This window comes from Phalacrocorax carbo, chromosome 6, assembly GCF_963921805.1.
Source record: "Phalacrocorax carbo chromosome 6, bPhaCar2.1, whole genome shotgun sequence".
In the NCBI taxonomy this organism is placed as follows: domain Eukaryota; kingdom Metazoa; phylum Chordata; class Aves; order Suliformes; family Phalacrocoracidae; genus Phalacrocorax; species Phalacrocorax carbo.
In genome coordinates, this window is record NC_087518.1 from 58,597,160 (window position 1) to 58,727,794 (window position 130,635).

At 39.4% G+C, this 130,635-nt stretch overlaps 5 protein-coding genes across 13 annotated transcripts; 4 read left to right on the forward strand and 1 right to left on the reverse strand.

Annotated features, from left to right (window-relative positions):
* Positions 1–23,216: 23,216 nt before the first annotated feature.
* MTF2 (metal response element binding transcription factor 2) lies at positions 23,217–51,532 on the forward strand. Of its 5 annotated transcripts, none has more exons than XM_064455509.1 (15): positions 23,217–23,475; positions 36,993–37,191; positions 37,341–37,434; positions 38,692–38,787; positions 39,134–39,234; positions 39,579–39,727; positions 40,985–41,080; positions 42,220–42,288; positions 43,159–43,282; positions 46,600–46,667; positions 47,060–47,230; positions 47,850–47,958; positions 48,143–48,201; positions 48,343–48,447; positions 50,629–51,532. In XM_064455509.1, exons 1-15 carry the CDS (start codon positions 23,471–23,473, stop codon positions 50,981–50,983), a joined length of 1,800 nt encoding a protein of 599 aa, XP_064311579.1. In that variant the 5' UTR covers positions 23,217–23,470; the 3' UTR covers positions 50,984–51,532. The 5 variants fall into 5 exon arrangements, with proteins under 5 accessions (XP_064311579.1, XP_064311580.1, XP_064311581.1 ...); XM_064455510.1 differs by having other exon boundaries at positions 37,341–37,422; XM_064455511.1 differs by lacking the exon at positions 23,217–23,475 and adding an exon at positions 37,755–37,801 and having other exon boundaries at positions 37,167–37,191; positions 37,341–37,422.
* Positions 51,533–59,769: 8,237 nt separating this feature from the next.
* On the reverse strand, positions 59,770–68,689 carry TMED5 (transmembrane p24 trafficking protein 5). The gene is made up of 4 exons (XM_064455520.1): positions 68,444–68,689; positions 66,342–66,439; positions 65,473–65,656; positions 59,770–62,797 (listed from the first exon to the last, which is right to left on the reverse strand). Exons 1-4 carry the CDS (start codon positions 68,633–68,635, stop codon positions 62,579–62,581), a joined length of 693 nt encoding a protein of 230 aa, XP_064311590.1. The 5' UTR covers positions 68,636–68,689; the 3' UTR covers positions 59,770–62,578.
* A 169-nt stretch (positions 68,690–68,858) lies between these two features.
* CCDC18 (coiled-coil domain containing 18) lies at positions 68,859–95,198 on the forward strand. 5 transcript variants are annotated; one of them, XM_064455518.1, is made up of 24 exons: positions 68,859–68,930; positions 69,609–69,756; positions 69,934–70,090; positions 70,356–70,523; positions 71,819–71,928; positions 72,814–72,942; positions 74,882–74,978; positions 75,767–75,888; positions 77,953–78,262; positions 79,621–79,724; positions 79,831–79,994; positions 80,636–80,856; positions 81,629–81,739; positions 82,898–83,029; positions 83,814–83,948; positions 84,550–84,627; positions 86,121–86,237; positions 87,285–87,452; positions 87,907–88,049; positions 88,514–88,677; positions 89,521–89,734; positions 90,313–90,412; positions 91,503–91,619; positions 92,063–92,812. In XM_064455518.1, exons 2-24 carry the CDS (start codon positions 69,626–69,628, stop codon positions 92,246–92,248), a joined length of 3,378 nt encoding a protein of 1,125 aa, XP_064311588.1. In that variant the 5' UTR covers positions 68,859–68,930; positions 69,609–69,625; the 3' UTR covers positions 92,249–92,812. The 5 variants fall into 5 exon arrangements, with proteins under 5 accessions (XP_064311588.1, XP_064311587.1, XP_064311585.1 ...); XM_064455517.1 differs by lacking the exon at positions 68,859–68,930 and adding an exon at positions 94,953–95,198 and having other exon boundaries at positions 69,211–69,756; positions 92,063–92,206; XM_064455515.1 differs by lacking the exon at positions 68,859–68,930 and having other exon boundaries at positions 69,211–69,756.
* Positions 95,199–96,629: 1,431 nt separating this feature from the next.
* LOC104041292 (retinol dehydrogenase 8) lies at positions 96,630–105,497 on the forward strand. Its single transcript, XM_064455521.1, has 6 exons — positions 96,630–97,949; positions 99,116–99,281; positions 100,531–100,706; positions 101,818–101,911; positions 103,564–103,747; positions 104,648–105,497. The coding sequence occupies exons 1-6, from the start codon at positions 97,853–97,855 to the stop codon at positions 104,879–104,881; spliced, it is 951 nt and encodes a 316-aa protein (XP_064311591.1). The 5' UTR covers positions 96,630–97,852; the 3' UTR covers positions 104,882–105,497.
* Positions 105,498–108,337: 2,840 nt separating this feature from the next.
* DR1 (down-regulator of transcription 1) lies at positions 108,338–121,170 on the forward strand. Its single transcript, XM_009505177.2, has 3 exons — positions 108,338–108,993; positions 114,608–114,771; positions 118,179–121,170. The coding sequence occupies exons 1-3, from the start codon at positions 108,774–108,776 to the stop codon at positions 118,323–118,325; spliced, it is 531 nt and encodes a 176-aa protein (XP_009503472.2). The 5' UTR covers positions 108,338–108,773; the 3' UTR covers positions 118,326–121,170.
* The last annotated feature ends 9,465 nt before the right edge of the window (positions 121,171–130,635 follow it).

A 130,635-nucleotide genomic window follows, 5' to 3' on the forward strand; every position in this document is an offset into this window, starting at 1 on the left:
AAACAAACATGGGTTGCAGATGATTAAGAACAAGCAACCACAAGAAGGACACAACTGTCATTTACAGATACTAAATGAAAATATATGAAGGATTATTATTCCACAGCTGCAGTCAGTCTGGAAAGTCACTCTGCAGAGAATAGGATGCTTGGGGCAGAGTTTGAATAGGAAAGACTTAAGAAGTATTTGCTTTTTTTCAAATTGATTTTTGTTTTTTGAAGTGAACTTTTCAGAACTATTTAATAACCCAGTCCTGAATAAAACATTGCAGAACACCTACAGAGAGAACTAAAAATGATTTTATCACATCCTCATTTCTACAATTATGACAGTGGTCTTCCTGAAGCCTGTCACAAGACTCTTCTGTACAAGATGTCTTCTATTAATAGAATTACTAAAAATTCTAATAACTAACTTCCTTATTTTCCCCACACATACATAAGAAGAAGCTTCTATGAATCAATCATTAGCACTTGCTATAATTCCTATCTTTCATCTATTTGAAAGATACAAAGTTTTTCCTTCAGAGACATGGGGGGGGTGGTGGGGGGGTGGTTTTTGTGAGGTTTTTTGTTTTGTTTTTTTATAACTATTTCTAATAACCCTAATATTGTGGAACAGAAATACTATCGCACACAAAACTCAGGGTAAAATCTGAGAAAGGCCAATAGAAATAAACCTATCAATTTTAGGCAAAGCTGCTTCATGCGTAAAATATGCTTGGGAACCAAAGCTTCTGGGACAACAAACTCTCTTCACTCCTCAAAGTTTCTTGCTGACTCCATCCATGCACCTTTATAATACTAAACTTGAAACCAACGTGCTATTTAATGCAGTTTTGTATTACATGCATACCATTTAGTGCAATCTCAGAGACCAGCAGTGGTCTGCAGGCCTCAGGACCGCTGCAGAATATTGACCATATTCACAGTACAAGAGAGAATATCGTATATATGGATTTATCTAAATCTGTCCTCCTTCTCAGGCAGAAAGATAATGTTTTTGGGACATAAAATCCTCCCCAAATGCCATCTGACTACATCATACACTTGGCAGGATGTTCCAGAGCAGCTAGATTTATTTTGGGCTCAGCACTGTGCCAATGCAGTCGCCTAGCTTTTGAGTTGCAAGGGACTTACATCCTGCCAGGTCAGAGCATGGACAGGAACACACATCTGCTGACAGAAGACCACAACATTCCACTCTCTTTGATTCAAAGTGAATTACTCTTCTAATAAGGACTTCCTTATCACGTTCAGCAAAAGGCCTGATCATTATTTGGTTTCTTCCTGTACATTCCCCCTATCAGATTTCCATTTCCTCCCCAGAATTGGCCTGTGAGTGTAGACGCACTTAGTCCACTTCCTCTCAGAGGTGTCAGAACTGATGTGCTGTACTGATGCAGCAGGGACCTGGATTTACTGAGCCTGGTTAGGTCACGTGCACTAATGCACCCTGAATAGCAGACTTACTGCACATATGCTATGCAGATCATTTGAATGCATTTCTGAGCAAGAAGTCCCAGACAGAGATTAGGGAGCGTTACATATAGACAGACTTAATTTGGAATCCTGACAAACTGCTACGAAACATTTTTAGTAACAATATATTCAGGGCGACAGAAGGACTGAGAGTTCTGGAATTATCAAAAAAGGAAGAAAGTGTTCAAAAACCAGGAAACACCATTTCTCTTCTCTGCTCCACTGTTCCATCAAGACTTTTAAATATGAGCCAGGGAATGCAAGAATGAAGGAAAGCACTTGTAATGCTTAAAAGGATATTACAGAGTCGACTTCTTCCATCGCTTGTATATTCTACTAAGTCATGTGCATTGAATAATAATTAGACATTCATCCCCTAGAACAGAACTGGAAAACCACGTCTGGCAAAACTCAAGCCTGGATGCTCTCCAAAGCATATGGAGAGGAGCGGATCAAAATGCAACGTAACTCGCCAGTTTTTTGGTAAGCATGCTTTTTATTTAAAACATTTTTATGGTTAAAGAGTATGAAAGTGTTTGTTTAATAGTACAGAAAGCTTAATTCTGCAAAGTATTCCACATAACCATAGTGCACTCATCTCCAAATCTGAGTTGCTCCCTCCATTTGTTTTACATATTAGCAATAGCAAAGAACAGATTAAAAAAAACACAAACCTGTGGGCTGATCATGTTAGAAATCCTGTTTTGTCCCGTTCCAGTTGGTTTATGGATCATTCGATGTATTTCAGGTAGGCTGACACGATGTCTGACAATATTAGCCTGCGATGCCTTGGATGCCATGTACTGGACACATTCACATTTTTAAGAGCAGACAGTATACACTTAAGATTATGCTAGGGTCTTGAGTTATTTGTACTCTGAGTAACCAAACTGAGTAAACAGAGTTGGAGCTATCTTTTGAAATAAAGTAAGAAAATGACCAAGATAAAAAACAGGATGTTTCCCCTTCAAAGGTTAAGCAAAAAACCAAAAATTTTTAAATCTTAGAGGAAAGAGAAGATATAGGAAATCTCTGTTATGTAGGGCTTTAAAACTTGTTTATTCTTTTGCCCTTCAAAGACAGCCTCTTGCACATTACTGAAGTCCATGGAACATCTCTAAAGAGTCTGTAAACTTGGCCCAGAATCTCTAGAGGCCAGACAGCTTCCAAGCATGCGGGTGTTCTCTATGTAATTATCATCATGTGCAATCCTGCTGGCTTGCCCTCCGACTCAAAATACAATTGCTAACTACAGCTATCAGAAAGAACTTCTGGACAAGGTCTCCCAAATCTGGGACACTAACCTCCCCTTATAAAACACAAATCAAATCCCAACAGTGTTAATCACCCAACTGTAAAATCCTACAAATACTTTTTTTTTTTTTGGTGGTATTTAGTAGTATTTAAAAGTGCGACAGGTTTAAGGGGGGTTTTGTTGTTCTATTTGTTTTACTGTTCTTACATGATTTGCAGTCTAAGCAATGGGAAAAATTTCTCTCTCAGAGTTACTGCTTTGTGACAAAACTTGAACATTGTCTCTGTGGGTCCCTGACCACCAGGTTTTGGGCTGAGGCAAGATATCTAGGAGTTCGCCCTGCTCCTTTTACACAAGCTGACACTTGGCAGCACATCCTTCTTAGCTAGAAAGATCATCAACTGATTACCTACGGATCTAACATTCTGCATAAAAGCTAAAGAACATGGAAAATAGTAATAGAACATAAAGTACCAGTTGCAAACCAGCTCACAGCATCCTGCTTCTATTACAGCAGGAAAGCTAGAGCAGGTATTAAGTTCTGCCTCACAGCACCTGATGTTCTATCAACTTCAGAACACAGTTTTCAGAAAGTCTGGAACACCAGCCAACACAATTTTTAAGTAACCCAACAATTCCTTCAATTGTACAACCACCTTCCTATGTGTGCTGCTTGAAATACTGCATAGCAACACTCCGTGAATCTTTTCATCTTGCTCACAGCTACATCTCAGTGAGTTAAGTCTAGCATTTACTTGGAGACCATTGGCTTCTCTGGAGACAAATCTCAATAAAGCTCTCAGCAATCAGTAGAGTTAAACCATGACTACATTTGTCATGTATCAACAGTAACATGCAGTGACAAGAAAAGCCAATATATTGATAGCTTGCTGCCGATCTACAGATGCGTCAAATATCAACATATATTCACTGTCTGACACAGAAAAAATACATTAATGTTCACAAAGCCACTATTAGATCTCCTAAAACATATTCAAATGCAGTTTCCCGTATAAGAAAACATAGTCAGAAATATTTTTTTCATCATTCCTGTAGAAACAAATATTTAACTTCTTTGGCTTTTCCAATAAATTACCTTGTTGTCTTCCTGTTTCTCAGCAGATTTTAAAATAACCTATTTTGCTTGAAAGGCCTTAAAGTGAATGTTGAGAAGCAGAATGGAGAAAAATGTTATCAGACATCACTATATAATGAACGGAGAGAGTTATCAGGCAAAGAAGGCAAACAATTTGGAGAATCCTAATTTGAAAGGTAGCATATAGATTATGAATTCGTTTTTATTCATAACGGAGCCGTTCTCTTTATGGGAATCCAAATATGTCTATGTCATAGTAACAGTATCGCTTGATTTTTAGACTAGAAAAGATTGCTGTCGATCTGACCTAGCTATGCAGATATGTGCAATAAAACAAACACTAAAGAGGGTAAGATTATACCCATCTCTGTATACTTCTCCTTAAATGTTACATCCCATTTCAGGTACTTCCAAAAAGAGAGTAAGATCAGAAAAGTTCCAGACAAGGGAGAACGAAAGCATTTGAGACTTAAAAACTTCAAGATGGAAGTTTATATTTTTTAATCCAATGATCACAAAGCATTTAGTAAAATATCAACAGATTATGAATATGTAAGTGGCATAGATAAGGAAGTATTTATCCCCTCCAGCTCAACAAATGCTCATTTTAGTTAGTTTAATTAAAATATAATGCAACAGGTAAAAAGGAACCCCAGAGAACAGCCCTCAGTGCACCGCAAGGTCGTAACATTTCACAGTAGACCTTTGCTACATGACAGCCACAGCACTCTCAACCAAAACACCTCTACACAGAGCTTAAGCAATCCAAACGTGTATATGTAAATACAAAGGCGTGCCTATGAACGCATACGCAAATGCACGGAGCAGCTAACTACTGGACAGCAAGGGAAAAGTGCCCGACACTAATTCTTTGAGGAGACGTGGAAAAAGGAGTCCGCTCATGCGAGCTCCAGTCCACCCCCTGATGGGATGGGTGTCCACAGCACCGGCGAGAGGTGTGGAGGGACTTGCGGTGGGAAACAGCACGACGGCTCCCCCGAGCCCTGGGTGCAGCTGAAGTCTGTCCCTGGAGTACTGGCGGCGAGAGAGGCCCGATCCGACCGGCGGGACGGGCTGCAACAGGCACCGCGGTCCCCGAGGCCGCCCAGCACCTGCTCCCGTGCCCCAGGACCCGCCGCCACGGGCGGCGCCTCAGCCCCGGCACCGCGACCTCCCGCCCGCCCGGCGGCGGCGCCTCAGCCCCGGCACCGCGACCTCCCGCCCGCCCGGCGGCGGCGCCTCAGCCCCGGCACCGCGACCTCCCGCCCGCCCGGCGGCGGCGCCTCAGCCCCGGCACCGCGACCTCCCGCCCGCCCGGCGGCGGCGCCTCAGCCCCGGCACCGCGACCTCCCGCCCGCCCGGCGGCGGCGCCTCAGCCCCGGCACCGCGACCTCCCGCCCGCCCGGCGGCGGCGCCTCAGCCCCGGCACCGCGACCTCCCGCCCGCCCGGCGGCGGCGCCCCAGCCCCGGCACCGCGACCTCCCGCCCGCCCGGCGGCGGCGCCCCAGCCCCGGCACCGCGACCTCCCGCTCGCGGTAGCGTGGCGCAGCCCAGCCCCGTCCGCCGCCGAGGCGCCGGCGGGAGGGAACGGCGGCCGCACCCGCGGCGGGCCGGGAGAACCGGCGAGCCCTGCGGGGGGCGCCCGCTCCTGAGGTAACTTTGCCATGGGGAAGGGGAAGGGTGCTGTTGCTGGCACCGGCCCGACCCGCCCGCCGCGGGGGACGGCCCCCCGCCGGCCTACCTGCGCGTAGTGGGGTCTCCTGAGCCAGGCCCCCGGGAAGAGCCGCCTCGCCATGGCAATCACACATCCCCGCAGCGGGCGGCGGTGGGAGGCGGAGCGGCGAGGAGCGCTTCCCCCGCCCGCCGCTGCGGCCGGCACACACGCGCAGCGCTGAGAGAAGCGGGGGCAGCGCGACGGCGGCGGCGGCCGCCCTCCCTCAGGCACCGGCCGAGCGACAGCGGCTGTCAGCGGGCGAAAAGGGCGGGCAGCTACCGCCTCCACCGACAGAAAAACCCGCCCGCCCCGCCACCCTCTGCCGAAAGGGGAGGATGGCAGCGGCTGTGAGGGAGCGGGGCGGGGCAGAGGGGGAGAGGCGGTGGGGTTGTCCCTGGCCCTGTTCCCGCCTCCGGGCCGTGAGGGGCAGGAATGGGGGGGGACGACGGACACGACTCGTCTAGGCGGGAGGCACCCCCGGGTTCCCCTCGGTGCTCAGGTCTTGCAGAAAGTGTGCGGCCCTTGTCTGGGGACAATTATGAATAAGTCAGTTAATAAATAATGTGTCTCACTGATTGCGAACAGGCTCCCGTCATTTACTGGGCACAGTATTAAAAACAGCTGCGGGCCTGTTACACGCTAAAAAAAAAAAAGTATTCCCTCCAAAATAAGAAGGGAGCGTTTGCCCGCGCCCTTATTAACACAAATGAGGGACATCAGTCTTACAAAGCAGAGAAAAAAAAAAATTCTCAATGGCTCCTTCACCAGAGGATCTCTCAATGCTTCTGGTGAGAAGTGCCAGCCCAATTGAAATGAGTGGGAGCACTGTTATCTTCAGGTAAAATTGTCCTTTCTTACGTAAAGTGTTACTTTTGTTCTGCCTTCTCGTGTTTATGACTTGACTATGACTTCTTTTAACGCAATGTGTTCAGCAGAGTCAAAGTCAGAGGGTGGGAGTCTCCCATTCGGGTGCTTTTCTGGCTGTCAGACTTTGGGCAAGAAGATTTTGCCACGGTGTGGGGATAAAAATAATGAGGAGATAAACATAGCCTGTTATGGCTTTCAGTGTTCAGTACACTTACCAAAGAAGGCTTCTTTGATGAAAAGATGGGTTGCAAAAATACTACTGTAAGAATAAGTTACGGTTTTTTGGCAGGGCTTACTGTTAAGGAAAGATGTGTATCTGGAAACCAAATGTTAGGAGCTCATGAAGTATTATAACTGCAGAATTTAAAGAGGCTTGTGATTTAAGATTCAAGAACAGTCTGTGACGGCTTTTTGAATAATATAATCACTGCCAGAGTCACTCTAAAGTATAAATCTGAAAATTAATTAGTAAGATTTGGCACCACTGTAAATGCAATCCTGGCTTTAATAACAGCCAGCAACTCTCACAGTAAGGGTGTTTTCTTCTCTTCCTATTCAGGCAGGCCCAGATGGCTGCGCTTTCTGCATCACCTCCCTCTACAGTTCAGTGGTTTGCACAAGTTTAGCTAGATTACGGGCACGCAATGGAAAGGCAACACAGGAGGAGACCACAGAGCGAACATTTAAATGTTTTGCTGAATAATCTCAAGCCATTACTTCATCCAGTGCTCTGTGCCAACCCTTGGGATGACAGGCTGGGAGTAACCATGAAATATGGGTCTCCCATATGGCAGGCAAGGATCTAAATGTTTCATTCCTGTTACGTCTGGATCCAAACAGTTCCTGGCGTATGTTCATTAGGGGATATATTTTTCACTTAGTACATGAGATCTTAGTCATCTGTGAGAGCAGGTGTTTTACTCCAGCACTGAAATGTTTAGTTCTTCTTCAACTACTCTTTGTGCCCAGGCTTTGCTAAATGTGAAAAGGTATGGCCATTTCAGCCTTTTCCAGCTACTTGTCAAACACAGAATTCCTAGTTAAGCCTCAGCAGAGCCAACTCCCATGAAAAGCAGGGCCACCTAAGCCAGAATGGTAACAGAAAAGGTGTAACATGCACTGACTTTGCTTTCAATGGGTGTGCAAAACCAAAGGAATATTCTAAAGACTGGGGGGCAGATGCAGAAAAGCAACTGAGATAGAACATAAAACACGCTGATGTGTTCTTTATGGTACAGCCCTTCCCTTCTCACGTGCCTTTCCATTCTGCAGTTCGCACATTATCCATTTTGAATGCCAGTGCCAACACTTTGGTATATCTTAAAGCCCAAGCAGTAAAAGACATGCTGAGTTATTGCTACCTGTTAATATTTAAGTTTCCTATCCAGCTATATCAACACTGTGTGTTGTTATTCTAGTGATGCAGGGTTTGTGTGTAAGACAGAAATCAGCTGATGATTATACGAATGCAGTGTTTGTCACTCACGGTGTCAAAAGTAAATGAAGGTTAGAAGGTGTTATAAAACCACATCTTCAGTTCTACAACAGCTTGGAGCTTATTACGTACTAAGAATAACTCAGAAAAACCTAAAAGTGGTTACATGTGCTGAAGCGTCCAGGAATTCTGGACATATAATGAATGAAAATATGAGACCAATGAGGAGAATGGAAAACTACAGAGAAGAATCTGAATTCTTCAAGATACGCAGTGTAACATGCACCTTTATAAACATAAGAAAGAATTTTATCCAATTGCTTTTGAGGGAAAGTCTGTGTTAGTTGAGCAAGTAATACAGGTTTTAACATTAAACAAAAGCTAAACATTAACTTATTGCAGTGGTGCTGGGCCTGCTTCTTACAGTTATTTAAAGTAGCTGCACCCATGTAGTGATTTAACTCGAGTGCTGTCATCAGAGGCTCCATGGGAAATCCTCAGGGTTTGCACAATCTCCCCGCCATCGTATTACATGCAGGGAGCCTCTGGCTAATGTTAATAATCACAAGACTTCTAATGTTAATAATCACAAGACTTCTCTTTTTCACAGCAGCTTTACCAATTTTCAGTCTGCCTAGCATGGCTTCATGGATTAGTACTCTTACTCTTTGGATATGCCTAAGAAACATTCTGTGATCCCGGGCAGCACCACAGTTTTAAAGTATTAGAGCAGCAGTAGGAATGGAATGCCTTAGTATTTGCCAGTTACCTTGGTTTGTAATTACTTTTAATACATGTATTTACATGATTTACAACATGACAATGATTTAAAACAAAACTACCTGCATTCCTTATAATAAAGTCTGCACAAATATAGAGGTTTCTCTCTCTTTGTATTACCCAGCTATCAGGGTGCTTGCTCAGAGGTCTGTCTTGGGAGTCTGTTTTTATACATACCCTACTTCCTTGGGCTTGTCTTTGTGGAAGAGAATGAAGATCTGGGGACACATCCAATCTTTACACCTAATCTTCCCCTCATGTTCCCTTCAGAGTGAGATTCTGTTTCCTTCACCTCCTGCAAATTTCTGTGAACTCTGATTTAATTGGTGTGTTAACTTTAACTAGAAGCTAATGCTTCTAGTGCATGAGTAGGTGGAGCCATCTCTTATCCAGAAAGCAGGAAAAGCCTGTTAAGGATTCCCTTGTGGCTTAACTTGTTATAAACAAATCATTAATCTATTTGAGGAAACAGACTCTTCTACCCAGCAGGTTTCTTTTCTAAGGCTGTATTTATACGGTCACTTTAATCTCACATAAATCCACCCTGCTGCAGAAGCAGATGGTGTCACCTTCTCCTCTTGCTCCTGTGGTTGGTGCCTACCTTCTCCCCTGGGTTGGCACAACCATTTTTGTTGTTAAATAACAAACTAGATCAACAATCTGAACTAAAAACTAATCTTAATTATTTTTTCCTCTGAGTTAAGTGAAAGGTAGTCCAGTTGCTTTCATCAGTATCTTGGATTTATGCCCGAGTAAAGTAGCTGTTTATAACCACTGAAACTTTTATCTTATTTAAACATATCTATATCAAAAATCACATTTTAATAAGTCAGATAAATGACATGAGTGTATGTGACTCATTTCTAGCTCTTGACTGAGATTAGATCCAACTATTATTAAACATTCAGAGATGCTGATTAATTTGGGGTACAAGTCTCTGTTTTGAGAGACAATGTCTACTGGATTTTCTGGTATATTGTTTAAAACTCAAAATGTACTAGAAAATATTACAGTTAATAAGTCTTATAACATGTTTAGAGTAAATAGGTCTTCATAATTTCAGAATAAAAAGCTTTATCTATTACAGTCCTTCATACGTTAGAGGACTGAGGAGACTCCGAAAATACTCTGTTCAGGAGACGACTTTTGAAGGTAGTCATTACCTCATTGCTGGTCAATTTTAAGCAAATGCAAAACAACAGTTTGCATTTGTGTTCTTGTTGATTCAAAGTCTATGAAGACAACACAGTTCAGATTCAATCAACCAATCAAATTAACATACTTGTCCTTCCAAGTCTATTTCCTCTATTAATTGCTGAAGTTATGAGGTTCAAGAATTTTACTCAAGATTAATTGAGGTTATATATTAAAATGCATGGTCAGAGTACACTTGCAAGCATTAATCTATTTCTCATTTGGAAATCATTTTATCATTTTCAGATAACTTTCTTTTGCCTAATGATTTTTAAAATGTACCCAGCTTTCAACGTGGTTATTTAGCATAATTATCCAGGCTCTTTCCTTCTTTGAATTAGTGGCAAAATAAAGTTATAATCTGCTATGATCTTGTGCTCACACTACTTGAAGTAAGTCATCTGCTAAAAAACCCAAACATTTTTATAATTGGAATGTTAGAGTCTTAATTCCTATGTATGGACTTTCCCATAAAGATAAATAGACTAGCTGGCATTTTCTTAATGCCCCACTGCCATTTCCCAAAACATCCTACCCTGAATTAGCACTTCCACCTTCCTCTTTACTTTATAAGGTAGCTCAGAGAGCTAGGAAACATCCAAGTTCTAGCACACACTCTTTCAAAAATCCTACTTAGGTTCCAAATACTGGATTCCAGTACTGAAGCTAGTAGGCACTGACGTAAGAAAGTCGATGATGAGAAGGAGATCTCAGCAGAATTCAGTTCAGAAAGATTATGTTAATTTTTAACTCCGAAGGAAGTTTAGTATTTGAACAAATTACCTAGCGGTGTAGTACATTTTTCAACACGTGGTGTACTTAATTAAGAGCTCTGACTTGAGCACAATGAGGAAAACAGCTGCACTGGTTTAATGCATTGCTACCCCCAGCTGTCCTGCCGTCCCTTCTGCCGGAGGACATATCCACAACAGAACTGTTTCAGTTCACAGTCTAGCGTATTTGCTTTTACTGCCTGTGAACGTCAGTTCACACTAAAATGCTAGACTGTGAACCTCAGCTAGTGAGGTACAGATATGCCCTGCCTTCTGCCAGCTACGGTACGGAGGAGAAAAATGGGCAAAAGAGCAACAACAGATAACAGAGCTGCTGTGTGAAGCCCTTTCCTTTCTTCTCCTCTACTACTTATACCTATTCCCTTGCTGTTCTCTCTCTTCTGCCATGCAACTGTTTGTGTAGCTGAATGGTGAACTGTTTGCTGAACCCAAATTAAAAATAACCCAGAAAAAAAAAAAAAGCCCTATCAGTTCTCCGGTTTGGTTCTGCATGCCACTCAAAAATCTGTCATATTCAGAAATGCAGGAATAGCTTGGCATTCGGAAGAAGCAGCAGAAACAGGAACTGCTTAAAATGGGGTAAGAAGAAAAGCTCTTCAAATCTGCCCTAAAACTAATGTCTCCTTAAAATACACACTCCAGCCAGGTGATTTGTGGGGCAGAGTGAATGAACCATTGTGTTATGTAGGAATTTGAACTAAACTAATCGTTCCTTCAGGCCTTAAATCATACATAAGTAAACCTGCTTCAGTTCATAGGCTTTAATGAAGCTGAGAATCTGGCCCTGCATCCAAGAATTAATACAATGTACTGGCATGCCTTATTGAACAGTCTTTGTGATATTGGCAAAAATTACTCAAAAAATAACACTTTGTCTTATTTGTGTTGCTACATTAAAAACCTCTATACCTCGTATACAGCAATCTTGTACTAAATTGTTAGAGCATTCTGACAGCGCCCTGGAAAAGCAGTAACAATGAACAGAAATCTTTAGGAAATAAATATTTCCTTTTAGGAAACCTCTAACTGTAAGGATTGTAAATTTGTGAGGTCTAAATTCTCGCCGCCCCCCCCCCCTTTTTGGTATTATCTTATTAAATTTGGTAATTCTGAGGTTATTTGCAATACATGAACTTTCTTAAAAAGCTTATCACCCCTTATGAAGGAAGCAGGAATGTACTGGTTGAGTTCCAAGCTGTAACTCACTATATGTACAGTTGTCTACTTAAATATTCACCATTGTTTTTTTTCTGGATAAAATCATTTTCACTTGCCTTTAAATAAACAACAAAACAAACAGCCAGACAGTCAAATATATTCCTGGCACGGAGCAGATGCCTTTTTCGATCCCTAGAGTAGGCAGTCTATTGATTGTATATTAATTAATTCCTCTAGCCTACTTTGTAGAAAGTACTGTGGGATCATTGATAGAAAATATCCCAGTAGGGATAAGGTATTATTTGAATTATTTTAAATTTGTCAGCATCTCTATTTCTACAGTACTTAACAGCAATTCCCTCTACAAACAAAATTACTTGAATAAAGTAAAACTATTTTTATACTTAGAATTATTACTTTTTAGAAGCAAAAATGCTGTTTTCAGCAAAATGTGGAATTGCATTTACACAGAGATTTTCTTAAATCATTAAAAATACTCAAGCAGAATAAATTCAGTAGTCTAAAATACATTCTTTGAGTTCTTCTCTATGTAGTAGTACACACTTCTGAAAAACAGATGGTTTTGATCCATGTGCACAAAATAATAAATTAATGGCAACACAATAACTACTAGGTTACAGCATTTCTAAGGTGTTTTTTTCCCCTAATTTGTATTTGAAAATTGTAAATTTTTCCCTAATGACAAAAGGCAGTTTGGAGCAGTAATGGTTTAAAACCCAAGTAAATGATCACGCTTATGCTAATATAGTATACAGTATTATATTTATCTATATACTTCATTTAACTTCAGGGAGATAAATATCACTGCAGCCATAGATTGACTACATCATATCAATATATTATAAAAGTATCTTGTCAATGAGGTTTATGCCCGGTTCCTGCCAGGCTCTGCAAGCCTGGCTCTGTGTGCCTGGCTCTGCGCAGCGCTGCAGCTTGCACTGACCAGTTCTGCCACATCTTTTTCAGCAACACCGAAGTCCACAACAGAAGTTCTTTTTTGCCTGCCCCCTCCCAGTTCATTTTATTTCTGTGTCACAGTCAACCCTGCTCCCATCCACCCCCCTCAGCCCCCCGCCCTCGGATAAAACTGTTTTGAGACAGATTTATAACCTAGACCATCAATATTATTCAATTATTTTTAATTTGAGGTTATTTTTAACCCAGATTGTTTCTGTGATGAAATTCACAGCACAGCTGAACAAACAGTTTTTGGCTGCATTAAGGGTGTGTGGAGGGCACCTGAGAAGAAGGTTGTGGTGGGAACTTCTTAAACCAGCCTGGCTGCTAAAGAAAATGTATCATAGAACTGCAACTGAAGTGATTTTGTTATTTGATGATATGGTATTCGTAAGAACATAGGCCTCAAACGTGTATTTTAAGATTGCTCTGTAGGAATTTACATCAGAAACCATGTTTTTTGATTCCTTGTCTTTAATTTAAAATAAACCAAGGCTGCATTTTATATACAATGAAGTCTATTAAAAATAGCTATAAATTGCCTAAATGTATAAACTAGTGCAGTTAATTAAAGCATTTATTAACTCAGAAGGAACACATTGAAAATATAGCTTTTGTGATAACCTGAATATATTCAGTGCTATTATGGTGAACAGCACAACTGTTGTGCCTGCCCGAGTTCTCATTGCACGTAGGCTCAGAGCCCTCTTTCCAAACAGAGCATTCACATGACAGCACCATCGCACCGGGAAAGAAGTTGTAGCAGATAAAGCATTTTCTTTTGACCAAGCAGGCAATCAGACTCTTTCTGGATCTTTTGTATTACAAAGTAGCTGCACAAAAGGAGATTTATTCCACAAACCTGCATTTCCACAAAACCAATTTGGGTTTGGGATTTGGGAGTACCCCTGCAAAAATATTAGTAGTGGGTGATGTAAACTGAATAGTTATTTGGAGACATAGAGAGTCTTTGTTAGACTTTTACACCTCTAATAAGGGTTAACAGGTAGCTGGTCAGTGCAGGCATTGTGTTTGACACAGGTAGCGCCACTTTGAAAATATTTCAGATGACTACAGATATCTATTTTCTGTTTTGTCTAGATATGTACTACTTAACTTGTTATAGTTTAGGTCAACTTTGATGTGAGATTTGCAGAGTTTTCAGTCAACTTGTTTTGTGACTGCCTCTATATACACAAACAGACTCACTGTCGCAGACATGCAAGCTGACCTCCTTTTACCTACGTTTTATCCCAGCTTTCTGCTCACACCCTGCAACTGTCCACAGAAAAACCCTCCTGCTGAATCCAGACTCATTTACACCACTGAGGATACAGGTTTATGTCCAGTTTTACATGAAGTCAGACTCTAACCACAACTATTGTTTCCCATGTGTCAGAAATGGATGATTACAATTTGTTTTCATTTAAAATCAGAACAAAGTGGAAATCACAACTTTTCCATCTCTTTTTTTCCCACCCCTTTTCCCAGCCATCATGTATGATTCAAAGCAGATTCTAAACAAAAGAAAATTACATGTTCAGCCAGTGATTAATTCATACAAAATCCGCTGTTTAAAAATGGTTTTAAATAAGACCTGGATTTACAGGTCTAGCAAGGAAGGATGCCCTTTTCACCACAGGCTATCCACTGGTAATTAAATCACACCAGTAATCCGATACAGCATTATATCTTTACTAGTACGATAGCACTGTCACAGACGTTTTACATCCTAGAACCTGCAGTAAATTAAAAAGTCCTTGGAGGCCATCACTACTTGACCTCTTGGTCTGTTTGCTGAATTCCAGGCAGGGCGAAAGACAGTTCTACTTTTAGCAACCACCTGCATGCTAGCACAGTGTCTTGTTAATGCTTGCCTGCATTTCCTCCAGTCCTTGGCAAGTACAGCTCTAGAATTGTTCCTACCTGAGAAATCTGAGGCAGTTGGTAAAGGTCCTGGGAGAGGCAAACTGACATTAGACAGTTGTAATTTGAAGAAGAATTAAATGATAGCAAACTGACTTCTGAATTAGATAATGCTCATACATAGTATGCTTTCTCTGTTGTGCATTGTCTTAATAAGTTTAATTCATCTGAGGGTGCTTTCATGTAGGCAAGCCTTTTGAATGTAGTCTTTCTCATCCTGAAATTGTCTTCACATCTGCTTATGGCTGGTCTGGATATTCCCTTTTGCATCCCTCATGGGCAGGAGGATGGCCTTCAATTTGCTGTAATGGAACACAGCAGAGCCACCAAGACCCTTGTATAGCCACCACTGCTGCGCAGGTTGGGAAGGCATGTGGTCCTCAATTCCAGTTGGGCTGAGGCCATCACACGATGCTTTTCAGTATCAGTGAATTCACAGGGCCAGCATGTCTACCTGGCAGTCCTCTGGCACACTGCTGCTTTCCTGACTCAAGAAGCAGCTCAGTTGTCCCATAAACAGAAATATTTCAGTTGTCACTTCATGAGCTGCCCACGACCATGGAGCATACATTTGCCCATCTGAAAGACAGATGGCAGTCCATGGGGTCAAACCGAAGGTCAGTTTATGTTTCCCTGATGGCTTGTTGTAGAAGTTTCATCCTATAACTGGAACAGAGGAAGAAATAAGCCTTTTCCCTTTGTATTTCCATTTTCTAAAATTAATATTTTTACCACCTCTTCTGCTACCTTGGTTCTGTACTCCCTCATCAATGCTTACATGCTATCAGTTCCTAGACTCACAAAGTTGCTGCTAGCTGATCTGGCTGAAAACGAGCCCATTTTTATACATATGTATATGAGTTATATATACACAGATGCTTAAATGTAATGTTTTCAGCTGGAGCAGTTCACTGACCTGCAACATCTGTGGGGCATAGGGGACAGCCACCACGGCAGAAGATGCCAGCAGCCCCCTGAGCAGGAGCGAGAGCAGCCTCAGATGGCAGCAGCTGCCAGGCAAGTAAGGCTGGGTGAGGAAACTGTACCCTCAGCTACAACTGCAGATAAGAGCCGGACTCGCAGCCCTCACTGGAGCTCACCTCCCCAATCCCTCCTTCGGCCCAGGCCTCCCCTGCCTCCGTGTGGTGTTGGCTCAGGGGACTGAACCAGCAACTATTTACTGTTGTGCTGCGTTAGTTTACACTACTTAGAGCTCTGAAGCAGGTAACTGCAATGTCAGAGAAGCATCCCAGTGGGCTCAAGGGGAGCCCTGGCAGCATGCTGGGAGGGAAACAGTGGGACTGCCAGCCCTTAGCTCACATTAGCTGCTTTGCAAAATTCACGGTTCCACCTGGCTGCAAAAGCTAGGGCAGGGGACCGCTCGACTGGCTGTGTGCATGTGCCACGTTACCCCACTCCTCCCAAACCTATCTTGAAGTTTAGCTATCTGGTAACTACCTCCATGCTACGACAACCTCAGATTGTACTATTTTAACTACATTAATCTAGTAGAAATATAGCTCTTCTGTGTTGATAAGACCATTTATTTTCTACTATTTTATTGATACATTATAAGAATTTCACTAGCTTACTGAGGCACAATCTGGCTTACAGTATGCTTTTGCAGCCTGATGATGTTGCAAGTGAATGTACCATTGCTTTGGTTTCACACTGATATTTAACTAATGTTTTTACCTCACCACAAAAGCACATGGCGCAAAAAAAAAAAAAAAATATTGTCTGTCCTGGCAGCCTCAGATTTTAGGGATGGAGTCAGGACCGTATATATAGATGGGGATGTCAGTGCCAGTGTGAAGGATGTCAAAATAGAGAATGAATGACCAAAGTAATAAGAATTTATTTTGATCGTGTTTCCATAACAATTTTTTTAGCTGATTGCAGATAAACAATGCTGTGTTAGAACAGAATCCAGGCTTTCAGGCTGAGATCACATGGCATCACGGTGGAAAGATCAAAACATATGTTGGACAACAGCTATTACATTTGGATCAGCCAAAACAATGATACTTAGACTGCACCTTTTACTTAAGTATATTGAAGTTAACAAATGTAACAGTATCACTATGGTATAAGCAGTGGAAAAATGAAGTATGGAATTGATGACTTGGGAAGCGTGTTGGCCGGGGACCACTTATGGTTCTTCCTGTGCAGCCCTCTTGGACTGGCAGCAGCTACAGAAAGGGCTACTGCCTTATCTTCAGCCCCTGCAGCTGAATTTACCAGACTGCAAGTAGCTCTAAGTGTTAGCAGGATCCTGTAATGCTTCACTGTTCAAAAGTGCTTTGTCTCCATCTTCATCAGATAAAGAGATGCTATTAAAAAAAAAAAGAGGGAGAGAAGTGAGGGACTTTCCATCTGAGTGGGACTTGGCAGGTCTGCTGAAAGCTTGTGAGAAGGCCCATACTGCATTCCAGGTGGTGGGAGAGCAGAAGGAATGCTGTACTAATTCTCCCTCCGGCCAGACTGATGTCCAGAACAGATTTTTTACCACAGATGAAACGGCAATATTCTGCCATGTAACTGTGTCCTGAGGGGCCGTTAAACATTTTTTTACTTCAGTGTAGAGTTAAGAGGTAAGTCTGGTCTGTACTATTACAAAATTTAACCACAAAAGAGCTGGAAATTCTGCTCTAGCAGGCATTTTTACAGTACACAAAGGAGCATAGTCGTTGATGGACAAAACCTTGCCATAAAACTGTATGATGCCACAGTCTTCAGGAAGTTATGATACAACCTATCACAATGTAAAATATTTGGGACTGCAATTAGTTTTGCAAATCCACAGAACAGAGCTAAAGTGAATGAATAAAGTGCTTGCTTAGGCTTTAACTCTGAAATGCTGACTATGCATTTCAGCTTTAGTCACCAGAGCTTCAGTAACAGCTTTCAGATCTATGCCTAGAGAGTAGGGGAAGGAATGTGTCACACCAGTGCATGGCTGAATTCTCAGGGTGTTTGCGAACCAGAACCTCTTTCTGATGCAGGCAATGAACCAAAATTTCAAGTCTTGGCAGCTGTTTGTTTTCTGACAGAAGGTAATTATATGACCATGGCAGTAGAATGACAGTGCAGAGAGAGTAGTAAACCTCTCTTAAATTCCAACTCTGAGTAATGAGCTTATATTTTTATGCACTGGTCTCACAAGAAAAGGACAGGAAGAAAGATTACTCAGGACTACACTTGCATTCCTTCATAAAATTCCCACTAGCTTGAATAGTAATAAGCTGCGGTCCTCTCACAGCTATTTTCTGGAGCTAAAATAATGCTACATATGCTTGTAAGTCTTCAATACAGGAAAGACAGTAGTAACAGCAAGAACACAGAAATTCATACATAAGCACCCTCATCAAGGCCAAACCTAGCTAAGCACTTATTTTTTCTCCTTTGGACCTCACTCACTGTCTTCAGGTACAAAAAAAGCATTTAATATAACTAAGATAGATGCCAGACACATACTGTCTCACAATAAAAGCCTCTCCCACTCTTTAGCAACCATACTCAAAGATCCTGTAAATAATGTAGAAACACTATGTCTCAAGCTCTTAGTCCTTGAATATCTCAGTCTATTACAAGATTTATTTTTTTCTGCTTATTGTTCAGCCACTTCCAGCAAACAGAGAGATTTCAGCCATGGTGAGGTTTGAACTGCAAATTAGGAATAACTTAAGGTCTAACATTAAAATTATGTGAACATCTAATAGCTTGTAAGTGCTTTGAATTGTGAACTATAGAGCGCCTGAAGAACTAGCTGTCTACTGACCAAAGACCACTCAGACATACAAAATCCTGAATCCTGTTCTAAAAGTAATTTCAGAAAGGTTACACATCTGGAATAAAATCTGAAGTCAATCAAGTATTAAGGACTTTTTAAATTGCAGCTTGTTTGACATTTTTTCAAGCATCTGAAGTGTCTGTTATTAGATGCAGAGCTAACACCCATAGTAGGTTTTTTTTTTTAAGAGTCTTTGGTGCTTTGAGTAATAGTGCCAGGGAAGGATTTAAAGACAGATTCAGATTGCTAAATGTTCCTTTTTGGAAGGTAAACAACCTTCTAATGGTTTTCAGGTTTAAATGTGGCTTAGTTCAAAGGCTAGTAAAGGTTGTGATACCAACAGATCATATACTAACCCACGCAGTAATTGCTGTTCAATGTACATGTTGCAGAAGCGCTTTAGAGACTTACAGTCAAAAACAGGACGGCAATACTCTCATTCTATCTTCAAAAGTTACAAGTAGATTGTTAAATATTAAGGAGATAAGAATGAAGAAATAGTTGCTTAGGATTAGCGGGGCAAACATGTTGTTTTTCTATACACTGAATTTAATAGAAAAAAATAGTATTTGACTGGCTAAATTGGCTCAACAGTGACCATGATAGTGAACACATTTAAAAGGATATTTACAGTTTAAGTTTTATCAGGGAAGATCCCGACACTCATGGAGTACAGGACACATTTTTTCAGGATTTCCTGATCTCTGAGAAGATAAACCTCTATAAAAAAAGATGGGAATGGTAAAGTGGTTGTATTTGAAAAAAAGTGTTTCTGTGTGAAGACCAATATCAGGTACCTTACAGCCAGTAATATTAATTTATTTTCTTCTGTATTGTTGATAAATCAGATGAAAAATTATTCATATTCTTGGCTGTCTAGAAAAATATTTAAAGATGTCTATTTTTAAATATTTTCAGTACTCTGTATATCTTCAGTGTACAGGTAGAATAATTACTGTAATTTTATGATAATAAGTGTTAGCTAGTTGGAAGACAACACAAAATTCTTTATATAACATCACTTGCCTATTTTTAAAATTTTGAAACTGAAGATTCTGAGTTCAGCCATAATAAATGCAGCATACGTGTGTTGTCTCGCTAATTATTATGTTTATGTAAAAATAGATGTACCATATTTATCTTGATTTAAGATAGGAAGATCCCAGGTGAGCTTCCTTGCTGTTCCCATGCTTAAACAATGCAGAGAAAATGGCCTGGGATCTAATTTTCCCTCCTTACTGAATTGTGGTCATGACAACCATCTGCACAAGGATAAGCTTTACAGTATTGTCTTGTTCAAGGGTATCATTTTGATGTTATGTTGTGTGATACAATAAAGTAATGGAAAATAATACTGCGTGGCAGTTGGTGCTCTCATCTACATATACTGCTGACTGACACATTGGGGTTTTGTGTGCTTTGGTTTGCTTGTTTAATATTTATGTGGCTGTTTTGGCAAGGAAAGTATATAACATAACACCGGCCTCTAAAAAATACGTTAACATTCAAGAGAAGGGCCATTGGCTAAGGGAAATGCCACTCTTTCTGACTCTTCAAATTTACTCATCTCTACTGGGTACTAGGGAATTTACATTTTGAATATGGAATTTGATATTTCTCTGCTGTGCCAGCAAGGCAAGATACAAAGTAAAAAAGCCAAGACTGCTTTTGCATGTCTTCACGGAAAGAGCTTGCCTAACAGTATATGGACAAAACAGTGCCAGGTTGTTATTAACTCCTTTCTGAAATAGAGCTATTTTGAAGATGAGATGGAATAAAGCTGAACATACCTATTATTAAGTAACATCTAATAGATAACCAAAGACTATTTTTTTCCCCGAGACTTCTACACAAGAAAGCCCTTACTGACATTGCAGGGAATGTAATTTGGCTTTGGTCACTCTGTGCCTCAAAGGACATACATAATATGTCTGGAATTGAAAACACAACAGGAGAGATTGCTTAAACTGTATATTCAAATACTTTTGAGGCATTAGTGGAAGACAAAAAAAGAAAGTAAGGCAGGGAAGTTCATTCTAAAGTCATGACATACAGTCTTGCCATATGTTAACAGAATAAATAACTGGTTGCTTTACAACTCTCACTGAATAGAAATCAGACAAAGATTCTAGCTTGCTCCAAATCACATTAATCATATGTGTCTGATAGTACAGTAATGGGAATTGTGGAAAGCATGTTTAACCTAGGTTTTTTACTATTGCTGTTGATTTCCTTGCCCCACATATGCCAGTGACAACATGAATCCTCCTTCTGCTTCAAATACAGGTTTGCTGATTGGAGCATTTTAACTTTTAAAACCATTTTTAAAGGCTCATTTGCATATTCTCAGTAATAATCTGGTCAGGTTTGGTGAAGGAACAATGTGACTGACTCTTCCAGTGCAAAATTCCCCTGCTAGAGCACAAGTTGTTGAAGTCACCTGTGTCTACGTATATGTCAGCCATTCAATTTGCTGGGTCTAGCAGATGGATCAGATGGGTAGGAGTCACACGGTCACTGCTCTAGAAAGGGGTTTTCTGTCAGATGGAGATCCAGTGACCTGCTAAATTGATTAAAAAAGGTTATTATAGTATGAGTTACTAAATTAAGGTGGTAATGGGGGCAAGGTGTGTATGTGGGAAATGTACAGCTTAGAATTTTTCAAGCTATCAATAGTATCTGGCCTTAAAGGAGATAGAGTTTAAAATGGTTTTATTTGGTGTTTGGCTACAAGCTTATATTACACTTCTCAGATATTACAGGAGAAAGAGACTGTGTGGAATCCAGGTTGTGGGAAAATATTGATACGGTCTGCTGTTTGTAGTAATAAAGCTAATGGTAACAAACTTTAGGAGGTACGTTCTGGCCTAACTACTGCAATCCCTAAAAGGTTTATCAAACCCTTATTATCCTTAATAATGTAGGGATTCCCAGTTCCTTCCCGTGCTGCCCTCAGATAATGCTATTCCCGCAGCAACTCCCAGCTTTGTGACAAGTGGTGCTTCATGGATAGGATGGGGCCACGCAGCTCTGCAACCCAGCGGCGGGGTAATGCAAACTGCTTTTGGGAGCAATATTCTAAGGACAAGGAGGGTAGAGCTAGCAGGCGTCTTGTTGGTCAGGAGCTTTTGTGTTGGGTTTGTGGGGGTTTTTTGGTGGTGGTGCTGGAATGATTTATATTACAGGGAAGTGATTCTACTTTGAGAAGTTTTGATTAAAGTAATTTCAAAGATACAACATGACAAGGCTGGTTAAGACCTTCCATGTAAGATGCTAAAAAAAGTAAGTTGTGAGGGAGACATTTATTGATGTTTAATCATGTTTTTTCTGTGGCTGGCTGGAAAGCTTGCTTTTGAACTTAGCTAAACACTGGTTCTCACACCACCGTTGTGATTTAAAAATAAAAACTTGAAAGCAGGTATATCTCAGACCAACAGCAATTTTTTTTCTCCCACTGGTGACCCTTTGCCTTTCACACTAGCGGTACCGGGTTGCTGTTCGCCGTACGTGAAAATCTGTCAAGAGCAGCCAGGGGCCTTTGTGTTGCGCAAGTCTGTTTTTAGCAGCAGACCATCACGATTACTGAACAGTGTCTAGTCAGTACATCCACGGGAGAACCATCCCCTAAAACTTGTGTTTAAAACAACTGTGAACAAGAGATTTCGATCATAAATACTGCTTTGTTCTGATGTAACTAGGAGTTGGCCAGGCTAAGCTGTGCTCCGGTGCCCTGCCCAGGTTCCCTGTGCTCCTTCCTGGGACGGCAGACTGATCTGGTGTCTTATCCTCAGTGGCGTATCCTGGCAGGGAAGGCGGCTTCGAGAACTCGTGAGCAGGACCGAATGGGGAACCGTAAATTTACCCTCCAGCCCACCGAATCCAGCCGTTCCCCGAGAGTCCGTTACAGCAGTTGGTCAGATCTGCTCCCGTCCATATTTGCCTTTCAGTATTGCACAGAGGCCTGAGCAGCGCCGAGTAACTGCCCTTACGGGGCCAGAGCAAGCTTTGCAACGTACGGCACCGCCGTCTTGGGCAACTGCTGTGCTTAATCACGGGGACTTATGGACACTGGTCCAGCGCTAGTCTTAAGAAACTACCCACAAAAGCAAGCTGTTCTCAATGACAGAACGGGACAAGCTGTTTTGCTTCGCTAATACAGCCAGTGCTAAAAACAGGAACGAAGGTTTAGCTTGTCTCCTAAAATGGCAGCATCCCGCCGGCTGTCGCTGCGGAGGGGCGCTCCGCTCGGCCAGCTACCCTCGGTACCACGAACCGGCCGCCGCAGCCTCCGGTACCCGAGCCCGGCCTCACCGGCCGCGGGGCCGAGCTCCTCTCTGCCCTCCCTGGATCATTCTAGATGCCGGCGCCGTACCCCCCACGGCCGCGGGGACCCCCGCCGGGGTCCCCAGCCCTAAACGGGAGACACCCCCCCCCAGGGCCGCCGGGCGGTGGGTACGGCGGGGCCGGCCCCGGGCCGCCTCCCCTCAGGTGCGGCGGGGAAACAATAGACCGCGGCGGCCGGCAGGGCAGAGCAGCGCAGCCCGAGGCACTGCCGCAACGAGGCCCGGCCGGCGGGCACGGATCTCTCCTTCGGCAAGCACGCCTAAAGTAGTCCCTCTTTGTTCACCAGCGGCAAAGGTTCGGCTTCACCTGTGTCCTTCCGCCGCGGCGCTCCTCCTCCCCGCCCCCTGGCCCAGGAGCTGCCTGTCGGCGCAGGCGGGGCCCGCCGGGGCGGGACCGAGGCCCTTTGTGCTCCCAGAATGCACCAGCTTCTCCTCCGCGGGAAACAAAAATGGCGAGGGGCTACGGTGGAGCCGGGCTGTCTGTGAAGCGGGTCTGACCCCTCCCCCGCCGCCTTTCCTCCCCTGCGCCGCGGGGTCCGCGCCCGGGGGGGTCCCGCTGCGCACCGAGGGCCCGGCCGCACCGGGGCGCCGGGGGGAAGGCTTCTCAGCTCGCCGATTTCCCTGTATGAGGCGGTTGGTACCACTGGAGAGACCGAATGAGGTGAGGGAGGGAGGGAGGGAGGGAGGGAGGGGGGGGGGGCGGGGAGTGTGTGTGTGTGGGGGGGGGCGGGGTGTGGGTGCGGGCGCGTCCCGCAGCTCGGGCCGCCGGTGTCGTATCGTTCCGGTGTCCGTGTCCCCCGCCCCCGCCTCGCGGCGGCCCCGCCAGTTTCGGGGAGGGGGTGTGAGGGGCCCCGTTGCGGGGCGGGGAGCGGGGGCTTTGGGGAAGGGGAGGAGGCTCCCGGCGCGGCGGCCGCTGGCGGGGGTCAGCGGGGCTCCTCGGTGACCAAAACAAAGGGAAGGGAGGCAGAGCATCCCCGGGGCCGCGGGGCTTTATCCCCTCCTTTAAGGGTATCGTCCGAGTCGGTCGCGTTCGCTCGGCTGCGGAGAGAGCGGCACAAAAGAGGTGGTGGTGGCCGCTGGTTAACTTTCTTTTTGGCTTCTTTTTTGTGTGTGTGCTTGCAATGCTTCACCTCTTAGTCTCTGTCAAGCTCGGCAACCTGAGCGTGCTCAGAAGCTTGCGTTTTTAGTCCACTAAAATGTGGTAACTGTTGCTGGCTGAGAGGATGTGCGGTAACGCGTTTTCTTTTCTTCGGTATTCGAATTCTGTAGAGAATGGGCTGGTACTTTTGTTAGTCACCGAGAACAATATGGTACTGTGTCGGATGCTGCGGACACCCTTGTTAGTGTTGAAATACTCGGGGCTATCGTCCACCCGTGAAGTATCTGGGTGCCATTTAAAGGAGAGGGCCCGCATAATTAAATGAAAGGGCCTGCCAGGAAATCAGTGTAGCATTATGCTTGTTTCTTGAATTTCTGATAGTTAGGCCCTGCTCCTGACTTTAAAAGGCCAGATGTAATAATGGATGATAGCCTGATTTTCCCCTGGCTCAGTGTAAGGGAAAGTGATGAATGCTTTAGGTATAACGAAAACACTTTAGGTTATAACCTGAAGTGTCAAAAGGATGAGATAATAAGAAAACAGTTTCCCTGGTTTTTTTTTGGGTTGCTGGGGTGGTTTTTTTTTGTCTGTAATCGGCTTGGTAAAAGTTAACAAGTTAATGTTTCTCCCTTTTTTGAGAGCTCAAATTACAATTCATTTGAAAGCATTTGAGGTTAAAAGAAGAAGGAAAAAAATCTTAGTTCCTGTAGTACTATAATACAGGCTAATAGGTTCATAGCTTTTTAGTGGATGGAGGATTAGGAAAAACAAAGATGGAAGATAAGGTAGAAGGCGCATAATAAAGTAGTGAAAGCGCAAAGGATCTTTGCAAGGAGCTACAAGCTGGTGAAATGTGGCTCTGTACTGTGAGTATAATGTAGTAATGTTTTCTACAGTTAACTCGTACTTTGTCAAATATAGATGTGTGGCTTTTCAACTTGTCTCCTCTGTGAGGGAATTTTAAATCAGATATAGGTTTGCTTCTCAGAAGTTGGCTTAATGTGGCTAGTTACTAGTTGTTGAGGTATACATATTTTTTTGTTTGTTTTAAATAGGTGAGAGACACATGCACTGGTAGTTAGTATTAAGGCTGGCCTTGGATGCAGTTATGTTTGTCCTTCCCTGCATTAGGAGATGAGGGAAAGCGTATGTGAAGAGCAGCTGTAACAAATAAGTTTCAGCCTGTTTCCTAGTAGAGAGGGGGCTTCTGTATTCCCTGGAGACAGACGTGAATTAATTTAATACTAGAGGTGCCTAAAATTTGCTTTAAAGTGTATTTTGTGACCCTCATGATAGTTGTGGAGGGAAGAAACACGTGTGACTAGAAGCCAATACGAATCTTCTTGTAGTTCGTGAATTGACAGCACTTCTTTTGTGATTGACCTCTGTGCTTGCTGCAGAGTTGGTTTCACCTTCTTTACAGGCCTTCCTTGCAGGAAATGGAGGGGAAGTATGTCTTTGAGTAAGACACGCCAGGAGAAGAATTATAAAACCACAGGTATTGCTGGAGGGTCTTTGGGCAGGGTGATACCTGTTACTGAAAGCACTGAAACTAGTTTAATTTATACTTTGAACAATCTAGATTTGAAGCTGATGGTCTCTTCCTAGAAGGTAGAATCTCTATGGAGGAGCGAAATCAAGAGGCTTAATTTTCTTTAAGAGGAAGAGAGCTAATAATGAGCATTCCTGATGAGTCTGGGCATATTTCATTCACTTGGAGGATAATAATACTTTGTTCATGTTTTATATTGATTTATTTTTAATTTCTTTCTGTGGAGTGCTTATGAAGGTTGCTGTTCTTGTAGACTAGCCTTAAAGAAGGAAACTTATCTTCATGGGGTTTTGATTACCTCTGAAATCCTTTTTCTTCCCCCCATTCCTCCCAGTGCAAGTCAGCATGTTGTCTGTTGCCTCTTTCACTGCTTGGGTGTGTGCTCATACTATACTCCCTTAGGTATGTTGCTGGGCATCCTGTATTTGGATGCTGTAGAAACCCAAAAGGCTGTTGCTGTATTCAGGGAGGTGCTAAGTATACAGTTAAGGGAAGATCTGGTCTGAAAAGGTGTTTTGCAACCTGATACCGTTGTTTTCTCCCTGATACTACCTTCTGTCTCTTCTCTTTGTGTACAAAGGCATGGTCAATCCCAAACAAATGGCTCTTACAGTACAGGACTGCCCTACCCCATTTCCCTGCATAGTAAGTATGTAGGGAAATAATATTATTCTGTAATGAACTTCTAAAGATTGATACTTTTACTCTGCATATCAAAAAGAATTAAAACCTTATTTCTTGAGGGAGAGTGTGAGCAAGTAAAACAAAAATTACAACTGACTGTAGTATTATGGACATGAGGATGCTCGTATACTGGTAGCTACCTTTTTTTAATAGTATGAATCAATCTTACTAAGGACAGTCATACGTCGCAGGCTCAGAAGATGACTCAGGTTAGAAGGGATCTCAGGAGTTCTCCAGTCCTGCTCGGTGTAGCATCAGCCATGAGGCCAGACCAGGTGACTTTATCCAGGCAGCCCTTGAAAGCCTCCAGCGACAGAAGCCACACAACCACTCTGGGGCCCTGTTCCACTGCTGAACAGTCCTCATGGCAGGGGGAGGCACTTTTACACAGCCCCCATACCCATCAGAATCTCTCTTATTTCAACATGTGTGTTACCTCTTGTCATCCTGCTGCACGCTACTGTGAAGAGACCAATTTTACCTTGTTAACCTTCTCCTAGGAGCTGGAAGGCTGCTGTTAGGCCTCCGAGGCCTGTTATCCTCCAGGCCAAATGAGCCTGGTTCCCTCAGAGTCCTCTCACAGGAGAAGTGCTCCAGCCCCCAACTGTCTTTGTGGCCCTCCACCAAACTCATTAGCTGTGTAGGAGGAAATAATCACTTCCCTGCAATCTTCTGGTTCTGTTCCTGTTGATATAGTCCAGGATACTGTCTGCCTTGGCTCACAGGACACACTGCTGGCTCGTTCTGCTTTCTGTATGTTAGCCCCCAGCCAACCTTGGCCTGGGGTTCTTCGTTCAGGTGGAGGACTCTGATTTTCTCTCTGAATTTCTGTCGGCCGCTTCCTTCAGCCTTGCTGAAGCTGAGGTAAGTGACATCCATTCCTCTCCCCTCATCCACAAATCCTATCATTTTTATCAGGGAAGGTGAGCAGGTTAGTCAGGCCATGATTTATTCTTGGTAAATATATGCTGACTGTTCCTTTCCATGTGTCCAGAAGTATCTTCAAGGAAGACTTACTCTATGACTTTCCTAGAGACCAAAGTGAGGCTAACCAGCCTGGGTTGAACTTTAAGCCCATTCTGAAGATTCAGAACATGTTAACGTTCGCCATTCTCTAATCATCACCTGTTCTCCACAACCTCCGATGGTAAAGGAAAACCCCACAAGAACAGTTCATACAGTTATCTTGGTGCCCTTGAAAGCAGCCTCTCTGGTCCCATGGGCCTGCATGAGTCAAGTTCCCATGTTCGTTTAAACATGTGCAGCAAACCAATTCACAGGCCACTCAAGCAAGCAATGCTTAACAAAAACCCCTCATGGACAGAAGTTAAAATATCATTTAAGGAAGAAAGACTTTGTCCTATCAAGGATTTCAGGGCAACCACTCTACATAAGCTGCTTCTTATCAGCAAGATGAGAAATTGTAACTTGTTTACTTCTCAGCTCTACCCAGTCAACCATAATACCACCCATTATGACTGTATGTGACTTTGATGCAATACATTACTCTCCCAGTACGGTTGGCGTTTCAGTTTTTTTAGTCCTTTGAAAGAGCCTTATATTTCAGCTATGATTTTTTGCTCTGAATTCTTCTGTCAGGTTAGACACTTCAAAGAACTCTAGTAATCATAGAACATCTTTTCGTGCATTTTTTAAAAGTAGCTCCATGAGTTCAAAAGTATCCTTCACAATACATGACAAAAGTAATAAGTTTTGCTTGTTAAAAAAAAAAGTTGTAATAAGAACTGAGTCCCTGCAGTCTATTCAGGTGATTAGCAGTTAGATCTAGGAATCTGTAACATATTAGAAAGAAGTTTAGTCAGAAGAATGAGGGGAATTGATTATTCTACACAGAATCACAGAAGGTAATGTTTGGAAGGGCCCTGTTGCATTAATGGTAAGAATCTGAGGAGTGGCTAGGGGGAGACCCTATCATCGAGTCACGAGGTTCAGACAGGACCCCCTTGCTTTCTAAACTCCTTCTCCAAGAGGAGTCTAGGTGGGGCTAAGTCCAGTCTTAGTCTCAGACTTGGTCAACTGTTCATTTTCTGAGGGTTGTAGAAGTAACCACTCATCAGAGTATTTGTTGTTAGTAACTAATTTGCCAGATGCCCCGGCCAGTAGCGTTCAATGAGAACAATCACAGCTAGATTAATGATTAGTACAGTTTATTAAAGCAACAGATACACAGGTTCTTTGGATTACCGGTGATAAGATTGCTGGTTACAAGACACACAAATACTAAGATGATGAGTAACACTCCTAGGTTACAAATGCATTAAGCAAATATGAAGCACTGGAGATTTAAAGGGAAGCTATAGAGAGGTTCCTAAGTTTTCCCAGGGAAAACAGATGGTATACCCAGATGTTTTGATCTTACCCAAATGTGTCCCAGTGGGGGGGAAGGAGGCTCAGCCCATCAACTGGTCCCAGAAGTCAGAGTGGTACGCGATGGTATCTTCCCCAACACCCTCGTTCTCTTCACACATTTTATACTATTTTTTTACCTTTCAGGTGGAGGTTGAGTGACTCTAGTCATACATACCTTTATTAAGATTGGTGTAGAACTTCCTCGCTGTACTTTTTTAAAAGCATAGACTAGAAGAAATTCAAAGCGCATGCTCAGTGAGGGGTGGTCACACCTTAGAGGCGGGTAACTTTTGGGATGGAGGTGTGTTTTAGTATTATAATGATATTATAATGAGCAAAGTTCACCAAAAGGGCAGCATTTTGTCAAAAGTACGACGGACTGTTGGCCCAGGGTAGCAAATGTGCAGCGTACCAGCTCCATGGTACCTCGAGTTCCCATTTATGACCAGAGCCTGGTCACGATGCCTCTACACCGCTCCACCCTCCAGACAACTCCTCTTAGAGTCAGTATGCCAAGTTTTCCTGGCACTGCTGACATCTATGGTTACTAGGGAACTTCCATGGAATGGATTCCTTGCATAGCAGCTGCATGTCACCCTGACAGCTTCTTCAGTGCTGTACCTTTTCTAAAAACATAAGTTTAATTTCTAAGTCACCTCCAGCAATTATTCCACAGGCCCTCAGGGGATCACCCCGTCCAACCCCTGCTTGAGCAGGCACAGCTAGAGCGGGGGCACAGGGCCGTATCCAGGCGGGGTGTGAATGTCTCCAGGGAAGGGACCCCACAGCCTCTCTGGGCAGCCTGTGCCCCTGCTCTGGCACCTGCACAGGGAAGGGGTTTTTCCTCATGTTCAGGTGGAACTTCCTGTGTTCCAACTTGTGCCCATCCCCCCTTGGCCTGTCGATGGGCACCACTGAAAAGAGTCCGGCCCCATCATCCTGATACCCACCCTTCAGATATTTATAAGCACTAATGAGATCCCCCTTCAGTCTTGTCTTCTCTAGGCTGAACCAGCCTAGGTATCCCAGCCTTTCCTCATAAGAGATGATCCAGTCCCCTGATCATCTTTGTGGCTCTCTGCTGGACTTGCTCAAGCAGTTCCCTGTCCTTCTTAAACTGGGGAGCCCATAATTGGATGCGGTACTGCAGATGTGGCCTCACTAGGGCAGAGTAGAAGGGGAGGATAACCTCCCTTGACCTGCTGGCCACACTCTTTTGGTTTTTTATGCACCCCATCAACTCCTTAGATGAAGTCCAGAATACTGTGGTTTTGGTTCTGGCAGTGCAAGACAGGCATCAAACTAGATGAGTTTGGAGGGCCACAAAGACAGTTGGGGGCCGGAGCACTTCTCCTGTGAGAGGACTCTGAGGGAACCAGGCTCATTTGGCCTGGAGGATAACAGGCCTCGGAGGCCTAACAGCAGCCTTCCAGCTCCTAGGAGAAGGTTAACAAGGTAAAATTGGTCTCTTCACAGTAGTGTGCAGCAGGATAACGAGGTAACACACACGTTGAAATAAGAGAGATTCTGATGGGTATGGGGGCTGTGTAAAAGTGCCTCCCCCTGCCATGAGGACTGTTCAGCAGTGGAACAGGGCCCCAGAGTGGTTGTGTGGCTTCTGTCGCTGGAGGCTTTCAAGGGCTGCCTGGATAAAGTCACCTGGTCTGGCCTCATGGCTGATGCTACACCGAGCAGGACTGGAGAACTCCTGAGATCCCTTCTAACCTCAATTATTCTATTACCCTAACCAACTGTAAAAATTCAAAATCTTTGTGTTGTGTTTCTTTTCCCCCAATCATTGGTTTCTGCTTTTTTAGGCTGAGGGATGCCTAGGCTAGAGTCCCTTTATCCTCCTTCTGTACAGCTGGTGATGTGGCTTAGGCTTTTGATTGTACCAGAATACAAAATAGTCTAAAGATAAGGAGCTCAAGGTATACCTTGTAGATATTCTGTGATGTGACATGTTGGAAACTCAGTGTTCATTTGGCTATGTGAAGTATAGTCTAAAATCTAGATTTATACTGGATCCTCTGCTTGGAAGACATCATTGGTAATCTACTAATTCTGTTAATGTATAATTGGAACAGTAAAGTTGCTGTTATGAAAAGGAAAGTGAAATTTTTTGTTTTTTGAATCGGACTGATCCCGGGTTGGGGTGGAGGAAGTATCCTGGTAAGTCTGTCTCCTTGGCCCAGCAGAATCTTTTTATGTGGGGGCAGGGAGGTATGGTTGACACAGTGAACAGATCATGTTTGGCATGATGTCTCATAAATGGCAGAGAACATGCCAGATGGGAAGAAACATGTGGCTGGGATCCAGCATCTCTCTCCAGCTGCTAACAGAGGTACTTGATCCCAGTCGCAGCATAGCAACTACATTGGAAGCATGGCTTGGGCCTGGTTATGCGGTGTTGGGTAAACTAGCTAAGACTGTGGCTCTTGGAAAAGATTGATTTCCCTTTTCTGCTGCCTTCTGGCTGTGAGCGGTTCACTGCTTGCCTGGCTTGTCTAGTCACCAGACCTTTCTGTGAGGTGCTTTAATTTGTTTAAAATATTAGAAAATTGATCCATAATAAAGGAAAGAAAATTGAATAGAAAGTTTGTGGAGCAGTCAGCTTGTCATTGCAGAGCTGGAAGGGGAGCAGGCTCCCATACTGGATAAGCCATGTGTGAAACTGTCCTCAGTTTTGTGTGTTCTGAGTCCTTGCTAGACCTCTCCCCTCCTTCCCTGTGAGATGTTAACTCTCCTGTTTCAGGGAGAGCAGAACAGACCGCTGGTATCTTACAACCCTTCTTCATAGTTCAGTTTTCTTTCAAGTTTAATAAAAGTGTAATTTGTCTGTCACTTCAGACACAACAATTGCAATTAATCAGCAGTAATGTCAGGCTTTCAGAACAAGAACCAACTATCTCTAGTTGTCATAAGTTCTTTCAGTAGATTTTCCTCTCCTATGTGATACCATGTTTTCTAGCTTTGAGATGGATCCTAAGCTTATGTGAGTTGTCTTAGCAGGATGCTCTGTGTGTGTGTGACTTCTAGTCTGAGCTCCTTCTGCTAAATCTGCTGGGTGCTATGAACTCATCTTACCTTCAGTGTGATCTGTATTTAGTGGAAATAAATGAATTATCTGTAGGTCCTGCTTTTATGAGTCATCTCAGTGGAGGAAAAATTTTCTCTTCATATGCACTGGGTACTTAGTTGTTTAAAATGTAGTATCTTTAAATTGGCTTCCCAAAACCATCTGTACTCACAGGGTAGCTATCATCTGTTAGTGTTGCAGTGTTCGTGAATCAGGCAGCCCTTCTGGAAGAAATTTCCTGAAATTGCATGGATTGTCAATGAATCTGTCTGTAGTGCAGTCATACAGTCTGGCAGTGCCAGTTGAGGGGGTTTGTATCCCAAGTTGCTTGTTTGCATTTGTTCTGTTGTGCTGACAAACCCTTCTGCGAACAAATTGGTGAACCAAGATGGCTGAAAAAAGTCTGTCAAGGGGACTTTTTTCTCAAGAGTTGCTTCACGGCAGTTGCTACAACTGAAGGAGTACGGGAGTCTGAACAACCTTAACCTGGCGGTGCTGCTGAGGAGAAAGACACTTGGAAATAAAAGGGAGAGTGCTCAGTCTCTTTAATCATCCAGCCTCTTCATATCTTTCTCCCTAACTTTTCAGTTTCTTTCTTCTGTAGAATTGCTGTGGAGATGCAGGAGTCAGAGGCACCAAATGAACATTGACATTTTCTAGCCTCTAATAAAGAGATACAAAAAAGTCAAAACTAACAGAAATCTAATGTTGGTTCTGAAAAAACCAATCCTATATGTAGTAAATTGTCATGGTTCACAAATCAGGCTGCTTTAGGCAGTGTACCTCCAGAGGGAGTTTGCCATTCTTGTTGACAAAGAATGACAGCTATCTCCTGCTGCTGCAGCATATTATAAACTAATTTATTAAGTAGATGAATGGAAGGTCTTCTGCCTGTCTTGCTTGAGAATATCTATGGTAATGATTTAGACCCTGAGGTGAAAATCAGTGAGCATTTTCAGTACTTCACAAGATCAACTTTTCAAGAAATTATGAAAGTGCACTTCTATTTTGAAGTGCATTTTACTAACTTCCCCCTCCAACTTCTGAAAGATCGTATGGGCATGTAAGTACGTACTTTTGTTGCATTTTAAGTGCTTGAGTAAGAATACAGCCCCAATATGTTCAGTATTGAGTAAAGGATGTAAAGCTGAGGTAGGTTGGACGTGCTATATGACATGCAGGGTAGCTTAGTTGTGCAGAAAAAATGAGATCAAGTAGATTTTTATATCTGATAAGTTTTTCAGAAAAAACCAAGACATCTGTTGGATATTTTGCAGTCATAACTCCTTGGAGAGAAGTTTTTAAGATGGTGGGGAAGTTGTTACTTAAAGGTTACTAGTTTTGTTGTTAACTATAAATGGTATGGTAGGAAGGTGCAGTGGAACTAACTTTAGGGAAGACTTGGAAACAATTGTATGGAAAGTGTGGAACCTTTAAATTAATTTCAAAATTTGCAAGAAAGAAGTTAACCTCAGTTTTCATTTTCACTTAACTTCTAACAGAAATGTTATTTTAATGGTTGGTGTGACTTTTTGGTATTCCACCACAATGGAGAGATCTGTTGCAAGACAGACGAGCTTTGTTAACATTTTAGGAATGTAGTTTTTATGTTGGTCTGCACTGAATTTCGTATCATTTCTTGTGCAGTGTTTCTGGAAGGTGCTTCAGAGACACCTACTTTAAGTAACTTAGGCTTGCTAATTAAAGACAACTTGTTATAACAGTAGCTCATCCCACTTAATCTCCATCAAAAACGTTGAGGGAATGTTTCCCTGAAGAGGACCTTCTTATCCATGTGGAAAGCAACTGTTAAGCCAGCTCTAAGTGTCAGTCTATTGTGATAACTAACCCTATTTTCAGTCTATGTAGTGGATAAACCATAAACTGCCACAGCAGGAGCTACTTCATGAGCTGTTTAGTCATCACTTCAGCAGTGCCATCTCCCACAAAGAGAGCAATGTGGACAATGGAGAAGTGTCTGCTTTATTGGCTCAGACCTTTACTGTGTGTCAAGATCTTTCAGTGTCTGAAGTAGCTATTGTGAATTTAGGCTGTTGTGTAAGTCAATGTATAGACTCATTTAAGTGCTTTGTGCCAGAAAATGTGATGCACAACACATTTTTGGTATAATTCAGATGGAGCTATGGGACCAACTTCTGTACTCAACAGAATGTCATATGCTTTTGAAGACTTTTTTTGAAACATAAAACTCATAAAAATAGTTGTTGATTTTGAAATGGAAATCTGTACAAGATTATGTATAATCAATGAATTGATTGTGTCTCTTTGCTTATTCTGTACAAGATCTTCCATACCTTCTTTCAAGTACTGGAAAAGAAGAGCCAACATTCCTGCCTTTTAGCTGTTTTCTCTAGTCTCTTAAGTCAAACCAGATAAAAAGCTGGAAAGAAATTCTTGGAACCTCTAGAAGAGAGTAGTGCTGTTGAAACACTTGTGAAACTCCTTCAAGGTGCACTAGTGAATTTGCTTTAGGTGCTTTGAACTAAGCACAGCAACTTACTGACCTGTTTAATATGCTAAATGAATTTCATAGATGTAATTTGAAGTATCTAAATACTTTAATACTTTGTAATGATGAGTCCTTTCCAAGAAAGTAATTATTGGCTGAGACCAGGTTATAGTTTCACAACTATTTCTAGGCTGTTTTGATCAAGCCTTGCCTAGCCTTTGAACATTGCTTGCTTTGTGCTGAGTTGGACTTGTATGTAGTCAGAAAGGTCTGGGGTATTGATGAAGGTAAAAAGTTTTTTTTTGTCTTTTCTTGACCTGCTGATTTCGGATACACTTGTTTCTGAGCCTGTTTCATACTTGGGTGTGTAAATGGTTGTACAGGTACGAAGGAGAGTAGGCTGTGGTTGCAACAAGTGTTAAGGGCTGGGGCCCTGCTTCAGAGGCCCTTGCAAAAAATCTAAGCTACTGCACAAAGTAAAGGTCAAAAGTCTTGCAGAGATATACAAAAGATGGTATGTTTAAATGATGAAATATTCTAAGGGTATGATGTTATTCAGAATAATGTGGAAGGACTTCAGGCTACTGAGTGACTGGTTAATGAAGTGGCAAATGAAATCTGGTGCAAACAGAAGTAATATGCAGAGAAACAGTAGTCTGGGGGCAGTTAGAATGAGAACATGCAGTTTCTAATAATGATTTGGAATTTTTAACTCGATCCCTGATGGCAGTGGGGCAGAGGGAAGGCTACAAGTGCTATCAGTTGGAAAGGAGCAAAGAGTAAAAAATATCCTGGGCTGTCACTGTAAACTTAGTTTGAATGCTACATGCGTTCTGTCCCATTTATCAGAGGATAGAGTAGAACTGGGGAAAAGCAGCAGGAACTTTAAAGAGCTTTCATGTAAGAAGCAGCAGAATTGGTAGGGTTCTTTATCTGGGAAGTATGGCTTAGTGTGTATAACTGTTGCTACTGGGGCATGAAGAGAGAAGATGGAAAATGACAGTTGAGTTTTCTGATGCAGTGATGAAGAGTGTCAAATGAAGTGACAAGATGCCAGCTGTGGAACAAGACAAAAGAAGTGCTGCTTTACAGGTTCAACAAAACATGTAGGAAAAGTTTTGCAGAAGAAAATTCCAAGAAGGATGAAAAAAAAATGAAGACATTACTGCTTGAGATCTTTGGATCCATAGCCTCTAAGAGACCTACGGAAGAGGAGTGCTGTTCTAAGTTTTGTCTGTTATTCTGGTCTTCCATAGTCACCTGCCTGAATATTTTTGCATTTGGGATCAGGCAGGACTTAAACTGGTGACCCAGTTGTACGTGCCAATGCCAGAGTTGTTGGGCTAGGTGGAACACTCGTCTGGCCTGTTGCGGCTGCTCTTACTCTCATGTCATTGGTTAGATTTAGACTGATTATAAATGTGCTTAAAACAGCTGTCGAATTTTCTTGTGTCTAACCTTCTTAGTTTAGACTGTTTAGTACAAAAAATTTGCTGATTTATATCTGCATTTTTGTATATTTTGGTGTTTTAAGCCATTATAATTCCAGTTTTATTTTCATATGGATCTTAAATAGTAATTTTTTTAGGGAGAAGGGATTCTCTTCTCTTTGAACCATCAGAGTAACTTCTCTTAACATCTGAGTAGTAATTCTCATCAAGCTCTATAGGACGCTGATTCATTTACAGGTTTTGTTGGTGCTTTGTGATTAATTCAAATGTTTCCAGTGCTGATAATGTACCTAAGTGATCTTGAGTGAGGTGAAACTTTGCTCTTTCAGTCGAGTCTATCCTGTTTAACTCCCTGATCTGTCTTTGTGTTTGCATCGGTTACACGTAATTTAGTATGTAAAGAGAAAAAACATCTGGATTTTGGAATGTTAAGTTTGCTTTATAGTCTTGGATTCTGCTTATTAGTTATAAGGATTCTTCCTGTGCATAATTTGGTCCTATTTAATAATTTTCTATATTTTACTCCTTTACTTGGAGTGTAGTTTTTGATAACTAGTCTGACACAAAAGTGTATTCACACCTACATATATTTATATATAAATAGGCGATACATTGTGGAGTTGTATGAGGGGAAAATGATTTTTGATTCATATAAAATTGAGTCTCATGTGTGAGGAAAGGTTGCAAGATCATCTGGTTTTCCTGACTTATTCTTTTCCTCTCTGATTTGAACAGAGTAAAACTTATTTTACATTAGAAATTTAACACGTAGAAATTCCTGTGGTGAAAACCTCTACAGTTGTGCTTAGTGGCAAAGCATCTGGTGCTGGAGGTACCTGGGTTAGTACAGACCTTGAGTTAGCAGAGTTCTGGTAGTGCTCAACCTGTTTTCTTTCTCCTTGTCCTCCCCCTCCCTCATGATTTTGGGGTGCGTGTAGTTGTTTGGTTGGTTGGGTTTTTTTCTGTTTTATTCTGAGTAATTAACTGCTGAGTACCATGCTAATTGTCAAGTACTACTCTCCCTATTAAGGTGATGTAGTGAGAAATGGCTTAGGACCTTTTTAGCTTCCTTCGAATTTTAGAAAACTGCCAGAGACTCAAGTGACTAATGTTTTGCATAAGTAATCCTGTATTGAATATTTTTGATGCATTCTTTGCTTCTGGTGACTTTATGAAGAGTCTCTGAGCTGGAAAGTCTGTGTCTTCCCACCCTCATTTACATTAGTTGATTCCATAGAAGTTTTTTTTGTTATATCAAGTTGTCTCTCTAAAGTTCTGTAGACTCTTATACTAGCAGAGGCACTGCATCTAAAGGTGAGTGGAGTCTGAAAAACATGATCAGGTTTTTAGGTACCTGAAGTTCTGGGGTTAGCTAAGGATATTTTAGCCATGAGTCATATTAATATTTAAGATATATGGATTCTGACTTGAACCTAATTCTGATTACCTTTTCTCTTGCTTCCCTTTCTTTAGAGACTCTACAGCGGTGGGTAATTCACTGGTCCATAAGCGGTCTCCTTTACGTCGAAGCCATAAGACCTCAGCATCTCTGACCAAACTGTCATTACGTGATGGACAGAAAGCCAAAAAGCCACTGTGTAAATTTGAAGAGGGTCAGGATGTCCTAGCTAGATGGTCAGATGGCTTGTTTTATCTTGGAACTATCAAAAAGGTAAACAATTTTTTAACTTCACTGGTGCCTTATGGTATCGTATGTTGGTTAAATGTTACAGTATTATTCTCTCACTTACTTTAATATTAAATAGATCCGTCTGTTTTAGTCCTTTGACTAGTGGCTTGTACTGTATTTTTGTTTTTCAGATAAACAAACTGAAACAGAACTGCTTCATTATATTTGAAGACAGTTCCAAATCCTGGGTTCTCTGGAAGGACATACAAACAGGCAAGAACTTCGGTGAAGTAGTCATTGTTTGGTATTTTATTGGTTTAGATTGCTATATCTGTTAAATTATTCCATTATATTTTTGTATCCTAAAGAGTGCTATAGTTTAATGTGACCCTGGATCATAAGTTAGGCAAATGAAAAACTCATTGCAGTTACTTTTTTGTTGGTTTATTTTTTTCCCCACATAACTATGTGCAGGGAGGGGAGAACACTTCTAAAAATTGTCCCATTTGAGTTTATTTGGATGGGGATAGAGTGTCATACTCTGTCTTAACAGAAAACCCCAGGCCCTAATTTACATCAAGTTTATGTCCTCCTATTGTTTTCAGTTGAAACAACATGACGTGGAAAGAAACCAAAGACTGGAAAATCCTAGGTTAGAATGGAGTTTTCATATTTAAAAGTAACACCATAACTGTTTCACATAAGAAACCATTACAGAGTTTGGAGTATTCATGTGATATAAAGAAATGTGCAATTATCAAGTGAGACATCTATTGTATATTAGCTTTGATTTTTTTAGATACTTGGAGTAGCTAGTATTGTGACAATCTAATGTTAACGAAGCATGGATGACAATTTCAGTGACAATTTCTTCTGAAAATGAATTACAATTTCCTCATCATATAAAGGCAATGGAAATCTGGCTCTCACTGGTTCTTGATGTTTAAATTAAACACTTTACAAAGCTTCTATTAGCAGATATTCATAATTGAAAATAATCAACTGCTTTATTTCTGAGACCCTTTTAAAGTACTGCTGTTCTGCTTCTGTATAATACTAGTTCATGATCTTTGATTCATTTATAGCAGACTTTAGTGCATGAATGGTAACATGTAGATTAAGTAACTAGTAAAAATCTGGATTAAAATACATTCATGTGCGGTATAATTGGAGCAAGATGTAGTTTTGTTTCCAGTTTGCAAGCTAACATTTTGTTCTTACCTTTCTTACCTGCATTTACATTCTTCAATGAGTTATTTAATTTTTATTTTTGATATTAAGGAACAATGGACTGCATAGTAAATAGGCAATATATAGCCTATAAATATCCAACAGCCTATGATAAGTGATATAAATATTTGTAACATATACAGTCTGTATAAAATGTCTGAATTTATTTTTGTTAGGAAGTTAGGCTTTATAACACTATGTTTCTACAATGTATGTATCTGTAACTGAAAGTACGACAACAACCATACACGTGGTAACCGTTCCAACTGCAGATGTAATCTGAAAAAAAATCCCACTTTCGTCTTTGTCCAGGAGCCACTGAAAGTGGGGAAATGGTCTGTACAATATGTCAGGAAGAGTATTCAGAAGCACCGAATGAAATGGTTATATGTGATAAATGTGGACAAGGTAACTAGATTTTTTTCCCCCTATTTACTGCATTTTAGATGATATATTGATTTATTTTATGAAGGAGGATATTTGCCTGGCTCTGACTGATTAAATGATATTAAATTTTATAGCCCTTAGTGGCTATTAACAGTTCAGTGAATAATGATAATCCATGTTAAAGCGACTAACGTCTGTCTTGTAAGTAAAGTTTATTTTTTCCAGTAAGAACATTGAAAAGACCATTTTGAACGTGTTAGCAATCTTTTTAATCAGTTTTTTTGGCGCTTAATTCTGTTACACAGTTAATTCTGTGTAAGCTCCTTTTGCCATTTTAGTAACATGTTGGTTGATGGTTTTTATACAGGTTATCATCAGCTGTGTCACACACCAAATATTGATTCCAGCGTGATTGATTCAGATGATAAATGGCTCTGTCGACAGTGCGTTTTTGCAACAACAACAAAGGTGTGTTTCTAGAAAAACATTACTTAATACATCCCATATTGCATGCAGACTTTTGTTTGTGAAGTTGAAACAAAAAAATAAAATAACTTTTTTCAGTGATTTCTTTCTTGTTAACTTTGATCTGAATGGAATTTTTATACATTGGGAATTAATATTGATTTTAGAGATAGATGACATTTGGCTTGCAATTTATTTTAAATCAAATATTGTAGTATTAAAACATATACAGGTGAAGGTCTCTTACTTGATTATAGACAAATTTTTGTAACTTCCAAATTAAAGGATTTGAAAGTTTCAGAAGCACATTAGTTGACAAAAATAATAACATATCTGTTTTGGCCCAGAGGGGTGGTGCGCTTAAGAAAGGACCAAATGCCAAAGCACTGCAAGTCATGAAACAAACATTACCGTATAATGCAACAGACCTCGAATGGGATGCAGGTCATAAAACCAACGTCCAGCAGTGTTACTGCTATTGTGGAGGACCTGGAGAGTAAGTAAACAGATAATACATAAGAACTCTTCTCCATAATACAGCTGCAAACTTTGGCCCTGATCCTGTAGGCTTTTACTTGTGACCTTGTTAGTTTCTATTTTGTGTAGGTATTAAACTTGATGCAAACTGGAATTTTGACTTATGTATGTTTTTATTTTTTAAAATGTCTCATGAGAAATACATTATCGATGGCTCACCTTCTCCCACCGGATCTTTTGGTTTGTTTTAATTTTGTGAAACCATCACATAAATTCTTCCTTGTTGTAGAATGGAATGTGATGTCATCTTTTGCATTGATACTGTTAATGTGTTGAGATTGGATGGAGTTGTTTGATCTTCTTGGAATTCTAGGCAGTGTTTTTCTGATGTTAACTCATTTCTGTCATTAGTCACAAATATAAATTTATCTAGAGAATAGTTTATTAAATTTTGTTGGAATAGACAGCTGTCTTATTGGACCATGACATCTATAACAGTACTCTGGATTGCAGTTATTGGTGGGGGAAAGACTTTTTTAAACTCATATGGCATTAGAGTCCTTTGCTGGTTCTTTCTTACAAGAAAGGCAAGAAGAGGACTGCTTAAGTAGGTAGAGAAGTACTCTGTTGTCTGCATGCATGAGTGAGTAAATAAAACGGCACTGGAGACTTAAGTCAGGCAGATCGAGAGTCCCACAAAGAAATAAAGCTTTTGAGTTTTTACTCATAGGACAGAGCTCTGGTTTGAGAATTTTGCAGACTGTGACAAACATCGCCTTCAATTTTGCGTGGTTCCTTTTCTCAAGGGAGAAGCTGGAAAAGGAAAAGAAAATAAAAAGTATAAACTATGAGGTTCATTTTGAGGATTCAATAAGTTGAATCCTCGGAACAAATGTTTGAACCTTAATGCAGCTGTGCGATGCTTTGGAAAATAAGAAGGAAGTTAATATGGTGGTTGAGAAGGAGCTTAGAGTTACTGAATTCTTATTATTGAGAACTAAAATGTGGTTGTCAGAGGAAATGAAATTTTTATTTTCTTAAGTAAATAACTTAATTCATCCTTTTACTAGACTATATTATATTATTCTTAGTCACTCTTTTCTGGTAATGATCCATTATGGAACCCAGTGTTGCTGAAATATCCCTACAGATGACAGTTTTATAAACTATGAAAATCAGTTTGGATCAGAAGATCCTTTGCTAGTTAATTTACATGTAACGAAGAAAAATTTTCAGTAACTCTTCTAACACATTGTTTTTCTTTCTGTTGGTGAAGCTGGTATCTAAAGATGTTGCAGTGCTGCAAATGTAAGCAGTGGTTTCATGAGGCTTGCGTGCAGTGCCTCCAAAAGCCAATGCTTTTTGGTGACAGGTAAGAAATTTAAGCTGTACTTTATGGTTGTCATTATTTAAAAAGTGGAGGGAATCTTATGTATGGGCTTTTATTAAGTAATACAACAGTTTTCCAAAAACGGGTTGGTTTTTTTTAATAGAAGACTATACAAAATAAAGCACATGTTCAGGTGCCAGGAAAATACAGTTCTTCATCTGAGTTTAATGAAGGAGGGTGGGATGGGGTGGCGGGTGGTGGAGGGGTAACCATTGGATAGTTAAATTCAAACTGTCACTGACTTCACTGTGTGGAAGTCCATTATACTACAGGTGCTGGCTACTGGGAGATGGGAAGCTTCTATAGGCCCACTGTAACCGCTTTAGTTACATAAGGGCTTTGAAGCTTACACGGTGTAGGTGACTGATCTCTTGTATGCAAGAGGCACCATGATTCAAGGTAGACTGTCAGTGTGTGTCTCTGTGTGTGTGCAGTAGTAGTTCTCTGTACTAACAGTATAGAGAGCTGGAGAAAGCTGGAAGGATAGTTGATTGAGGGGAGCTCTGTACATCATCTGCTCATGTGTGATGAGTTGGAACAAAAGGAAATGGAAAAGAGCACTGGTCTACGCTTTCATTTTAAGAGGAACTTGGAGCAGTTGGAGCAGATGAGAGGGAGAAATGGAGAAGGGAATCAAGGAGTATCTCATTCATTATCTATTATACTTTCTTTTAGCTGTTGGCTGTGCTGGAATGTTCATATGAAGGTACTGAGAACCTAGGAATGTGTGGGTCCTTGAAATGTGTGCTTACACTAGTACACAGGTTTCTGCATTTGAGAGAATGGAGTGGGGACATTGCAGAGGATCTTCAGTGATATAGCCACAGGTTGAGGTACTTTCTTAGGGAGTATGAAATAGTGGTACCAGAAAAAAAATTGAGGAAGTAACCTTGTGTCTGGCCTGGTAGGTACTGGTACAGATAGTGGAAGATAATAGAGGAACATGGAGGATAGGGTGACTCTTAAATATCGTATGGCTGGGTTTCTGGCCTCCTTAATGTTGAATTTTTGTTTGTTTGTTTTCCTAACTAGGGTGCTAAAACATTAAGTGTGTGTGTATGTGTGTTTACAGACACCCACCACCCAGACACATGTACATATACATATGTATATATTTTTAGGTTTTATACATTCATTTGCTCAGTTTGCAGTTCTGGACCAGAATACCTCAAACGTTTACCCTTGAGATGGTAAGTATGAATTTAAAAAAAAAAAAAAAGGGGGGGGGTGGTGAGTCAAATACAGGCTCTGCTTTTCTTTTTGGTATTTTGATCCTCCTTGCAAAAAAGGAAAACCACTTGCTGTCTTGGGTTGTTTCCCGAGTTGTTCTTACTGCTTGTATGAACAGGGACAACTTTTCCTTCCATGTTTATCCTTAAATGCAGAGATATATTCCAATTGTGTGGTCTTGGAATTTATTCCTGGGATTGTTCAGTAAAGTAGCAAGCAACTACTTATTTGTTGTATATGTGAAGATTTAGATACCTGACACGCAGTCTTCTTGGCAGCTTTAGGCTTCTGCCATTAGATAAGTCAAATCTAGTGAGTACTAGAGTATGTGTCGACACATTTTGCAATAGCTTCCCTGATGAGACTTAATGGTTAGTTGTAGCTTGAAATCTTTCAACTAACCCATATTAGAAATTATATCTGATTTAGTGGATATATGTGCTAACAAATATATGGTGGAAATTACCTTGTTAACTGTTAATTCACCAAAACACTTGCATGATTTCAGAACTAATACATTCAAGTATGAATTCAGACTTCTTTAAACATCCCATGGTTTAGACCAATATTGCAGTTTAAAAGTATATCATGACAATGAGATGAGGGAGAGATGAAAGTAAGATTCAAAGCAGAAGGAATCACTTGAGGAAGAGAAATGACAGGAGACTTCATAATGTTGTTCCCTGAATGGAGTGTTTTAAGTTGTGCTTTGTGTTCCTCTTACTATATTGTACTAACATCTTTACTACTAAACTATTTAAAGACAAGCAATTGGAGGAGAGAGACTTTTTTCCCCCTGTTTTTTTTATTCAAATATTTCTGAATTCTAGGGTAGATATAGCACATCTATGCCTTTACAACCTAAGTGTTATTCATAAGAAGAAATACTTTGATTCGGAGCTTGAACTCATGGCCTACATTAATGAAAACTGGGATAGATTGCATCCTGGTGAGGTAAGTAATTGGAATAGTCTTTCTTGTTTTTCCTCACAGCGCATACATATGTCCTGAAAGTTAGTGAACTATGAACTGTTTTATTCTGGATGTTAAATCCTTTACCTTAAAACTGGGTACTCCCAAAAAATGGGGAGATAATCTTTAACTTCCTTGCAGAAAAGGAATGCTTTTTAAGTGTTGTATGTTTTTCTGAGCTGTAAAATTTCTCAAGTGGTCCATGTAACTATTTCATGATTTCCATAGCAACTTTAATTATTTATACTCAACTGTTTGTTCTGTTGCATAGATGTATTTTGTTTTTCTTTCAGTTTATAATTGTCTCATAGTTTTCGTGTGCACAGACCAAAAAAGTCTAATGTAGAACTGAATGCAGTGTATATTGCATATGAAGACCTCTTCAGAGTCTCTTAAGGTGTAACACATAACAAATTATTGTACACAAATGTTTCCTCTTCCCTCCCTTTTCCAAATGTGGGGGTGGTCAGTTTGTGTCCAGGTCTAAAGATTGTTTTCATCCTTTTCCAGTCTGATTCTGGTACTTGTCAAGGCATCTTGGTTTTAGTTCGCTACTAGACGAGTTATTTTTCCAGCTATTTGATTTGCTGGACAATTATCTTAGCATTAAAGGAAATCCATTTCCCCAAGCAGGCGGACTTCATATTAAACTAGCAGGAGCAGTGTAGATCCTTGTTTCTGCATGTAAGGTTGGATGCAAAATCTATGTTGAAATTCAAATTGGCATACTGCTAGTAGAGTATGTACTTTTTTATGCATGAAAATTGTTCAGGGTTTTGAAGTTTTTAATACAGGTGGCATATAACTGGTTTGAAATTTTCTTGTAAGAGATGAGATGATTACTTTATACTTCTTTTCAGTAAATCTGTACATCTGTAATCCAATGTTACTAGCAGATGCAACTTGAGAATGGAATATATTTTCTTGGTTTAAATGAATCTCTACTTTTCATAAATAATGGAAAATAGTTTAAAATACATATGTTTAAACCGAGTGTCAATAGCTTGTTAGGAAGACAAGCACACTCAAGCATTACTAAAGACAGACAATTAGTATCATTATGAATAAACATCTGGTTTACTTTGGGACGTATGGTATCTCTTAGCTAAGTCATATCAAGTCTCAAGCTTTAATTAAAAAAAGCTGCACAAAATTTAATTCTTACACCATCTTTTCAATAGAATGAAATGTTTGGGCTGTCTTGATGCAGTTTATCAAATGTGGAGACGGCGTTTAATTTTGGCTTTTTTTTCCGCTTAGTATTGAGGGAAATGTAGAAGAAAGCAATGTTTGTTTATTTCACATAATAAAATTTTCTTTAGGTTTAATGTAATTTCATGTCAGAATGGCTGGTCAGAGCAGCCGTGGTGTGGAGGAGGAGAGTGGAGCTATGTAGCTGCCACCGACTTGCAGCACATGTGCTGTTTTGAAGAAGTTGAAAGGCTACAGTCCTTATGTTGTTCTTCCCCTTTTCTATTTTCAATCTACCCAAGTTCAATCTATGTGAAAATCATGTAACTAAGGGGGAGGAAGGAGAGGGAAGATAAAAAAATAAGTAAACTCATCTCTTTGTTAAGTGCTGCTTCCAGTTCCTTAATCAACATTCCTACTCCTTCAAGGAAGTTACTTACTTTAAGTCTGAAAGCTACATTTTTTTTTTTTGAAGGGGTAGGCTTCAAATAAATGCATAGTAGCTGTGTTGAGGAAATCTTCAAGACTTCATTCTGAGAAGAGTCTAAATGTGTCTCACTAAGTTCAGAAAATTTGTCTTGTAAAATACATTTGCCTCAAATTTTTCATCTTTGGTTAATCTGTTTTCTTTATTAAACAGAAATTAGTCACAGAAAGAATAATGTTTACAATATAATGGTTTTAGGGGTTTTGTAGCATTCTTAGCTTGCCATTGGTAGAAATAACACTTTGGTTTCTTTCTCTAGCTGCTTATAATTAGAGATGTTTTTTAGCCATAGGTAAGATAGGAGTAAATGGTGGAGTTAAGAGAGCCTCCTAAGCCAGTAACTTTTAGCATGTTATCTAGGATGCAATAAATATATGGCAGTTTTCTATAGTTAAGTGCTACAGAGTTGCAAGACCTCTGGATAGCAGTGGACTGTGCTGAATGCATATGGTAAAGATGTGCAAAAGCAATTGTTACTTTGGCTAATATCAGTTGAGTAGCTCCCCTAACTTTGGTAGTCAGAGAGACCGACTGTGAATCTTACCCAAAATTGTGTTAAAAGGTTGGGTTTTATGAGTATATGTACTCATTTAGCTGTTAGCACTTTTAATCCTTTGAGCATTTTTATCTGTCCTGTTTGGTCAGAATTGTATTCTTTAGAAAGTTTTTTGAAGATGTGGGGTTTTTTCCTGAGTTGCAAATGTACAGTCTGCTCTGTAGTATTCATACTAATAGTGGAACTTATAAACGGTTTGTCTACTCTAAAGATAAATTTACTGCAGAGCCAATTGGAATATAAGTTCTGAAACATTTTGGTATGGCAACTGGAAATATGGTAGCTTCACTGGATTTAAAAATAGCTGTCCAAATATAAAAATGAATAATCTTATTTTATATTCTATTACATAAATGATGTCTGCTTCTTTCTAGTCACCACCATACTTACTCTGCTTTATGTCTCTCTAATTCATAAGTATGCAGTTTTTCAGAGGGAAGATTCCTTGTTTTCGTAACTTCATAGGGACCAGCTACTTCAGGCTTTGGTGCAAGAAGGGAGCTTAGGCTGGGTCTTTGTAAACAGGGCATGAAAATGGATTTACCTTTTTTAAATGCTAACTTTTCTAGGCCTCTTCCTTTTTTTTTCTCTTCATTTTATCACATTGAGTAATGTTGGCAAAAAATGGGAATTAGGTCCTGTGGCAGGATTTCAGATAAAATGATCACCTATAAAATAACTGTATTGACACAAGAACTTAGTTAATTTTTGTTTGTAGTCTTAATTAGTTTGGGAGTACCTAATGCCATAGAAGAATTCTTGGCAGGGTAAGCTAGTATTATGCTCTTTGAGTATACTAAAATCGTTTGAGAGATTTTTCTTGTGCTTCTTAAAGTGAAACTCAAATTCTTTGGCCCAGACTTGATCCTGGCATGAATTCTGTGAATGTAATCACAGAATAGATGGGATAATGATTAATATCCTTTGGGGTTAGGTAGTTTCCACAGCTAATACCTCATAAATGTACTTCACATCCAAATCTGTAGTTACTGTAACACAGAGTAACTGGAATCTTTCTATTACTAAAGAATTTGACAGGCTAAATGATTTCTTAATACTTCGCAGCTGGCAGATACACCAAAATCTGAAAGATATGAGCATGTACTGGAGGCATTAAATGATTACAAGACCATGTAAGTTATTGGTACTTTTTGTTTTAAAAGTTGTTTGCCTATTTAATCTGATGTGGATTAGTCTTCACTCTCCTTTGGGCAGTCTATCTGATAAACACTTTGGTTGCAGATAATGTGTAAGTTTTAAATACTGTTTCTATTTCAAACTATAACATTATATAACTATTTGAGTGAAACCCAGATCATGAGAGACAATTTGTTTTAACTTCCATCCTCTTTGCACTTCACATTCTGTATTTGAGAGTGAGGATTGCATTAGGGGAAAGAGGGGAATAAAATGCCATTAGAATGAATATTCTAATTTGCATAGTTTTGTTATGCATGTACAATCTTATTTTAGAAGTTGCTTTCCCTGGGGTCAGAATTTTAACATCTAATTTAAAATCATCTAGGTTTATGTCTGGAAAAGAAATAAAGAAAAAGAAACACTTGTTTGGCTTGAGAATTCGTGTTCCTCCGGTGCCACCAAATGCTGCTTTAAAGGCTGAGAAAGAACCAGAAGGAACTTCTCATGAGTTTAAAATTAAAGGCAGAAAATCATCTAAACCAATCCCTGATGTCAGGTAAAATAACCCAGTTATTCTAGCAATGTTGAGGTAAATTGGGGCTACTTTGGGTCTACTTCTGGTGCCTTTTCATTGTATAATATGTTTCTTAAAATAACTGTAAAGGTGAACTAATTTATTTAGATCTCTGTGAGGATCCTTACAAAAAAAGGCCACCCCCACAACATGTGAAATTTAGCAGTAAGAATGGTAGAAAGCTCCCAACTTCACTGTTATTTGGGAAACAAAATCTCTTGCCTTTCTGGAGCTGTTATGCAATAATCTAACTAGAATTCTGAATAGGAAGTATGATGTGAAGTTGTAACTTGTGTTATTAAATGTGCCATCTTTTTTTTACCAAGTGTGATCAAATGCATAAGCAACACTTCACTTGTTCATTCACATTCAACATTAGGGAATCAGTTATGTCACTAGAAAGATCTTTTATATGTTCATGTTATTCTAGAAGCAAAAATACGTAGCTTTGTACCTGACAATTTCGATTTACCAGAATTACGTCATTTAGCGCAGTGTTTTAGTAATAGATGTCTAATAGTGTATTCATTGCCAAAGGAAAGCATGTATGAAATTAAAATTATCTTCAGTAATACAGAACAAAATATGAATTTTCTTCTAGGGAATTAAGTAATGGTATAGAAAGAAAGGGGAAAAAAAAGTCAGTAGGTCGTCCACCTGGTCCCTATACAAGAAAAATGATTCACAAAACTCCAGAGTCGTCTCCTCTGGTAAGGTTTTGGATATTCCCCCACACCCCTCACTTTCCCTCTAACTGGATTATCATTTTTGAAGAAAAACATAACCAGTTAATTTGAATCATGATATTTCCCCATTCACCCTCAAACAAAATTGATACAGAAATTAAAACTTAATTTGAAGTACTTTTTTTGTGGTGTTTTTTTTTTTCCTTAGGATAATGAACCAGTTCCAGTGATAGAGAACCCAGCCTTGGAATTACCCTGCAGTGTTGGGTAAATGAAAAAATAATTTTAAAAATCCTTGTAAAACATTATAATACTATGTCATTTATCTGTTTGTTTCTGAAATGTCAGCTCAGTTTTTAATATAAGATTATTTTCCTTACATGGCAACCCTGTTACCTTGCATATCAGGAAATCTGATGGAACTGCACATTCATCCAATACCTCAGATGTGGAATCCACAGGTGCTGCCAGTATGAAAGAAACTACCTCATCTAGCATTTCCAGACATTATAGGTAATTATTCAATTACTCTGATATAAAGATTAAGATTTGCAATATATTCACTTTAATTTTCTGGAAAGGGGGATGGGAAACAATTGCTGCAGCAATAATTGACCCGTAATAAACAGAAGTTGCAGGGATCCTACAAGAGCTGTCTTGCTAAAGCATGACATGTAATGTTCCAAGTCTGGTTCCAACAGAACTTCAGGTTTTAAGAGCGGCCAGTCAGTTCTGAACCTTCTGGCTGACTTCTGTGAAATCTGATCCAGGCAGTTCCAAAGAAATTACAGTCTAACAAGATTTCTGGAGAGAGATGCTTGGGTGAGAGAGACCCAAGCCAGCCATCCACACTTGCAGAAAGGCACTCGGTTTCCTAATCATCTGTGGCCTAGTGATTGCCAGTGCTGCTTTGTTCGGTTTTGTTTTGGGCTTTTTGTTTTCTTGGTTTTTTTGGGGGGTGCTGGGGAGTGGTGGTTTGGGGGTTTGGTGTGGGTTTTTTTTTAGGTTGAAGCTTTGGCAAAACAAAGGTAGAAGATAAGGTAGGAGGTTGACTTAGGTTATGAGACTGCTGTAGTAGATACGAGATGGAGCTAAGGGTATTGCAGAACTGGTGGGAGAATGAATAGAGAAGAACCTAGGATATTGCAAACGGGTGTAATACTGAGGATGTTAGTAACTCACTGGGATTTGGAGTAATGAGCAACTGAGACTTGGAGTAGAGCTATAAATTGCATGGGGAAATCTAAAGAAATAGGACAAAAGAAAACTAGTCTTTATTAGTTCTGCTTACAGCACACAGGGTGAGGGTTTATTTTGTGCTCACTAACTACTGTTCTTTGTTGATGTAAAATATGTAGTTAAATTATATTTACTGAAAAGAATTCCATAAACACTTCCTGAGCTTAGTTTTCTGATAAAGGCCGGAAAAGGGCTGATGTGGACCCTGAATTTAATTTTAGCAGCTTTTGGTTTTGTAGGCTTGTGTATTCATGCTAAAGAAAGTATTCTGTATGCTGAGACTTTCTACAGTCAGTAGAGCACGAAAAATTTTTGGCACAATCTTCAGAAATAAATTATTAACTACAATCAACTTTTCTGCAAATAAATTGTTACTTGAACTTTTCCCTCTCAAGATCAGCAAACATAAATTTCTGTTTTTGAGGTACATGGATCCTCTAACTACTTATTTTGTCTCCTCTTTCTAGTTCATGCTATCAAATGCTTTCATGAGTCAGTTTTGTCTGCATTACTGCTGCTCATAGTCTGTTTTCAAAAACTTGTGTTTAACTTAGACTTCTGACATTATTACCTGAGGGCTGAAGTTACTGTTTTGTACTTCTGCCTTTTATTCCATTCCTTTTTTAATGTTAAAAAGATGCACTTTTTTCCTCAGGATGTTACATAGGAGCCTTGAACATCAAAGTTCACATACCATTTAATTTAGGACTTTAGCGAACATGTTTTTAGTATGTACAAATTATAGATGTAGGCTTTTACATAAGGATTTGTATCTTGGACACTTTTGATATTTGGATGATGGTTTATTCTTGGGTAACATCAGAAGTTTTTTTCATTACTAGGTATAAATCTGAGTTTTGGATATACATATTTTTCTGGACACAATAAATCTGTAGAAAGTAATGTATACTATAGAAAGTAGTGATGTAGAATAGATTTAAAAAATATCTTTCATAATTCAGCGTTTTAAATTATTGATATAGATTGAGCTTGAAAAAAATAACTGTGCATAAATCAATTATTTACAGTCTTAACTAGCATCAAGTCCCAAACACTTTTGTAGTGTAGCTTTTGTAATTGAGGCCTACCTGTGTGATAAAGCTGTAGTTTTAATTTGCAAATTTAAGCACGTTTGGTGCAGACGTCTCTGAAGACGGGATATTTTTATTTGCTTATGAGTGGGATTAAGCTGTTTTAAAATAGTACTCTTAACATACGTAGGCATAAGTTAATATCATTTAGCTAACCTTTCTGACTTTTTGTTAAATTAATACAGTTTTCCTTAGGTAAATAATCTTTATTTGCAAGTGTCATTATCTATAGGCAACAAGTCTTTTTATTGGTGAAAAACAGAACAAAGAAGTTAGGATGTGAGTTGTATGCGTGTAACTGATGATAAAGCATACATTTTGAATTCATTCCGTGGAGTTAATGCTGGCTTAACTTTTTTAATAGTTTATCGGACTCGAGAAAAAGGACTCGTACAGGAAGAACTTGGCCTGCTGCAATACCACATTTGAGGAGAAGAGGTCGCTTTCCACGAAAAGCACTCCAGACTCAAAATTCAGAAATTGTAAAAGATGATGAGAGCAAGGAAGATTACCAGTATGATGAACTCAATACAGAGATACTTAACAACTTAGCAGATCAGGAGTTACAGCTCAATCATCTAAAGAACTCAATTACTAGTTACTTTGGTGCAGCAGGTAGAATAGCTTGTGGGGAAAAATACCGTGTTTTGGCTCGTCGGGTGACACTTGATGGAAAGGTGCAGTATCTTGTGGAGTGGGAAGGAGCAACTGCATCCTGACTGTAGGACTGAACATTATGTTCACTGCACTGTCATCTGTAAGTACAGTTCATAATGCAGAGCCACGAGAGAAACGTGTCTTTAAATGTGTTTCTAAAAACAAAACAAAACCAGTTTAGCCTTAACGTGTAATTGTTATCATTACAGCTCTTGTGATAAAGACTTATCTTTTTAAAATCTGATCTGAAACTTAAATTTTTTAATCTGAACACTGTTAGATTGTTTTAGGTTGGGATATTTTGGGTTACAATTGCTTAAAAATGTGCATGGTGTTTAAAAAATACATTTTCTAGAGAACATTCCATGGATACAGTTATTGTGATTTAGAGAAAATATTATGTAGATAGCACAAATCTTTGAAAAATTTTGGTTTGTTTTCTTACCCAAATGTTTGCAGAAATGTATTTCTATTTCAATACTTTCTAGATTTCATAAGTGCAGTGTATATAATGCCTACTGAAGACTGTAAAATACTGAAGTTTTCTTTCAAACAAAGTGTAAAAAAAAGAAAAAAAATATATTGAGCCTGTAAATTGCTCTGTGACCAGACTTCATTGTCGTCTTAATATATTCTTTGTGTGTGTGCGTGTGCGCATGTGTGTGCGTATATACCCGTGTATATACGGACACACATACTTGTGCGTGTATATATATGTGTGATTGTGACCTATGCAATACAAATTATGGGATCGGGCAGCTTCTGAGAATACATCCCATAATTCTTTTTTCAGGAATAGTTGCCAGTATTTACACAGCAGCATTTCTTCTCAGGCTTATTGGGTGCTGTTGCTTTCTGTGTACTGAGAAAAGGTGTCAAACCAGTGCAGCATGTTCTGGCAATGGGTGCAGTCATGGAGGTGCATATGTTCTAGGTAATATATTCCATTATTTTCCATGTGAATTAACTGTTAAAGAATAATGCAGGATCTGGACATTTTGACATTAACTCTGCTAGAAATAAAAATTGGAAAGTTATTGTGGCACACTGATTGTAAATTTTGTGTCCCAGTTATAAACTAAGTCGACAGGAGTCACACACAAGATTCCTACATATCTGTAGAAACAGTCATATTTTGGTAAATGTAGTATGAACAAAGTGTATTATTGCACAGGGTCAACAAACAGTTTGTTGCCATTTGAAGTAACATTACTGATTTTATTACAACATTACCTCTTTTGTTTTTATAAAATGTACCAAGTTTTAAATTGATAAGTTTATTTTACTTGTTTTAACAAAAAAAAAAGTAAAAATGTCTCTTGCCAGTATTAGATGTTTTTTCTTTGTCTGCTACTTTTGAGGGGGTTTTAGCCAAAGAGTAAACAGAAGAATATTTTTACTTTGGTGGTTATTCACTGTACTGTGTAAAGTTAGCTTTCTTACATGCTTACAGTTTTACCACCAAAATAAAATTATGTAACATTTACAAATGACAGAGTGGTTTAAAACGTACTGCCTGGGTTAGTACTTACTTATTCCATTACTTGATTATTTGACTTTTTCTGCTCATCTTGAAGATCTTGAAAAGGTGATTTTTTTTTTCTATTATTATTTTTTTTTCCCTGTCACCTTATAGCCAAAGGAAGCAGAGAAAGTTTTTTATCCTGTGCTTGGTTTATGGCTGGCCGGGTAATATTAGCTTTATAAAAATGCTAATTAAGAACTGCCGCTTCTGTTTACCTTCACTAAAATGTGTGGGTGTTTTTCCTCACGCCCTCAGCTATTAATTTAATGTTGCCTTGCCTATAGCTGCAATATTTTGATAACACAGCAACTTCATGTTAGTTTTTGAATGTTTATATCTTGGGATAATGCAAAATGTAAAGCCTTTGTAACCTTACTCACACCATCTGTATCTGTCTTTATTGTTTCACTTTATCCAAGTCCTTTAATTCTAACTGAACACCAGCAGTATTTTTTGTAAAGTTTCATTTAAAGATAAATATTGGAATGTACTCGGGGACTTTAGTGGGGGTGGGGGGAGAAAATATTTGCCAAACTTAAGATGTCCATAGACTTAACTATTGTGAATGTCATTGTTTCATTTTATTATGGTGGTTGACTTAACTCTGATGTTCAGTTTGTATTTTTGGAATTGCCTTTTTTTTTCTTAGAATTAAAATACCAACATTAAATGTGTGTATTTTTTGAGAGAGAAGAATGAGTTTTGATTCTGTATTCTTGTGAAGCACATACTTGGTGGCATCCCGCATCCATTGTTTCTCTATCTCTAGCTTTCCTGTTACTGTTCTGGAGATGCTTGCCCTGCACACAAACGCTAACTAGTGTTCCAGCTATGCTTGAGGGATGCTTTGTTACAAGGTGTCGTGTACTGGAAAATGCTGCAATAGTGCTGCTGAAGATACAGCTAGACTAGTAATTAAAGCACACCTACAACTGCCTTTCTCTCATTTTATGTGAATTTCATTGTATGTAGTAATGGAGTGTCTAAAGGAAAAATACAAATGTTGCTGTACATAACGATTTCATTTTGGTATGACTTGATCATTGTATGTATGCATGTGTGTAAATATATGTAATTCAACTTTGTTGTGGTCACTGATTTAGAACCATTTCTGTGTTTCAGATTTAATATTTTTCCATTATATTATTTGTATTACAGTAGTATTTAGGTAGGTGAAGCCTCTCTTGAGGTCATTCTAAAAATGTAGGCATCACATGGACGAGACAGCAAAGAAATAATGGCACTTGGGTGATCAGAACTGTAAGATAATAGTCATAGCAAACTACTTGTCAAAACATTGTTCTCAACACAATCTTCAAAAGGCATTTTGAATAAAAACTATGGTTTTCTATGCATAACAGGCATTTTGAGATTACAAAGGAATTCTGATAAATCTCTCAGTCTGATATGTGATATGAAAGTCAGTATTTCAATTTAACATGAAGACAGAAATAAACCAAAAAAAGGCCTTGAAGGTGAAGACAAGCAGTTTGTCTGGGGAGTTGGGGGAAAAGATAAGTGGGCAAACTGAAAAACAGTCATGTCTTTAGTAGGATGTTCCAAAGTAATCTTTAGTGTTATATTTTAAAAGGAAAATGGTGAGTTGAGACGGAACATGCCGAGGCTGGAGACAGAGCAATAGTCAGAGCACAGTGGTAAGGATGAACTGGACAGAAGCACCAGTTCTATGTATAGAGGGAGGAGGATGAATCTTGCAAATGCTATGCAGGTAACATTTTCAGGCTTTTAATTGTGTTACTTCTAGTTCCCTCACATCTGCCTGAATGAAAAGTAACAGTGCAATTAAGGGTATGATGGCAGAAAATGATATTTTCTAAAAGTGGAGAAAAGGGTTTAGGATGGTGAGTTGTGTTTGGTCAATGCTCAACTTAAGCTGAGAGCTAAACACCCATGTGGTGGTGTCAAATCTATTGAGATCCTAGTTTTGTCAGAAAAACGCAGTAATCCCAGAGGGGGAAAAATCCAAGTTGTCAAACTAACATATGTAGAAAAGTTGATTTGATTTTATTTTTTTTTTAATTGGATCATCTATAGGTGAGGTATAATGAAGAGGAAGACAGGAGCAGAGAGAGATTTCTTTGGAGTCCCTGAAGAAAGTTGAAAGGGGAATGACCATTTTCTAGGAAACGTAGCACAGGACAATAGGGAGAAAAGCAAAAGAGGAGTACAAGTAGAAGCTGTGCACAGTCTGAGAATTGGCTTGGAATTTGAGGCTTTTGCTAGTCTTTTATAGTTCGGCAACAATTAAACAGAAGATTCTGTGTTGTCATGATGTTTTTATCTGTTTTGCATTTATAAGGAAAAACTGCCTTCCCTGTGCAGGTGCCAGAGCAGTGGCACAGGCTGCCCAGAGAGGCTGTGGGGTCCCTTCCCTGGAGACATTCGCCCCCCGCCTGGACGCGGTCCTGTGCCCCCTGCTCTGGGGGGTGACTGCTCCAGCAGGGGGTTGGATGGGGTGAGCTCCAGAGGGCCTGTCCAACCCCTACCTTCTGTGACTCTGTGAATCCCTTAATGCTCCTCTCAGCTAGTTTATCTGCTATTTTTAATCAGATTTTTTTCATATTCCAGTGTTGAGATCCACATACCATAACATCAACAGTTGTTCTGGTTTTCATGGATACCAAAATATTTTGCCTTGCAGATACTAGTTTTTCAAATACAGCTGTAGTTCATACAGTTTTCGTATCTTTCTCTTAGTCTGTTCACTGATAGTATTTCACCAGTGCGTATTTCTTTTTCACTTGTTCTAATTTGTTTCCTACTTCAGAATTTGACAATATTCTGTTCTCTTTCCTTCATTAGCTATTTTGTGTTTGGCTTTAGTTGACTTCATGTGGTTTTGATTTGCTAGTCGTCTGTTTACTTAATGTCCAGTGTGGTAGCACTAACTTGCAGCCTTGACAGCTGCAGTCTTACTCTAATAAGCTCATTTGTGTCAAAACCTGTTTTATAGCAAGAAGCTAATTCATAGCTCTGTCGTGCTCTAAATAAAGTTTGTTCTTCTGTAAGCACCATTTCAAAGTACTTCAGTTGTGCTGCTGCCATTCCCTAATGAACACTCACAAAGCTGTTGCTACTATTGCATTCACTTGTGTCATCATCCAATGTGAGTGTTATTGCTTTGCTACACTCAATTCTGTCATTCATGAATGTTACTAAGGTTGCCTATTTTGTGTTTTTCACCTGCTTGTGCTAATTTGGTGTTCACAACTTCACAAATCGGCTGCATGAGAGCAGAGATTGGAAAGCAGGAAGATAGTCTCTAGAATTTTACTATCAACAATGGTAGGAAATTCAGGGAAAGGGAAGTAATGAATGAAAAATTGGAAAGGTTTTCAGGCTGTAGGATGTTAAAATATATTCTTAGAGGTAGCAGGAGGAAAAGGTGAGCCTAAAAAGGGGAAGAATGTAAGGTAGAACATAGTTGATTAGGGAGAGCAATGCTTTTCATTGAAAGTCCACACTCAGAACTGTCCTTTCTGACAAACTGACTAGGGAGGCAAACTAGCTTGTGGCAGAATAGTATATATAAATGTATGTAATATGTAGGCGTACATGTAGAAATGCACAAGCCCAAGTAATACAATGAGAAGCAACTTGGACCTATTTAATTGCAATAGGAATTTAATCTTTTTAAGGAAGGTTTAAAGTGGGCTGTGAAATGCTTCGTGAAAAGACAGCCTTGGATGGACTGACAAAAAAAAAATCCTAATTCAGCCCTTGATTTCTTTTCTCCTGTGCTTTTTCTTCTCTGCTTGCGGTGATGACCCCAGGTATTGTAGGTGCTCACCTGCCTCACAGTCATTCAGAGGTAAGTGCTGAAGCTCTAGAGCAGGAACTCTTATTTGTTTGGCGACTTGGTGCCTGAGCCTGCTTCCTTCCTCCCAGTCGTGTGGTGGTGTCCTGTGGGAGAGAAATGACAGGCGAATGGTTTTAGGAGAGGCAACTCTAAGTGAATAATGGCTGCGGCATGCTCAGGGCTTTGGGGGGGGGTGGTGGGCTCTGGTATTTTTTCCTGTCCAGAGAATGTAGTCAAGAGTCTTCTCATTAGCTGTTTGGAACTGGGACTGATTGAACTGTCAGCACCTTTTTGTATGGATAGTCATGGGTATCTTTTGACTTTGATTTTTACTGCTCCCCGAAATCCTCCAGCATAGTAGAAAAATGATGAATTAGATGGTTAATGTCAGGGCCTTTACTGTAACGTTGAAATGAAGATACAGACCACAGCTTTATGCTTTTAGAACTCTTCTCTTGGCAGCTCTGTGCCTTCCTTACACACCTGTATTCTGGTTTGGCAGGTAGCAGATGGAGAGCGAAGGAGGATATCTTGTTTCCACACACATGGTACACAAACGGAAGAAAGGGATTTGTGAGCCATATGGGTTCCAAGCCCCATTAACTGTCCTCAACTATAGCAATTGATAGCATGAGAGAAGATGATGTAATTCAGATGCTTCTGGTAAAACTTCAGCAGCATAGGTGTGTTTTACTATTAATTTTTTAAACTACCTATTACTTTATTGCTTTATTACTACATTTTATTACTTCTGTGATAAAAATCAACAGTTACCTTAAGTAAATTGTTGGTTTTTTGGGGAAAAAAAAATCATACAATAAGGTATATAGCTTTTGAGCTGCTCTGCACGATATGGTGCTTACTCACCTCTCTCCTGGCATTCCTCCTGTATGAATAGAGAGTTTCTGTGGTAGGGTACTGTTAGAGCCAGGGGGAAGGCATGGAAAAAGAAGGGCTCAACATGAGCCATTTCTCAGCCATAACTAAGAGTTGTATGTCTCTTGTCTGCACCAAAAGTTCATAGAATCATAGAATCGTTAAGGTTGGGAAAGACCCTTAAGATCATCGAGTCCAACCACTAACCTATCGCTGCAAAGTCTACCACTAAACCATATCCTCAAGCACCGCATCTGCCCTTCTTTTAAATACCTCCAGGGGTGGAGACTCAACCACTTTCCTGGGCAGCCTGTTCCAATGTTTGACAACCCTTGCGGTGAAGAAGTTTTTTCTAATGTCCAACCTAAACTTCCCCTGGCGCAGCTTGAGGCCTTTTCCTCTCATCCTATCACTTGTTACTAGGGAGAAGAGACCAACTGCCCCCTCACTCCAGCCCCTCTCAGGCAGTTGCAGAGAGCGAGAAGGTCTCCCCTCAGCCTCCTCCAGGCTAACCCCCCACCAGTTCCCTCAGCCGCTCCTCAGAAGACTTGTTCTCCAGGCCCTTCACCAACTTTGTTGCCCTTCTTTGGACACACTCCAGCACCTCGATGTCCTCCTTGCAGTGAAGGGCCCAAAACTGTTTTAAAGTGAAACAGTCTCAAAGAGAATTGTTCTTTGAAACTAAGGAAGGCCCAGGAGGAACTGTTAGTCTTTAAAGACATCAGAGATAGCTCAATCTCCTTAGTTCTGGCTGTCGTAATTAACTGTTGGGGATAGTGAGTCTTTAGGACAGATTGCTGTGTAAATTTTTCCTTTACTTTTTTTTCTTTTGTATGTATTTTTAATTGCTGTGGCTGGTTGAATAAAATCTTTAACCACCGTAGTGCAAGGTTATGGACTCTGAGGGTAGTGCTGCAACCTGGCAAACGAGCCGAGAGAAACAAGGAAGTGCTGCATTGCGGAGTATGTGAGATGTGATGGACTCGGGCCAGGCTCAGGTGCAAGAGTGTTCTGTCGTATGTAGAGGCAGAAGGTGTCTCTTCTCTCAGCGTGCACTTCAAGAGACCGGGAAAGGGAACTTGTGCATGCATTTCTGATGTCTTTGTCCAAAATGGCTTTTGATAGTTTTCCCTGTGCGTGTACCTTTTTCAAGTCGAACCACTGTTCCTTCTACGATTAATTGCCCAATCTGGCAACATAGCATTGTACCTTAGTATTTTATGCTATCTACTTCATCAATTCAAAACAGTGCAAAAAGGAAGTTCCTGTTTCATTATTTGAACAATGTGGTTAGCAGGCTTCCGGACAGGCCCGGGTTTCTCAGGAGTCTCATGAAACGGTAAACAAGCTCGGCTTTGTCATGTGTTATTACTTGATTAAGCTGAAAAAAACTGCTCTGGTTTTGAGCTTTTAGTCTCAGCATCTTGCATATTCTTTTGTGAGTAATGTGAAATTATTACATGCTAATAACTACTACTAGTTTATATAATGGGACACTTAATTGCTACAGTTTGATATTCTGTGATACTGCTTTCCTGTTTTCCTCTTAATTTTGCCTAGGTGTCCATTTTAATATGTTGACTATACTTAATCAGAAAATACTTATACTGTAAAATAAATTACTTCTTTAGAAGAAGAAAATATAAGAATTAATGGAAACACGCAACAAGTCATCAAATGATGTCAGGTGATGTTTGCTGCTGAAAAACACATTTTTTAAAATAGTCTTTTCATAGTTTCATGTGACTTACGTACTGCTGTTAATCTGAAATGCACAAACATGCCCACAAGTCAGAATAATGTAACAAAACAAAGTACCTTCTGTAAATCCTTTCTAGAAAGGGTTTGTGAGGACAGACGCCCATTGGGTAGAGCAGTAGTGGTTTTTGAGTTCAAGTGTCTATTTGCTGCTGCCTTTCTGTGGTATCACAAGTTTACAAATTCCCATAATCTGTTCCTTGGGCTATTTCCTTTCACTTTTTTTTTTCCAGGTGAGAAACCTGGGGCTTGGTTTGGTTACTAACAAGTAACACTCATCTAGACAGTTTCCCAGAGTCACAGGTGCTGATTTAATACCAAGCTATCTTGACTTAGGCTGGCCTGAGGGTCTTACTGTCTCTTGCTTTAAACACAAAATGTTATTAGTCTCAGTAGTGGTATTGACCTCTACTATAATTTTGCACAAGACAGGACCTCCTACTCTTCCTGGAGTTGCTCCTAACCTTATTGCCTGTCTAACTGGAAGCTATGCTGTTCTTTGTGTGTGTATGTGTAATAAACTGCAGGTGGAATATGGAATATAAGTATTAATCAGGGTGCAATCTGGAAAGAAAAAATAATTAAGCCTCATACCTGATATGCATCTGATCACTTCAAAACTAAATATAATTTCTGTTACAAAGATGATAGGTTCGTGTCATTCTGATCTGACACCTATGTGAATCTTACTTGCACTGTATCCCAAAATCAACTTTAGCAATGAATAAGAACAGAATCTGAACACTGTGTGAGGAAAAAGTGAAAAAGCTGCATTATTAAAACCAAAATTCTTGTTAGCTTAGCATCCGTGATCTTTTGCAGTGTTCATAAGTAAAGCATTCTTCCTTATGTAACAAAGAACACAAACACAGGTTTAAACTTAATTTATTGAAAATCTCAAGAGTTTTGCATAACTTTATTCAACATCCGCAAGTCTTAAAACATTTAATTTTGAATAAAAAAGGTAGATTTATATTTTCCTTTGTAAATTTTATACAATTGAAAGCAACCTACTCTTCAAAATCCAGATGACATTTTATTTTGCTGCAAGTTTAAATGCCAGATCTTTCACGTATAACAAACATATTCCAGCTGCCAAAGTCAAAGCGCAGTTACCTTTATAATTATTCCATTTTGTTTTCTATAATGAACCTTGAATGGGGAAAAAATAGTCAGAGCTCTTAGTTGCAAAATATTAATTTCTTCCTGGTGAACTCTGCTGACAATTGTTGCATTATTTTCTTTCTACCAGAGACTGCTATTTGTAATCACAGAAACTGCTGCAGTTCAGTTCTTTGATCAGAGAAGTCTCCATTCAGTAGCAGCTTAAGCTAATACACCACACTGTTTTGCCGCTGGATGTATAACCACTGTCAGAGAGGCACAGCAGAGCAGCGAGGGAACCTACTCTCTTGAGGTGCCCTTGGAAGACGTGGCAAAGCTCATCTGTGGGAGGTCTAAGCTGAAATCTGGCATGTAGTAGCTTTGATAGGAGAGGTAGATGTCTTAGTCACAGCTTCGCAGAGCTGGTTCAGTATTTTGCAGATGGTTTGTAGCATCACACTTAGGTGAGGCAAGTGAAGATAGATCTCCTCTTCTAGCAGAAGGGGCAAAGCCCTAAGAATCTTATTTACCTGTCCTGCAGGGACCTGATCAAAACCTTGGAAGTTGACTTCAGGGAGCTTTGGCTTATGCCCTGACCTAGATACATGGTATATTGTTACTGGGAGCTGTACAGGGAAATGGCAGAAAAGTATTATTTGCCACTCTAGCAGAAAGAATTAATTTTTCCTAGACTTTGTTTTAATCACAGAAATAAGCTTTCTCATTCCAGGCAGTTCAGAATAGAAAGCATCATTGTGGGGGGAGGGGAAGCAGAACCGTTAAGGTAAACATTCTTACTTTGGACACAACTTTGCAGAAAGAAAAAGTAACTCAACAGCCTCTGGAGCCCTCTATAACAAGTTCCATAAGGAATAATACCTTTACTTATAAAAACTACTTAGAAATATTATTGCTAGGTCCCATTGTCTGAAGCTGAAGTGCTGTTTTTATGTACTGTAGCCCTTGCTAGCATCTGCTTCATTTGAACTAAGTGTTTCTTCATGTATCTATTAACCCTGTTTTATCTCCATAAAATAATTTTTAATTAAAGTTTCAAAGCGGCAGTTCTGCTGTTCATACCCAGATGACCCAAGAACAGACAGAACACTAATACGTACCCTTTTTATAAAACACTTTTGTGACGAAATGTAGTTTAACACATTTATACAGGAAATTTCAGTGACTTGGCACATTGTAAAAATGACAGACGTTGAACTATTAAAAAAATGTTAATTCTCACACACCAGGGGTTCTGGAAAAACTTCCCCACACCCTCACTACACCATTAAAAGCCACTTCATCTAGAAATCAGAGATTACTGATTTGAGGATAGCTCTACCTTAGTTAAGTGATATTACATATTCAGTTGATCCTAAAATTTGAAGCCTGTATTTATTGCTTATGTAATTCATGCCTTACCCATATAAATAGCTAGATATAGAAACACTGCTCATAGGAACTGAGTGTACTTACACAGCTAAAAGACTTGTGAGGGTGAGCAAAAAGGGAAAGTTCAGGTGAACAGCTTTGGTTTTTCATGCCTATGTAGGTCATTCTATTAACTGCTGCATTAGTCATATGCATAGTAGACAAAACCTAACAAAAATAAATTGACAAATAAGAGAAATTTTGAGACTACAAAAATTAAAGTTAAGGTAATGCTTTCACATACTGTGACACCCTTCCCTTTATTAAAGGGAAAGAATAATATGAGAAATAACATCTTAAAATTATCTATTACATGAGGTTACAGTAACTAACAGTTTGCAAACCATACTTCAATGTGTGTGTGCATTTGTTTGTATACCATATAGTCACTTGTCTCCTGTATCTCATGTAACAGCCAAAAAGGAAAATAGGGTTGTACAACTACAGGACAGAACTATTTATGAACAGGAATTGCACCTATATTATCTGATTCTTTTCAACACTGATTTAATTTCACATCGTTGATGCTTTTTTAAAGTGCAGATGTTAGTCAGCTATATAAAAAGAGTTCTCATTTTGTTCTCACAACGTTAGCCCAGTGTTTCTCCATGACACTGTACAACAAAAGTTGAGAATTTTTAAAAACACGTGACTTTGAAGATAAATGACAGTTACTACAGACTACCCCTGTGGGCCCCAATCCTGTAAATTCATGTACATTCACCCAATTTTTAACAGCAAATAAACCAATGTTTAAGTTACCATTTTAAGTTTTACGTGAATGTGAAAAAAATGACAGTACTAACATTGCTTTGCATATGCACCAAGCATCCTGTGCACTATGCATAAGTTAGTTATTAACAATCATTAACAAATGCTACAAGTACAAAAAAAAAATATTGTTAGTAGCACTTACAAAAACGGAAGAGCTCGGGGCAAGGCATTCTGTTCGTTTTAAAAAAACAATACCAAAACAGGACCACCACCATATAACAACCAAAAAGCCCAACATGAATTGAAAACCTGCCTGTTCAAAATAATCTGAAAGGTCATGTTTTTCTCTTTTTTTTTTTTTGTCTTTACTGTAATAGTTTATTGCTCCCCCTCCCCCACATACCTGTTACGTTGTTATACTTATACTGAATATTAAGTTCTACTTTTCCTCTTATCTTCAAAAAGACTTTTCAGCATGTAAACCTGAACAGCTGATACCACCACCATTACTCCCAAGTTGACCATGGACCAGAAATTCACTCTGTCAAAGTTGCTCTCTTGTATATTCCGGTCACGAGCCTCGAACGCTCTCAGCAGGGTCTGAATCTGGACACTTTTGCTTAATCTGGCTTTGACACTGTTGATGGATTCCTGGTAAGTAACAAAAGAGTATTTTTAGAAGAAAAAAAAGTACACCTGAATTAAACTTATAGCTTGCAACACATACAAAATATGAATACTGTATTACCCCACCTGTAATTTAATTTCTTGCCATGAAGGCAGTTAATTTCACTTTAAAATATATACTTCATCACAGAGTTCTCATTAATTTATCTAGCCTGTTTATTGTATATCTCCTAAAAAGCCTTAATTACCATAGCGTTATAAGGTTCTATACTAATTTGTTTTTTCCCTTTTACAAGCTAGGGAGCTGAGAAACAAACCAAGCCTAAAATGAGATTTTTAATATTCCATGTACCTTGGGGAACTGTGATTCCACGTATTCAGACAAGTAAAAAACAGTGATCCCTACAAAGCTAGTCCCAAAACAAGTTATGTAGTAGCAGATAAATGCAGGGGTATTTATTTCTGCTGGATAATCAAATTAAGGCACTTTTAAATGCAGACTATCATCAGGACTATAGCTGTAGCAAAAGAAAAGTAGTACAGTAATGTCATATTCCCATCTTCTTTTCATGCTTTCACTGTAACGGCTATAAACTGCTGTCTCAGCTTTGATACTAACGCAGAATTTTGATGATAAATTGTGACTAGGACAACTGGAGGTCCTACAAAGGACACACAATGTGTCTCAGGGAACCAGAGGCAGTACAGGAACACTCCGGCCATAACAGCAGCAGCTTCAGATCCACTCCTTAATTTACATTTACAAAGTAAACACCTGGACCTATAATCTGTTAAAGTTTCATCCATGACATAATAAAGAGTCACAAACTAAAAGCTGATCTCATGAAGTGCTGATTTATGTTCATTATGGGACCCTGAAGTAACTTCTAGTGAGAAATGTGGGCCAGTAACAGGAGGCTATAAATAAATAAAAAAAAAATTTAAAAAAAGGTTAAACTCAGCAGCAACACTTTCTCCACAGACATTTTCTCTGTTTCGTATTTAACAAATATTTCAAAAAAGCTAGTTCTGGAAGCCAAATAACTTTATGATGATACTAAAGTTCATACGTTACACAATAGGGACATCAACGCCATAAAAGAGCTTTAACAATAAGACACAATTCCCCATTTTCCCCCGCAAATACATTGTTTATCTTTAGAAAGTTAAAACTACTAGGTGTTTATGTACATCCTTGCCTTGCAAGTAAAGAAATAACTTGACTAAGTAAACAATAGCATCAAATACTAATGTTAACTTCACAAAAAATGACCTACTTTAAGATGTGCAAGGTTCTCAAATAAAGACAAGTTCTGCATTTCTTTTTCTTTTGGAAGAGATACCAATACGTACACAAGTATCAAATCCATCCAAGTATTGCTTGCGATCAGTGTGACAGGGATTTTCTTCACAATTTCCCCTATAAACTTTGGTTTTTTCTGATTGCCTTGACTGCCAATTTTAAAGAAGATCTGGCCAGCTTTTCAGATTCCATGTTTGGTTTCAACTATTTAAAAGCGTATCACACATCTATAAAAGTTCTTAAACACTAAGTTTGTTTTTTGAAAATCTGCATTTTATTTCTTCCAATAACCAGAACACAAACAATGTCATTCTCTACAGGATTGTACTCAGTAAGTGTTTGTGGGTGTTGGTTTGGGGTTTTGTTGTGGGTTTTTTGTTGTTGTTGTTGTGTTTGTTGTTGGGTTTTTTTTTAAACATGTCTGTTGCCTTTAGCTATGAGCAAACAAACAATGGCTTACTGCATCCTACCAAGCACTAAGAACATTGGTACAGGCACACCAAATGATTCTCTACTTCTAATGTCAACATTTAATGATTATGAAGGAAATAAAAGCTCTGACTTGGCAGTAGCCTTCATCCTATATCAAACAGGGTCAGTGTACAGTTTAAGCAAACACTACCATTCATAGAATGTCTGCAAAGGTGAAGCTGCTGTGGAGTACAGATTAACTCTTGTATATTTGTTTGAAAAGATGAAATTAAATTTTTTAGGGAAAAACCATAATAAAGTAATATATAAATTATTGAAGATAGAAATATTAATCCATACACTGGTTGGGGCACTTCTGCAAAGATGGGAGGAAGAGGCTAACACAATACTTCATTTTCAATCATTGATAAAAATCTGTGCAGTAATTCCAACCATATCACTGGGATTAAGCAATACTTTAATACTATAAATACTCATTTCATTGCTGCTAGGGAGAAATGTCCCCTTTTAGCAGTAGGACAAAAGGAAACTGAATGGAGCGAGGCAGTTCCTCCTTGCTGATTACTGGTGTATTCTGAAAATATTCCCAAGCTTCTGTGTGGAAACAAGAGATCACAGAATCAGAGTCACAGAGGCAGGGGTTGGACGGGACCTCTGGAGCTCACCCCATCCCACCCCCTGCTGGAGCAGGCGCCCCCAGAGCAGGGGGCACAGGACCGCGTCCAGGCGGGGTGTGAATGTCTCCAGGGAAGGGACCCCACAGCCTCTCTGGGCAGCCTGTGCCACTGCTCTGGCACCCTGGTGACAGAGCCATGGTGCCAGGCTTCATTTATCAGTAAAAGCAATATATGGAACTGGAATAGATTCCAGGATGATGCACCAGACCAAGGCAGAACGGCTAAATGACATTGAGTTTTTTTCCAAATGTTCTTACACTGGAAAGTATTAAATATCAAATACTAACCAGAATGTCTTCCAATTTCATATCTAGGAGATCTGTGCCTGTAACGTACTTCTTCCAGTCTTCCTGATCCTGTCCGTCTTCTCCCATATTGTCCAGGATCAGTTCAAAGAAAATCACCTTTTCAGAAATGGTACTGAATGTGTTGTCAAAGCAGAACATGTAATCCCCATCTTCTGTTTCCACCCTGTGTAATAAGCAAAATGTCATTAAATTTACACTTTTTGTGCTGGTTCTAAAAAGCAAGTTTTTGTAAGCAAGTGTATCTCTTTAAGACTGACAATCATGCGCTTAGTAATAACTGAATATGCTTTCTATAAAAAATAAGAACTCTAAAGACACATTACAGATCGCACAGTCACAGCAAAACAATCCCACTGTCTCTACAAGGCTTAAAATAATGAAGACAGCAGCTTACTTTCGTTTTCCTTTTGGGGACGTTGAATCATTGTTAATCGCTACACAGAACACTATGAGTGGAATTCTTACACTCTGTAGCAGAACTACAATAACTACTACATATTTTGGTAAAAGGACTGGAAAAATAGGGGACTTTTCAGCTTATTATTATTTTATGACTGACAAGATCTTTTGACATTAGATGTGGAGACCTTTCTCAACTCCACAATAATTATTTTTGTTCACTGACCATTAACAGCCATCATTGAAACATCCTTCACTTCATGGTCAGATCCATGTAAAAAGCATTCAGTGTGTATAAAAAGGTAATTTGTATTCTCGGACTTTCCTAGTAAAGTCTTTTGTAATACTAAGGAATAAAAAGTACTCAACCTTTATTTCAGTTATATTTGTTAAAGAAACAAGAAAAGTATTTTACGTAACACTTCTAAGTTTGAAGATTTTAAACTTACGTGTGAACTCCATCTGATTTTCTTTCATCAAAAACTAGAGTTTCACCTTTTGGAGACAGCAGATGAAAATCAACATCTAATCCTGCTCCATCTAGAACCTGTGAAACAAACAAAAAAAACCAACCTCCAACCAGTGGAATTCCTGTTTGCATTGCTGCTGGCAACATTTTTAGGAAAGGGAACTGGCACAGAAGGAAATCTGAAAGCTGAATCTGTATGAGTTCACACCAAGTTAATTGGAAACAGATTAAAAACTGGTTTGAGCCAAAAGCATTTTAGCCATTTCAAACCTTAAACTAAATATGACCTCGTCATGCTAGGCTGGGCTTATATTGAACCTTTCCCTAATTGCTTTTAAGAATGCATACAATTTTATCATCGGGCAGGGTTAGACAACCTGTAAGAATACCAACAGATGGCTGAATCTAGGATTTCTATGGCAGACATCATTGATGGGTACGTACCAGTGCCAGTTCAGTGGTGGAAAAGAAACTTTATAACAAAGATCTGTCACTTCTACGTATATACACGTATGTATTTGTACAAGAACACGATCTATGCAGTATCACCCCCACATCTGTTGTATTGCAGAAATTCTCTACAAATAAGGCAGTAACTGCATAAGGGGGATCATTTTTATGACATTACTTAGGTCCATTCTAGGGGATTTTTTTTTGTTTGCTTATTTTCCAGTGAGCTATTTGAGTATAGCAGCCTGCTCCTGCTGAAATCGAGGGCAAAGTTTACACTGACTTAAGGCACCACTGGAGACTTACCAAGAAAAAGGACAAGGAAAATTAGTAGCTAGAGGCTGATCAAATTAAAAACCATACTTAGTGACATACCTTTAGGGATGTGACACAACCTGAACACCAAGAACAAAACTCTGTATCAGCATAGTGTTTATTTCATTACGTGTTTGGAGAATGACTTGCATCTCTACATTAAATATTCCTAATCTTCAGCCACTAACAATTCAGGATAATTTTGTACAAAATAAATCTACTTCCAATAACATACAGAGCTCCTTTTCTACATATTCAAATATAAAGATGAATTGTTACTGTTGGCACTAGTGCCGAGAAAGCTATGCCCAAGTAGAAATAAATTCACTGTTATACACATTTGTTTTCCAAAATAAAATTTTTGATTATGATTAAAATAAAACCCTACTCCGTCAGGGCAAAGTAAACTTCTGTTTTGCTTAGACAGGGCTCTGAACAAAGCTTGAACAGCTCAATCTTTCATTCTTGTGCAGTTCTGCATATAACAGTAATAAGAAAATAATCAGGAATTTCAGCTTTGTATTTTCAGTTGGGAACCAGAGGGGAATAAAGGTGGGGGTGGGGTGGAGAGAGACAGATCCTGGCCAGTTCTGAGGCGCAGTAGCAGGATGGGAAAATATTCAGGGCAGCTTCCCTGCCTGTGCCTGTTCTACGGAAATAAGTCTTTATTTTAAGGGAGGAAGAAGGGAAAAAAGGAAAAAAAAAAAAAAAAAGGCAGAGACCTTTCCCAGAGGTATCTGGGGAACTCAACTCTTCCCAAGGAGGGCATTAAGACCTGCGTGTCAGTCTAGTTAAAAAAGACTGGTTTAGAAAACCTTTCCATCATTGAGATCAAAGGTGTTTAGTACCAAAGATGGGTGAGTGAGGGTTTTGGGCATCAGCGACGATTTTGTTTATGCTTTAGAGCTACTGCACAAGGTCACAGCTATTAATTTTCTATATTTTTCCCGTTTTCAAGGATGCCAACTTGACATTTTGTAAAATAAAATAAAAAAAAAACTATTACAATAATGAAAAAAAAAGTTATAAACGTATTTTCTTTCCTAAAGAGACAGCTTTTAGTAGCCTGTAAGTCCCAGGCGGGTGTGTGGGCGCTACCGGAGGCCAGCGGGGGCCAGCAGAGCCCAGCACGGGGGCAGCCCTCCCCTTCCCCGGGGGCTGCGGGGTGGGGAACCCCGGGAGAGGAGGAGGATGGGGAACCCGGGGAGGGGAGGAAGATCGGGAAACCCGGGAGGGAGGATGGGGAACCCCGGGAGGGAAAGGCGGGGAAGCGGCTCCCGGTAGCGGGGGCGGGCGGTGCCGCCGGCCCTGCCCGACCTGGTACTCGAGCTCCAGCGAGGCCTCCTTGCGCATGGGCTGGTAGAAGCACTCCTTGCGGCCGGCGGGAAGCGTGAAGGTGAAGTCGCTGTCCAGGGAGGGGCTGAACTCGGCGGCGCCGGGCGGCGGCAGCAGCAGCGCGAAGCAGCCGAGGGGCAGCAGCCGGGACCAGGGCCGTGAGCGCAGCGCCATGCCGGCGGCGCGCGGCAGCCTCCCCTCCCCGCCCCGCGCACGCCGTGGGCGTGGCCGATGCGGGGGGTGGGGGCTGGCCTCGCCCCCAAGGCCTCTCCCTCCCCCCCCAATGGCAGCGCTGCTCTCCGCCCGCCCACAGTGCACCGCGGCGGAGAGGTGCGCTGCCCCCTCCCGGCGACGGCCGCGGCGGCTGCGCGGGGACTACGCATGCGCTGCGGGGCCTGGCAGGGGAGGCGGGGCTTGGAGCTGGAGGCCCGCGCATTTTGAGCGGGGCTGAGGGTGTCTGAGGACAGCGGTGAGGGCTCCTGTGGAGGGGAAGGGCCGCGGCGGCTCCTGTGGAGGGGAAGGGCCGCGGCGGCTCCTGTGGAGGGGAAGGGCCGCGGCGGCTCCTGTGGAGGGGACGGGCCGCGGCGGCTCCTGTGGAGGGGACGGGCCGCGGCGGCTCCTGTGGAGGGGACGGGCCGCGGCGGCTCCTGTGGAGGGGACGGGCCGCGGCGGCTCCTGTGGAGGGGACGGGCCGCGGCGGCTCCTGTGGAGGGGAAGGGCCGCGGCGGCTCCTGTGGAGGGGAAGGGCCGCGGCGGCTCCTGTGGAGGGGACGGGCCGCGGCGGCTCCTGTGGAGGGGACGGGCCGCGGGCTCCGAGCGCCGCTGTCACCAACACGGATCCCCGCGGAGCTGTGAGGGGATAGCCCCTCTCCTCTGGTCCCTTCCCCTCGGGGCGGGCGGCCTCGGGCCGCTGGTCGGGGAGCACCGAGGTAGGCGAGCGCCCCGATGCCGGCAGCTCTCGGCGAGCCGGGGCTCCCTCGTTCGGGGTCCTCGGGGTGGCCAAATCCATGCTTATATTTGGAAGTTCAGTATTTCCTTCCTCCTCTTTTTCTACCTCCCCCCCCTTTTTCTATGTGCCTTATTTCAGTACCTTTAAAAGTACCTTTGCAAGCATTTAAAAGCGTTTTAACATTAACTATTATCTTAGCCATATATGGGGTACTAATGGAGTATAGCATGTGGACCCGCTCTAAAAGTGCTGCTGGTGAAGGCCTGCTTGCCGACTTACAGTCGTTACAGAATCGGCTGAGGAGAACTGAAAGAAACCTACAGACTGTAGAGGAAGAGCTTTCCAGGTATGGGTGTGTTTGGGAATAAGACCAGTCTATCTCTTGTAGTCGAAGTCTGTCTTATTCAGTGTAACTGATTATTGCAAGTAGCTCCTTTTGTGTTTTTCTTTTGCATACTCTCTATGAGCCATTTAATGATAATAAAGAAGAATTGGTGTAGCAACTTTTTACTCTCCCTCCTAGCACTAGTACAAGCAAACATTATGGCCACTGCTTTGATGAGGCTGTAGACCTCACTCTGAAGGACCTTGTTCAGCCTAATTGCAACTACCAAGGCTTTTCCAACTGCAAGAATAATGCTGGTAAAACATTTTGCCACGATTTGCAAAGAAAATCTGAAGTAAGTATTGCACTTCATTACTTACTTCTATTACTTTTCTATTCTTTGCTATGTTTATGAATATTTCCTTTGTTTCCAGGGCTTGAGGCTGGTATACTCCAGCATTGGGCAATTATATCAATGGAGCACTCTCAAAGATAATATGATTTAAATTCATTCGTTCTGCAGATTTTCCATTGATGTACATATTACTCACTTATGCATATCTAAGTGTATGTGTATATACATATAAAAAATATATAAAAATCCCCTTCTTTATGTCTAGACTTATTCGGTATCCACAGCGTCTGATAAAACTGTGGAACAAAATGAACGTCTTAAGGAGAAGCTGGATGCCCTTTGTGAGCAAAATGCATCTTTGGCTTCTCAGAACCAGTACCTAAAGAACAGAGTGGAAACAATGAACTTGGAATTGATTCAGTCAAAAACAAGAGTATGTATCTTTAATGTATTCATCTCAAAAAAACCCTTAAACCCCAAAACCGCCCCAGTGACCATGTCGTTTGAGCCTGTAATTCCAAGCAGAACGTACTACATTTTTTGTCTTGTCTTAATCTAATTTTAATATTTAAAGTTTAATATTCTATTTTTTCCTGATATTCAGTGTTAATCTTGGAACAGAATAGTTTGGAATCTATTTCTCCATGAGAAAACAAATATGTTAATTATTAATTCTGTCAATTCATGTCCCAAAGTTTAATCTAAAGCCAGTAAGTCACAAAATAAAGAATATGTTATGTAAGAAAATAGTTCAGTAATGTACTTCGTATTGTATGTTCCTGTGTCTGAGCTACATTAATCTTAATGTGAATAATAATGGCACAGTAGTCATTTGCCTAGGAAATGAAAAATGTTGACATTTCAGGTTGGATTGATATTGCTATTTAGAAGAAGTGTAGGTGAGTTAGAAGGAATCAGAGAACCATTAAGGTTGGAAAAGACCTCCAGGATCATCAAGTCCAACTGTCAACCCACCACTCCCAGGCCTCCTAAACCATGCCCTGAAGTGCCACGTCTACATGGTTTTTGAACACCCCCAGGGATGGTGACTCCCCCACCTCTCTGGGCAGCCTGTGCCAATGCCTGACTGCTCTGGCAGTGAAGAAATTTTCCTAATATCCAATCTAAACATCCCCTGACACAGCTTGAGGCCATTTCCTCTTGTCCTGTCACTAGTGACTTGGGAGAAGAGACAAACACCCACCTCGCTACAACGTCCTTTCAGGTATTTGTAGAGAATCAGTGAAATATCATACCTAATAAATCATGACTGATTTAATGTATGCTTGTATATATAGTTTTTTTCAGGACAACTATATTTTTGTATTTGGTTTACATGCAACATTAATAAAACATAGTTATGCTTAATGCTTTTTGTGTGAGAAATGCTATCTCCAAGATAGTACAGATAAGTAGAAATACAAAATATTTGACTGTTTGACATAGAAAGAACAATTAATGGAGTATAAACTTCTGGGGAAAAGTGAGAGATGAGATCAGCATATAAAGAAATCACTCTGCCAGATGGTGTGCCACACTGGAGTGTTGCTAGGGGGATGGAAGGAAATTAAATGAGGAGAAAACTGGAGGTCAGTTTGTGTAGATGAACAAGCATCTTCTACAGTAAGGTTAAGTGCACTGTGTCATTCAGATGCATAAGAATCTACTTATTCACCCGAAGGTATATACACAAGTGTTAATGAAACCCCAAATACGTTTGTATTTCAGATTTCTTACCTTGAATCGACTTTAGGTACCCATTTAGTCAGCATTTCAAAGTTAAAAGAACAGATTGTAAACTTGGAAGCAGAAGTTTCGGCTCAAGATAAAATTCTGAGGTAATAAGTGTACTTTTAAATCAACGTTCTATTGTGGTCTGCTTGCTAGTCCAGTCTCTTTTTCGGGATGAAAATTACTGGTATTGTGTGGGTCACACAATCTGGGGCTTGAAACTTTCATTTTGGATCTATGTATAGGAGGAGGTGTTTTATTTTGTACTGGTGTCTCATGTATGGGGAATGTACTTCAGGAAATTGACGGGGGAAAAGAAAAAAAGGCTGGTAAAAGAAACTGGTCTATAATGTATGCTAAACATGAATGTGCCCTTGTAACTGACTAGAGTGGTTGTGTGCTACATGGCTGCCTAGCTTTTGTAGTAAACAAGCATACGTATTTTCAAACATGATTATGTAGCATGTTGTGTAAATGATTTCTTTTTCATTAATATATTAGTTAGGCCAAATAAAGCTGATGTAAACAGTATCCAGAGGCTGTCAGGAAGACATACCTAGCTGTCAGTTTATCTTGCCACCTCATGCTATATAATATTCAATTAATACCTCAATAGTCTGTCTTTGCAAAACAAGTAAAAATACTTATATTTAATTTATATTTTAGTGTTGTTTTCCACATGTGTATCCTGACCAGTGATACCTATTGCCAGAAAAACGGTGATTTCTGTGTTCAGATCTCATGACACAAAGTCAGCCATCTGGGTCCTTGGCAGTCATGACACCCGATGCCTCTTGATGAGGTTGGGACACTGCTCCAGACAGCCGTCATGCTCCTGGGGAGCCTGGAGACTGTGGGTGTTCCAAACCCGGTTTTGAGAGTTGCAGCATGTTTGACTAGCAGTTCTCAAGCATTACATGCAGAAAAGAACAACAAAAATATAGTTTCTTTATAAAAAAGTATTTTAAAATTATGCTTTGTTTATATGCTAGAGGTACAGAAGATAAACTAGATCAAAGCCGGAAAACAGGAATGGAAAGAGAAAAGATGTTGCAAAGATACAAAAAGGACTATAAAAATCTGAAAATGGAGTTAATTGAACGAAGCAAGCAAGGAAAGAGGTATCTAAGTAATTTTGATAAATGGAATACAGAAGAATAGTGTGTAAGTGGTTATTTCCATTGGTAGATGTTTACTTTCTGGAAGCAAATTATTTCTCTGCTTTATGACTATGATTTTTTTTTTTTTTTTAAATGGGGAAATTCTGTGTGAAGTTACTTATTTAAATAGGCATTTTAAAAAATCTTGACATTTGCTGGTAGTTGCAGGCTGATATTGTACATTAATAAACAGTTTATCACCTGGTTTTGCCCTTCAGAACAGATGTACTGCAGTGGAGAGTTGAAATACATCCAGAATATATCTTTGACTTTGTCCTGCAAGAACCTACAGTGTATGCTCAGTACCAAGTGCTGTATTTTTTTGGGGTTGGTGTGAGGAAAATGATAGAAGCACAACTTAATTGAGAGAACATTTTTATGTTGTCCTCAATGTTACCTGCTATATGGTACCACTGAAAAGGGTGTTATAATTCCATCCCAATCCCCCTTTCCATTTCCTATTGCCTCTTTTTGCCTAGTGGTTGTGTGGCTGCTGGGATGGTTAGGTGATTTGACTGTGGAAATTACCATATACAATCCTATTGCCTCCAAGATGTACTTTTAAAGAAATGAGAGGAATAAATAAAGATTCCTACTTGCCCAGCTCATTTAACTGCATTACCTGGGGTAAAAATTAACTGAATTAATCACTTGGGAAAGGATTTATTGAGCCTTTTGAATGCAAAACCCTTGTTTTGCTTGCCTGTCTACCCATGAAATTACTTTTACCCTTCCCATAGCTAGGCAAATGGAAATACTGTGGGGCTTGCACAGCTGGTGAAGAAATGTGTTGATTTATGTTCACTGTTCTTTCAGAGCATGTGGGGCTGAAACTAGCTGTACTTAGTTACTAGTTGTAAATGTGAATATTTTGGTACTTTAGAAAAACTGAGTTTCTGCCAGGTGTTAAAGGCAACATACCATGTTATAGTTAGTATTAACAAATTATTAGTTTGCTTTTAATCAGTAATTACAACTATAATCTATTCTTTGGCCAAGCAAACTGAAGTGCTTTAGACTAACGCTGTTTGGTTTGTAATTCTGAAATCCCTTTATCCCCTTCTCTCTGAATACTTTTGCCATCTCCAAATGGGCAGTGGTCTTCCGACTGAGAAACACCGAGCTGAGGGTAGGCTGTACTTAGGTAAGGCACTTGCCCCGTCCCCACGGTTCTCTTAGCGGAAGAGAAACAAATGTTATTGAGCAGCGGTAACTTGTATGCCTGTGTTGGGTGTTCTGAACAGACTGTGTACCTAAGCTCTCCCAAGGTTACTGTTCCAACTTCTTCCCTAGTGAGTAATGACAGGGGATAGTAAGAAAGGGGCAGGGGCACGGAGTAATAGAGCAAAATAGTAGGCAGTCTCGGTTGCTTCTTTGAGCAGTTGCTCACCTGGTATCATCCAAGTCTCAGCTTCCTTTACAATTATTGATGGCATCTCTCCAGTATCCCCCAGATAATTTATCCTTTGATCAGTTCCTCTCAGTCTCACCATAATTCCATCACGAGAGCTCCTTTCAGTATAAAAATCTTTTCTAGCAGTTTGAATTTTGAGGAGCACTGCTATCTTCTGCTTCCTTACCATGCACGCTATCCCGGTCCCTTTTACTGATGGGGACAGGAGGATGATTTGAATAAAACTGTCTTTGAAGTGGAATCAAAAGTAATTCTTTTTACATTCTTAGTCTTATTGGAATTTTGGTTATGTAAATATGCAAAAATGATATTTAAAATTAATTTATGCCTCATGTGAAGCTTTTTTATATCTAGGGCTTGGAAAGTTGGAAGAAGAAAGGAAGTGACTTGGAGCAGTTAATTTAGTAGTTGCTTATAGTAACTGGAGGAGATAGTTACATAATGACTGAAATTTGCCATTTTCAAAATTGGTATGCTTCTTTGCAGAGCAGAACAGCAAAGAAATGAAGCTTTGTTGAACGCAGAGGAGCTGACAAGAGCTTTCAAAAAGTATAAAGAGAAAATAATTGGAAAATTAGAAAAGGTAAGAGTTCTTTCTTCACTTGTTTTTGCCCTATTAGGATTTTGCTTCTTCCAGTAAGCTGGGCAGTAAACAGCAACGGGTTCACCAGTGGGTCAGCTGTTTCTGCATGTTGTTGGCAAATTCTTGAGAGGTGGGATACAGGGCAAGCAACTGTTTAGTGATAACTTCAGTTATCCAGTTTTAAACTGTCTTTGCACAGTCTGGATAGTCTGCATCTTTGAGGTATCCTAATACTGCTGCTGTTTCTTCTCTTGCTTGCCAGCTGGGAATTTTAGGTTTTAAAAGTATATGATCCTTCTTTTACAAAGAACTCTTTTGACTCCATCTGTATTACCTGTTAAATGAAACATGAGCTAGGGAAGGGCTAAGATGGAAATGAAGTCATCTCCCAAAGTTCCAGTGGTCAAAATTGTTAATGCTTCCTGCCTTGTGGGAAGAAAAAATACAGGCCGGAGACAGTTAGCTTTTAGAGAGCGCTTTTATTTGATTAGACTTCTTTCCCTGTGAAAGAAGATTGCCAACCACAAATATGCCCTAAAATATTAAACAAAAATAACATTAAACTTTTTTCCCAAATGACAGAAAAAAAGAAAACTTCTTTGTCCCCCTCCTTTTCTTCACAACAGTGAGCAATAGAATTATCTACAGGCTTACCTGACAGAAATAAAAAAACAAAGAAACAGCACAGTGTTTACAGTATTCTTTTACAGTATTCTTTTAAAATAGCCTGTTAGCCATGGAAGCTTAGATTATTGTTGCACAGTAACGAAAAAAAATGTCTTTTTAAGGTTAAAGCTGAAGAAGTAGTCGTGGGAAAACGTTTAATTAATTGTGAAAAAGAAAAAGAGAAGTTGAGTGAAAAGTGTGTCAGCTACAGAAAGGATCTAGACATCCTAGAAGAGCAAGTAAGGTAACGCAAAGGCTTTTAAAAATTTCTGTACAGTTATTTGAGAAGAAATTGCACGTTACAAGTGTCACTGTGATCGTGCTGCTCAATTCGTGTAGTTCAAATCAGTACCAGCATCAGTGAACACTTAGCATCAGTATCAGCAGTACAACAGACAAACCATAACATTAAACAGGTAAAAAGAAGTTAGCATGCGTGTACAAATTTATGAAATCTTTTCTAAAACTAATCCTTAAAAGTTCTAATCCCACATGCTGCCACATGTTCACAGTAACAAGTAACACCCCACCAAGCCTTCTGGGAGCAGGGGTTCCCTTGCTTGCACGCTGCTTCTGTGGGAGATGTGTTGAGGTTTAACCCCAGCTGGCAACTAAGCCCCACCCAGCCACTCACTCACTCTCACCCTGGGGGGATGGGGGAGAGAATCAGAAGAGTGAAAATGAGAAAACTAATGGTTTGAGGTAAGAATAGTTTAATAACTGAAGTAAAACAGCACTACTAGTAGTAGTAGTAATAATATACGAAGCAAGTGATTCATGATACAATTGCTCATCACCCACTGACCGATGTCCGGCCTGCCCACCCACAGCAATTGCTGCACCCCAGCCAGCTCCGCTCAGTTTATATGCTGAGCATGACATCATATGCTGTGGAATATCCCTTTGGCCAGTGTGGGCAAGCTGTCCCAGCTCTGCCCACCTCCCAGCTCCTTGTGCACTTGGCAGAGCATGGGAAGCTGAAGAATCCTTGACTGGTGTAAGCACTGCTTAGCAACAACTAAAACATCAGTGTGTTACCAACATTATTTTCATACTAAGTCCAAAACACAGCACTATACCAGCTACTGGGAAGAAAATTAACTCTATCCCAGCTGAAACCAGGCAATATGGGTACTCTGGCTTTATGTGTACCTGTTCTGCTGCCTGCAGTCTGCTGAGATACATGCTAATGAGGAAGCCCCTATGAGTTCACTTACCCCACCAGGTGGGAGTCCCTGCTTGTTGCACACAGTATTGTATGTCCCTGGCTGTAATGAAGGATACTCTTGGCATCTGACGGGGAGGCTGCGCTCAGGGCTGTGTTGCTAACTGCTGCTTTTGGAAGTGTCAAACCAGGTTTTGACTGCTGCTTTGTTCCCACTCCAAGGTCCGTTCCCACTGTTAAAAAATTCTTGTATGTTTCTTTTCAAGCAAAACCCCCATTGTTTCAGAATTCTTTTGGTAATTTCCTCCTTACTTTAATGAGGGAAGACAACCATCAGCTGGTTGTCTTTAGCATTATTAGGTTTGGAAAAACACCTAGACAGTTTTGGGTATCCCATTTGCATGCGCTGTCCACCCCCACGTTCCTGTCTTAACAATTGTTCTTTAGGCCATTTTGGCAAGGGCGGGGCAGCGTGTGAGCACCCGTATGCTAGCTTGAGCCTGTTTAATAGCTCTGTGCTGCTTGCTGCTGATGGGGGTCTATCTTCCAGACTGCCCTCTTTTCTCTGCTAGCTTGCACTGGGTTTGGCATTCATAAGGGCTTAGCTTTGCCGAGTTTTGCTAAATCAAACGGTACTTAAAAAAGTGAATAATTTGTCATGGGCTAAATATACAATTTGTTCACTGTACAGTCAGATACGAGGGGAGAGAAGAAATAGGACCCTTCCTTCTCTTGTTAGTAGCAGAATGTTCAACTAGCTCAGTCTTAGTACGTTATCTTCATCCATTGTCATTTTAGGTATATAGTTATTTTATCTTGTTCTTAAATTTCCCTGGCTTCAGCACTGTTAAAGCCATCTAGATCTGTTTCCTACCAGTGGCTCTCCTGATAGTGCTTAATGAAGAATGAGTAGTAGTTTATTCTCTCCTTTTGCTTCCTGATAGGTGTTTGCATCTTGGTCCTTAGGAACAAAGAAAGCTTAGTAAAGCAGTGAAAACTTCTATCCTTTGTATAGAGCTAATCCTAGATTTTGAAAGAGAGGGAACTAGTAAAAGAGTATAGTTACGGTGTGTTCTAGTACTTTTAATAATGAAAATCTTAGTCTGCCTCTCTGCGTTCTTTTAAATGGATATACTTTTTCAGGCAGTTAAAGGAAGAGAATCGTAGTGCAAAAGAAGAAATTAAGACTCTGGAGGCAAAGAACACTGAAATGTTATCAATGCTGACTCAGTCTGATCAGAAGATCATTGAGCTTGAGAGTGAACTTAGTGACAAAAAAATAGTACTTAAAGAGAAAAATGCTCTAATAAGTGAAAACGCAGAGCTGAGAGCACTTAACGCACAGCAACATAACCGCTTGAAATTATGCCATCAAGAAATTGAGGAATCAAGGGAAGAGCTCCACATATTAGAAACCATTATTTTCCAGTTGTCTCTAAGTACATCTGAAGAGGTACAGTAACTGATCCATCCTTACAATTGTTTAAGACACATAATACAATCTGTATCTGACGTGGCATGGAAATCCTGTGACGTTCTCAAGAAATAATCTGAGTAAACTATCTTTGGTTTTCAAGATGCATGGATGAAATGCTTTCTTAATTTAAATACTTTACTTTTGTCTTCTCATTCAAGAACAAGGAATAGGTGCTTTGGAATTGATTAATCAGCAAGCATTTAAAATTAGACTTTCCGTTGCTCTGCTCTATGTATTGATTCTTCAGATGTAGGAGTAATCTCTAAAACATGATGATGTCCTGTTATATGATGCTGAGGTGGTTCTCTGTAGAACAATAAGACGTTTCCCATATGGTAGATACATTGTGTCGCACGGCCAGAGTCGATGTGTCAGCCTCAGCAATGAGAAATTAGAGCAGGACAGATGTTTGTAGGAGCTTTTCTTTGCTGGGAAAGAGAAGGCACACCTTTCATGACTGCAAATGAACTTCTATTTCACTGGGATGAACCCTGGCTTATGAGCCTGAAGCTTGTACCAGTGAAGTTTATCACTAAACTGAGTGACTGGAAGAGTCATGTGAAAAACCCAGAGTTGTGAACTGACTGGGGTTACTGGAGGAACTGTTTGGGAAGTCAGGGTGGGCTAGAGAGACAAAGGAGGTCAGGAGTACAGATTGCATCAGCCATCTTTATTTTTGGAGTATAAATGTGAGTAGCTGTAATGAAAATCAGAAGTATGCTTTCTACATGATTTTGGAATTGGCAAAGTGACCTCTGCTGAAGATAATATAGTAATTTTGTATAAAAAATTATGTTCTGGGCTGTTGTGACCATAGATATTTATTTGGAAGAGCCTTGAAAATTGGTTTAGGGCCTTTTTGGAAAATACATTTACGTTTTCTGGAAAAAATCAGGATTATTCCAGTAATTTAATAGAATATTCAAAAACCTTCTGTATCTTGAGGAAAAAATGGCACTAAATGCAGTCATCAAAATCTGAAAGGAAGCATGATGTGAGAAGTTCAAACTGTGGAATTACTGATAGCATCACCATTTACTTAATTTTTCACAGCAAAAATGTTCATGCTTCAGTACGTGTACAAACGTATCTAAAGGAATGGCCTCAGTTTTGGAGACCCTTAATGCCTCTGATTTCTACTAATGTGAGACAGACATGTGCTCTGCAAGCACACACTTAACTTGACCTTTGAAGTTATTCTTTTATCCAAACTTCTAACATCCTGGCATATGTATCTTAAAATTTATAAGCTACTGCAACATGTGAATTAATCATGCTGTGAAGCAATAAAAAGTCGATTTTTGCATTGATCTTGGTTTTCCCTTAACTTTTAGTTTAAATGGCACCACTTGAAACACCAGCTATTCAGTTCCTCAACAAAAGAAGCTCTCTCTGAATCTTGTTGTGAATCAAATAAAGCTTTGACTGCAGACCTAAGGTATAACTTTCTGCTTACTGAATTATGGCAAGAACTGGCAGATAATAAGGTGGTATTAGAACTAGCATGTATGAAGAATATTAAATAATTGTCTCCTCCTTAATAGTAGTGTTAAACTGGCAATGAAAGAAGCAGAAATTCAAAAGCCTCATGCAAACTTAACTATCTGTAACGGAGCTGAGCATCTTTCTAATGATAATGAAGGCCAAGGAAATAGCAGGTTATGTGGCCTGGAAACAGAGCCTGTCAAATTGATCAGAAGTCAAGAAGGTAAGCTTACCAAAATAGCTGTGCAGCTCTGTCTGATTAATCCACAGCACAGGAGTCTTTTGTTGGGGTTTAGTTTTTATAGTGGGTTTTTTTTTTTGTTTTAATGTATCTCTGTGAGAGGACAGATACAGTTTGGTTGAACAGGGAACATCGTCATGTTCTCCAGGCACAGTGTTTTTTCTTTTGCTAGTTAAGTTACTTGTTCAGGAATGTCCAAGCTATGAGTTGTGTTGCAATAGAACCATGTATTTTTCCTTTATGCAGGTTATGCTAACGTCTCCATATTTTCTTTGATTCTGTTCTCTGTATCCTGCTGTTGCAGAATTTCTGCAATTGCTTCTGTGATTACTATTACGACTGTTCCATGGAATTACTTCAGGGCACCTATATAATCTTCAGTTTTTTGTTTGTTTTGTGGGGTTTTTTTTGTGTGTTTGGGTGTTTTTTTTATTTTTTAATGAGTCGCAGCTTTCAGTTACCTTACAGGGGAAAAATAAACAGCCTCTGAACACTATATGTGTTAGTTCAATATGCTGTTATTAAATTATATTTCTCCTCTCTGGTTTGTATGATTATTTGCCGAGTGCTGGTTTATGTGTTCTTTTATAAACTAATCTTAAATTTATTTTTTCTGCTTTGAGAGAGGAGAAAATGTCAACAGTTGGAACTCATCAGCAAGGAATTTGAAAAGGAGAGGCGAAGATTCCAGAAAGAGGTAGAAGAGTTACATGCTAAACTAACAAAAGCAGATGATGAGAATTCTTCTTTGAAGACCAGCATGGCTCAGAGGGCCAGTCATTTTCAAATCATACAGGAAGACCTACTGAAGAAGGCTTCAAAAACTAGTAGCTTAGAGAGAGAAGTAAGTTTTCAGCAGCACTGAAAAAACACGTCACTTTTTGTTTAGTTCAGTAATCAAAGATAGGTAAGACAATAGTTGTGGAAGAACTGCGATTGCCATGTTAATTGTAAGATCTGGCTTATTGAAGAAAAATTGGAAATAAACTTCTGAGCAAGCAGGAAAACTTTAAAGATATCAGCCTTAATTTGTTAATTGTCAGAAATCTTATTTTAAAGCTACTAATACTACTATTTTTATTTGTTATGTAGAAAATGTGCACAGTCTTGTTGCTTTGGTATGGCTGAATTAATGTGTAATCTTAAGAAATCAATGTTGAAGGAACAGTTTTATTTTTCCTCATGAAATCTCATGAAATATTAGTACAGGTGCCAGAGATTAATGTCGTTACCAGAGAGTCACAAAAGAAAGAAATGAAGCTTCAGCTAGCTCTTCTCTGGTTGAGGTAGTTAAAATGCTAATGTGTTTTTAGAATTCCAGCATAATGGGATTTGCAGTATTTCCTCATAATGGCCTTAAGTGTTATAAATCTGTAATAGCTAATTCACTCATGTGGCACTGATAATTATCAATTGGATAAATTTGAGGTAAATTGTCCTGAGCTCTTCTCTGTAGTAATGAAGTTTAATAGATCATACAAAAATAAACAAGTCACTAAAAATACTAAGAAATTGTAGTAGCTAAAATGGAATCGGTGGTAAGAAAGTATATACAAATACTTGAATAAACCCAAAAGAGTTGTCTTCATTCTGTTTTGAGCCATATTTAATTTCAGATAACAAAGAAATCTTCTCAACTTTCTGCACTTGAGAAACAGCTGGAAGAAAAGACTATTGCTTATTCTGCTGCTGCAACAAGAAATACTGAATTGGAAGAGGAACTCATGGTAAAATGTTCTCAGTGAGAAACTATGTTTATGTAAAATGACATAAACGGAGATTAATGTTTAAGTTAAAACTGTATTATTCCATGTACTCAAGATGGATAGACTTTCAGATCTGCTAAATGATCTGTGCAGTTTTTAAAAACTGAATAATCTTGCTTCAAATAAAACATCCTTTTTTCTTTGCTTTTAAACATGGTAAGTTATTAATGGAGATGTTACTTTTTCCTTGTGATGATATGTGCAGTGAAGATTTGGTCCTACTGCAAACAATAGTAGCATTGCCATTGGTTTCAGCGAGATCATAATTGTTTTCCTCACTATGAAAAATTTCTTTTGGTCTTTGTCAGAGTTAAGACTTTCCATTCTTTGTGCTCGCTCCCTGAATCTCTTTTCAACACCCACTTAGTAAAATTACCCTTCCCCCAGTAGAATAAAACTACTCCTAGAATAGCATGTATGTGATTGGTTTGGTGTATAGGATGGATAGGTCAGAATGTACTGTGTTGGCACTGTTCTCTATTTCTTTTTCTGAAGTTCTAAAGTGGTCTTCCATATGAAATTATTAGGGTAAGAGCTGAATGTTAACTGGGACGTGGGACAAATCACTTCACTTCCCTGTTTCTTGATTTTGTTGTTGCTCTTGAACTGTGTATTTTTAAGAAATACATGTAGATCTGTGAATAAAAAAGTCTTCTAAACGGTAATAAGTGAAGAAGGTGATCTAACACTTGGAGCACTGTAAATTCCGCTCTGGATATTGTTATACAAACTTTTTTAGTTTTGGGAAGGGGTCTAAAGTTGCTAGAAAAGGAAGATATTTGTGGTCCCTTTCAAATGGAAACCTGTAATTTAAAGATTCCATCTATCCATGTGAACATAAGGTTTCTTTTTGTCTTTGTCAGAAGTTCCTTGCTCTAGTTGCTATAGTCTGTGCCAGTAGTCCACCTCGGCAGACACCTTGCCTCTGTGTAGTGGCTGTATTTAGTGGTGGTCTGTACCTGTATTATAGGTGTGGTGTCCTGTGAGATGAAACATGCTGTGTTTTGTAACTTCAGTATTGTCTGTGTTGTTCTCTTATGAAATCTAAGAACTCTATCATCAAACAAAACACTGTTAACTAAATATTTTTAAGTCCTTTTTGTTGTTGCTGTTTCCCAGGGAAAAAACAGGCGCATTCATGAGTTGGAAACAACTATCGGCAAAGAACATGAACAAATAACTTCTGCTTTTGAAAAAGCAAAGTTGGTTCACCTTGAGCAGCACAAAGAGATGGAGAAACAGATTGAAAAAGTAAGACCTTCTTTGTGTGCTGGTATGTGTGAATGATATACTCGGTAACTTTTCTCCTGCATTAATTTCTTCGTCTTTTTAGGAGTTCTGAGGAAGATGTCCAATTAGAGTTATATTATCTTCTTCTGACACTTTCTGATTTTAGTTCATTTTCCATCTGATACTACACAGTCTCATGATTTCCCTCTGAGATATTCATATCTTCTTTTCTGCTCAACTGAAGGGAAATAGGGGATTAGGAAAGATTACTGTTCTTGGCTTCAAACACCTAGCACACACACACACAGACACAAAAAAAGTATAGCTTTTTTGCCTCCTGGGGTTAAAGCACAACAGCTTCTAACAATATTTTCTTGTTTGCTGAACTGCTGCCATCCTGAGGCACTTGAGCATCTGTGTTCAGGGAGAACTGTCAGTAGGGTTTTTCGGTCTTCAGAGAAGTCTGTTGCTTCATGTGATTAGAAGTATAACCGTGGCTATTTCTAGCTGTTAAAGAAGCTTGTCATCTTTTACTAAAGAACATATGCACGTCTTACTGTCTCGGCTGATGACAGGCAATTACATTCTGCCTGCCCTCATTCTCTTGATTCTCCTGTTGCTTTAAAATATTGAGGGTTTGGGATTTCTTGATGTTTTTAATACTGTGCAATACTACTGATGGCAGCAATGTATTTATTTTTCATTCTTAAACTGGTGGGTGTATAGAACTGAATGACATATTTAGATGCACAATTTCTCTGAAAAAGCTTATTAAAATAATAAATCATTAATTACTTACGGACAGCTTCAAACACAGCTAGAGAAGAAACATCAACAATTTGTTGAACAAGAGAAAATAATATCTATTTTGCAACAAGATGTTATACATAAACAGCATCACATTGAATCGTTGGATGGGCTGCTGATAGAAAGCAGAGAGGTAAGGTTGGCTCTTGGCTTTATTTCAATGCAAATCAAACAAGTGACTTATTAGTCATCACATTAGTGATGAAAAATACGTCCATGGAACACATGGAAAAATTGGAGAAAACAAATGATACTTATGTTTTTGCTTCTAATTCTTGCTGAGTAATTGACTGAATCTAGTGATTGTAATCTAGTGTAGCTGCTGCTGCTGCTATAAATTGTACAAATTTTAATGACCTTTCATTATTTTCTATCTCAGCATTCTGTTTGTGCCTCTGGTTTGCCCCTTGGGCTTCTCACTCTAATCAAAGGAAAGAGATCTAGATAAAGAACAATTGCATCTATTCTGCACTAGGTGGAAAACCAAGAATACTCTATTACGGCAATGTTTATTCCTTTTGATTACTGCTGGTGCTGCAGAATATGAAGGGGCACCTATCAGGAACCAAATTAACTTCAAAGTATGATGTACACAAATAGAGTATGCAAGCAAATGTGTTTTTTAAATACAGTGATCTATTTTTTTCCCTGATTCTTAGTATGAGTATTTGTTAGTTAAATTACTGTTACTATATTAACATTTTATTCTCTTGAATAATAATGTGTATAAACAGGAAATGGAAAATCAACATGTTAAGAAAGATCAAGGATTGAAGATGCTGAAAAGTCAGTTAACAGAAGAAAGAATGAAAGTTAGTAAGGTCTTTGTAATTTTCAATTAATAGTTTTAAAGTTTGCAGTAATGATATATTTCCTTTTATCCTCTGTACACAAACTATATTAAGGCTGCTTTATAGGAATTTGTTTCAACATAAATATTTCAGCAGTCGTTAAACTGAAATAGTTTTTTTTGTTTTGTTTTTAATTAAACAAAGTGTGGTGAAACCTGCAATAAGAGATTATGCAATGCATAATTGCTTTACAAAATTGCCATACTTACAAATAGGGCAGATTTGTGCTTGTTGTACTCTTAAAGTAAAACATTGTCTAACAAAGATAATATTATGTAGGTTTTTGCTCTAGATATGACATATTTTTTTAGACATATGTGATATTATAATAGTGGTCATGTTTTTAGGTCTCTGTACCTCCTCCTGGTGTTTGCCTGATATTTTCCATGTAGCACTTGCAACATTGTTTTAATAAACCATTACCATGTGGTGATTTACCACAGTAGGGTTTCACACAGTATTAAATCTTCAGGATATCACCAGGAGAAGATACTGGGACTTAGCTGGTAGCATGCTCTTTCTGGACTTGTGTTGGACCAGTTTTCTGTCCACATGGCTTTGTAGTACTTGGGATGTTTTCCAGTGATTTAAAATTAGGACCTGTGAACACTTCTCTTCAAAAAGCTCTTGAATCAGGTGGGGAGAGGGGTGCAAACTCCAACGTGGTTTAGAAAATTGGTAGCATTGAAAGCAGTAGCCAATCTGCAGCTAAATGCAGCACAGTTATCATTGATGAGCAAAGTCGTCTTAACATTGAAACAAAACAGCTAAGAAAAGTTTAATTACTATGGCTTAAGTCCTCTGGGGCTTTGATCATTGTAATTTTTATCTGTTTGAGGTTATAAGATATTTGTTAGACATTACTCAAATCCAGATAAATAGTAAAAGGGTAAAATAAATCAACAGTGTTGACATTGCTAAAAGCTTTTCCTTTCCCTTTCGGTAGAACTCAGGCACTCTCTCTCAGTGCAGAAAAGGAAAAAGAATGCTGTTTAGTAGCTTCCTGAGAGAAACTGTATTAAGATCTGAATGCTATTTTTTAAAAAGACTTGTCACAACTCACATATGGTGATAGTCCCAAATTTATTTATACAACACTCTATGTAACATTTAATATGTAATAAGATGTGGTAGATTGATGATTTGGTGTTGGGCATATATTTGTTTTTAAATTCTAGCTACTGACAAATACTGGAATATCTTGTCATAACTGGTAGTCTCATCTGATTTTAGTAGAGTCTAAAGTATTGTAATTTAATGTCACAAATAATTTTAATTTCTGAATATTATTTCAGTTTTTAAGTTTATCATAATGTTCCATGCCTGTTTTAATACTCTCTAGATAAAAATGTAGCTTTTCAGACATTTTACACAAAGATGGTTTTTAACACTATTTTTAGACTAGTTGATAAAAACCATGTCATGTAATCTTAAGTAATGTTACGTTTACCTAGGTGAGACAACTTGAGTCAGCACTAGACGTATGTAAGGAAGAAGTTGCACTGTATTTGAGTCAGTCACAAGAAAATAAGGAGATCTTTGAAAATCAGCTCAAAAAAAAGTCTGAAGAGGTAACATCTTGTTTGAACAATTCTTCTGTATTGCAGAGAACACTTGTTAGGAATGATTTAATCTAAAAGTTTGTCTGTGAAATAGACAAAATATTTGCAGCAGGAACTGTGAAGTAAGCTGGGAGACTATGCATTTTGTGAGGATAAAGGGGAAAATCGTAACTAAGAAGCACTGGATAAGCTTAGGGAAAAGAAATACCGAGATAAATGAATTGTTGAGAGATGTAACAAAATCGGAATTCAGTGTAAGAAACCATTATCTTGGAAAAAAAATGGAGAGCGTGCTATTGCAATGTAAACTTAGGTGCACCTAACTGATTTGGGTTTCAAGTGTCTTAATAGGGAAGAAGTCCTGGGCATAAGAAAACTTTTACTTCAGGCCCCTAAACCAATGTTTTCATAAGCAAGTGACAGAGTCACTACTTCTGCTTTGGGGTGAGCAGTTAGTGATGTTGGTTTATTTTAAATTATTTTTTTTTTTTAAAGAACCGTTCCTTTTTTTAAGAAAATTTTTGGCATTAATCACTGAGAAATCAGTCCAACATGTGACAATTTAGGCACTCAGAATTCCTGGTTTTTATTGAAATGACTGTTTTCATAGAGGCAGGAAGAAAAAAGGGGGAGGACTGAGAACAAAATCTCAAGGGGAAAACAAGGACTTTTTGAGAAATAAAGTAAGAAGAGTGACAGACAGAAAAATAGTTCAGTAATTTAGAAATGAAAAATCTGTTACATATGTTTTAAAATATTGACCAGTTTAGGTATATTTAGAAAGCAAGAAGTCAAAAACTGGGGCTGATAAATAATTACTTCCCTCACGTCATAAAGCACAACTCAGTGACAAACTGAGATGTGTTATGTACTGTTGAAACTTTAATGCAACTAAATTCAGAGCCAGAGTTTTATTGAATCATAATCACTGAATCACATTCATAATCATGAATCGCATTGAATCATGTGTGATTCTGTGCTCATTAAGAATGAAGAAAATAGCTGATGCGAGTGCAAATAAAGTTTTATTCTAATGGAAAATAAATGTGTTTTCAGGTTTGTTATTTACAGAAAGAAATAAAACTAAAAGATCAGAATATTCAGGACACAAGTGAACAAAATATTCTTCTACAACAAACTTTGCATCATCATCAGCAAATGTTACAGCAAGAAACTATTAGAAATGGGGAGCTGGAAGATAATCAAATTAAACTTGAAAAACAGGTATAGTCTGGCGAGAATTGTCTACATAAAGACAGATAATTAAATGCTTTTATATATGTTTATGTAATACCTTTAAAATCTGAATGTTTCTTTGATAGTTATTTTAGATATATCTAAAATAAAGCGTTTAGTGGGGTTTTTTTTGGTCTTAAAGTGGGTTCTGTGCTATTAGAAACTCTAGCTAGCATTAGAGTGGCTAAGTACGTGGAAAATCAAGACCTAGACTGCAATTAAGAAGAGGTGTATTGAAATGCAGAAAGTTGAATCTTGTTACATTTACTAGAAACTATTTGTCTTTCGACTGCAAAGTTCTAGTCTTAAATTATATGAAATTTTAGACTGTAAAGAAATCAGTTGTGTTAAAACTCACTATGTGAGTTGCAAGACAAGGATGTATATTTCTTTGGTATGTAGTGTAAAAGTACCAACACTTTTAAAATACCATTTTAAATAGGTATCCAGTTTGGAACAAGAGCTTCAGAAGCAGAAAGCACGTGCAGAAGATGAGCTGAGAAAGGTAGAGGAGAAACTTCGCCTAGCTGCTCAGGAAGCAGTTTTAAACAGACAGAAGGCAGATGAACTTAATAGTACAATCAGGTAGGTTTAGAATAACTGAGAGGTATATTCTTCAGAAAGACATATCAATATGAAAGATTGCTGTCCGAAATGGAATTCAGCTACGTAGTCATACAATTCAGCCTCCATGTGAGCACAGACTGCAAATCAGAAGAGAAGTTTCTGACTAGCAGAGGCATGAGTTTCTGGAACAGTCTTCCAATGGAATTAATATGTTTCCTGGCAACCTCTTTAGCCTTAAGATGGCGCTTCATAATGCAATTCAATTCATAAATATATCCATTTCCTTGTAATTCTGGATAGTAGACTCTAGGAGGGATTGGTAGTCTTAAAAAATATGGTTTTGATTGTGGGAAAAGTCTACTTAATGACTTTTATTCCTATTTTATTCACAAATGCTTGTTGTCTTAGAGCATGTAAGGACATAAAAGTGACATGTGTGTTATTACAAGGTTCATTTTGTTCTGGTTGCTTCTTCTATTTAGACAAATTAAACTAGAGATGGATCAGTGCAAGAATGAACTTACTGGTAGGGAAAAAGAAGTAGTGCAATTAAAACGAGATGGTGAAGACAAAGCAATGCAGATAAATCAGTTGGATATTACTTTGGAAGAAGCACGGTCAGAGCTCAATGAAAAGGCAAATGAGGGTAATCTCACTATTTTGTTTCTCAGGCTTCCTTTCATCATGCTGTTTCTCTGTATGTATTAGGTTAGATGTTTTTCCTTTTTCCCCTGTTGTTTTATAATCAAGTACAAGAGAGTAAAAATATGATAATTTTGGTGGAAGGCTTACACTCTTTTATGAAATGTGTTGGTAATTTAATAGTTTTTAAGAGAAAGAAAAAAACCCCAAACTTAAACCCCAACACCCGCCCCCCCAACCTCAGAAAACCCACACGCTTTTTTTTAATGTACCTTTGCAAATTCTCACTTCTGTGGAATGTACCTTTACCCCAGGTGAAATGAATAAGTAGTTTTCCCTGTAAATTGGTAATGCAGATTCTTATTGTGGTAATCAAAAAAGATTTAATAGAGGCATGTGTTATTTACAAAAATTGAGCTCTTTAAAAAGAAAAATCCACAAAAGAGTCTGGAAATAACAAACTTTTCAATCCCTCCTCCTCCATTTAATTTTACCATTCTTTAAAACCAGAGGCTTACTACCAATTCAGCTTGCATTTTCCATAGCACTACATATGCCGTTAGGATGTTGCCTCTGTACTATCTCCTTGGCCAAATGTTTTTAGATACATCCTCATATTTCAAGTCAATTATAGATTATAAGCTGAATAAAACTGGCAATGACTTAGGTGTCGTGAAAAGGTTGTTGTATAACTTCAGAAGTCACTGGTTGTCCAGATTTTTCTAAAAATAATGATACTGAAAATGGATTATGACCCTAAGTGCCAGTAGGCAGAGGTTTTGCGTAAAGACCCTGACTTACTGATGATTAAGCATTTTGTATTCTGTGTTGTGTGTGTGTAAAATAGTGCAAGATTTAGAAGATAAGCTGCTTCAAAGTGAGACTTGCCACAGGGAAGCCTTACAGAAAATAGTAGAACTAGAATCTGCATTACAGAATGCCCATGGGGAATTAAAAATCACTTCAGCACAGCTTCAGGAATTGCAAGATGCAGTACAGAATGCACAGTCCTCTCTGGAGGAGAAGCATGTTGCTATTATGGATCTAACAACTAAGCTCAGGTAAGCTGGTATCTTTTTCATCATGAAAACTTAGTTATGTTAGTTTTTTCCTTGGCAATAGCAAGTACTTTGGATGGCCTTTTTTATCTTCTTAGCAGCTCTCTGTAATTTTTAGGTGGTTTGTGGCTGTAAGATAACTTGATACAGTAGCTCCTCAGCTCACTTTAAATTTCTAAAAGTGGTGCTGAATTATTTTTTTGGGATTCAGAAAATCATTTTAGCAGATTTTAAAACAGAAGTCCCAAGTGTGAAATAATTGTAAGAGAAATTACTTTCTTTTATAGTGGAATTGTCCAGTTTCCTTTCTGGCAATAAATTAATGATACTTTCTTCTGTACTATTCTTTCTTAAGAACATGTTGTCCTGATAACCTGTTAAATAACTTGAAAAATGAAGTTATTGGGAAGTTTCCACCTGGAATATAGCTAACAGAATTTTTCCATTGGGGTTTGTTTCCTTGCAATCAAGTAGTTGATTTACATTTTTAAGCCAGTAACAGATCTCATGACTTTCAAGCTGGATACTTGAAGCTAAGCAACTGAATGCGCATTAAGCAATTAAACATATGAGAATTTCAGGTATTGCAAGGGAGAAGTTGAAGAGAAAAACCAAGAACTCCTTGACATGGACCAAGCATTGAAAGAAAGGAACTGGGAACTGAAACAAAGAGCAGCTCAGGTCAGATCACTTTAAGTATGTTACTGACAATTATCCTGTTATGTAGTAGATAACTTATAAAAAGTCCACTAGGTTTAATTGCCTTCATGTATTGTTCCAAACTGTACTGTTAATGTAGCCACAGTGTCAACCTCAAAACCAGCTGTATGTTACTGAAGCCTTAAGGTACCAGGAAAATCAAGCTGTGCTCCCCAAAGGGACCACAGAGTGTTTTGAAAGAACAGAAGCCTTGTGCAAACCTGTCATACTATAATTCTTCCTTAGTGATAAAGTTATAGGACAACTGTTGTCATCTTGATGTTAGATAAAATCAAGGAAAGATCTGCACTGAAGTGGGCTTGGAGATGATAGGTTTTCCTTGTTTGCACTCGAGCATATTTGATTAGCTTTAAAGCAGCCTCTAAATATGAAACAGTAACTTTGAATAAATTTCTGTAGCTCACTTGAAATATTTTTAGTCTTTTGTTCTGGCTTCAAGGTTTAATACCCATCATGGAAAAGTCATTCTTCTGTCACCTACAATTATCCTTCTAATAGCTTCTTCCTGCAGGAGTTAGTAGCCTTTGTATCAAGAATATTTGAGGTGCAGAGAGGAGGGGTGGGGGATTAAAAAAAAATAAAAATCTGTTCAAGGAACTGACGCTGTAAGGAGGCCAGACCTTCCGATATATCCTCGCTGCAGTACCCTGTGAGCTGCTCTGGGAATTCATCAAAGCAATAGCATTTTAAATTTTTTTTTGCTTTGGCAAAATATGGCGCTTTCAAACAAGATGGATCAGTATACTAAGCTACCCGTTACATTCCATTTAAAATGAGAACAAGGTTTGTATTCCGTGTATCTGAGGACCAGACATATTCAGTTATGGACTTTTTCCCAATTTTCCCCTTTTCTTTTTGTGTTTGGCCCCAATTTCTTAAACGAGATAGCTAGGCTGCATTTTTATATTGACTGCTTGAGAGAATATTCTTGAGACTACAAAGGATTTGTTTCATTCCTTTTGCTGTCATATTTTGTAATATTACTTCCTAAAATCTGCATACTAGTTCATAATAAAATATTTCCTTTTTTTCCTTTTTTTTTAACCTCTAGATTACACAGTTGGATATGACAGTTCGTGAACATAGGGGAGAAATGGAACAACAAATAATTCGATTAGAGTGCAAGTTAGAGAAGTCAGAGTTAGAAATTAAGGAATGCAATAAACAGGTAATTCTTGCTTAAACTAAAAACCCCATTTACCTAACAAAGGGCAGCTAATTCTATGAGAAAGTCTGGTCCTACGACACAATAGCTGGCCAGGTTTGATCTAGAAGTGTAAAACTGGTTCCTTATTGTAAGGAGAGGGAAGGGACTACCTTAGTAATGTACCAGCGAAAACGCTGGTCAATTAAAACTAACAATTTTGTAGGGATATACTAGTATAAAAATTAAAATGTGGGTTTTTTGCTTGATATGATATAGCTCCCAAACTGCTCTTTTAATAAAGGAAAATGTTGACAAAATAAAAATAAAGAAGTGACAAAGGAATCCAAAGTCAGAGGTGATACTTGACGGTATTTGTGAATTTTGTTTTGGGGTGGGTTTTATATTTTAATTTGTCCTGATTTCAGTAAAATATCTGTTCTGATTTAATTGCATTTTTTGTTCAGATTGAGAGCTTAGAGAAGAAACTCCAGCATTCTAAAGATGAGCTTCGTGAAAAAGAGTTTGAATTGCTCCAGAGAGATCAAGAAATAAATCAGCTGAAGAAAAAAATTGAAAGAAAACAACAGAGCTTAGAAGCTCTTGAAAAGGTAAAATGTTCCTTGGATACAAAACACGTTATCAATTTTTAATGCCATTACCATAACAGCCTGGAAGGAATGATACAGTGTCTCTTTAGAATAAGTGCCATTACTTCTCCCCAAGTGATAGTATTGTATATCCTGGTGTTCGCTGAATCTTAATCCCCTAAAGTTAAACCAGTTTAATGATTTAAAACTTACAAATTTAATGGCACACTCTTAATTGCCTGCTTTGTGGAGAAATTTGAATGTTAATTATCTTTAATAACCTGATGTTCTGGCTATGGACATGGTCCTCCTCGAACTGAAACTAAACAATATGCTGTATGATGAGAGCTTCTTATGACTTAGGTATCTATCTTGTGAAAATAATTGTGCCAAAAGAGCACTGAGGTCTAGAGTGCTAACGGGGACGTGCAGAAGGATATTTTTTTTTTTGGCATAGTGAATGGGAGCATACAGATAGAATAGAGAAAGTAGTTATTTTTGCTTTATGAATGATACAAGTCTTTGGTTTGGAGCCCGAATCAGTCACTACAAGTACAAATGCAGTCTGAGATAAACGAGCTTTCTGCAGAAGTAAGTTCATTAAAATGGTTGCCAGCCATTTTAAACCCCCAAACTGAAATGGCTCTTGCCATTTTTATTATGCTGCATTTGTGTATTATTTCTTTCCCTAGGGTAAGATATCAGCGAAGTCTTCCTTCTGTGTAGTCACCAAAGGCATCTGATGTGTGTTCTAGATCATGGGGGCTTGGCTGTGTCACAGCTGAATGTGAAGGTTCTTCCACTGCCAATTAAAGAAATGTCTGCTTTTCCATCTTGATTTCTGTTAAAGGTTATTTATGACAATTGAGAATAGGACAGTGCCTGCTGCTACCCTTCACGCGTATCATTAACGCATTTCCAACTTTTTCTAAGGCTTTGGGGTTGATTCTGAAGGGGAGGATTTCCTAGCTAGCCCCTGTAGAACTGCTGACTAGACCCTTCCGTTCCAGACCTACTGTCTTGTTGATATTTTTGCTAAGGAATGCCATATAGAGGGAGGCCCAAGATGATATAAGAAAGGCTTTGAAAATAGACCTTTCAAGTTTATTTTTGTCATAGTTTGGTAAAACTGAATTTCAGAAGCATTCTGCATATTGTATATTGCAGAAATATATTGCAGAGGGGTTCTGGCTCCACTTAGAGTAGGATATGGTTGTTTCTTTGTTTAAAAACTGTGTATATTAATATGATTTAAGAAAATACTTTCTCCATTAGTAACACATTGCAGACTGACTGACCAATCTTGCACAGGAAATTTCTGTCCTAGTTCTAAAAACTCGATTAACTAATCTGTCTGGGGAAAAAGGGTAGTGTATTTGTGTGTGTGTGTGTTTTGCCCGTGGGTATAGACTGTCTCATACTTTTTCACCTTAATATACTACCTTCCTTGCTTATTACAGGAAAAATATTAGTTCAGAGAAGGAAATGTCAGCTAGGGTTGATTTCTGTCCTGGTCCACTCTACTCTTTTGGGACTCATGAAATAACCAGGGCACAAATTTTTCAGTTGAGTTGTTCTTTGTTCTTATTCTGCTTTAATCTACAGTGAAGATCTTCTGACAACACAGCACTCTGCTACCCTTAAAAGTTTTAAGTATTACGAATAAAGGAACTGGAGACATCCTACTGAACATTCAGAATGTTTTTTTCATTATTCTGGGAAATTGAAGCAATTTCGTTATTAAAAACAAAACAAAACCCCAAACAACCAAAACCAAACAACCAAACCCAAAAATGCCCCCAAACCCAGATCTGACTTACAGCAAATTAATCTTTTGTGACGACAGTTCCATACTGAAATGAGAAATAAAAAACTGTTAAAAATGGTAGATGAAGTAAGAAAAAAATTCGTGCTTACAAAGATTGATTTTTTTTAAAGGAAAAAAAATGTATGTTTTTGTAAAAGTAAGCATAGTAAAAAAACTTAGTTACTGTAATAATCTTTCATTCATTATCTGTAAGCTTTTATGTGCTACCTATAGATGCCTGTGCTCTATATAATTAGGTCCAGCACATAAGCCGGTTTTAAAGCAGCAATTGGAAAGCTAAACCTCTAGAAAGTAACAAAAAATCCCAAACACCAACACCAAGCTTATTGTTTTTGGCAGCATTTATTTCTGTATGCTGTAGAAAACCCAGAATACTTGCATTAATATGTGTAACATTTTCCTCACTTTGTAGTGGTAGAAATCATGGGCTTTCTTCCTCTTGATACTGTTGATGGGGTTTTTACAAACGCTTCCTGACTTGTTAGAAACTTCAGTTGTTAGGAGCTTAAACAGAACAATACAGTTCAACGTGAAACCTGAAGCCTTACACAAAGGAGTTATTTCAAAAGACAGTGCTCCTTTAAACTGTACAAAATTTTTACAGGGGTTTGTATATGAAGATTTCTTCTCAAAATAGTCTAGTTAGGATTTACCTACATAGCTGCTAGGACGTGCTGAAAAAATTTGTAAATTATGCTCATTTTGGAAGCAAATGCACTTCAGTTACAAGAACAGTGAAGAAAAATCCATTAATAACTTCAGTCTAGGGGGCAGAATTTGAGAAGGAAGCTGCGGACTGGAGACCTGCCGCTAGTTTTCTGGAATTTGTAAGACAAATCTTAATAATGAAAAGTAACATCTTGGTACAAATGGATTTAGAGATGGTAAATTGAGTGCAGAAGTTTAAAGGGAGGTTCTGATCACAGTATTTTGTTTCAGGGGCAAGAACCTTGAAGGAAGGAGTGTTGCCCGCTGGACAAGCAGCAACCAAGGAATGCTGTTGCTGGCAACATAATCGTGTCTTCAAAGGGGAAATTTTAACATTGTATTTGTAAATAATGAATGTGGTTATTTGTACTGACGCAAATGATGACCTTTTTATTTTCCAACTGGTTTTAAGATTATTGCCTTGATGTAATAAATGTCTTAATATATTTTTGAGAAATAAATTTTATATTTTAAGTACCTTGAGTTGCAGGAATTCATTTCAGCTGTCATTTTTTTCCCCTAGGATTTCAGACAGTTTAGTTGTGTTTCACATCTGCTTTCTAAGTAAGAGCACAATGGTGTTACCTTCTTACCAATTTTTGTTTGGGAATATTTTATCTTTTTTTTTACACATATAACGTTGCAGACAAATATCTTATTAAAACTGACCTGCTTGATGTTTTAGGACACCAGTTTGATCATAGATATTTGGCTAAACCTGCTTGCTTTACTCCAAGCAGTATCTTTCAGATGCAAAGGGGCATGTGGGACATGGCCATAAAGCTTGAACTGTTTTTTTTCCCAAAACAAAAATCATACCAAAATTGTGGCTGATTAAAATGGCATCATAACTGTGTGTTCTAAAACATATTTATTTCCAGATTTCCGAAAGTACTACACAATTTAGCTAGTACAAATAGCTAGGGGCCCCGGTTTCTATACTTTTATATTTACATAAGCGTCAGAAACCGCAAGTACGATTATAAGAGCCCTAAATCTGAGCCTGATTAATGCAAACATGATCTGTGTGCATTAAGACATGTGATTCATACTTCAGGAAATTGAGTTAATAAAGTTATTTGACATAAAGCAGAGAAACAAAATTGAATGTATTGCAATTTAAAGATTAGGCCTAAGGTAAGTGTTTTGCGTATTAAAACTGTATCTCAGCCAACAAACCTATTTATTGTATTTCAGCAACTCCGCAGGTGGAAGAGTGCTAAATTCCTTTCACCGCTTATGTAAACATGTTCCACAAATGCAACCGTTCTACTTTAAGTGGTCATACAAAACCAGGCACACGTTTTTCCTACCATTGACAAGGTCAAAATATGCTCATCTAAAGTATTTCTGCAGTTTCAGATTATTTTGCTATTATGAATTTTATGATGTAGCAAAAAATACTGTTTACTTATGGAAATAAATATATAGTGTGTTTTAAATCAAGCTATTTGTTTCTCTACATAATAGTAAATGAAAAACCATTACAATTGGGTTGACCAGCGTAATACGTGGAAAAATATTAAACTATTTAATTCTTTCCTCTCTTTAGGCAGGTCGGTTTGCCTCCAGGCTAGAAATCCATGCATCAAATTTCAGACAGATTTTTTTAAAGCAAAGGAACATGTAAGCACATCAAACCAGGATTTTAAGTGGAAAAATATAACCATTCTGTAATTACAGTTGTATCACAACACTCGTGGAATTCCGCTAATGTAGTGTTACATAAAGCCTTACTTGCTCCTCCTACATGTACTAAATATAAATGTGCATGAGTAGCAAAAGCAATTTGCCTAATATCTGAATCAGCTAAATAGCATTTGCACTAAAATTGCGTATATGGAAACTAGCTTCTCTCGTAAAACCGTGGGTCACACCTGATAAATATGTAGAATCGTAATTATATTTTCTCATTAACATTAGATGCTGTCTTGCTATTTTGTTGCTTGTCTGAGAAGTTAGTGATTCCTCTTGTTATACTGTTCAAGTGAATTTATTTGTTTTGGGAAGGAGGACCATTTTTTTCTAATATCATAATTTCAGTTAAATGTTTCTGTAGAGTCCTGCTTTTCTTGAGTTACTAACCAATTTTCATCTATGCAAATCCTAGAACGCTAAGTTCATTCTTCTGAACTGCATTGCATTAACATGGGGTTACTGAATCTTGGAAAACATTTTTCTGTGTATAATGGCATTGCAAAAAGCTGAATGCTGTTCAGAAGGTAATTGCTTATTAAGGTGATTCTCTTTCTGTCACTCAGGATGGGTTATAGATTTCCCAAGAGACTGATTTTCTTTCTGAATGTAAGTATGCCTACAGTCACTGTATGTTAAATGTGAACTGCACCGAAGTGCCTGTCCAAATGTCCCTGTTTAATTCAGAGTTTGTATTGGTGGAATGTTTTCTCCAAAACCAAAACAGAGTCAGACATCATGCTAGTACTGATTTTTTTTCAACTTGTCAATTGAAGAATAGAAAATGTCCAAAGAGATTTCAGTGTTAGCAAGGATGAAGTGAAGCTGGTCTGTTCAACGTCTTCCTGGCCATTCTCCACTGCCGGCATACTTGTTTGCTTTCTCTATCCTTGGCTGTAAACAGTGCGAAAAAGAAATGTGACGAATCTGTCTAAACAACTTGTCTCTTTCCAAATCCACATCCCATTTTTCAATTTACTTTTTCTGTAAAGCCTATTAGGACTGTTACAATAGTGAGGCATCAGGGAAGAAATCCCTTTGTCATTCTTTTGCAGAAGAATAGAGGACTTGACACTACAGACTGTAACTGTGGCAAGGCTTTTCCTGCCAGTAGCATATAAGCTAGTTATTCCACTATTTAAAAAAAATAATCCATGTATTTTACAAATATTGAATTTTAAAGATTAATCAAATTTTGTATTATAGTCCATGTTGATAATGCAGATTATAAGCTCATGCAGGAGCATCTGCTTCTGTCTTTGTCTAGATGGAGATTATCCCTTAATCATGCAGGGTCCAGGTGTCCATTTTCAGATTTGTTGACTCAGGAAAGCTGGAGATAGCATTAAAGGCCAATGACGTTATACTGTAGCTACATTTAGGTTGTTGCTCCTCTGAACAAGAACAACTCTTTCTTCAACCACCCAGTGAAAAGAATGGCAAGAAGAAATGTCCTCATTACAGGTTGCTCCTCAGGAATTGGACTGGCCTTAGCTGTAAAAATGGCAAAAGATGAGCAGAAAAGATTCAAAGGTAACAATGTACCTGTTATTTATCCTTTTATAAATGTATTTCTCGAGGCAGTACTTTTTCTTTTTTTCCTCTGTAATTTAACGGGCAATTGTATTCAGCTTGACCTGTTTCTTATCAGTTTCCCCCCTCCTACTGTCACGAAAATACAATCCAGTGAAAATATACTGCTTTCTGTAAGCAGATGATCTTTCTGTACCTGTATTGAAGCTGAACAAGCTATTTGAACTGAGTAGTTTACAAAAAAAAAAAAAAACCAAAACCAGAGGAGAGTATAAAAACAAGTAGCTGAAAATGTCTGCAGTATGCTACCTTGGATATACATTCACAGCTGAACTTAGCTTTGCTTCTGGCTACTAAAATCTTTGCTGAAAGAAACGTATGTGCCCATTTGAGGACCCAAGAAATCAATTTAGGAAAACAGTTCTTAAATTTCCAATTTTTTCCTTAAAGTGTGTTTCATTATTCCAACCCTGTGTAGGCATAAGGTGAACAAAGGGGCTCGGGTTTGTCTTTCTCCTGCAGAATGGGGTATTGGCTATGATTGAATATGGATGGCAAAACAAATACAGCAATCGGGTAATTCAGTGTCTCATGCTCTTGCAGTATTTTACTGCTAACTGACTGCATGCAGATTCATAGTTTTCTGGGTAATTAGGCAACAATAATGATAAAACTAATTTCTATTTTGGGGAGTAGCAAAAATGTCTATTTTTGCAATCTAAGGAAGCATCTGCCTTGCACTTTTTAATAAAATTACGGTTGTTCTGCTAAACATGCTAATGGTGATTAGGGGGGAAAAAAGGATATCTGGAGTCTAAAATTAGGTTTTAAGTACCTAAAAATGATTTAGCAGCATAACTTGATACCCATTATTTAATGTTCTGGTGATAATATTGTCTTCATATGCTGCATGTTCTGCATAGCATAGCATAGCATAGTGGTTTAATTCTCCTTTTTTGAATTTTGTGGAGATTTCAGAACCAGACTCTGGAAAATCAGTGACAACCTGTGTTGAAAGTAGATTCTTTCTACTTTAAATTTTTATCTGGGTTCAATCATTGATATTTAAGATAGGGATGCAAAAGCAATATTCTTTAATACTTCTTGGTAAGACTGGCAGAGAAGAGGTTTTCCTAGTGGTAACCGTTGCTTCTGGTGTGTTGCAGTGTATGCCACAATGCGGAATCTGGCCAAGAAAGAGCCACTTGAGGAAGCTGCAGGTCACAGGCTGGGCAAAACCCTCGAAATTAAACAACTGGATGTCTGTGATGAACGATCTATTAAAACCTGTGTGAATAGTATCCCTGACAGAAGGATTGATGTCCTAGGCAAGTACAGGATGTGCATCCTATGAGCAGATACCAGTTTTCTATTTAACATCTTCTCAAATACCCTAGAGAAGTTTTTTTAAAAAATCAAATGTATTTTTTAAATGATCAAACAACAACTATATAGTGTATTCTGTTCAAGGTTCTTCAGGCTTCATGCCGATGTGAGTGGATTGAGTATCACCATGCTTCTATGAAGCAGGGAAGCGTGTTTTCCCTGTTTACAAAGAAGAAACTTGATCACAGAGAAGTGTTTTGGATAAGATGATACAGTTTTTAGAAAACCTGAGAACTTTTGCCTGAATTGGCATCTTCATGTACAAGGCTCTGCCCTATCGATGAAGTATAGCCCTATTTACAGTGAAGGCAACAGTTCGCTCTACTAAGAAAGCAGCAGCATTTGGGAATTAGTGAGTAAAAGAACAAATGCAGAGAAAGTAAGGGTACTTTTATGTTGAGAATTGTAATTGTACTTCACAAATCATTCAACAAGAAGTGTTTTGATACTGTTCTCCTAAAAATAAATATTAATATCTTAGTAAGATGGAAATTGCTTATGCCATCAGCTATTAAATCTTCTCTAATAGAAAATTCTGGACCTGCCTTTATTTTGATTAATTATTAAAACTCTGCTTAACAATCTGCTTCTGCAAACTGTTTTATACTCTAATTTGACATGCTAGTGGTACTGCAGGATGCCAGTTCTATCAATCATTCCCCACTTACAAGTATCTGGGAGGCAAATAAAAATCAATGGAAGTGCATGGGTTTTTTTTCTTGAAGATGTGAGTGTTAAAAAAAAACAAACAACCCCAAAACTAAAAGCAGACCAAAACATAGCCTGGTCTATCAGCTTCTGGAACAAATTGAAGACTTCTGTTCATTTCTTTGGGTACTAACTAATTCTTAATACTGAATTATAAACAAATATAGATAATTTTTGGCTTATTTTCCTGTAACCCTGTTATAACTTAAAAAAAAGGACTAATCAGAAATAAATTAGTTAAAATTCAAAAAAATCAGATAATTTGTATTAAAAGCATGATTAGAAATAAAAAAATACGGAAATGTCAAGTGTATTTGCAAAGCTTTAGTGACAGAATAACGTCTTTTAATCCTTTTTTTTTAAGGATTATTTAAGGATCATTTAATCCTTAATCCTTGTTTTACTTTCAAATGCTTTCCAGTAAAGATTGCAAGTTAATGTTTACAGAGGTTATTGCTCACTGTTGTCTTCCATTTTGTGCAGTTAGCAATGCTGGAATGGGGCTCATTGGACCTATTGAATGTCAGACCATAGATGAAATGAAAACCGTGATGGATACCAACTTCTTTGGACTAGTTCGACTCCTGAAGGAGATTTTGCCTGACATGAAGAGGAGAAAGAGCGGGCATATAGTTATAATAAGCAGTGTCATGGGAATACAAGGCAAAGTTGTTTGTTTTGGTTTTTGTTTGTTTGAACTAAGAGTTCAATAATTCAAAATCTAAAGCTTACCTCATATTCTCTGGGGAAAAAACCATGTAGGAGCTAGCATATCTAACTCTTGTGCTTTGTAATGCTGAAGTTCCAACTATAAAAAGCACAGCACTTAGACCTGATGTTTTGTATGCATCTAGGTAGCGTGTTACTACGCAACTACTCTCAAGATGTTGTAACAACAAAACCTGCAGAGTGATTTTTTTTTTTTGAGTTTTAACTCAAACTAATTATTTTTATTTATTTTTAAAAAAGTTTATTCTTTTATTTTTGTTACCTGGGAAACAGGGCTTAGTAGCATCACTTTCTCTTTCCTATTGCAGAAGATTACAGGAACAGGCGAACAAGCTTACTACACTCTGCACAATAATAATGGAATAAAATCCGATTGTGTCCTGGACAACTGTACCACCTTTTTGTAAAGTGTCTCCTCTCATAAAACTCCACAGAGTCTAATTTTAGCCACAGATATTGATGCCCCTACTCTTGTGTTCCATCCGGTCCCGCTGTATTTGTCTCAATTATTACAACAGTGGCATTGATCTCACCTGGATTATTCTGGTGAGCGAGGCTCCTAAGTCAAGCTGCAAGAGTTGTTATTGTTTAATACAATACTTACCATCTACCCAAATGGATTGATGTAGTGCTTTTTCTAAATGACTCAGATACAATTATGCAAGAGATCCAGCTTGCGTCTCCTGCACTGCACTCAGCTTCTGCGTCCATCTATAGCCTATTAAAGTCTTGCTGATAAATAATGCAGATGGTGGTGTATGTATGGACACTTTCATACCTTAGGCTACGAAATATTTAATATCAGCTAAAGAGATGGCAGCATCAGCTAGGAGGAAAAGCAGTAGTCAAGCATCCTTTCCTAGAATACGCAATTTTGAGAACATATGTAAAAAGTCAGTATTTAGATTCGGTATACACAAGGATTTTTCTAATGTTTTCACATCAAAACTGTAGAAATTTCTGGATAATACAAGAGTTTTTAAAACTAAACTATTAGTATGTTGAATACAATCACATTCTCAGGATGTTTTGTTTGTACCATCAGGTATATTATTTAACGATGTCTATGCTGCGTCTAAGTTTGCTGTGGAAGGATTCTGCGAAAGTTTAGCTATACAAGCACTCAAGTTCAAACTGCAGTAAGTATTGATCCGCTGGTGTAAACTGTATTTTAGATAATTTAAAATATATTCAGAGCTAGCGAACAAACTTTTAAAGCTTGCTGCTATCTAGGAGGAAGAGATTGAGGAACCCATGGAGATTGTACATCACAAAGGCATAGAAATGTCCATGTTCTTCACACTACGTAAGCAAATAAAAAGGTCTAGATGCTGAAATAAACATGAAACACTTCTGGAAACAGACTCTTTCATACCATATCATAGGAATAAAACTATCATATCACCCTGTAGTATTTTCCTTTAGAAAGGGTAATAGACGACTTAGGCAAGTCACAGACAAAAAGAGTTCAAGGGCTCATCATAGAGAGCGAGCAAGTGGAAATCCATCAGAATGGAACGCAGAGTGAGATACCTATCATGGCAGGAGGTGGGAGGACAGTGAGAAGAATATGGTATGCTATTTCTTAATGTTTAAGACAATATTTAAGAGAATGGGCCTGCTCATTGTCTGTGGGACTTTGGGGTTTGATTCATCACATGTATATTCCCATTTGTGTAATTCTGCTACTATTCTTTCTGTGCAGCCCAACAATTGTTAAATATCTATTGCATCTCTGTGCGCCTACCCGTTTAGCCCTTGTGCTGTGGGGGAAGAGACAGCTGCTGTCATGGGATTTCAGAGACGAGGCAGCATCCAAACTGTGGTTTTGCATACTGCTCTGAGAAGTTTGGAGGGATTTAAAATAAATATATTATAAATGATACACAGGATATACCAGAATTCGGAATAAGATTTCAATAGTGTAAGATAAAGCAAAAAGGTTAAAAAAAGAAAGTAGAATGGGAATAGTCCGAGGTCCAGTGTGAAGAGTGATGCAAGAGAAAGGGCTTTATTCCAGCAGTAGGAATTCTGCTATCAAGGTCAATAGCTTGATTTATTTCTAAAGAAGAGCCTGACCAGAACCCAGGTTTAGGAAGGGGTCCTATCGCAAAGAGTGTTTTGACAAACATCGTGGCTGTGAGTAATTACTGCCTGCGAAAGGAACCGGGAAAGGACTGACCACTAACTGTATCAGCGATTTGCTATTATACACACTAAGCAAAATAAAATATTCCAGATTTGGCAGCAGCTAAAATCTGTCCACCCTCAGCAAAATTCTCAATGTTGTGTTTTATTATAATATTGTGGAGGGATCTTGAATTACGTAATGCTGACAGCTTGACAAAGAAAATCCATGTTTGGGCAATTCCTCCCTCTCTTTCAGTACTGCTAGCATGGGAAAGCTGTAACAAAGAAATACATGTAGGATTTTGTCCAGAAATTAGTGAGCTTTGTTAATTATTTTTCTTAATATTTTATAAGTTCTTGTGGATAAACCATCCTTCGATTCCACAGCTGTGAGACAGTAGCTAAAAACTGCACTCACTTCTGCCATGAATTAAGTTACAGCACTTCCCTGAAATTTAAGCTACACAGACTTCTGCTACTACAGGTAGATGGGCAGGAGCATGGGAGCAATCATGTGGTAGGGTTTGCTTTCACAGAATGTACTGTTTAATATTGCTTGTGAACACCGTGACTCTTCGATGTTCCTTTTTGAGAGGGATAGAGAGGTGTATTTCCTATGGAGGGTAGTCAATAAACTAGTATATTTTTGCTTTTTGAACAGGTTAAGTTTGATTGAACCAGGCCCAGTGGTTACAGAGTTTGAAAGAAAAGTGTTTGAAGATGGAATGAAAATGGATCTTTCAGCTGCGGATGAGGAAACAGCTGAGATGTTTACTAATATTTACCTGAAAAATTACAAACAAATTTTCCAGAGCCTGGGACAAAGTGCTGAGGATGTTGCAGAGGTATCAACAATTCTCTGTCGTCTTCTTTTTCTCTTATTGCTTTCTCTTTGTCATTTATGAACGTTCTGGTTGGTTGGTGGGGGTTTTTTTTTGGTAGAAGCATTAGATTTAATGAAATGTAATTGACACAATTTAAAATTATTTTTAAAAACCTCAGGAGAATCTTAAGAGTTTTAAACAAAACCCTTCAGAATATTAAAAGAATGTTTATTTTCAACTGTTGAAGACAACTATGAATTGTAATTTAAATACCACTGAGGTACTTGACACACACATCATCTGGTGAAATCTGAACCTTCTGCAGTGTCACCATACACGTACTCAGGGTTCCCACCATTGGCTACAGCCACTCCTCTCCATCTCGCTAGTAGTCCCTCCGCTAATGGGAAGTTCACTCAGCTACCACAGACCACCGAGGCAGAACAGAAGATACATGGAGGTAGTTTCTGGTGCTGGGGGCTTTCTGCAGGAAGAGAAGTTTAGGCAAGCTGTGGAAGAGGACAATGATTTCTGGTGCTTACTGCCAAGGAATAGTTTCAGGGTCAACTGAAGATTCCCAGATTTTGCTGGAAAGTGCAGTTCTGACCCTTTCCCAGTGAAGTGCAACGGGAAGGATCTACCTATTGTAGGCATACAGGCATAATTTTGGAGGACTGCTCAGGATAGTTAGCTGTAAGGTGCTATCACCATGGTATAAACAGAAATAGGACTAAGAATAAATATGAAGTACTTCTTATGTCCTTAATAATATTTTAAAAAAATCTAATAAAAATACATAAAGGCTTTACATAATTCTGGCACTTCATTCTTCTACTTTTCCTCTGCTTAACTGAAAACTAGGTTTTTACTTTGTCTTTTTGGTAAAGGTTCTTTAATAGTTCCGTTTCTCATTCTTGACAGCATACAGTAAAGATAATTCTTGCAGAAAATCCACCTTTTCGCCATCAGACTAATACGCTGTATACTCCGATGACAACCCTGAAATACGCAGACCCAAATGGAGATCTACCCATTGATATATTCTACAAAATGGTTTTTCATCATGACAAAATCTTCAGTGCAAGTCTTAACATTATCAAATTGCTAAGGTGGAGAAGTAGGAAGAGCTTTGACCTGGGAAAACCTTCACAATAAGTATGAGATTATATAGCGCAAATTGGAATTACTTCTTGTGGCTACTGATAATGCAGTATGTTGTTATTCAAATGCCTTTGCTCTGTAATTATGAAAAGGCATTCAAGATGCGTATCTGAGCTTCGCTAAGATATTCAGCTCAATGCATTTATTTTGAACTTTACAGTTTGCAGAACCTTGAAATTAAAATCCTCTAACAATAGGTTTATTCTACTTAATGTTTCCTCTTTGCAGAGATCTGTTTTCATGGGAACATGAACATTGACTGATACTCACGTGTTCAATATTACCCTGATCCCCTTCACGTATCAGAATAGAGATGTGTACTGTACATAAATGATTTAGATTCTTAATATCATAAAATATTTTTTACTTATTAGAATCTTTTTACTTATTAGAATATAGTAGAATTAGTACAGTAAACCCTCAATCACAAAAGCATTCTCATTTTCAGAAATCAGATCTACTTATCAGTAACATAAGAGAAAGTCTCATCAGTCTTAAAATGTCACAACTAGAATATTTATTATTCAGATATGTATAATATTCTGAATGCTTCCTTTATATGCAATGGTTACTGGCATATTACACATAGTGGACAATAAAATGTTCTTTTAAAAACACCTCAAAATAACACCTCCTTATTTTCTGGGTACTATTTTTTTGCAAAAATAACATATCAGTAAGAAGGAATTTAAATTCATTAAATGCCTTCAGTGCCTTGAGTGGCTGAAGCTAAGCCACAGGCTCTCCTTTTTCAAGGCATACTAATAAGTACTTATTAAACCAAAATTCTAGCATCAGGAGGTCTTTTCCCTGTCTCTCCCACCCTAGTCCTACAAGTCAGCTGAGGCTAAGCCAGGAACTCACTGGGGATACAGGAATCGGCTTTCTCTTTCCCTCAGTATTTCTCACTAAGCCTAAATCTCACTCCGTGCTGGGACCTGCAGGAGGCCTGCCCTGCCCTGCCTCTCCCCAAAGGCTAGCTCCGAGGAGCCAAGCAGCAGCCCTTGCGTAGGCAGTTCCCGCACATGCTACAGGTGACACTTGCTTTTCTTTGCAGCCGTGACCCTTTGGCAAGGCCTGAGGCGTGGAGTCTGCAGGGGCTGCAGGCAGGGGCCTGCTTGGAGGAACAAACACGGCTGGAAGCCTCATTTCTGTTCCACCCCTAACTCAGACCTCCTCCTCCAAAATATCAGGCCGGTGCCTGTACCCCAACACCAGCGTGTGGACGGGGTAGAGGTGGGAATAGTGGTTAGGCTGTAAATGGGAAGGGGGGAATCAGATAACAGTAGAGCACTGGAGGGAGCAGGGCCACTCGCCCCTCTAACCCCCGAGGTGCCGGTAGAGAGGCAGACCGCATCACCATCCGCTGAGGGTTAAGGTTTATGCAGGGTTATGGCTTGGGCAGAGATGTCCAAGGACCAGCCAGGCCTGCTGTCATACACCGTTCCCAGATTAATACCTGCAGCGAGACGGATTCTCTTTATTATTGTGCTTGACTGACGAGACAGCAGGTGGTTGACACATATCACGATTTTATTAAATTTTCCACTGTCCTTAAGCAAGTTGCTTTAACCCATACACTAAGCTCAATACATAATATGACAAAATGGGTAGAGCAAGATACTTGAGATTGGGGGAAGGAAGATATGGCCTCTTTGGTGTTCCAGCAGTCGACAGCAAGGTCAAAGGTGGTGGGGGTCTCAGGCCAGCTGACAGGGAGCTCCACTGAGTTGCTCCCATTCTCTGATTTTATAGCTGGTGTGAAGCCCCTAGTCCCCACGTATCTTTGTACCCAGAGTCTTAATCGCTGCAGCATGCCCTGCTACAACTTTTGGAGCTGAACAGGGTCTGCTTGCGTAGATAAATGAGGGGCGAGCAGGGAGGGAAAGCCTCATGGTTCAGTGAAAATGTTCACGCTTCTATAATTTAAAAGAGCAACACAACTAAACCCTCAACCACGAGTTCTGCTCGTGATTTGTGTTTGGTGCCAGCTTCTTGATTCGGTTTAGATATTTCCCTTAGGGTGTTTTGTTAGAAACTGTCTAGGCTCTTGACATAAGTTTAGGCCTAATTTTCTGGCAGCTGATAAGCAGTGTAGGGAGTGGCAGAGCCATATTATCAGAGTCTGCACACCTGGGGCTGTGGGCTAGGCAAGGGATGACTACCAAGTCTTCACCTAATTCCGCCCCTCACCTTGGCCTTGTCGTGGCGTTCCCCTATTCAGCAGGCCCTTGATGTTAGTCTGGTCCCAGGGTCAGGACCCCACACCTGCCAGCAGTGAAGGCTGCGATGGCAGCATCGCCTTTCCTCTCTGTTGCTTTATCGCGGATGGCTCTGGCCTGCAGCTCAGGGCTAGGCTGCTTTATCCTGTGTTTTTCCTTTGCAGCACAAAGAAACAATCAACTACCAGGACCGCAGGTTTTAGTGGGCCTTCCACAAACACCAGTGTGGTTTGGTTAATTTTGTTTCACACAACCTGTACGCTACTATAAAAAAGGAGTGTAGTGAGCAGGGCAAGGAAGGTTATCCTCCCCTCTGTTCCACCCCATTGAGGCCACATCTGGACTGCTGTGGTAATTTCTGGCCCCCCCCAGTTCAAGGACAAGGAACTGCTTGAGCAAGTCCAGCAGAGAGCTGCCAAGATGATCAGGGGACTGAAGCATCTCCCTTGTGAGGAAAGGCTGAGAGACCTGGGTTTGTTCAGCCTGGAGAAGGCTGAGGGGGGGTTTCATCAATACCTATAAATATCTGAAGGGCGGGTGTCAGGAGGATGGGACTCTGCTCTTTTCAGCGGTGCCCATCGACAGGCCAAGGGGGGATGGGCACAAGCTGGAACACGGGAAGTTCCCCCTGAACATGAGGACAAACCCCTTCCCTGTGCGGGTGCCAGAGCAGGGGCACAGGCTGCCCAGAGAGGCTGTGGGGTCCCTTCCCTGGAGACATTCACCCCCCGCCTGGACGCGGTCCTGTGCCCCTGCTCTGGGGGTGCCTGCTCCAGCAGGGGGTGGGACGGGGTGAGCTCCAGAGGGCCCTTCCAAACCCTACCTTCTGTGATTCTCTAATGATGGCAACCCGTGGATAAATCGGGGACGAAGAGCCGAGCACCAGCCACTCGTCCTGCATCAGGAACGAGCATACCGAGGATGCAAAATCCCCCCCGCTGCTACAGAAATTGAGGTGGGGGAGTGCGGGACCGGGGGAAGCCCGGCCGAGGACCGAGTCCTGCTCCACAAGGAGAGCTCGGGCCCAGCCGCCCGCGCAGAGCCCCCGGCCTCGACGGCGGGGAGCGCTGCGGGTCCCGCCGCCGCCGCCCCGCGACCCCTCGCCGCCACCACCCGCACGTGGCGCCGCCTCACGCCGCCAGCGCTTCCGGCCCTCCCCGGTCGGGAGGAAGCAGGCGGCGGAAGCGTGTCCCACCTTCCGGCGGAAGCGGCGTCCCTGGCAGGTCGAGCCCGTAGCCGAACCGTTTCCGCCTCGCGGCCGCCCTCACCGTCGGGTCGGGTCCGGTCGGGCCAGGCACCGCCGCCGCCGGGGAAGGAGGAGGACGAAGAGGAGGAGGAGGAGAAGGCGGGCGCGAAGCTCGGCCGATCTGCCGGCTCGCCTTCCCTCAGGCTGTTCATAAGTCGGCGGCGGCGGCGGGAGCGCCCGAAGGATGTGGCGGAGGCGGCAGTGGCCGCTGAGGGAGCGCTGAGCCCCGAGCCCCGGCAGCGTTTCCCGCCTCGGCGGCGTTGGCGGCCCCCGGCCCGCTCCGGCCCGCTCCGCTCCGGCCCCTCCTCAGCCTCGCCCCCCGCGGCCCCGCCCGCCCCCCGCCCGCTCCCACCCGCGCTGGAGCCCCGGGCGGGAGCGGAGGGGGAGCCCGTGAGCGCGGGAGGTAGCGGCGGCCAGGATGGCCTCCTCGTCGGGTAACGACGACGACCTCACCATCCCCAGGGCTGCCATCAACAAGATGATCAAAGAAACCCTCCCCAACGTCCGCGTGGCGAACGACGCCCGGGAGCTGGTGGTCAACTGCTGCACTGAATTCATCCACCTCATCTCCTCCGAGGCCAACGAGATCTGCAACAAATCGGAGAAGAAAACCATCTCCCCGGAGCATGTCATACAAGGTGAGCTCCCGGAGGCGGTGTGCCTCTGCCCGGCGCGCTTCCAGCCGCCCCCGTCCCCTGCCGGCTTCTTCCCCTGCGTGGGGTGGTTTTTTTTTTATTCAATTGTAGCTATACAAAAGACAAAAGGCAGGGGTCTTCTGAGGGTCTGGAGGAAAAAGCCCGTGTTGCCTGGCTTGTCAGTCGCATGGCAAGGGAAGGTTGCCTTTGTGTGGTTGGAGCGGCTGTTGCTGGGGACCAGCTCTCATTTTGTGGTTCGGAGAGTCTGCGGTGCTCGGAGTCAAGCCGCCAAAGCCGTTCGTCTTTTTCGCACCTGTGAAACGCGGTCTGCTTTTTGGAATGGCTATGCAGATTTCTTTTACAGCGTGCTTTAAGATCCTGAACTTATTGAATGCCTTTCCAATTAGAGGCTGACAAAAGATGCGTGAATGGGAACGTGGGGCCCAGGCTTTAATCCAGAGTCGTCCTATCTGGATCTTACAAAGACTAAAATATTTCTCTAGGGCTATCCTTGGAGTCCGATCGCTTAAAATTAAGCGTTTGTTTCTGTTATAGAAAGCATTTAAACGTGACCTATGCCCTTGCATCTTTTTCTGCTGTTGACTTCCACTTCCCCTTGCTTGAATAAAGGGAGAGTTCTCCATCTGTCTCTCACTTGCTTTTCTTTAAGTTCTGCCGCAAACAGGGAGTTTTCTTGCCTCATCCTGAAGTCTGCAACAGGCGTCGTTTTTCAGGAGTCACTCACTTCGCTGCTAAGTGAAGGTTGTTGATACCAGTGTCTGAGGCAAACAAATTTACAGCAGTAACAGCGAGACAGTACTTTATTCTGCTGCCTGGCAGAGATACTAACAGTAGCGTTTGCAGTAGAGCTATTTTCAGGACTGTGATGGTATCAAGGTAGTTTAAAAATGTTACGTTTTTTTGGTAAGGATTCTCTGTTTGAAACAAACAAACAAAAAATCTGATTCCTTTAGATTATATCAACTTGCTCTCTAGAAGAGTTTCGGGTATTTGACTGGATCATGAACAGCAAAGAAAATATGTTGCATGTATGAGCTTTAATATTAAATAAAATATGTGTAAATCTTGAAGTTTAGCAAAGCAACTTCATCAAAGAAGCTCAGGATGTCAAGAGTAAAACTTGTGTTTGCATGTGGAAGCATACTTTGAGTATGGTGCTTCTAAATACATGGATACTGTCTTCAAGTGACCACCAAATGTTTGAGCTCAGTTCCTAACACAGAAGTAGACATGATCTTTAGGGTTGAGGACGATAAAGAATTCATGTGTGAAAGTATTTTTTGCTTAGTAGTGGTGGTCCTTAGAAAAGATTTCACCTGTTGCTGCTGTAGGGTTAGTCTGGGTGTTTTGGAAAACAAATTGAAACCAAAGTGTGTGTGTGTATGTTGCGTATGTGTATATACCATGTACACACTGTGCGTGTTCATATCAGCACGTGGTTCCAAACCAAGTATTTTGCTGGGTTCTAGGTGGTTATGCTACCAGATTTTAGGGATAGGAAAAATAGTTTTCAAGTTAGATGCATATTTTTTATTCAGATATCACTAAGGAAAACATTGGAGGTGTAACTGTTTTTGTAATGCTCCGGAGATGGAAGGAATTGTTGTTGGATATTCTGCTGTTCTTATCTCTAGGGAGGTGTGTGTGCGCTATTAGCTTCTTGCAGATGCTGGTCAGTTGGCAGATGTTCCCTCTGTGAGGTATGAGGGTTTAGATGGCTAATTTTGGAAACAGTGGTTATGTGTATATAGCTATAGCATTTCAGCATTTTCATCCATCTTCGTAGATTCTAGATACTGGCTGTGCTGACTGCCTTTTAATGTCGCTCCATGGCAATGATGCTCACAGTTTGAGTAATTGAAATATGTTTGTTGTGGTCATCCAGGTATCTTCTTTCTTTTGAATGCTCAAACCAGTTTGCTTGGAAGTAAAATGAGGCTAACAGCCATCGCATCACACCTGGTCCAGTCTAGACACAGGCTGCCGCTAAGAGGAATCTTTTTGTACCCTCCCTAGAGCTGGATCTAGTAATTGCTGATCCAACTGACCCTGATGCTTTTTGAGAATCTAGGGGGGAGCAGAGCTTTCTGTCAGGTGAGTTTGCTTGTCTGACTGTTCCTGTAACCCAGAAGTTACTGGATTGGAGTGAGGAGCAGGAAGGGTATTTCACTGTGAAGGAGGAAGGGGAGAGTCGCTGTGGTTGGTGACACCCTGCCATTGGACTCTAATAGAGGTAACGCGAAACTGCAGTTTGTCATTGTACTTACGTGTTTGGCAGCAGCAGTGCTTAAGACACCCCTTCCTTTGCCACGCTAGTGAAAATGACTGTGTGGCCACACGCAGAGCTAGAACTCTCTCCCATTTCCACTGGGTTACACTTCACATAGATGAAGTCCCGGCTGTCTTTCATTGTGTGGTAGCACAAACGCTTGACTGTGCTGTCAACAGCATAGGGAAAGGAAAGCAGAGGCTTCTTGCATCCTGTGAGAGATCCGATTTGGTAGATGTACTCAGACTCTGTCAAGCGCTCACTGCTAGTGATAAAACACAAAGTGGCTTCCCTGGAGAGTACCTAAAGGCATCAAAGCTGCGTAATAGTGGAGGTAGTCTCTGTGTTTATTGTTGAGTCCCACCATCAGGAACCCAGTTGTGGGTCTGAGACTCTAATAAGCAAATGAATATCCTTCCACCCTGGAAGAGAAAATAGCCTTGTTCGACAGTTAGGTGAGTCGTGATGAAGCAGGCTTTTAATGATAAATTAAACTTCCGTTGAATTCTGAAAATGGCGAGACGCTAAATCACTGTTTTTATGAGGTCAATTACTCTGATAACTTGGTCTACATAGAACTGTTGTGCAGTAAGGTAGGCTGTGGATTGATGGTTTCTTTTCATAGACTGTTAGGGTATGGGCAGTGTTTACATTAGCATTTAATGTTAAAAAAATTCAAACAACTGTTAATGTTTGGGGTGTTACTTTGGAAGATATTTTTCTTTGAAAGGAGCACAAAAAGTTAAAAATTTTGGATATGAATGACCTGATTATATAAAAAACAAATATAGAACTATTTATTCTTAACTGATTCATCAGAGATCTGCAACTTCATGCAGTCTGTAAGAGTGGGAAGAATCTGGGCAAAGGGTAGTTGTGATTTGGTGTTTGTAAATACAAGAAGTCTGCTCCCTCCCCCCCACCCAAAAAAAAAACCAACAAGCTGTGTTTTGGGATGGTTGTTTACATTTGGTGAGATCATCCTAACCTCAGTAAGATACCAAATTTTCATCAGTCTGGGTAGACATGTAGATTTCAGACTCAAGAAATAGACATTAAATTTTGGTGGAACAGTAGCTCTGCTAAAGTAATAATTACTTGTCGCACATTTTAGCACTGTGCTGGTATAAAGGGATTCATATTCCTTCCACGCCTGTGTTCTGTAAAGCCTTGATGTGTTTCAACAAGATAGTAAATTTCTTAAGTGGTTTCACAGCCGGACAAATTTTGATGCACTAGACCTATGGTGCATATGTGGTTCTTCAAAGCTTTATTATGTTGAACAATTGTACAAATCTGTCTTGGTTATAGCACATGTTTTCTTTTTGATATTTCTTTTTTTAGTGTGAGATATTCAATACATAACTGTAAGTTCTTTCCATTAGTTTATTTTCTTTTAAGGGAAATTTAAAATTTCTGTAAAAGCATATCTTGCTGTTGACTTCAGATTGGGCAGTTGTTCATATTCCAACGCAGCAGATTGCGAGCCCTGATCACTCTGCATGTTCTTTTGACAAACACCTACATATTTGCTATGATGGTTTGTCTTGGTGATGTTAGACTTGTGGAGTTCTTTGGTTTAAAAAGTAAAGTATGAAATTCATTACTTTGGCTAGTTTATTGTATTTTATTTATTTTTATAAACATTATAATGTTTGCATTTTAAAGTTGGATGAATTCTTCAGTATTTACAGGCTGCTTAGCTAACTAGTTCTGGTCCATGAGACATGGATTTGCCTCATATCTGCTGAGGTTGTTTTAAACAAGTTTCTGAAGGTTTTTGATAATTCTCGTAGAAACTGTGGGCTAATTAAGACAGTGTTTCCAGTGTCTGTGTGTGGGCCGAGGCCGAACTGACATACTGTCTCTGAAGTAATTTGATTATCTCTGAATCAGTTTGTCTTCTAACTTTATGTTTCTTAAGAAATAGGTAGTATGTAAATTCATTTCTGAAATGTTATCTGTTAAAGGAATGGTAGTCCTGCATGACTAGACGGCTGCACGGTGCTGCCCTGCTGAAGACAGTGTATTGCCTCCTTGAGTACAGGTTGGAAGTGGAAAACTTAGAGAATGCCTTTAGCTTATTGTTTAGGTGTATGATACAATGGCATGCTGCGGCAATTACGGGTAGGGGAAGGTTGCTTACAAAATGAATGTTAGAATATAGTCTGAGTTAGTTACACCAACAGTTTGTTTATAGCAAGTTGTTGATTGATGTTGTGCAGTTTATTTTAGTGCTTTTTCCTGAATGGCTAGTGACATAAGGTTGAAATAAAGTAAGATAAAGGTTAAACCAACTATCATTCTGTAAAGAAAACTGATTTGTGTGAACAGTGGAAATGAACCAGGTATTTTATTAAACTGATACTTGTTGCTAGCATACCTGGTGTTTATGTAATATTTCTAGCGTATTCCGTAATAGGTTCCACTTTGAGGTGTGTGTATGTGTGGAGGCGTATCACAGTAAATGGTGAATCAGGAAACAGAACGTGCCTTTTGTCACATACTCTACCTGGGTTTTTATAATCCTTCCTGTTACTTTTGCATTCTTCAAAAAAAACTGTTGTTGCAGGATATAGCTGCATTTCCAATTTCTTTGGGCAGATAAAAGTGCAAGATTTTAGTTTCTGAATACGTTTTCATGTGGAGATAGATAAAAGGGTTTCTGTTCAGAAATAAAACAATAAAGAGATCCTACATAACTTTGTGTGAACTATCCATTTTTAGCCTCTTGGCACTTGAAATATGAGTTTAGATATTGATAGAAAAAGCTAAAAAATTCATAAGTCTAAGGCAATATTAATTATTTCTGTCTTAATGAAGGATCTGTGATCATTTTACGTGCATTGTTTTTGCTCTGTTATACGTTGCTAATTTACCTTCTACTGAAGACTTGTAAGACAACTGGGAAGAGAGAATCCCTGAGAGATTAAAGGCTAACAATTCAGATAGGAAGGACTTCTTAGATGCCTGATTCTCATACGTAGAGAATGGGAGTAAGATGTCTTATGAAAAATAATGACCTTCTCTAGCAAGAAAAGTATCTGAAAGCCTTGAATCCACTGCAAGTGCAGACTTCCTTGGTTGTACTGGACTAACCTTGACTTCTCTAGCTTGAAAACACGCACTCTTAAATGGCATAGGAGAAGAGACAGGGAAAATAGCTGTCAGGTCCCCTTTCTGAACACAGAATTTTGTCACCAGATGATAGAAGAGTGATCAAACTCTACTACTTTTTTTTAATTATTCTTTTAACTAAACAAATCTGTATTTATTATCAAAAGCTTTGTAGAAGATGAACAATGTGTTTTCTTTCTTTCTTTGTAGCACTAGAAAGTTTGGGGTTTGGCTCCTACATCAGTGAAGTAAAAGAAGTCTTACAAGAATGCAAAACAGTAGCACTAAAGAGAAGAAAGGCCAGTTCACGCTTGGAGAACCTTGGCATTCCGGAAGAAGAGCTTCTAAGGCAGCAACAGGAATTATTTGCAAAAGTAAGTGAAGCAATACTTGTACTGATGAAGTTGGAAAAATTAATGCTGCAGGTCTAGTGCCACAAAAACACACGCACACCTCAAGAAATATCCCCTTCCTCATGAACTGCTGTGGCATCTAAGATGCTATTGACCTTGGCCTGTCTGAATTGGAGAAAGTAAAGTCAAAATATAAGATGCTGCTACTTGTTACTTCTGTGATTTGAGATATAGAACTTTGTATACAGACAAATTTTATACTCTATGCTTAAAAAGTATGTTTTTATGCTGATACTTAGGTATTTCCATTTTGCTGTAGAGAATACATTAAGAATTACTTGGCTGAGGAAGTAAAAGAATGACAGCTGGTGTTCTAGGAAATTACCAGTTTTGATGCATTAAAAAGTGACAATATCTTTTCTGTTTCTGGCCATCAGTGCACAAATGTTCTTTCTTAGGCTTTGAAAGAAATGTTTAATCATTTGAAATTTCTAATTTGTCCTTTCTCATCTTTCTTTACTCTTGGCAAGACTCTAATTGAGTGAATTCATGCATAAATTTTTAAAGAGGCAATTCAGGCATAGGAAGACCATTTGCCTGCAAATTTGGTGTGCATGCGCGTGCACACACATACACACAGACACACACTCTCCTTCATCCCCACCTTTTGCCCTCCCAGCTTTCCCAGATAGCTCATGAACATCTCCAAGTTTAAATGACTAAAAGCCAATTTTCACCGAATCACAGGCTGGAAGGGACCTCAGGGATCATCTACTCCAACCTTCCTAGGAAGAGCAATTTTATTTATTTATCTTTCTGCACCATCCTTCTCCTCACTACTCTGTTAGTGTGACAAGACGACCATTCTCTAAACTAAGTGATGTGAAAATTTTCTTGGATTTCTCTTTCCTCTTAACCAAGGAATGAGTTTAATTTTCTCAGTTTGTTTAATTTCCTCTGGTGAAAACGCTTATTCAGTTACATGTTCTCATGTCTGATTACTGCGACCCTCACTCCCTTTCGCTATACTTGTATCTTGCCGAAACAATAACTGCTGGTTTTCATATTACTACGTGCCAACTATTTTAATCTTAAATGCATGATGAGTTTTAAGGCATTTAATGTTTCAGCATACCCTGTAGCTACTGTCAGCATGCAGTGAACTAGTTATGATAAATTCTTGTCTGCTGAACTTCTGTTTGACTGTACTAACGTTAGAAAGACCAGTATGGCTGCTTCTGGTCTAAGGGTGAGATTTACAAATAACAGTCAGTTTGACAACTGGTTTGTAATTACTATTTTTTTCAATTAACTTAGCGATTTATACAAAATTAAAAAGCATCAAATAAGGTGTGTTAAGGGAGTACTAGCTCCTGAGAAACATTAAAACAAAATAAAAATGCTAAAACCATGGGTGCCTTACGTAAGCCACACTTGTATCTAAGGAATGACCTGTTGAGGTATGTTCTTTTTTAACTCCATAATACTGTGCCTTAATGTCTAATTAAGGCAATGCATGCAAGTTTGACAAGATTGTATGAATGAATTTTTTTTTAAATACTCTTTGGTAATACGGAAAAATCTTTGTTTAGATTCAAAGATGGCAGTCTCATTTTTCAAAAATGCTAGTTGTGATATGCTGTTGGAGGTGCTGTAATTATTCTTAAAAATACTTACACAAATGCATGTTCGTTTATTTGTGCTGATCGTGTTAATATTCTGGAGCATGACGCTAATGCTGACTTCTTGCTCCAGTTTTAAAATACTTGCCTGTTAATCTTATGAATGTTTGACGCCTATAGTTTGGATGATTGTAAATACCTGAAGTCAGTGGAATGGCTTATCCTGATGTTCATGCATGTCTGTAAGTTTCTGTGCAAAACAAGGGCCTTAACATATTTGGGGTTTTTTGAGGCTTCCTCACTAAATTCATTCATTGCAAAGATGAACGTAAGTTTATCAGATGCTTATAAAGCTGCTTAGGCAATACAGCCCAATGGAATTTTAACTTTTTTCCCCATTTTTGAAATGGCTCAGTGATATCATTATAAATACAGCAGTGAGGGTAGGTGCTGACAAAACGATCCATCCAGTGTGAAGTGCTGAGCCTCTGATTTCTGGTGCATGCATGTGTATCACCTCGTTGAGCGTACAGTAAACTTAATTGTAGCAGGGTCGGTCAGGAGCCCTATTGTTATCTTGTGTGTGATAAATATTTATGCCTCTCCTACGTGTACAGATGCTGCTGTCTTCCTTTGTTTAAAACTTCACAATGTCTTAAATTATTTTCCAACCCTTGTAACTTCACTACCACTTGAAGATTGAAATGTTGGAAAGTCTTAATTGGGAAGAGATTTCTCCCTCTGTAAAAGTATTTTCTTTTCATGCTAGAACAGACTGAGGAAATGTGACGCTTCATATAATAATGAAAGGCTCCCATTTTTTCATTTCGCTAAGTAGAGAAAGTGGTTTTGGTCGTTTTCCAATGCATCATCTTTTAGCATCTTGAGGTTTGCAAAACTGTGAAATTTGCCGATGCTTTGGAACAAAATAGGAAAATTCAGTCAGTGCAATGGGATTAGAAGGGAAATCATTACATTCTTAGTGATGACTTGTGAAAGTAGAAAAGTGAAGACGAATGAAGATTTTTAAGAACTTTTCCCTAAAATTCACTCAAAATAGAAACTGAATTTTTAACTTCAATACAGTTGACGAGTATACTGTTGATATGAACAGTAGTTGCTGAAAAACAAGTGAAAACCCTGGATAGAAACATGAGAGGTCACCAGCTGAACTATTTGAAATGTTTTGTTAGAACATGTTGTACCTTTCAGTAAAGGACTGTGCCTTTCTGTAGCAAAGCCATCCTCAATCTGCATACCCGAATTTGAGAAGATCATACACTGCTCTGTTTGCCAAAGATCGCTTCGCAAAGTAAGATAGTGGCTTGCTTGCTTTGTTTTTGTAACAGCGTGTGTCTTTGTGGTACTATTGGATGGTTTCATAATGGCAAGTTTTAGTATTTGTAATCAACGAAGTAGAGCTGCTCTTGTTTCAGAACTGCGATTAAATGCTAAGATCCCTTGAAATTGAAGCCTAAAATTTGCATTGCTTTGCCTGACTTAATTTTTCCATTAGGAAGTGGTTCAGCACAATCCTTACAATGGAACTTAAGCACACCAGCTCCTGCCTCTTGTTTTTGTGACTAAATCCTCCAAATGGCGGCCTCTTTAGAGGAAGAGAGAATATAGCTAGGCATCTCGGTACAAACAATTAAGGTACTTCTAGATATGTTTTTATAGGTACAAGTAATAAAAATCATACAAAAGGAATCTGCAGGTGCAGATAAAACTGCTTTTAAAGATAAGGTGCTTTAGAGATTCTTCACAAGCTATGTATGGCCTTAACAATTAAATTCATGTCTTTAGGCTAGACAACAGCAAGCAGAACTGGCGCAGCAGGAATGGCTACAGATGCAACAAGCAGCTCAACAGGCGCAGCTTGCTGCTGCCTCAGCCAGTGCATCCAATCAGGCAGGATCCTCTCAGGATGAAGATGATGAAGATGATATCTGAAATTCACCAGCTGAGTTTGTCTTTACTAAGAAATATTTTTCCTGCACAATGAAAACAGTGAAATGAATGCTTACCTGTAAGTTTGTATGCATCATGGACTGGCAATTGGTATTCTAGGGGTGTCTGCTGTTGTGTGCTGTACATGTATAAACTGTCTTTTTTTGAACTCTTGAAGATTTAAGGTTCAGTATCATATCAACTTTGGATTTTTAATGGTGTATATGGAAATTTTAGATAGCAGTGCGTCATTTATTTGATCAATAAACAGTGTTACAATAAACAACAAGTTTATAAAATATAGTGAGATTTATACAAAAAGCTCTAAATCCACATTTGCATTTCTTCCCTTTTAACTAAACTATAAAATCTTACTTAGAATTTTTAATTGTTTTTTGGGGGAGTGGTACAGTAGGCATAATCTGTTAATGGGAAAAAAGCAGAGTTCAGCATAGTAGAGTCTGAATTCTCAGTTCTTTTTAAAATGAGGATGTATATGGCAATAAGTATTATATATGCTCAAAATACCACACTTGCTAAAATTTGAAAATGATACATTTTCACCAAGCTAGGAAAGGGTATGTTTAGTAGGAGTTGTACAAATTCAGTCATTTTTGTATAGGGGTGAAAAAAAGAAACCCGTGGTTTTATTATGGCATCCCTTGACAGTCCTAACTGAATATTTCACTTCACAGACTGCCTGGTTTGAAGAACTAAGCCTTCTGTTATTCCACTCCAGATTAATGTTAACTGTCGTTGATGGTATTTCGTAGTCCAGATCTATTCATATTGTTGAAATACAAAGCTGGAACTTGATGGAACAGAATTGTTGTAGTTCCACTGACGTAACTGGGAATGATTAACTATTCAAGCCTATGAAGGCAAAAGCTGAAGCTAAGAGCATGCTTGCCATAAAAGAGGGAATTTATTTAACCTTGATTAGTCATCGTTGTCAGCATAATGCTAACATTCTCCAGACTAGATTGCCGCTGGATTACTAAGATACCTTGTTGAAAGATAACATTTTCTTCATTTAAATTGGTTCGTAGGTAAGTCCAAGTTTTTGATAAACTATTCCCCAAGGGTGATCAGCAATACATGGAACAGAAATGATGTAGTAGTCCTTTTGATAGTTGATTTGAAAACTCTGTTGATTAATGGATGAGCAGCTGTTCTTTGTGTTGAAATAAAGCACAGTAGTGTCCGTTGCTGACTCTTGATGTGTTACTTGAAGTAATACTGGCATATCTTCTGGTACACTAATCTGAGCAGACTAGAAAAGCCACTTGCATGCTGCTGTTGACGATCCAATAGCTCTTTGACAACATGGATTGTTTTATTAACTTATGTCCTCAGAAACTTGCTCTAGCTGGAAATCTTGGGGAGGGCTGCAGCAGCCTGTTTACATAAGGATGCAAACAGAAAATGGTGTGCCCATTTTTACAGAAAGATCTGAACAAGGTACAATTGGCACATATTCAGATCTTGGTCACATAGTGACTTTTGATTTAAATTTGAGATACGCTAAGTTGCATATTGAATAAATGTGAACACTTCCTTAAACGCATTCATGCAGTGAAAATCAGAATAGCATTTGTTTGAATGTTTAACTAAAAAAAAAAAAAAAATAAAAAAGAAGAAAAAACAAAAGAAAAAAACCTTTCATGGATACTATATGAGCTATGTTAGGCAAGGTTTGACCGAGGAAGGTGGTTTTCTGTAAAGGTTTAAGTACCAAAGGTAGAAAATCTAGTCTAGTGATACAATGTTAATGTGCAGTGTTGGCTTTTCTAATTTGTACTGTAACACCTTCACACTTTATATTTTAAATGAGTCTTTTCCTTTTAAATAATATTAGGTATATTTTCACACCTTTCTTTTCTGATGCAGAATTCAGGTTAACATTTTACTGCATCTGGTATGTATGGTGTAATATGTTTGGATCCTTGTGACCTTTCTTTTGGACAGTCTTGTGCTTTTTCATATGCTGTATTCTTCAAGCAATAAAATTCTGATGTGTTTTTATAAAATTGCTTTTATATTTAATGAATAGTCTGTCTTCTTCATTGCATTTATAAAGAAAAAAGTTAAGACTGCTTAAATCTCTGCTGTTGTTTTGACCCCACCGAACACTTCTTGTGACCAAAGTCTTTGCAACCCAAGCGCTGTCGGATGGCATTGCCATTCACTGGGGTTGTTAATGCTTGCAAACAATATTTCTGGGCTCGACCTGCTCTCTTTCCTCTTGGGAATTGCATTTTGTGTATATGCATTTTTATAACCTGACCTTCTTAACTTGAAAAGTTGGACAAGACCCCTGTAGATCAGGTATAACCTCCTGAAATACTCTCAGTTTAACAAAGTGAAACACCAGAGGCAGAGGCTGGGGAAATAAGGTATGTTAGTCTCCTGTTGAATTCATTTCACATAGGTAGTCTTGTTTAGAGACTATACTTATTCAGCCATTCCACCTCAAGTATGAAAAGCAGACTCTGGCAGTTGCAGGGAGAGAATCTTCACAGACCTTTCAACAAACTGAATTTTGTGTTACTTTCCTGTTGTGCTTCCACGTACTAGCTGTTCAGTGAAGACAAGGGATTTCTGAATTTGTGGTACCACTGATTTTTTTGGTACGCTGGATACATAAAGTTTGGTTAGTGAACTGTATTGTTACTTTGTCTCAGAAGAAACATGTACAAGGATGTGTCTGATTCTTAAATATTGAGTTGATAAGATTATCTGTGGGTTTTCTATAATTATTCTGACGGTCTGTTTCAGAGTGCTTTCACTAAGTGACTTGCTTGCGAAATCTTTCTTTTCTGTTACTTTAATAAAGTGTATGTCTGGATGATGTTGTGGATAATGAATATAGTTGTATTTACTACACTGAGGTACTTTTAAAGGAAGTGTCTTAAGGATTCTATATGTCAAATACTTAAAACAGCATTTGAATTTCACTGCTTAAATGTGGCTGGTTGAGTTTGGTATTGAAACACTGGAAAGGAATTTCTGCAAGAATGGAAAAAGTGTCTGAAAGCCACAATTATAAATGGCACTCTGCAGATTTTGTAAAAGTACCTCCATTAAGGAGGACTCTGTGTAATAATGCCTGCGTTGATCTTAAAATTTTGAAATAGCGCCAAGTCAAGGGCATAAAGTGACTTAATGATCGTTGTGGAACAGCAAAACCCTTATTCCGAAATGTGCACCTCATTTTAGTCTCCTAATGTTGGATTGCCATTTTGTGTAAACCGTGCACAAAGCAATGTGGGAGGAGGAGCGTAATATGAAAGGTTGAGGATGCTGAGGTTAAATTTACTTTCGGTATGGCGCTAAGATGGAGAAGTTTTACTTCGCAGCTTACACAGTGGGCGCACATCCGTGGGATACTGGCCAGCTTTAAGACGGATTTTGCTTACAGATAAATTAGACAGTCTAGCTCTTTGATCCCTTGGACTTGCGGAAAATCTACTCAGTGAATGTCCCATCTGCGACTGGCGTATGCCGGGTGTAACTCGGTGATGGAACGGAGTGTCAGAGAGGCTTAGCGTAGGCCAGTTAAGGTTTGCTGGCAGTCAGGAATGATTGGTTCCGTTTCAAAAGATGTTTGTGCTTAGTTTGAATATTTTTTTTTTCCCCTGATCAAAATGAGTGTTTTTCTTGTCGGTTCCATGCAAACACAGCTACAGAAATGAGTAATTTTGAGAATTTAATAATGGCAATGGCAGTAGTTACCCCAGTTCTTGGGTACGTGAGGCAACAAGTATGCTGGAGCTGTGCATTCCCGGAAGGGAATGCATTGAGTGAATGCTTGAATTGGAGGCTGTTCTTTTCTGTGCCACTGTGCTGCAATGGAACTGAGCCAGTATTTGGGGGGGTGGAGGTTTTGCAGCAGAACGATTAGACAGTGAATCCAATTGGATGTGCCAGATCCCACACATGAATCATTCATAAATCCCGTAAGCATGGGTTTCGCTGTGTGGATGAATCTAGCATAAACTTGAACAACCTAGGCTAGAAATACGTAGCAGACGATGCTCCTGCATATGTTGGGGAAGGGGACATTTGATTTTAATTCTTCACGGCCGTGATTTATTGTCATATCAACTGCAGGAATACAACATGAAGACTTCTGTTCCGCAGCCCGAACCAAACGTTCCAGTAAGGATTGACAGCACTTGCTACAACCTGTTTCCTTCTTCCTGAGTTGTAAATGTGAAGAGCTACTACGCTTTACGTATCTGGGGTGAAGATTTATAAGAGGCATATGAAATTGTGTAAAGATTACATTTCAATTTAAGGCTGAATGTTCATGTGGTTAATTTTTATAGTACTTTAGCAATGTTTTTTTTTCTTGTTTCAAAGAAAGTCATGGGTATTAAACTGGAGGCACTGAACTATTTTTTTCATTTGCGTCAAAGAGAGAAGAATGTCACCATAGCAAGGTCTGGACTTGATTTCTCCCTTTCCCCTTCCCTCAGCCCCCACCTAGGATAACTGATGTTGTTGGAGTAGTGTTACTGTATAGCATAACTTTGAACAGTTTCCACACTCATTTCACAGTAGGAATTAAACCAGTTTTGGTGTTAGTTCAATACAGTTACTAGTCAGTATTCATAAACTTTCATATCTTCAAAGCGCTGTACAAGCATTAGTTAGGCGTAGGCAATGTTACACTGCCCAGTGTAATAATGTCGGTATTCGAACAGTCCATACTGTGCTTTGAAGTTAACACTTTCACATGCTACAGAACTAAAAGGTGGTGCACTATGTAGAGGAAGAAGATGTTATCTTCACGTCAGACTTCTTGGAAGGGTGACTCATCTGGAGAGCCCGTAATTGGGAAAACATACTTGCTACAAAAGTCATTGTCAGAGATGAAAGCATTTATTTGTAATAGCACGGTGCTTGGTTTCAGTAATGTTGTGTTGAGGTTTCATTCTGTCACCTACAGAGTGAAAAACCTCAGCGAAACTAGAAAGCAAATTCAACGTCCTCTTTGTTTCAGGTACAAATTTGCTTTCTCAGGCAGCAGTGTAAGGCCGTGGAAGAGAACTAAATTTATCAGGGCAGTGGTAGCGTTAGTAATGCAAAAAATCTGAGAGTCTTCACCATCCCATCCTGCGGTAGAGGAGACTTCGCTTCTAAAAACGTAAGAAAATATGTATGCTGAAGGAGGAATATGAGCAACAAAGATCTATTTTTTCCCGTACTGTAATGCAAACAGCTAACTGGTACAACTTTTCATGCGTAGATAATTATTTTTCAGGCAGGTAAAATTCAAAAAGACAGTGTCTTCTTAAAATTGCACTTACGTACATCTTCTCTGATGGTGTTATGTATTCTGTACCTATAGTAATTTAATTGTCTGGGATTGCTGGGTAATTGTCTCCAGCTAAACTCACTATCCTTATGTTATAAATAACTTGTTTTCATGTTTTTAATATGTTCTAATGTTTCAAAACTGTTGGAAACAATCATGTTTGAATTTCTACAAAAATTTTACGGTTTTTAAGATGCTTACAAAATGGTTTTAAAAGTACAGTTCTAAATAAAATTGAAACAAAACTCAAGCTTTATAAACAAATGAAATTAATTTATGTTAATGTGCTCTATAATTAAAATGACAGGGGCACTTTTTGACTGATTGTGAAATAGAGACTTATTCAGGATGTGAAAACATAGGGCTGAACTGTCTGTCACTGCTGTCAGTGAGCCATCTTCTCCAAAATGTGGAAAAATGTTATTTCACCTATTTTAGAAGCGTTAGTTGATGCTCTTGAGACAAAAAAATCACCCCTCAAACTTTTCTCTCAGGAAACTGATGAACTGGCTTCCCTTCACAGACGAAAAGGACCTAAGGCATGAGTCACACCGTCCTGCAGGAAGAACTACAGTTGCAGACAAGCCTGGAGGGAGAGGACATTTCATTCATTGTTTTAACTGGGTTTTGCTTTTATGATGTGAAAGAGGGATTGAGGATTGGATGTTGCCCTAAAATTAAATCGCTGGTATTGACTGTGTTATAATAGCCTATTTTACAAGTTTCACCTTTATAAATGCAGAATAGAGCTTCTGAATGCCAAAATAGATTTTTCATATGTACCTGTGTTCAGATATTTTTTTGTAACCTGCCTCAGTGGTGTATATATTCCAATGCAGAGGGGTGGTTTAGTCCTCAAATTCAGTCAAATTTTTTACTTGGTGCTGAAAATGGTGCTTTTTTTTTTTTTTAGTGTGAAAAAAGGTGATAGGAAATAGTAACACGGTAACTTCTTTTTGTAGACTAGCTATTGAAGACACAAAGGTAGTAGCAACACAACTGAAGCCTTACGTTTTGTACATTTCATTTTCAAAAGTTCATCAGCTGAGGGGATCTGGACATAAGGAGAGTACCCAAGGTAGCGGTAAATCCAAAGGGAAAAACCCCGGCTACTGGAAATGGGTGTGCTACGGAAGGAAAAGTACAGTTTTAAGAAACTGTATATTCTCCCCTTTGCATCTCGCCTTGTCTCCAAGGGAAGAATATGCAAAGACAAAGGCGGGTGCGGAGGGAAAGACTCTTCCTAGGGTTCCCTAGGGCTCCCTGTTAGGTTTGATGATCTGCCTTTTAAGTCCAAAGAGCAGGCCTTGGTCTTCAAAATTAGTTAAATAGAGCTCCAAAATGTGATGTCACAAAAATAAAACTCCTTCCTAAACAAGTGATTATTTTTGGGTTTATTTCTTTGGGAATGCTTGAGGCTTTCAGCATTTAGTCTCTGAACTTGGGGCAAATAAGAATGATAAACAGTTGTAGCTATCGTTATTAATGCGAGAGGGAGATGTGGAAAGGTAATTGATTTGCTTTGTGGGGTATCTGTTTTATGCCCCACAGATTTAAAATAAGGGAAGGACACCTGAAATTAAACGACTGATCACTGAAATGAAATCCTTTAAAGGAGAGAAGTCAAGACCTACAGCGGTGTGGAAGGTAGGACACTCAAGGAATCGTTGGCCTTCTCAGTTTCAAATTCATGTAACTCCTACCTTACTCAGTGAAATAGGATCTGATTGACTACAGCAGACACAGGTGGTTGTTACGTGGTACTGCTCGTTCTTTCGCTTGCCAGCAGGCGGCTGTCAAGTTCAGGAAATGGGTTTCAGCTGGATGTGTTGAAAACCTGTTAACTGAGCCTTACAGGCTCTGGTGATAATTCATGAAGCAGTTTTAAATTAAAATTCCTTTAACGAGATTAACCAGTAACCCGGGATACTGATTATGTTCAAATGGTAAGGCAGATTTTGCACAACTGCATATAGATTTGTGTTTCTGATCATAATTCAAAGTCAGATGGTAGTAAAATATTTTAGCAAGTCTGAAAATGGGTGGTGCTGATCCTCAGCTCCACATTCACGCGCTATTCGTTTTTCTACAGCTTGAATTAGTACCGTGGCAGATTCTCCATCTTTCAATATCGGTACAGAATGTCAATCCGTCAGCTCTGCTCGAAAGCTTCTAGCTCATCGATGGCAGATACCAGTTACTATTCAAGTCTTTAGTTATTATTTCAAAACTAATGATCTTTATGCCTGTAGATGACATGGTAATGAAAAATGTTGACTATCAGAATTCACCAAAGCTATACCTAACTCTGTGTATCAGATACAGCTCGGTGTTGTTTTAATGTAAGGAAATCTGCATGGATGGGTTTGTTGGGAGAACGGAGAAGTCATGGCTTAGGTGAACTGGTGATACGAGACATGAAGGTAGCAAAGCCCTGCCGTTTGTGGTTATGGTTTGGTATAAATCTGAAAGTTCATGCAGTTAAAGCAAATGGATATATATTATTCAAGCAGGTAATGCAAGCATTAAAGAATTGAAAATTATATTTTGAGATCATGATTTATGGGCATTCCCCGCTATTTTGTAATTGTCCAGCCTCCAGCTTGGGATACAGTTGTATGTTATCAAAAGGAAATGCTAAGTTATCATGTGATAGTCTTGCTTCATTGGAAAAAGGCAAATTCCTGTGAAATACGAGGCTGTTTGTAGTTAGAATATTGCTAGTTGATGCTGACTGACGCCACATTTCCTCTGCTACATATGGCATGGAAAGATGTGCTCTTGGCTATAGTGCAGGCAAAAAGAGCAAACACAGGATATTTCCTAGCAGATGGAAGTTCTCATTTTCCTCCTATTTATAGCCGGTGTAAGTAGTGTCCTTTCAGTTCTGTTATCCCATCGCTGGTGATGTCTTTCTGTTTTGCTTGCTGAGACGAGAGAAGAAGAAACATACCTTTCTTCTGCATGTCAAATACATTTCAGTACAGACTGTGAAAGATGGCGGGGTACAGTTCTTCCCACAAAAACTCAGAGAGGAGGGGAAAATTGGAATTGGGTCACCCTAAGCAGTGGCTGAAGCTGCATTAGTAAGTCCAGTTTTCCTTCTGCCTTGAAGGCAGGGGTGGTGTGGTCTAACCATAGAGTCTCCTGCTGATTTTCTGCTTTAAAAAAAAATTAGTACTCAGAGTAAAACTGTAAGTTTATTTTGCCTAATAGTTGAAAGAGGAAGTGGAAGTAAGCCTCTAGTCAGATGCACAGCTCCAAACGCTTTGCGTACTGCAGGTTACGGTTAAATAACCGGCCTCTGGGAGGCAGAGGAAATCTGGAGAACTCTGCACAAGTGGAAGTGTCGGATGCTTATTCTTTTGTCTCAAAGTATTTCCTGAGCTGTAAAGGAATTATTATCCACTCACTACATGGAGGCATTATGAACATTAATATTTTTTAAAAATTAGAGCACTTAGACTGCTGGTGATGGGGGAAATACATGTATAAGGGCAGAGGGGGGAAGCTAAATTCTTCTGGTTTTCAAGAGAAAAGAGAATACTTTGGGTTTTTGCGACACTTCGTTTTCTTTATGGAGTAAAAATCCAATTTTAGTATGACAAAGAGACTGCTGGCTAGCAGAGAAAAGGATTAATGGCACATCACACTGAGAAAGAGATATTTGGAAGTAATTTGTTTGGTCCTGCTGATTTTGTGGCAATGGAAAGCTAAGCTGCTCCTCTTTTTAGAAAGTGTGCCCACAGGGAGTGCCAGACAGCTTTTCTGTCACTCCAAATTAATCATGCATATTGTTGTTCTGCCAAGATAATATCCTTAGGTACACTTGTAAACTCAAGTTGATTCTGTTGAGAAGTGAACAGAATTAACAATATTTAACTATTGTAATAACTGGAATGATGTGGATTCAGTCAGTCAGTCTAAAAATAAAATCAGGCAGTTTTCTTTTAAAGCCTGCATTGATTAGTCAGTGATGGGGAAGACAGCTAAACATAAGAGTAAATTTTCTAAGCTAAAAATAAGGTGGAATTATTTTCCAGAAAATGCTAATGGTTTACAAGGATACCAGAACAATGCAATTGATTATTAAGCCTTTGCTGCCTGTAAAATTTACTTAAATATGTCTTTAATGTATTCTTGAGTCCCTATAGTGAGACTTTTCTTTTTCTCCCAAGACTAATATTTTTAAGGATGTAACTAGAAGAATAAAAAAATCTGTAGGGTAATATTTGTTTAATTACTTCTGGGCCTAGGGCCAGTTGCAATCCCTGATAAAGGAAACAATGTCAAAATTCTAAATGATTAATTATAACATTCCCAGCAATATCCTGCAGAGATGCAGCAGACTCTTTCCCTCATCTTACGGCTAGGTCATTTCACATCCTGAGCTGCTGAACGGGAGGAGAGCAGCTCAGTATATAGATGGGAATCTCCAAAAGCAAGTGTGAGCTCAAGCAGGAAAAAGGCCTAACGATGACTGATGCCGGAGTTCTCGCTAAGTGCGCTGCTAAGACTTCTGTTTTCTTTTTTAATGAGTTGAAATTGGACTTGATCACATGGTCTTAATTAATATATTGTTTATGAATTCCAGGTTCTGTATCTAAGTGCTTTTTGTCTTTTTAACTAACTTACAATCAATTATGCTTATAGTTTATTGTTGTAATGAGCTATGATCTTTGCTGATGAAGAGGTGGCTCCTCATTTAGGCAAAGGTGAAATGCACATCTCCGTGTGCATACCTGATACATATTATGTGCTTCTGGTTTTGGAAGAAGTACAGGTTGGAAGCAAACTAAAAATCAGAAACCAATCTTGAAAACAGTTGTGCCCATATTTAAATTCAAACTCTAATAAAGCCACTGAAATCTGTTGGCAAAAATTGGCTTTGCACTTGAACGAAGCTGTATAAAGGCATTATGAAGGTTTTTATCCTACATCACACAGACTTTTAAAAGCTTACATTGTTTTTTTGATGGTTTAAAATAATAATATATCCAGACTAGATTAGGAAATACTTAACTACCTTTCCAGGAATATTGGAAGCAACCATTCCTCCATTTCCCTATAGCGTGTATTATGTTGTCCAGCTCTCCCCAGTCTGTTTCATTTACTTGACCTGAAGAAGCAGTGGCTATCAGCAGTACCGCAGATAACTGCGAACTCTATCTTTTGAGTCAGGTTTTGTGCTAATTCTCCAGGTTGTTTCTGTGATGTGAGCTAGTTGTGAATGAACTGATACAGCTAAACGCTGGCTAAGCTGGGTCCCAGAAACACCCTGTTAAAGTGTACAGCTTCTGGCCTAATCGGCCTTACTTCCCAAGTCTAATTGTTAACCTCTGAAGATGAATAATTAGCCAGATTGCAGGATTGCTCTAATGCAGCGATACATTTTCCTATTCCGGTGCTAGCTTGTTCAAAGCCTGTTCAGTAATGTCTTTTGATTGCTCCTCTTTATAGCATGCACATGCTCTTAAAAGCTACGGGTAGCCCAGAGGCTGCTGTGACAACGCCTGTCCTGTTTTGCACAGGATTTCAGGGCAGCTTCTCAACCTGTTCTGGAGGTTGTGAAGTTACCCAGAATCTCTGCAATATCGTTCAGCTCCTGACGCTTGCTCTACCCTAGGGCTTGTAAAGATGTTCTTTGAAGAGAGCTGCATAGAAAGGAGGAATCCTGTTTGTCCTGGGAAAACCTCTCATTAGCTAGAATTAGGCTTTTTAAGCATTACTGAGAAGCTAAGTATTGTATTTATGTGCCTGTGATACAGGCTGCGGTTTCCTTCTCCTAAAATGGCTAGAGATCTCCATAGAACATTCAATTTTGTTACATTGCTCTGAATTGAAAACAAATCCTGACATGTTCAGAATGTTGGCCTTGCATGTTTTGCAGAAAGAGGAGTTAATTTTTAAATTAAAGTAAAAGAACCTGAGGGTTTATGTATCAATCAACCAACTACAAATATATATATAAAAAATAAAAATATATATATGACACTTTGAAAACCTCTTGATGTATGTTTCATGCAGTGAAAGGCTAGCATTTTAAATTTGAGTGCCAAATAAGTGCCTGACTTTCAAAGCTTCTGGATCCATAGATCCAGAATTTAGGATCATTTTCCAGTAGATTAATTTTCAGCACTCCATTGGGGCTTCTGTGGTTGAAAATGTTACCTCAAAGGTTAGTTTTTACGGTTCATTTTTAGATATCTAAGTTGAAACAATTGGAAAGGTGAGTTTTCCTGAAATGGTCAGAAAGTGAAAAATCCTGGCTCTCCTGAAGTCAGCTGCAAATTTCTAATTCACTTAGACCGTCAGGAGTCTCACCCCCCGTTTAAAAGTTGGAGAACCTTTGTTTCTCAAAATTACACTTAAAAAAAAAACAACATGCACCAACTCAGGCATCCAAACCAAAGGTACCCAGATCATTGGGTGCATTTATAAACTTTGATTAGGACACAGCGGAATATGGATTCTTCTACTCAATGCATGATTGAAGATTTTGAAATCCCTCTTTCTAAAATTATTACCTATGCAGCAAGTTATAGCATAGGCATTAATTTAAAAGAGATCTCTTAAAAAGCATATAAAATAAGCACATTCTTTTACTTTTTGCTCAATTATGTTTTGAACCAGGTTATCTCATTGTACCATCCGATTATATTTTTGTGAAGAATCCCATAAAGGTATGTGGTGAGCTGGTAGCTAAGCAAAAAGTTGATTCAAGTTTACAGCGTTTAATGGAAATTATTTTTTCCTAGTCCTGAAAGGCATGTAAGTTGAGTAAATTTAAATATACATTGTATTCATAGTTTTTATCACTTATTTATTTCTGCTTTATTCCCCAAATCTTCAAGGTGTGTTCTGCTTGGTGAGTATTTCCAGTAATGCACGCAATCTGCAAACTGAGTTAATGTGTCAGAGTTGAAGTGTGCCCAAGTATAGAATTTAATCTTCAGAGCCCAAAATTTGGGGGTTGTATGAACACTGGCT

Excerpts from the sequence above, each read along its gene's own strand:
- MTF2 (XM_064455509.1), top strand. Across the intron at positions 41,081-42,219 it reads CCAATGCTTTTTGGTGACAG|GTTTTATACATTCATTTGCT; the intron begins GTAAGAAATTTA and ends ATATATTTTTAG. Across the intron at positions 47,959-48,142 it reads CTCCAGAGTCGTCTCCTCTG|GATAATGAACCAGTTCCAGT; the intron begins GTAAGGTTTTGG and ends TTTTTTCCTTAG.
- TMED5 (XM_064455520.1), bottom strand. The coding sequence starts at position 68,635 with ATGGCGCTGCGCTCACGGCCCTGGTCCCGGCTGCTGCCCCTCGGCTGC. Across the intron at positions 65,657-66,341 it reads AAATCAGATGGAGTTCACAC|GGTGGAAACAGAAGATGGGG; the intron begins GTAAGTTTAAAA and ends CTTATTACACAG. Across the intron at positions 62,798-65,472 it reads TGAAATTGGAAGACATTCTG|GAATCCATCAACAGTGTCAA; the intron begins GTTAGTATTTGA and ends GTTACTTACCAG.
- CCDC18 (XM_064455515.1), top strand. The coding sequence starts at position 69,407 with ATGCCGGCAGCTCTCGGCGAGCCGGGGCTCCCTCGTTCGGGGTCCTCG. Across the intron at positions 69,757-69,933 it reads GTAGAGGAAGAGCTTTCCAG|CACTAGTACAAGCAAACATT; the intron begins GTATGGGTGTGT and ends TCTCCCTCCTAG. Across the intron at positions 74,979-75,766 it reads TAATTGGAAAATTAGAAAAG|GTTAAAGCTGAAGAAGTAGT; the intron begins GTAAGAGTTCTT and ends TGTCTTTTTAAG.
- LOC104041292 (XM_064455521.1), top strand. The coding sequence starts at position 97,853 with ATGGCAAGAAGAAATGTCCTCATTACAGGTTGCTCCTCAGGAATTGGA. Across the intron at positions 100,707-101,817 it reads CAGTGTCATGGGAATACAAG|GTATATTATTTAACGATGTC; the intron begins GCAAAGTTGTTT and ends TTGTACCATCAG. Across the intron at positions 101,912-103,563 it reads GCACTCAAGTTCAAACTGCA|GTTAAGTTTGATTGAACCAG; the intron begins GTAAGTATTGAT and ends CTTTTTGAACAG.
- DR1 (XM_009505177.2), top strand. The coding sequence starts at position 108,774 with ATGGCCTCCTCGTCGGGTAACGACGACGACCTCACCATCCCCAGGGCT. Across the intron at positions 108,994-114,607 it reads CCCGGAGCATGTCATACAAG|CACTAGAAAGTTTGGGGTTT; the intron begins GTGAGCTCCCGG and ends CTTTCTTTGTAG. Across the intron at positions 114,772-118,178 it reads AACAGGAATTATTTGCAAAA|GCTAGACAACAGCAAGCAGA; the intron begins GTAAGTGAAGCA and ends TCATGTCTTTAG.